The sequence below is a fragment of the Molossus molossus genome, unplaced genomic scaffold (assembly GCF_014108415.1).
Source record: "Molossus molossus isolate mMolMol1 unplaced genomic scaffold, mMolMol1.p scaffold_m16_p_14, whole genome shotgun sequence".
Classification (NCBI taxonomy): Eukaryota; Metazoa; Chordata; class Mammalia; order Chiroptera; family Molossidae; genus Molossus; species Molossus molossus.
The window spans coordinates 3,430,640-3,551,450 of NW_023425349.1; the positions used below are offsets into that span (position 1 = coordinate 3,430,640).

General features: G+C 52.3%; 3 protein-coding genes and 1 pseudogene across 3 annotated transcripts; 2 read left to right on the forward strand and 2 right to left on the reverse strand.

Moving 5' to 3' along the window:
- Positions 1 to 15,774: 15,774 nt before the first annotated feature.
- On the reverse strand, positions 15,775 to 32,496 carry GTF3C4 (general transcription factor IIIC subunit 4). Its single transcript, XM_036262123.1, has 5 exons — positions 31,936 to 32,496; positions 23,845 to 25,671; positions 20,164 to 20,294; positions 18,287 to 18,375; positions 15,775 to 16,558 (listed from the first exon to the last, which is right to left on the reverse strand). The coding sequence occupies exons 1-5, from the start codon at positions 32,278 to 32,280 to the stop codon at positions 16,494 to 16,496; spliced, it is 2,457 nt and encodes an 818-aa protein (XP_036118016.1). The 5' UTR covers positions 32,281 to 32,496; the 3' UTR covers positions 15,775 to 16,493.
- Positions 28,933 to 29,357, forward strand: LOC118629923 (annotated as a pseudogene).
- A 508-nt stretch (positions 32,497 to 33,004) lies between the features above and the next one.
- Positions 33,005 to 104,814, forward strand: DDX31 (DEAD-box helicase 31). The gene is made up of 20 exons (XM_036262124.1): positions 33,005 to 33,100; positions 37,934 to 38,190; positions 38,296 to 38,371; positions 39,303 to 39,346; positions 40,471 to 40,541; positions 41,460 to 41,524; positions 48,260 to 48,304; positions 49,684 to 49,725; positions 50,498 to 50,562; positions 52,011 to 52,130; positions 52,256 to 52,362; positions 53,773 to 54,008; positions 54,715 to 54,891; positions 58,329 to 58,388; positions 67,587 to 67,637; positions 69,179 to 69,318; positions 74,123 to 74,204; positions 79,987 to 80,098; positions 87,210 to 87,378; positions 104,380 to 104,814. The coding sequence occupies exons 1-20, from the start codon at positions 33,005 to 33,007 to the stop codon at positions 104,525 to 104,527; spliced, it is 2,163 nt and encodes a 720-aa protein (XP_036118017.1). The 3' UTR covers positions 104,528 to 104,814.
- A 4,400-nt stretch (positions 104,815 to 109,214) lies between these two features.
- On the reverse strand, positions 109,215 to 115,803 carry BARHL1 (BarH like homeobox 1). The gene is made up of 3 exons (XM_036261982.1): positions 115,199 to 115,803; positions 111,112 to 111,334; positions 109,215 to 109,517 (listed from the first exon to the last, which is right to left on the reverse strand). The coding sequence occupies exons 1-3, from the start codon at positions 115,662 to 115,664 to the stop codon at positions 109,223 to 109,225; spliced, it is 984 nt and encodes a 327-aa protein (XP_036117875.1). The 5' UTR covers positions 115,665 to 115,803; the 3' UTR covers positions 109,215 to 109,222.
- Positions 115,804 to 120,811: the final 5,008 nt, after the last annotated feature.

Consider the following 120,811-nt stretch of genomic DNA (forward strand, 5'->3'; position numbering starts at 1 on the left):
TGAGCAGCTCTCCGGACAAGCGCTCCAGGTGACGCAAATTCAGACATACTCGGGCCCCACGGGAGGGAGCAGGCTGCTGTCTCCAGTCTCGGCTTGCCTACAAGTCACTGCATCTCGTTAGCCGGAGATGCCATCACGGGTGGGCAGTGCGAAGCTGCTGGGCCGGCACCCCACCCTGAGTGGTGAGGCCTGGAGGCAGCCCCAGCCTCAGAAGGTGCCATCCCAAAGGCAGGTGTCCGCCCGCCCGCCCTCGGCGAGGCCAAGCCCCCTCTGCTCACACCCCAGTGTCCCTGCCCAGCGCCGGGCGCTGAGTAGTCGCCTTCCTTGCCTTCACCACCCTCCTTCCCTGGCTGCGGCACTGTCACCGAGGGGCAGGAAACAAAACGCGGGCGGGGGGGTTGGCACACGGCTGTGTCTGCGGGGGCCGCGGGGGTGCGGGGGCCGCGGGAGGAGGGGCGAGGGGGGCGAGGGGGCGGGGCGCAGCTCCTCTCGGGAGGCTTTTCCCTGTTGCCTGTCTCAGGTGCCAGTCTGGTGTCCTTGTGTTTCTGACCGTGCCCCCCTTCCCGAGCCACCCTCCTGAATCAGCGCCAGTGGTCTTGACATGCCGGGTCAATAATCTTCCAGCTGGGGCTTGTGTTTGAAGCAGCAGCAATGACCAGGGATTGGAAACCGGCCTCCTCTCCACTGGCGCTCGGAGTGGCGCCACCAGCCACCAGCGCAGTTGCGGCCGAGTCCTGGTGTTGCCGTTGGGCCTGGGGGGCCCGGGGACGCGATGGGGCGCAGCGTGCTCAGTGTAAGGGATGAAAGTGCGTTGGGAAGCCCCTGCTCCCCGTGCTCAGAAGCTCCTCCACCTCCAGCGCCTTACTTGGCGGCGGCTGTTTTGTAGCATGTTGTGATCAGAAGTCATTACCGAGGACGTGTGCCGGGGAAACCGTTGCACCCACCCTGTGGACTGGGCGGGCGGGCGGCTTCAGCTCCCATCGGGTCCCAGTGAGGGGTGTCCTGGCGCCTGGGCAGAAGCGAACCTCGGCAAACAGCTTGGGCAGACAGCGAGGGGAAGGGAGGCAGCGGGAGCAGCCGGCCTGCGGGGGAGCGTGGTCTCGGGGACTCACCTTCTTCTCAAGCTCACACTTTCTGGAGCGACTGGCACTGAGAGCCCAGATGCATTAGGGGTCCTTGGGGAACAACCGCAGGAAAACCCAGCTCATCTCAGTGTGAGCAAAAGAGGAGACGGATGTGTTCATGCCAGGGAAACAGTGAGGGCTGTGATGGCTTCAGGCACAGCTTGATCCAGGGCCCCAGACAGGCTCTCTGAGCATCTCTCTGCTCTCTTAGGGTGGGCTCCGTCCTCAGGTGGGCTCCCTCTGGGTGCAGGCCCCAGGCAGCCCCAGGCATCCATGCCATCGGCCATCGGCCTGACAGCCCCAGCAAAATGCGCCTCCTTTTCTCTGCAAGCGGGCAGCCTCTCTAGGCCTGCCTGGACTGCCTGCACCCTGACCCAGTCCTTGGCCAGGAGGAGCTGGCTCTCAGATGGGCCACATCTGGGCCCCTCAGGCCCAGCCCTACAGCGCGGGGTGAGTTCACTCCAGATGCCTCTCAGGGACGAGAGGGATCTGGGTGGCACCGTGAGGTGAGGGAAGCAGCGAGTGTGGGGTCACTGGGCAGCCCTGTCTGCACCCCTCACAGTCGGCTGTGCCGCGTCCTTTGTCTCTCAGACCACTGACTCCGAACCACTTTTATTTATTATTTTTTTAATCCTCACCCAAGGGTATTTTTTCCATTTATCTTCAGATAGAGAGGGAGGGAGGGAGGGAGGGAAGGAGAAGGAGAGAGAGAGAGAGAGAACGACTGGCTGCCTCCTGCACGACCCCGACCAGGGCCGGGGATGAACCACAACCAAGGTATGTGCCCTTGACCGGAATTGAACCCGCGGTCATTGGTCTGCGGGCTGATGCTCTACCGCTGAGCCAAACTGGCCAGGGCGACTCCAACCCGCTTTTGAGAACTGGCCCCCTTTGAGAATCTGCTGAGAGACGAACCCGTTCTCCCCAGACAGCACGTGTGGTCAACAGTCTGTATCTAATTGCCGGGGGTCTGGGGACCTGCAGGGGTGCCAGGTGTTGTCCGAGGTGGTGGGCTCCGTGGCTCGGGGCTAGCAGCCCCTGCGGTGCCTGCCGCCCAGCACGCCTGGGCTCCCAGGGGCTCTGGTGCAGGTGGCCCCTGGGAGGAGGGCGACGTCCGGCGCCTCCCAGCCCGGCTGCCCGCGGAGTGCTCAGGCCGGCCCGGTGGCTGCCCTGGCCGAGCTGGAACACTGAGCGTAGGCAGAGGTGGACGGACCCTAGAACCACGCACACACGTCCCTGCCCCGGCTTCAGTGTGTCCGAGCACCGCTGGCTGTCAGGGTGCTGAGTGGGGTCTGGCGTTGCTCTGGGCCCAGCAGGTGGCACCTGGGCCCGAGAGGCTGGTCCACGGCCCATGCGGACCAGTGTCCAGTTGTACCCACCAACCGTGGCCTCTTTGGAAGCCTGCTCGACACTTCTTGGGTGACAGTGAGGGGCTGCTCCGTCCCGAGAAGACAGTCTGAGAGGTGGCCCAGGTCACCCACAAGCCCACGGTGGAGGGGAGAGTCTTACCATCTGTGTGACTTCAGAGTCCTCCTGAAGGACTCCCCCACGCTCACCCAAATGCTGCCCCCAGAGCCCCCACGGAGTGTTGGGGGCTGGGAGCCATCCGGAGCCCAGGGTGCAGAGAGCTTCCACAGCAGGGAGGCCGCCTGCACCCTTCCCAGGACTCCGAGCTCCCGAGGCCCCGCCCACCTCCAGGTGGATGCCGATCCGGGCTGGGCTCCTTCCAGCCGGTCATGGTGCCCGTCCGTCCCTGCAGGGTGTTCTTCCTGAACGTGCCGTTGGACTCTGTCATCGAGCGGCTGACCCTGAGGAGAACGGATCCTGTCACCGGAGAAAGGTTTGTGCCAGCCTCCTGGGGGTTGGCCACCTGAGGGCTGGGGGCCAGGCCCCACTGGGGACCTCCTCTCCCTGCCTGGCTGACAAGATGCGAGAAAGGGGCCCATCACCCCCAGCTCCTCTGGGCAGCCTCTGTCCACCCCCTGCCCGGAGGAGAAGCCAGGACGCGGTGTCCCAGGTGCGGCAGCCCACGTGGCCCTGGGCGGCAGCTCCGACCCCGGTGTGTGAACTGGCTGCCCTGGCAGGTGTGGCCCGTGCATGTGGCTGGGCCTCTGCTGTCACAGTGACGCTGCGCACCCTGTGGATCGGGGTGGGTTCTGAGTGTCACTCTGTGAGCTGGCCGAGGGCAGTCACTGTGTGCGTGTTGAACTGCAATTGAAAGTTGCTGCCACTGCAAAGGGTAAAAGCTTCCTCCCTGGTAAGCCAGGCTTCCCGGCAACCAGGACCACGTTTCTTGGCAACCAGGACCACGTTTCTTGGCAACCAGGACCACGTTTCTTGGTAACCAGGACCACGTTTCTTGGCAACCAGGACCACGTTTCTTGGCAACCAGGACCACTGCAGGAGCGGAGTGAGGAGGGGCAGGAAGGAAATACCAGGATTTTTCTAAACTATGGGCCCGATGTCTTCTCTCATCCTGGCAGTGGGGGACAGCCTTTTGCTGACCCACGTCAAGTACCACGGCCCTCATGTTGCCCTGGGGCCTCTCCCAGCAGTGACCATCTGTGGCACTTCCTGCCACCTCTGCTCCCATTCGTTGTGAGCATGTCTCCCCCCCTTCCTTTAAGCCCCACAAACGCAGTGCCATTGTGCTGTCAACAGCAGATGAAACGCCAGGCACGGAGCAGATGCTCAGTGCACACTGTCTGGAGGGGAGAAGAAAGGGCGGCAGGGAGAGGAATTCGGACGGCATCTGTCCCGTCTGTCCCTCTCCCCTGGGCACGGACCATGGTCTGGGTGTCTAGCTCCCACGCCCAGCCAAGGCCGTGCACAGAGCTGGTGCACAGTGAGTGTTCCGTGGTGGTGTCTGACTCGGTCCACCGCCGGACCAAGGGCCCCTCCCCCTGCCGTCGGGGCTGCACCACGGACCCTGCTTGCGCTGCTCTCTCGCAGGTACCACCTCTTGTACAAGCCTCCTCCGACCATGGAGATCCAGGCCCGTCTCCGGCAGAACCCCAAGGACGCTGAAGAGCGAGTGAAGCTCAAAATGAGCCTGTTCTACAGGAGCTCCGCTGAGCTTGAGGAGTTCTACAAGCAGGCCATCACCCTCAACGGGGACCAGGACCCCTACACAGTCTTCGAGTACATAGAGAGCGGGCTCATCCATCCCCTGCCCAGTGAGGTCCTCTGAGGGCGCAGAGCAAGGGGCATCCCCAGGGGAACGAAGTTACTCCCCACCCCCACCTTCTGGAACCCCAGCCGAGCCAATAAAGAATGCGGGGTGCAGTCTCACGTGTCTGAGGGGAGGTGGCTGGAGGTGGCCTTGTTTTGGCGCCTGGGGGCACAGAATGGGTGAAACCCACGGAGGCCATGAAGCAGCGTGGCAAGCGGGTCAGGGCCGGGGTGTGCTGCGGCCCCAGCACCAACGCCCCGTGCGCCCGGGAAGTCACCGCCCCGAGCCTGTCTCTCACAACCGCATGGGGGCGCGAAGGTCGGGGCGGTTGCTGTGCCAGCCGAGCCGGTGAGCACGCAGGGAAGCCCGGCACCGCGCCCGGCACACCGCAGCACTCAGGGAGCGTGGTTGACGCACGCTTACCCTCTAGGGGGGTGCTGCCCAGTGGAACTCTCTGGAACGAGGCACACTCTGCACTGTCCACGTGGCCACCCGTAGCTGCAGGTGCAACTTGACTTTCATTGATTTCAGTGTACAAGCCCCACAGGGCTGGAGGCTGCTGTGCTGGGCACACTCAGCTGTTCACTAGAACCCCATGGAGGGTGCCCACAGCGCCTAAAAGTGGCCATGGAGGGACAGTTCAGTGACACCGGTGGCCCGCAGAGCTTGGGATCCTCTATCAGGAGTCCCAGCTCCTGCCCCCATTATTTCCTTTGACCTCGTTGGGAAGGTGGTCGGGTGTCCCTCTGTTGACAGAAGAGGACACCGTAGCCACCGAGGGTAAGTGACTGGCCTAAGGTCACTCGGCTCCAGGCTGCGGCTGACCCCGGTGCACAGGTGCTCTCTGTCCGCGGACTCAGCAGGCCGGACCTGTCTGGGCCTGAGATGGATTCCAGGCTCTGGGCTCTGGGCAGCTTGGGGACCCCCAGCCTGCTGGCTGAGCCCCTTGTGCCTGGGGGGACCCAGAGCCCCTCCAGTAAAGACCTACCCCCGCTCCAGCTGTGGAGTGACCGTGCAGTGACGCTGGTGTGCACCCAGCCACGTCCTGGGCCTGCCCTCGGCCCAGTGAGTCCGGCCTCCTGGGGCTGGGCCCCTCTCCAGAGGGGGTGTCCTCTCCTCTGCACCTTCTCTGTTGGGCAGCTCAGCCCCCGGCCCGCTGCTTGCCCTGCACGGACCCTGGGTTTTACCTCCTGAAACTCCATCAGGGCCCTCCCCTGCCCGGGCCCCATTTCTTCCCAACCCGCACAGGGAAGAGGGTGTCTACCCTGAAAGGCCCCCGAGAAGGGGCTCCTCAGACCCCAGGAGGCCTCAGGAGGGGTTCAGTTACAGACCAGGTTGCCAACGCTGCCTGCTCCGCTCCGTGCCCAGCGTGCACTCTGCCCGCCTGTATCCAGCTTCCCAGACCGGAGGAGACAGTGAACTGGGAAGGTGGCCAGCCTGGCCGGGCTAGGGGTCACCTCCCTTGCCCTCCGTCCTCGGCTCGTCATTTCAGACACCAGAAGACATGATCTCACTGTACCGGAACCAGCAGTGAAACGCCATCGGACGTAAATCCTTAGCCAAAGAAAAGACACCGTGAAGCAGTCATTTCCCTAGTTAACACATTCGTGCCTGCTGAGTGGACGACCTGCTCACGGGGGCGCCCACACCACCGGCCCCGCCCTCGGCGCCCCCTCCATGCCGCGCTGTGAGGCAGGCGCCGTCCTGGGCCCCCACGGCTGTGTGACCTTGGGCCGAACAAATGGGTCCTTGCCTCCTGGGCGGCACTGAGCAGGCGCTGCGGGCGCTGCACAGGCCGAGGGGGGCGCTGCGGGCGCTGCACGGGCCGAGGGGGGCGCTGCAGGCGCGGCGGGCGCTGCACAGGCCGAGGGGGGCGCTGCGCAGGCCGAGGCGGGCGCTGCGGGCGCTGCACAGGCCGAGGGGGGCGCTGCACAGGCCGAGGCGGGCGCTGCACAGGCCGAGGGGGGCGCTGCGGGCGCTGCACAGGCCGAGGCGGGCGCTGCACAGGCCGAAGGGGGCGCGGCGGGCGCTGCACAGGCCGAAGCGGGCGCGGCGGGTGGCACACAGGCGAGGCGGCACAGTGACAGCCATGCTCAGTGACAGCGCCGGCAGCTGTGCCTGCCTCGTTCTCGCTGCTCCCTGAGCTGTGCTACTTTCACCCATGAATAAGGGAAGTGGGGCTCGGAGGGTTAAATCACGGCCGCAGGCTGCCCGTGGTGAGTGGAGTGGTGAGTGGACGGGGCTCATGGAAGAGGGCGAAGAGCTCAGCCAACCTAAGGTCACTGCCTGTCCCTCCATGTCCACTCGTGGGCGCTGTGGGCTCTGCAGGCCCCAGAGCCCCAATTCCAGTGGGACCCGAAGCCCAGCCTTCCACAGGGTTCTGGCAAGTCTTAAACAGCTTTGTGTGTCTAGACCTGCCCCCCAACACAGCAGAGGGGCCAGGACCCCAGTCCGAGGACCCACAACTCCCCACAAGGCACCTGCCTTCCCCTGCAGCAGGGGGGGTTGGGCTGTGGGATGCTGTCTCTCTCCGCCCTGGCGTCCAGGCCCTGCAGCAGGGGTTGGGGGGTGGGCTGCGGGGCACTGCTCCCTCTGCCCTGGCGTCCAGGCCCTGCAGCAGGGGGGTGGGGGGGGGGCTGCGAGGCGCTGCCTCCCTCGGCCCTGGCGTCCAGGCCCTGCAGCAGGGGGGTGGGGGTGGGCTGCGGGGCGCTGCTCCCTCGGCCCTGGCGTCCAGGCCCTGCAGCAGGGGGGTGGGGGTGGGCTGCGGGGCGCTGCCTCCCTCGGCCCTGGCGTCCAGGCCCTCCAGCCGCTGGCGTGGGGACAGTGCCAGGACAGCGTGGGCTTCATTGAGCTGCGCGGGGCGCCCCGCTGGGGTGGGCCCGACGTGCCCCTGCTCCTGTGGGTGGCTGCCTCGGGCAGGCCGAGAACAAAGGGCGTCATCCCGCCCAGCTTTGCGGCCGCGCGCGCGAGCTCCGCGCCAGCTGGGGGCCGGGGCCTCTCGGGGGCTCCGCTCGCCGGCGCCCAGGCTGCTGCTCGCGCCCAATTGGGCGGCGGGCAGAGTCATCAGCATCCAGTTCCCGCCCCGAGAGGCCCAGGCCGACAGCCAGAGGGCCAAGGCCTTGTTAACGTCGAGCTCGGGCTCTGCTTGAAGGTCACTGCCGACCAACTCACTGCAAGAGAACAAATCATTCCGATGTGGTCATGAAAGTAAGTCCTTGGTTCCTTTTCGATCTGTTGTGGTAAATGGTCACCGCGAACTCTCACCTCTCTGGGCTTGGCACCCTGGCTTACGTCTGCCCTAGGAGGTCCCCTCCCTTCCTGCTGCTCTGGCAGAGGGAAATGCAGCCGGTGTCCCCCACCCCCACCCCGCAGCCTCCACAGGTGTTTCTCCTGTGGGGACTGCCTGCAGCTGACGGGACCAGCGTGGCACCTGCTGGCGGCTCCCCGCTGCCCAGTCAGCTGGTCTCGCCCAGGAATTTGGGAAGAGAACTGGGGGCAGCTGGCCCCTCTCCTGGCAGCTGGCAGGGAGGAGAGGGCATTCAGGCAGCAACACCCACCTCACTCACTCAGCGAGCATTTATTGAGCGCCTGCCCCGTGCCCGGCGCTGGGGACCCAGCAGAGGGACACAGGACAAAACCGCTCCCTCGCTGGGCCTACACGTTACAAAGGTGGCAGAGACGAGAGAGAGACCATCTGAATTTTGATGGTCCTGATTGCCACCTCTGCCCTTGGTCCCACGCAGCGTCCCTCCGCCCTCCCAGCACGCACCTCTTGGCCTCGGGCAGCCACGGTGGTCTGGTTCGGACAGCAGGCGAGGACTGGGGCTGGTTCTGCCAGGCCTGTCGTTTTACAGACAGTGCCAGCCACTACCTGAAGCCAACCCAGCTGGCTCCCTGGGAGACCCCCCCGGGGAGGGGGAGGGAACTCAGAGCTGAGTTTTGAGGCACATATGAAGGTTCCGGGGCAAGAGAAAAAAGTTTCATATCAGCTGATCATGGAACACGCTTCCATTAAAAAAGAATAGAAGTATCATTGCATTATTATGTTACTTATTAAAAAACCCAAACAGAAACACATCTCAAAGAAAGTAAACTCCCATCCTCACCACAATAAAACCCATCATTGTCATTTTCGAGAAATAACCAGAGTTAAAGCTTGGAGTGGATGGATGGATGGATGGATGGACGGTCGGATGGAGAGATCTGGGTGTGACCACTGAGGGGGGTTACTGCCTGCGACCTTTTTTTTAACTGTGGTAACAATGCACATGCCATCTACCGTCTTAGCTCAGTTTCAGTGTACAATCCAGTATTATTAACTATCGGTTTATTCCTAGAGTGAGTCACTTTGGTTGTGATGTATCAGTTCTATTATACAGTAAATGTACTTACTCAAACATATATAATGAGTTCATTTGATAATATTTTGTTTTGGGTTTTTGCATCTGTTTGTTAGTAAGACTGGCTTTGTCTGATTTGGGTTCCCATCAAAGCAGACCCTGAGACAAGGACGTGGCTCGGGTGGTTTATCTGGGGAGAGGACCCAGGAAGCACCTCTGTGGCAATGGGGACAGAGACACGGAAGGGAGAAAGCCAATACATCTAGGTAGCGGGCAGGACCCTGCTGTGGGCACCTGGGGTGCAGTCCCACTGGGATCCTCCAAGAAATTATGTGGAATACCCCTCAAAATCATCCCCCAGAGACTGAGATGTTTACCCATCATTTCCCACACCCCTGTTTTGGAGTTGCCCCAAGGAAAGGCGACTCCCTAACAGGACTGGTTTCCCAAGCAAGTTCATGGGATGCTAGAGGGAGCCCTCAGGCAGGCGAGAAAAGACGCAAATGCTCGGGTTGAGAAACTGTCAGATACTGGACCGGGCGAGAGGGATACGGTGAGAGGTGGGAATAGTTTCTGCCACAGTCCACCCCTTAGGCTGTCCACACTGAGTCAACTGTGTCGATGGTTTGGGGACTGGCCAGCACTATCTCGAAAACAAGTCTTACATTAGAGGGTCAGCAGCCCAGCCCGAGCTCACCTGCTGCAGCTACCCGTAAGGTGAAAACTGATAGGCACCCAGGAGCACACAGGCTGCTGTTCCTAATGGTTGTTGCCCCTCGGACCTACGTGACGGGACCCAGCTCCGGCCGCGGGGTCACTCGGTGTCCATGGCCAGGTGCTGCCTTCGCCAGAGCCCAGCAGGACCAGCAGTGCGTGGTGCTCTGGGGCACAGGCGGGGCACTTCCATCGCTGCCCCGCCCCCATCGCTGCCCGCTCCTATCGCTGTCCCGCCCCCATCGCTGCCCCGCCCCCATCGCTGCCCGCTCCTATCGCTGTCCCGCCCCCATCGCTGCCCTGCTCCCATTGCTCCCGTCGAGAAGTCAGTTCCAGGTCTTATTATTGCCGCTTTTAAGGTGATGTCTTTTTTTTTTTTTGCTGAAAATGTTTGGTCTTTGATTTTCAGCAGTCTTATCACAGATATGTTTAAGTGTATTCTTCATTTTCTTTATCCTGGGTGCTGTTGGTCTAGCTTTCCTGGTTGTTCTCGGAGCTCTGGTCCGAGTTCCGTGGTGGTGAAGTCCCCGCCGTCAGTACTTGGTGTGAGTTCTCACCGGGCACTATTTCAATGGTGTGTGCGCTAACGTGTCACTGACGCTCTGTTGATGATCCCCCTGCACGCCTCATCCGTTTTCTGGAACGAGCCAAAGACTGATTTGACCTCGAGGTGGTTGCTAAAGGCCACTGCTGTCATGCACGCGGCTCCCTCTCTGCCCATGCCTGGGCATGGCTTACCCTGCCGGGGGTCAGGCCTAGAGGCCGAGCTTCCCTGCGATCGTGTGAGCCCGGGAAGACACGCACACGGGATGCAAATGATTCCGTTCTTTATTGTGAATAAAAAATTGGCCAGGATAACAATACTAGTGGCTCTGCACACAGAACATAACATATTCAAGGTTATTTCCCTTTTTACAAAACTGCAGTTCAGTACGGCACTGGAGATGAACAGCAACTGTGTCGGACTCTGAGGACTTGGACTCCCACAGGGGAATCCAAACTGGGAAAAGCTCAACACCAATGGGCTTTCGTTCACTGGACAGACGGGTGAGGAAGCAGAGGGTCTGTTCCACCGTCGTCAGTAATAACTACAGTGTGCACAGGGCTGCACACTGACCAGCACCCTCCACGGTTCCCACTGCGTTTTCTCTGTCATCCTCCCCACTGCACACTTTCCCAGAAACCTCTGCCCCAATCTTAGATAAAAGCTTAGGACACGGTGCGTCATCTTCAGGAAAAGAAGGCTGAACAGTGCTGAGGATACGGCACGGTCTGGTTCAGCCCAGGCAGCTCAGTTCAAACCCAAGAAAGAAACGGACCCTCTTCTGGTCGTGTGTTCTCTGCAGTGTTGAACACACTGGAAAAAGTGAAGCATGCTTCATCTTAAAGGTGGCAGGAAGTCACTCACTCTGCATGCCAGGAGCACCTGCCTGTGCAAGGCACTTGACCTTAGTGCTGCCGGAAGTACCAGTTCCTGCCCCGAGGAGCTTACAATCTAATAATGAACACTGTACACAGGTGTGATGAAGAGAAGCAGCCAGTTTTTCTGGACGGGGAGGGTGGTATTCCAAGCAAAATGTGTCGTTATTCTTAAAGTTAGCATTTAAATACAAAACATCTTGACACCACCTAATCAGATGGAAAAAAAATAAAAAACAACAACAAAATCCCGCCTTTTTATAACTAACTTTTTAGATGCCTGTTCTTTTTATTTCAAAAAGTGTCCTATGTAAACATACAAAAATTCAAAGCCAACACGAGGACTAGCGCGGGCGTTGGGTAAACATTTATCAGTATACACAACACAGACTATTTTTCTATACAGTCTTATTTTCGTATAAACAAGTTTGATATTCACTTGTCCTCATTCATTAAAGTACAAATCTGAGTCAAAGTCCTGAAAAAGACGTAACTGATTTTTGCAAAACAGAAGCAGAAGCCCTAGGCCTCCCTGTGGGCTGGGTGTGAAGCCCATGAAGTCAGCGGTCCTGGGGGCCGCCACAGCCTCCGGCGCGTCCAGTGCAACCTCCCGGCAGGGCCTTTCCCGCGAAGGTGACAGGGTTTCGTGATGGTGAGATGAGCAGTTTTTCACCTAAGAAATACACGTGACATTTAGAGTTCTGAAATTGAACTCTCCCATCCACAACACTTCAACTCGACAGCCTGTCGCCTGCTTTCTCGGCGTGGGCTTCACCGTCCCTCCTTCCAGCTCTCCCCGAGCCCGGATGAACGAATGACACCACGACAAGCCCGCCAGCGCCGCTCTAGATAAACGCTCTCGCTGGGACCTCTGACTGTGTACTAAGTCTCCCCACTAGAGAATATTAGAACTCAGAAAATGCAAGCTAAGAAAAGCTGAGTCACCTAAGTGGATGAAGATGGGGGCGGGGGTGGGGGCAGTCATGGGCCAAAGGGTTAACTTCTTCACGGGACACCTTTAGACATGCCCGTTAAATCTGTTGATTTCACACCACTTTTCAGAAACAGTCCAGTCTTAAAACAAACTACATAAGCACGTGGGAGGCCACTGCCCATCACCCGGACTCAGCCCCGCGACGGCCCTCGCTCCCGGACCGGCCGCTGTGCCCTGCGCACGGGCTCACCATCTCCCGAGCACGCTGCCGTCTCGTCAGGGCACCGAGGCTGGAGCACTTGGATCACTGGAAGCAACTCAATATCCTGACTTAATTCAAGGACAAATTCCACCTGCTCTCATCAGTTTGACTAGCAGAAACCATGTTAGCAGACATGAAGATCTTAACTCCAAACACCTCTTTGAGCTTCAAGAAAGAACAGCTGAAGTTTAATAACTCTGAGCCTTGAGACATAGTCTGAAACCCTGCTGAACTGCCCACTGATGCTTCAGCTGCAAACGGAAATGCAAACAGTTCAGGCGGGCTAGCGCCTCCAGGGGGGTGAGACTGGACACACTGCGGGATGGCTGCCCTGCTGGCGCCCACGCAGGGGCAGCCAAGAGCACCAGGGCCCACGCACGGCGAACTGCCGAGCCAGGCAGAGGCTCGAAGCCGTCCGTGGTGGGCTACTTGTCCTGCTGTTTGTGCTGACCTGGCTCTAAGAAGAAAAATGCGCAGAATATACCTTTCCCTTAAAACATTTAGGCCTCCTGTCCTGGCCAGTGTGGTTCAGATGGTTGAGCATCACCCCATACACCAACAGGTTGCCAGTTTGATTCCGAGTCAGGTTGTGGGTTTGATCCCAGGTTGTGGGTTTGACCCCAGGTTGGGGTGTGTGTGGGAGGCAACCGATCGATGTTTCTGTCTCACATCAATGTTTCTCTCTCTCCCTCACCCTTCTTCTTTCTAAAAACCAATAAAAACACCAAAACATTTAGGCCTCCTGACTCTCACTATAACCCATTCAGCTTAGCTTTAACCAGAATTTCTGCTTGTCAACAATAGTATTTGGGGCCTGGCCGGATGGCTCCTTTGGTTGAAGGGCTATACACCAAAAGGTTGAGGGTTTTTTTTTTTTTTTTTTTTTTTTTTTTTTTTTTAATCCTCACCCGAGGACATTTTTCCATTTTTTGCACAGATAGAGTGGGAGGGAGAGAGCGGAAGAGAGAGAGAGAGGGAAACATCGATGTGAAAGGGACACATCGAGTGGCTGCCACCCGCACGACCAACCAGGGCCGGGGACAAACTGCAACCGAGGTACATGCCCTTAGCGGGAACCGAACCCGGGTCTCTCTGGACCGCAGGTGGATGCTCCAACCGCTGAGCCAAACCGGCCAGGGCGGTTGAGGGTTTTTTAAAAGAATGTTTTTATTGATTTTTCAGAGAGGAAGGAAGAGAGAGAAACATTGACCAGCTGCCTCCTGCAGCTCACTCCTGGGGTTCGAGTCCGCAACCCGGGGATGTGCCCTGACCAGGAGCCCTGACCAGGAATCAAACCGGGGCAAGGTTGCAGCTTTGATTCCTGGTCGGGGCACATACCTAGGTTGGGGTGCGTGTAAGAGGCAACCAACCGATTGATGTTTCTCACGTCAATGTTTCTCTCCCTAAAAATCAATTTAAAAAATATGCTCAGGTGAGGATTAAAAACAAAAATAAAAAAAACTCTTAAAAAAGAAAGAAGAATAATATTTGGGAGAAGAGGGGGCAAGCAGCTAAAATCCTCTAGTCCAGCGATGTCCGACTGGTAAGCTGCAGGAGCTGCTAGGACACCACCTGACTGTGTAGTCAGGGCACCGCCCCTTCCCTTAGACTGCAGGTAAAGAATGACAGCAACCAGCACAACAGATGTCAGGCGTGAACCAATCAAAATCATACCTATTTTATTTTTGTTAGATCGGCAAAATAAATCCACTTTTTGGTGCGCCGCGGGGAGGAGGTGGGAACCGCCGCTCTAGCCCCGGCCCAGCCCAGGCCACTGAGCACTCGCACGAAAGCCCCGAGGAGGCCAGACACACTTTATCAGGTTAACCGACACTGTTACCTTTAGAAAGAAAAATGAGCTTTTAGAAATTGTATCATGAATCTACTGTTGTTTCAAACATGAAACCTGTTCGCTCTGAACGGGTCCTAAGGCAGAGAGACCGGAGGGAAGGAAGAGCGAGAGGGAGGACCGTGGACGCTGCGCGCGACGCCCACGCTGCTTCTCTCCGGGAAGCGTGCGAATCCACCCAGCCCACAGGCCAGCTGCCGCAGGGGCGGGTGCTCCGGACACCAGCGCTCTAGTCCTCTCAAGGACCATCACAACAAAACGTATTTAATATTTAATTACTCCCGCGAACGTGCCCTGGCCCCGGCTGACCGGAGAGCCGCCTCGCCAGTCGCTGCGACACCCCGAGGACAAGCAGGAGCGGCCGCTGCCGCGCTCCCAGTGCTTCCGGCCAGTGGCCGTCTGCCGGGGCGGCGTGCAGCGCCTGCTTGAGATCGGGGCGGCGGGCACACGGGGATTCAGAACAAACACCGAGCTGTCAACTCCTTATCCAGAACACCAGGAACACAGGACGCCGGGCAGAGAAAATGAGATACAGGTGTGGCTGTCAGACTCCCCAGATCGAGTGTTGTAGCTGAGGTCCAGCTGCGTAGAACCTGCCCACGCACTTCAGCGCAGGGCTACCTCTGTGGTTACCAGTGACAGCTGAGCCCGCTGGGAATCCACTGGACAGAGCAGGCGGGTTTCAGGAAGGCACGGAGGTACGGATTGAACCCGGGCGGCGCAGTCTGAGGACTCCTGGTGGCCTCCCCCTTCCAAGGTGTCCCTGGTCGCCACTCACCAGATGTGCCGACCCTCGTGAAACAGGTGCACTGCGCTGTGACCCTGCCTTGCGCTCAGTCTCCTCGTTCTCCTGCATCAGTGGATTCACCTCCACGGACGAGGGTGGGCAGGGAAGGGGCAGGCCTCCCCAGTGGGGGTGCCGGCATTTGGGCTGAGGCTGGTTGGGTTCAGTCTGGAAAACCACACCAGGCTCATCCTCATGGGGAGAAGCCACGATGTAGTGACAGAGTGGCCATGATGATTCCCACAGACACGCAAGATCGTTCTGGGTTTCTCGTCCTGGGTTCCTCGTCAGCGTAGTCCTAAGAGTTCAGGTTCCCCCAAACGCACTAGTGCTTTAAATAAAAACTTAATGTAAGTTGTGAATGGCAGCAGCACCACGTCCCCCAGCACGTCACCTACTCCCAGTAGGAATAAACGCAGCGACAGGAAGCGTCCGTGATCATCAAATTGCAACGATTCCTCAACATGATCCCAACTGTCACTGTCACGTGTATAGTGAAACAGTTACAGACGAAAATCGGCTGCAACCACACACCCGACTGTGACTCATGACCTTAATGCTGACCGATCCTCTTTCTTGAAAATCAACTTAACATGCCCGACCCTCAAGTCTGGATAGATGCTCTTCTTGAAATTACCACCAAAATGAGAAATAGCAAGTGAGGCAAAATGTCCTTCACTGAGGATGCAGAACAAAAGCAGGAAATTGTGTTCGAGTCCAGGCAAGATAGATGCACGTAGCATGCGTCAGAATTTCGCATCTGGTATTTTTCATCCAGCTTCCCAGAAGCACGCACCACGTCAGCCGTGTGCACAACAGGCCTGATTAGCACCAATCCCTGGGGTACTTTCTGTAAAAACCCAAGAACAATGTAGTTCCGGAACGGCTAATTTTTATTTTAGGGTTTAAAACCAACGAACACGGGCCACGTGGTAACAGCCCACAGAGATCCTGTGTCGATACCAAGGCCCCCCGCAGGGGGGAGCCCGCCCTGCCGAGCAGGTGCACACCGCAGCTGGGCTCGAGCGCCTGCCGTCTGTCTGGCAGTCTCTAGGCAGACTCTGCACACTCCTGTACCGGACAGAATGAACCGTCTGCAAATGTCAACATTAAAAATACTCCAACTTTTAATACTGAAAGGAGAAAATATTATTTTCTATGTACAGATATCTCATCTCGGGCATCACCGCTGTCTGACGTAGGGACGGGACCCGGGGAGACTTATACACACTGAGGCGTTGGGGCAGGGATCGGATGACATGGGAGATCATTAAAAGTAAGCCACGATTATTAACTTACAACAGTCATCTGACCTTCTGACACCCTAAACCAATTTTAGTCTTTGTTTAACCCCTTAACAACAGTTTTAGGACAATGTTTTCAAACAAGAAGTGGCGGACACAGGTCTCCGGCTGTCTGCCGGGAACAGACGAGCAGCCTACACATTCCGACACTTCGAACATCGGTTGGTACAGTGCCCACCACGACACTTCAGCTCCCTGGAGCCACAGGGCAAGTCCAGACCAAGGTCAGGATTAAATCCTGTCAGCCCACAAGGCCCTTCGAAGCCCAAAGTCTCTAGAAGAAACCATTCTGCTCCTAGAAACGATAGGGCGCTTGTTCAAACTGCTTGACAAGACACTTGAGAAATAATGTTTCTCACGGGGTAGGAGCGGGCGAACGCCCATCTCTGAGTGCTGGGCTCTCTGCGCGCAGTCAGTTAAGATGACCCCCAGTCCCAGAGAGGCGATGCACTTCAGAAATGACTCCGGCCCTCTTCCCGATCACAGGGAGCACCTCTCCCCGGCAGGCCAGGCCTTCCGGCGCACCCCTCTCTCCAGGATGGAGGGTGTTTCCAGCAGATCACACATGCTGTCCACTTCCCAGCACCGACTTCAGAAGACAGGAGAGTCACAGAAAGGGCAGGGGCTTTGCAGCAGCCTTTTAATCCACTCAGGATCTGCAAAAGGAAGACAGGTACTGAGCGCTGGCTTCAGAAAGGGGTCAAGTGGGAGGAGCTGTGAACGAACTGCAGTGTGGAGACGGGCACCGTGGTCCCGGCTCCCACTCCAACGCTCTACGTGAGGCTGACTAAACCCGCGATCCCCAGTGCTGTGTGTGATGACATTTTCATCCTTCTGCAATGAACAGGAAAACAAAAATATTTAATGAGTGTTCCCCCCCCTTTTTTTTCCAATCCTCACCCGATATTTTTCTGTTTATCTTTAGAAAGAGCGGGAGGGAGAGAGGGAGGAAGAGAGAGAGAGACACCTCAACTGGTTGCCTCCCACACGACCCCAACTAGGGCTGAGGACGATGCCCGTGGCTGGAATTGAACCCAGGACTCTTTGGTCCATGGGCCGATGCTCTAACCATTGAGCCAAACCAGCCAGGGCTGAATGAGTGTTTCATAGAGCTGAATTTAAAGGGCTATATATTTTTCAGAGAGTATATCATTCAAACATTGTTAATGTTAAAATACTCTCTTTTATAAAATTACAGTAGGCCTGGCTGGTGTGGCTCAGTGGACTGAGCATCAATCATCCCATGGACTGAGAGATGCTGGTTCGATTCCCAGTCAGGGCACTTGCCTGGGTTGTGGGCTCACTCCCCAGTAGCGGGCGTGCAGGAGGCAGCCGATTTCTGTCTCCCTCTCCCTTCCGTTCTCTATAAAACATCAGTAAGACATAAACTGCCCTCAGACTTCCCAGCCTGGAGCTGCTCCCCTCCCCTCTAGACCTGCAGTTTCTCCTTCCCCCCGAGAGCGGAATGTGGCTCAACCCAAAGTCAACTGGCAGGGGTGTTTGTTCTTAAAAATCGTTTCAACCCTCTCCTGGTTTTCTGCCTAAATAGCATACTAATTTTCAGTGTGTGTTTATAAGTTCCCCCAAATTTGTTTCAAAATAGTCCAGTAAGAGGAGGGGCACACGGATGAAACGTAGAAGGCCGTGGGCTGGCAGTTTCTGCAGCTGAATGGGGGGCACACACAGATTCATTACACTCTTTTCTCACTTCTGTACAGGAGGCATTTCTCTGTAATAAAGAGAGAACAGAACACAAGCGGCCAACACACCAACTTCTCAGAATCAGAGCGCTTCAGCCAGCTGAGAAAAAGTCGAGCCTGAGTGTGTAGATTTATGTGGAAGGCCTTCTGCTTCCCTGAGAGCACAGGCCCCCCCAAACGTGCGCACAGTTGTGTCCCGTTAGCTCATTTGCTTAGCGTGAGATGTTACTGAACCTCAGGGCGTACACCTGACATCCCTGGAGCTACTTCCATCACCAGTTCCTGCCCACATCTCTGATCTTGTCTCCAACTAGTTCTGTCAGAAATGTGGGCTTTGCCACAGGGCCGTCAGAAAAAGCTAGAGCACCAGGACGAAGCCCGTCAGGCTACCAGGACTCCACGCGAACACCCTGTCTGCAGTGCTGTCTTTGTACACATCGTCACTGCAGAGTTTGCATTCAAATATCGGGTACAACAATCCCGGGCACTTTTGAATAAATAATTTGCAGTGACAGGACGCAAACTTACACGCTAAAGTGCAACATAGACTTGAACACGACATATTCTGACGGTGATTTTGCATTAGTTGTGGCTTCGTGACACTACTGTGAAGAGCAGCGCGAGCCCGGGCCCCGGGGCTTGGCCAGCGCGCTTGGCCGCCCCGGCTGGGGGAGGCTTACTCACCTTCCGGGGCCGGGTGGCGGGCAATGCTGTCATGGAGCAGACACCGTCTGTATATCAGACTCTGGCAGGACTGGTAGGTCAGGAAGCACCTGAAAGAAGACATGGTATTGTCGGTTCTACCAGCACTGGAAAGCAGCAGTGTGGAGGCAACTGGCCAGTTACTCTAAAGCCACATCCACCAGGCAGAGGGCAGACACTGTGGCTCGTTCGCGGCAGCCATATCCCCGTGTGGCCGGACTGCAGCACCCACGCTGCGGAGAGCGAGGCGTGGGCCAGGTTCCCGAGCGAGATGCAGTTTCTACGGCAGTCGCCGCAGCTTCTTTTTGGGTGTCTGCAGTTCAGTCTGTCCCTACCTGACTGTCCTTGGAATTTTTAGTAAGCTAAAACACTGACCACATATTATACTGAAAATGGTTCTCGTTAGTGATTTTTAAGATTAGTACCAGCACTATCTTTAAGAATCTGACAGTACAGTGGGGAAAATCTGAAGGCCGTGGGAGACAAAACTAATGGTGCAAAGAGAAGGGACGTGAACAGACGGTCCCGGCTCAAGCCCCGTGCTGTCCGTGGAGCGCCGCCAGCACCAGGCACGGCAGGGACGGAGGAGGAGGAGACGGGAAGCACGCACCTGGGTCTGCAGGGAAGGTTTCCCAAAACACAAGTTTCTAAGTCGAGCGGCCAAGGAACAGAAGCACAGCAGGAGGGTGAGAGGAAGAGATGCCAAGCAGGCTCACTGTGAGCAGAGAGGTGACGGGGAGAAGCCCACACCTGAGCGAGGGCAGCAGCCACTCCCGGCACCGCCTTCAGCAGAAATGAGAGCGGTCTCGCAGAGCCCGTCCGAGATGAACACGAGCGGTGGTCACAGCTGAGCGCTGCAGCCCGCACGCCAGGGCCGAGCTCTGTCATGCACCAGCTGTGTGACTGAGCAGAGGCTTCACCTTCCCCAGGTGCCAGTTTGCCGTCCGTACAGTCCGTCCCCAGTGTCCCCGTGCACAGTCGTCGTGAGGCACACACCCCGCTCAGCAGGGCGCCCGCAACAGGCGGTGCTCGATGTGTGTTGTGATCACGAGCCGACTGCCACAAGCACGTACAGAAAGCAGTCCGAAGGCGGACGTCGGGACGTGAACCGGACAGCCGAGAACGAAGGGTCAGAGGCAGGAGAGGAGGGAGGGCCGTGTCCTGGAAGCCAGGAGATGCAAGTACTTCGAGGAGGGAGGGAGCGACTGTGTCCATAAAGTGAGGACATGCTAAGGTTCCTTAGAGCGAGACTGAGGGCGAGGAGGAGGACTTCTACCTTTTCTCATAAAGTTAAACAAAAACAGCCCTGGCCGGTTTGGCCCAGTGGTTAGAGCGTCGGCCTGCGGTCCAGAGAGACCCGGGTTCGGTTTCCGCTAAGGGCATGTACCTCGGTTGCAGTTTGTCCCCAGCCCTGGTTGGTCGTGCGGGTGGCAACCACTCAGTGTGTCCCTTTCACATCGATGTTTCTCTCTCTCTCTTCCTCTCTCTCCCTCCCACTCTAACTGAACAAAAAAATGGAAAAATATCCTCGGGTGAGGATAAAAAAAAAAAAGTTAAAAAACAGTACATCAGTGCTTTTGTATTCCACTAACTTGAACAAGCATTACTTTCGTAATAAAATTGAATGCTACTTTGAAGGAAACAGTATTCCCAAAAGAAAGGGACTCCTACATATGTCAAGCCGTAACTGCCGTCGAAGGGTGTCCTGCTACCTCAGCCTGAAGGAAGATGTCTGTGCCAGGCTTCACGGCAGCTTTGCTTCAACCTCATGCCCGGGGAACTAGACTGGGATGGACCCTTCACAGGGCTCTGGGCTGCACAGGGCGCAGGCGGCCGAGGGCCTGGCTGCGAGGGCTTACCGGAGCCAGATGTGGCCGTTGGAACAGACTGCCTGTTTGCGATCCGTGAACGGCAGGACCTCCTTACACAGACTGCAGTGCTCAGGGAAGGTCTGTTTGTTCATCTTCTTTGAGATATGGCCAATCAGCACCTGGTGAGACAAAGCAGTGGGCAGAGTTTATGGAGAGCACGGGCTGCCCTACACAGATGGAATGAAAAATCACGTAGCCTTGTACACGAGACAGGAGGTTTGCAGTTCCATCACACTGTCTGGGAAGTGAAAAGGCTAGACCTTCAACTGTGTCAAATGGCCGAGTAACATCAACTCGCTTGGGGACCTGTGACAACAGGGTGAACTATACCTACTAAAGGAAAAACTGCTCTGAAAACCAATCTTGTTACTAGCCTTGCCTGTGTTGCTTCTGAAACAAGGACTTAGAGTTGTTAGAAGACAAAGCATTTAGCTATTACTTACGATGTTCTAATTTTAAGAAGCATCTCTATAGGTAAAATATTATGACATACTAGGTAGAATTTTACAAATGTCTGTTCTTCAAGAAAGGCTTACAAAGGAAAAAAATAATTAGGATTTAAAAATAATAATTTCCCCTTGTGATGGCCCCAGGACCCCTGAGCGATCCAGTTTAGTCGCCTGCGCTGTGAGGTCCACTACCCTGCGGCAGAGGGAGGGTGGGGCAGGACGCACTGTGGGATTGAGGTGGGGGAGAGGTCGACATGGCTGGCTCAAGGTCTTGTCCCAATTTCAGCTTCCCCTTTCTCTGCTTTGGTCTTAGGTTTACACTACTTTAACAATGGGAGTCTGATAAACACTAATCTACTTCATTATTTTGTTGGAAAAATCCTCAGTGGCTGTATCACTGGGGTGGGCTACCCCAACCCTTCAGAACCATCTTGTCTCACAAGTAGATAATGTCCTTTGAAGTTTTCAACACATTTACACTGGAGCTCTTGTGGAAGGACCCTCTAAACCCACCACTCCCTAAAATTAGTTCACTAAAGGTTTGAAGGGGGTCGTACCCTTCAGAAGAAGAGAGTGGGAAGGGAGGGAGAGAAAGAGGAAGAGAAATATCGGTTTGTTGCTCTACTTATTTATGCACTCATTGGTAGATTCTTGTATGTGCCCTGACCAGGCATCAAACCCATAATCTTGGTGTATTGGGATGATGCTCTAACCAATCAAACTACCTGGCTAGAGCCATAGTGGGATTTTTAAGACATGAAATGCATTGTTTTCAGTCAAAACTCAGTTGCTATAGAAGAGCAGAGGTACAATCTTCTCTTTAAACTGGCTGCTGAACCACATGACCAGGCTAAAGGTAGCTGCCGTGCTCACACAGCATCTGGACAATCACCCTGCACCAGAAGTTCCAACCTTCGTTCTCATGGCATACTAGCTAATTACTAAAATTCTGCAGCACACCAAAAATAGGTTATATTTTGCCCTGGCTGGTTTGGCTCAGCGTGGGCCTGCAGACCAGAGTCCCAGGTTCGATTCCAGCCAAGGGCACGCACCTTGGTTGCAGTTTGTCCCACCCTGGTGGGGGTCATAAGGGTGGCAACCAATTGATGTGTCTCTCTCATATCGATGTTTCTCTCTCTCTCCCCCTCCCACTCTATCTAAAGATAAATGTAATATCCTTGGGTAAGGATTAAAAAAAAAGAGAAAGAGCCCTGGCCAGTTTGGCTCAGCGGTTAGAGCGTCGGACTGCGGTCCAGAGAGACCCGGGTTCGGTTCCCGCTAAGGGCACGTACTTCGGTTGCAGTTTGTCCCCGGCCCTGGTTGGTCGTGCGGGTGGCAGCCACTCGATGTGTCCCTTCACATCGATGTTTCTCTCTCTCTCTCCCTCCCACTCTATCTGTACAAAAAATGGAAAAATATCCTCGGGTGAGGATAAAAAAAAAAAAAAAAAAAAAGAGAAAGAAAAAATATATGTTTTTTGCCTATATGGCACACACACACAAAAGTATAATTTTGATTCATTCACAACGGACGGCTATTGTGTTGGCTGTTGTCATTTTTTACTTGACAATCTAAGGGAAAAGAGGCCAGTGCCCATGACTAAATAGTCAGGTATTTTGTCATGTTTTAAAAATTCTTGCAGTGCACCAGTTGAAAAATGCTGCTCTAAACCATCACCAACCAATTTCCTTTACATATTTTCTAAAATATGTTAATATCACATTGACTATAATATCCCTCCGAGGTCCTTAAGAAACAATTGATAACCGGAATACCCCACTACACCATTAGACCAGAATGAAACAATAGTTAAAAGTTCACTTTCAGCTCTGGCTGGTGAGCCTCAGTTGGTAGAGTGTTGTCCCAGGCATCAAAAGGTCTCGGTTTGATTCCTGGTCAGGGCACATGCCAGAGTTGTGGCCTTGATCCCTAGTAGGGGGCGTGCAGGAGGCAGCCAATCACTGTTTCTCTCTCACATGGATGTTTCTCTTTCTCCCTCTCTAAAATCAATAACAACATCTTTAAAAAAATAGTTGACTTTCAAAATGAAAGGTCACCTGGCCGGTTTGGTTCAGCAGTTAGAGCGTAGGCCCGAGAACCAAAGGGCTGCAGGTTCGATTCCCGGGCCTAGTCAGGGTCATGTGGGAGGCAGACAATTGATATGTCTCTCTCACATTGATGTTTTTCTCTCTCCACCCCCCCCCTTATCCCTCCCATTCGCTCTCTAAAAATCAATCGATGGAAAAAATATCCTCCAGTGAGGATTAAGAACAAACAAAACAAAACAAACAAAAGAATAAGAAATATGTTTATTAAAAAAAACCACACAACAAAAAAACAAAAATGAAAGGTCAGTTTCATGAGCAGCACATCTTAACTACTCTTGAAATCATTGCAAACGTCCAACTGTGAACAGTTTAAAATAGAGATAAAGACAGTTGAACGCACTGCCTTCAATGAATATTTTAAATAAGACTTCAGGCAGTGAGAGTGCCAATCTTCAAAGTAAAAAGGAACAGGGCTTTTACGGTTTTTATTACTGTGGTATACAGTATGTTCCTTGTAACACAATTCTTCAGTCTGGATACCACGGAGCCACACAGAGTTAAGAATTCTCTTCTGTAGGGTCCCATCTCAGAACCCACAGAAGGATACTGTGCACTGGGGTGTGAAGCACGCAGCAGTTCCCCAAGCTTGCACCCCTAGTATTGTCAGGGAACATGAATTCTGTGGAATACATTTTGGATTACACTGTAAGACTGCTCTAATACCCAAATAAAGATTATACCCAGTTTTTGTAAAAACAACACGAGCTATTTACTTTACACGCCCTGCTTACTTAAATCAGACCCTGCTCCCCCCCAAAAACCACCTTTTGCAAACAGCGAGGCCCGGGCGCACGAGTGCCACACTTCCACGTCTGTGCGGGCTCCGCCTACTACTCTCCTAAGGACAGCATCCGGGGCTGAGCCTCAGCCTGGGCATCTCATCTCGCAAACCCTGTGTATCAGTCACAGTCAGAGAGAGAGGAGGAACGAAACTATTCTGTATAACAGGAGCATGTGCTCTGCAGCAACCCGTGTTTTCTATTTACTCTCTAGTGCCTCATGCCAATCAACTACCTAAAACATGTCAAAGCAAAACCTGAGCTTTCGAAATTCAATTTAGGTCACACAGACAGCAGACTTTTGTTTCAGCGCTTTTGTCAATCAACACCTACCCGTGCTGTTCGGTCATCATACTCTTCATCGGACATTAGGAAGTTACAGAGTCCCCGGGTGGGGATGCTGGTGTTTTCCGTAATCCAGGTGTGGAGGTACACTTCTCCTAAGACACGCTTCATGTGCTCCCTCGTCAAGTGCATTTCCACAGCCTCGATCTTCCCTTGGATTTCAAGGAGCTTCTCCTCCATTGGCTCACGGCCCCCAACATCTCCAGACTGGGTGAGAGGGTCATCGGTGGGGTCCTCTGGGTCCCCGTCTTTGCTCCTCTCCTGAAGGCCTTGCTTAGTCACCTGTCTAGAGGACGTGCCTTCTTCTTGCTGCTCATCCTCGCCAGTGCCCATCCCAGGCGAGTCGACGAGGAAGATTTTTGAGTCCTCCTGGGTGGGTTTCCACAAGGCTTCTGAAGGGGTTTTCTGCATTGACTGATATAAAATCCTCAGGAGGAAAAGTTTGAAACGCCAAATATAGGTGGCCCCACTGCTTTCAATCTTTTTCTCCAAAGCTTCTTGTAGAAACGGAGGGATATGTTTATCTTTTAGAATCTTCCAGCGTACGAGGTCTAGTAAATCTACCTGCTTAAAGAGATTCTGAACTGAAGATTCCAGGAGCTGAGCAGCTGCCTCTTCAAAGGTTTTGAGAGCAACAAACTGGACCTGGTAATTTTTGTTAACAGGATGGAGGCCATTGATCATGCCCTCAGTGGTAATGATGGCTAGATACGCACCACAGGGGCTCACTGCTATCCCGTGAGTCCTCACGGAGCCAAACACATCTGACAGTTTAATCAACTGGTGTTCAAACTTCAACGCGACATCCGTGAAAATGGGAATCAGCTGCCTCACCTTGCCATCGCTGGAACAGGTATATACTGTTCCATTCTGCTTGTCTGCAGTCATGGAGACGATCGGCAGGGAGTGAAGGCCCGTGACGTGGGAATTGTGAACATTCAGACCTGCTTTGGAGATCAGTAGGAGACACCAAAACACATAGGGTCCTCTCGCAGCCACCACTAAGCTACAGCTACACTTCTGGTAAGGGTGATACAGCGGAACACATTTGATGCTGTGCACAGGCAACTGGTCCATTTCTTTCCACAAGACGACAGGCTGCCTCAGAGTGAAATAGCCTTTCACAGCTTTGAGATTGACAGGGAGGATTTTTACAGGTCCGAAAGCACTCCCCACAATAAGGCCGCTCATTTTCCGATTATTGTGCTCATATTCCCACCAAAACAAGACACTGGGAGAGCTGATGCCGGACTCGACGGTGTTGCAGGAAGAGATGGACTCCTTTCCCACGAAAGGCAGCTGGAACTGCCACACGGCGATGTTGCCGTTTTCGAAGAGGACCGCCAGGAGCACACTGCCCACGTCCCGGCACTCGTTGTTATGCTTGACCTGCTGGGTGGTGCAGATGCCTGACCACTCCATCCTGACCGGGGTCTGCATGCTGTGTCTCCGCTGAAACTCGGCGAAATCCGCCAGGCTCCCTCCGGGGACCTCATTTTTAGAGAGCCTGTAGCTGGTCTCATAAAGACGTTCTCCATAAATCTCGGTCAGATCGACCAGCTGGACCCACTGCAGTCTGTTGAGGTTAGCCTGGATGGTCAGGCGGTTGTCCATGGTCAGTGCTGCCAAGAGGCACCTGCCGTTAGCATCACAGCCCACGGGGGACCAGCTAGTGTACTTGAACCCTCTCAGTGGCGGCAAAGCCTTCCCCTCGGGGTTGAACACCCTATCCAACATGAAGGTCTGGCTGACCGTGGGGTCTGCAGAGGTGGCAAACTTCTCCTTACACTGAGCAACTTCTGCCTTTGAGCCAACCTGAAAATAAGAGATATTCAAACTGTCAGATAAATATTTCAGGCTAGAAATACATTTACATTTCTTAGGGTGTATTAACTGAGTCACATTAATATATACAGAAATTTTGTATCAATTCTGTTAACTCTGGTATGACATGCATTTAAAAGACCAAGTACATGTCTAACACTAAATGAGCGTATAGTCAGAAAATGACGATTTTTAAAAAAGGATCAGAATAAATGTCCTCTTTCATAGCCTGGTTTCCACCTTCTTAGAATGGACATAAGCAATGACGACGATAGAGTCAAGAGCATTTAGCTGAACTAGTCACAAAACAATACAGGCATTAAAATTCATGGAAATACAGTCGTCCCTCTAGTATTTGAAAAAACTGCGATAGAGTGAAGCCACGAAAGTCGAAGCGCGAAGTGGCGAGGGACGACTGTGTCTAAATAAAGAATCCTACTTCACGGAAATTCATTTATCGTAGTCGAGTCTGGAACTGATTAACCACGATAAACGAGGGCAGACTGTAACTCTTTGACACAGTTAGATATTGGATTTTTATAATATCTTTGCAATACAAATGCAAACTTTTAAGTTTTCTATCTGAAATTTCATTTATAAATTATGCTGAACGTTAATTCCAACTGCTTCCACCATTTATATAGAATGATATCCACTCCAATTACTTGCTGTTCCCTGGCCATCCCGCCCTGCCATGTTCCCTGCTCTCTTGCCTAGAATGCTCTTTCCTCCTGTCGAAACCCCATCCATTCTACCAGGCCTCATTCTAGCTTTCGTTCATCTCTCCATCCTCCACGTTTGTGCCGTACATCAGCAGTGCCTCGCTGTATGATGACGATCTCTTTAAAAATATTTTAAAGGGACATTAAGATGGGGGAAGAGATAAATGACCAAAAGAAAGTGGTCCAGAGCCATAAGACTTGACCTGCTGTACTAGAGAAATGGATAACAGAAAGAAAGCAGAATCTTCCCATTCCTTCTTGGTATCAATCTCCTTTTATAAAGAGGCTGCTCTTCAAACTGGAAAGGTTAAAAAACGTGATTAAAAAGGAATTCAAGCCCTGGCCGGTTTGGCTCAGCGGTTAGAGCATCAGCCCGTGGACCAGAGAGTCCCTGGTTCGGTTCCTGCTAAGGGCACAGACCTCAGACCGGGGCCTTGTGGGTGGCAACCACTCGATGTGTCTCTCTCTCTCACAGACTCCAGACCAAAGAGTCGTGGGTTCGATTCCAGTCAAGGGCACATTGATGTTTCTTTTTCTCCCTCCATCTCTCTCTCCTTCTCTATCTGAAGACAAATGCAAAAATGTCCTCGGGTGAGAATAAGAAGAAAAAAAAGAAATTCAAGCCTTGGCCGGTTTTGCTCAGTGGTTAGAGCAACAGCCTCCAGACCTAAGAGTCGTGGGTTCGATTCCAGTCAAGGGCACATACCTCAGTTGCGATTCGACCCCTGGCCCTGGTTGGGGCCCTGTGGGAGGCAATCAATCGATGTGTCTCTCTCACATTGATGTTTCTTTCTCTTTTTCCCTTCCACTCTATCTGGAAAATCAATGGAAAAATATCCTCTGGTGAGGATTAAATAACAACAACAACAACAATTTAAAAAAAAAAAGGAAATGCAAGCCTAAGCCATGTACAGATATAATAACAGTCACTTTCAGTCCCTAAGCCGGAGGAATTGCACTCCAGGACACGGAAGGAACCTGGAAGAGGTGAACTCTCAACCACTGCCTGTACTCCTTGAGAAAGCACGGACAACTGGCAATGTGGCCAAAAACCCGAGTTCTATAGTTCAAAAATATCCCCCAAGAGGTAAGTAGATAACAAAAGCTATGGACCATTAAGCCTGATAGGAAATGAAATTCCTCAATGTATTAACAAATGACCAGTTGGTATAGACAGCAGTGACCTTTAGAAACCAGCACAAGCTAACTGGAAAAACGTAATCTTATTCTCTCTTCTGCTGACACTGTTCGATGACATAATAAATAAGCATATAAAACAAAAGGCAGATATAAAATCCAACAAATGAATTAGATGACTAACTTTTCCTAAAGTGTATTACACAGAACACAACTCCCCTCAATTGTTCCTTGATAAAGAGTTCTGTGGCTATACGTCATTTCCCTCTGAAGAGTTACAGGAGCACATTAAATGTCTTGGCCAGGCAGCTACCGTAGAAACTTAGTATTAACCAGTTATCCAAACTCTTTTAAAAAAAATAGAGCCAGGGGTGGGGGGTGGGGGTGAGAGGTCATCCTAAAAAATACTCTGGAAATGGTATCTTAGGCAGCGTATCATGATTTTATTAATCCTCAGCTGAAGGTATTTTCCATTGATTTTTAGATAGAGTAGAAGGGAGGGAGGAGGAGAGAGAGAGAAACATCGATGTGAGACACAACCCCAACCAGGGTCAGGAATCGAACCTGCAACCCCGGGTACGTGCCTTTGACTAGGAATCCAACCCGGGACCCTTTGGTCCATGGGGGGGCACTCTACCTGCTGAGCCAAACTGGCCAGGGCGCTATCTCAATTTTAAAAAGGCACTTAAGGTAACTTTCCAGATACACTTATGGACATACTGGAGAAATAGTAGGAACCGGAAATTCCAATGACAGGTGTCGCTTTCTAGCCTGTTAATAAAAGAATGCTAATAAAAGCCCAGAGCTTTGGATGGGTAGATAAAATTTAAAACATGACACAATGAAGCCCAGCCAGCGTGGCTCAGTGGTTGAGCATCGACCCATGGACCAAGAGGTTCCCAGTTCGGTTACCGGTCAGGGTACATACCTGGGTTGTGGGCTCAATCCCCAGTATGGGGCGTGCAGGAGGCAACCAATCGATGTTTCTCTCTCACATCGATGTTTTCTCTCTCTCCCTTACTCTCTAAATAATCAATAAAACATATTTTAAAAAAATAAATAAAACATGACACAATGAAGCCCAGCATAATATCTGAAAATCTGTGCTCTGGTGGCAGACTGCCCAGGTCAAATCCTAGCTCTATCACGTTAACAGCTCTGGGCCCCTGCACACACTGCTTAAACCTCTGGCCCTAATTTCCTCAATTACAGAGAAAGACTAATACTACATGTCTCCTAGAGTTAGAAAGATCAAATAAGTGAAACTATGTAAAGCATATATTAATAAGTGCTCAATGAATGTTAGCTACAACAATGACTTATCAACTCTCTGAGCAGTAAGTGTGTTAATGAGAAGTAGTAAAAGTATGTAAAGCCTCCCTGGTTGCTTGAAGATCAACTTCCATCATGAATGACACAGTAACTATCCGGACCAGAAGGTTCATGACCAACAGACTACTTCAGCGGAAACAAATGGTCATTGATGTCCTTCACCCTGGGAAAGCAACAGTACCCAAGACAGAAATTCGGGAAAAACTAGCCAAAATGTATAAGACCACACCAGATGTCATCTTTGTGTTTGGATTCAGAACGCATTTTGGTGGTGGCGAGACAACTGGCTTTGGTGTGATTTATGATTGCTTGGATTACGCAAAGAAAAATGAACCCAAACAGACTTGCAAGACATGGCCTGTATGAGAAGACCTCCAGGAACAGAGGAAGGAACGCAAGAACAGAATGAACAAAGTCAGGGGGACGGCAAAGGCCAATGTTGGTGCTGCGAAAAATGAGCTGGAGATTGGACAACAGAAGGAATAAAGATTCATCAGTGACTTTATCTGTGGTGATTGTGCAGATTTTTCATGAGAGGATTAATAAACTAAACTTTTATGTGTCTGGTTGAAAAAAAAAAAAAGTATGTAAAACACAGGGTAAAGTCCACCAAATGAAGAGTAGACATAAAATTGTTCACCAAATCCTATAATAAATATGATGTTAGAACAGGTAAATTTGCTATAAATAAAAGCTACTATAGTACTAAAAGTACTATGCAAATTACAGAATTTGTAACCCAAAGCACGGGATGGAATAAAGGGAGCTCATGCAACCCTTGGTCCCACTTGTTGTAGGAAGAATTCTTGATGGGGTGAGAGAAGCATGAATCTGGACGAGCAGGGAAATTCCTTACAGTTTTGTGCAGTGATTTCTAATATATTAGTTTGAATGAGCCTACTGCATATCACAAAATTAGTTAACAAATTAAAACAAATACTCTGATGCCCAAGGAACATACCACTTAAGAATCCAGCTCCCAGAGGCCTGCCCCCACCCAACCATTTAATTATATACTATTTCATACTGACCACCAATCATCTTTTTGCCTGTACTCCAGCCAGATTCATTTTTCTGAACCATACCAGGTCAATCCATGCTTATGAAACTTGAACAGCACCTTAGGGCCTCCTAGATTGAATGAAGCCGACCTCCTCAGGCTGACTTTCAGTGTTACCAAACTGGCCTCACCTCACTTTCTCTCTCTAGAAGAGCTACTTGAGCTCAGCGGTTGACCAATCATTACTTACCAACAATAGTAAATTACATTCCTACCTTAAATATGTATGTGCCTGACATGGACACCTTATACCTGCCACCTGGATGGTCCTCTCCTTCCTTTCTTTTACAACCCAACCCAACCCCACCCTCTTTGAGGACTGCTACAGATTCTGTACCGGATAACTTCCACTGATAAAAGTGCTTCCCTTCCCCATTCCTTTTTAAATTCTCTCAACTAGAGTGTTAAGTCTCTACTGTATTGACACACACACACACACACTTACATTTTTCTCTAGATGAGGTGCATACTTTTTCAGCAAAGGATATACCTTTTAAAACCCCTTTCTCTGCCTCCCTCCTTCAGCATTTCGGACCGTCATAGCATCACCAGTACCTGTCCACTTGATTTGTTTACATCTGGACCAATTCATTCCTAACTTCTCCAAGAAAATCTTAGAGGACTTAGCTTAGTCACACAAGTTTACCAATGATCCAATTCAACACCAAGTTGTCCGTTTAAAACTTGAATTAAGGCCCAGCCTGTGTGGCTAAGTGGACTGAGTGACTTCCCATGGACTGAGAGGTCTGGGTTTGATTCCAAGTCAGGGCACATGCCGGGATTGCAGGCTGGATCCCCAGCTGGGGGCGTGCAGGAGGTAGCAGATAACATCTATGTTTCTCTCTCTCTCTAAAAAAAATCAATAATAATAATAATAATAATAAACCGGAATTAAGTATGCTAAAAAGTGGTTTGGGCTTCCTGCATTTAAAATGGCTGTGCAGAGTAAGAGTTTTGTTTTGTTTTTAAGGTCGCTGTCACATAAATACGTTCTCCCTATACAGATCCCTAACTTAACGGCGCCGATCACTACCTGATGTAATGCTGGTATTTGTTCATGACTTGCTAGTGAACGTAAGCTCCACGAGGGCAGGGGCTTTGTTTTATACGCTGCTTTATTTCCAGAACCTAAATCAGTGCCTAGCTGATACATAGTGGTATCCAAACATCTGTTGAATCAGTGCATTTACCCATAGACAGTTCACTTACATAAATACAGATCTTTGAAGGAAATAGCAAAAGTTTTTACATTGTACGTCTAGGCCATGAAAATGAACGAGAGGACTTAAAAAAACAACACAAAAAACCCCACGAATTTGAAAATACATCACAACAGTCAAACTAAGGAACCCTAAAATTCCGAAGGCAAACTTAGTTTATAAGAAGCAGAAAGCACCCCATCTGCACAGAGACCTTGAAGTTTAAGAACGTGCATGTATTGCCAGACCCTTTGCTTCTCTTTCCACACCAGGAAGACTTCTAGCTGCTAAAGAAAACCTGGAGTACACGCGCCAAGATCCACTCTCTGCCCATCTGCCCCGGGTGAGAACCACTCGTGATAAAGTCGCTGGGACAGTGAAGACAATGGCAAGGACCGACTTTTCGTCTGCAAAGCAGAGGAGGAGCCAGAGGGAGGCACGTCACCGTAAACAAAGCCAGCCCGGGGCCTCGGGGAGTCAGCCCCAGACAATGGGAGCCACGGCAGAGGCAAGTCTGGGGCTGGGTCACCAGGGGGTGGAGTCTCAGAAAGCACCCCCCGCGAGAGGGACCTGCGCCCGACGCAGGGGCCAGGGAGACCCGGGCCCGAGGGGACCTCCGGGGCTAGGTGTGTGTCAGGAGGGGGTGCGCGATCCGGAAGGCGGGGCACAAATAGCTGCAAAGTTTTGTGTTTGCTCGGTGGGCTCGGCGACCCTTCGCCCTGAGCGCGAAGAGGGGACCCCCGGCCGAGCGCGCGGGCATTCCCGGGGTACCCGGCCGCGGCCGCGGGAGGGCCGGGTGGCTTACTTTGAGGAGGCAGCTGTTGAGAGGGGCGGGCACAGAGGTGCGGTGGATGACCAGGTCCTGGCCCGGGTTGTGCACGTCGCAGATGAGCTCCAGGACAGCGATGCTGCGGGCCGTGGACACGGACACGCGGTGGTCTTCGGACCAGGCCAGCGGCTCCAGGCCGCTCACCGCATACTGCAGCTTCACGGCCGGCTCCCGCCGAGTCACCAGGAGGCGGAACGCATCGCTGGGCCCGGGGGTCGCGTCCGCCGCTGGCTCCTTCCCGCCCACCTCGCCCTCCTCCTCCTCGGCCGGCGCAGGCCCGTCGGCCGCGGGCCCCACCCGGGCCTTGTCGGCCGTGTTCATCTCGGCTTAGAGGCCGCGGCCGGATCCCCCGGCGCGCCAATCCCGCGTCGCCGGCCGGTTGCCGCCTCCTGCGCCCGCCGCCGTTCGGCCCCAGCGCCCTCCGCGGCGATTTTCTCCCCTCAGGCCTAAAGCGCCGCCGAACCAGGAAGGACCCCGCCGTTGCTAGGCGACCTAGCCCTGCCAAGGTGGCCAAGGCGCTGCCGGTCTAAAAATGACGCGCCACCTCCGCGGGCGGGACCGAAGCGCCGGGGCTTGGCGCGAGTGGGGTGGGGGCAGGGAGCCTCACATCCCTTTAGTGACCTCCCGGGGGCCACCACACTGCTGAGGAAGGGGTAACCCGAGGGCAAACAAAGGACGTGTTGGTTAGATGGCGCACGGCCTACTCTTGTTGCTCAGGAATCCAAAGAACTTCACGAGCATGAACTCTGGGGTGCGGTGTCACTGGGCTCCCGCCGCCGCAGGCCGAGCCACGAGGGGTGCCACGCAGGACGGCCGCCCCGCCCCGAGGCCCCCGCGCCGCGGCTCCGGCCGGCGGTGGGGCGGGCCGGGTGAGCGTTCGCGGGCCCCGCGGGACCCGGAAGGGGCGCGGCCGCAGGACCCGACGCGGCAGCTACGCGGGGTCCTCGCGCGCGTCCCACGTGAGCCCGGGCGGAGCCGCGGTCCAGGTCCGCGAGGTCCAGACGCGCCCAGCCTGCCCGCGTGTGCCCGCGCCTCCTCGCCCGCCATGGCAGTCACCGACGGAGCGCCCCCCCACCTCTCCGAGCCCGCGGCCGCCGCCTCCAGGCCGGCCTCCGGGCCCCGCGCGGCCCCGGCCAGGCGGGTGAGTTCTGCCCCGGCGGCGGGTCCGTCCGCGCCGGGCCCGGCCCGCCGACAGCCGCCGCCGGGCCTCCGGGTCGAGTTTGGAGTAGTTGGCGGAGCTAAGCGGGGGAAAGTCAGGAAGGAGGCCGCTCTGCAGGGCTCGGCCGAGACCGGAACCCCGCCCGCCGGACGCGCTCGCAGGGGCCGGAGCTGGCTGGGCAGCCGCAGGCCGTCTGCCTCCAAGTTGGAGCGGACGCTCGGGCCTCCCGCGGCCCAGCCCTGTCACTCCACCCCCACCTCCCAGCCGCCGTCCCTCGGCGGGGAGGCCGGTTGCGTCCGCGACGAGGATTGGCAGCTAGAAATTTCTTTTACGTGTTTTCCGAGGAACGGCACAGATTTCGTCGCCGTCGGGGGGAGGGGGAGAAAGTATAAACTCTGGCATGCCATGTCCTCACCAGGGAGGGGCAAGAAGCCTTCCGCCGGGCCCAGGCCAGAGCTGCCAACGAGGTCCTGGGATGGCTGACTTGCCTCCCAGGAAAGGGCAGGCCTGTTGGGCAGAAACAAATCTGTTGTAAAATCACGTTACTGACAACGCCAGGAAGGGTGCAGTCTCGTGGCGAGGAAGTTGTGTGCGTGTGTGCTTGCAAAAGCAACAGATTATTATTCCACTGGAAAGTTTAGTCCATAAAGATCAATCTAAGCAAAGTGAGTTGCCCAAGTTCAGTGCCGCCTGTGTGTGGAAGCTGACACCCAGGGTCTGGATTCTCTTTGGTGGTTTTCTGTGCGTGTGACGAGCTGTCGGAGTCCGAGGCTTGGGACTAAGGAGTTTTCCTCCAGCCAGTGGGGTGGCGGCGCCTGGGAGGGGGAGGGGAAGCGGGGCAGGGCCTCCCGCAGCCTGGGATTTGGAGTGGGACCCACAGGATGAGATGCCAGCGCTGCAACACGCTAGCTCTGTGACCTTGAGGGATTTACTTCACCTCTCTCATCCTCACTTTTTTTTCATTTTTATTTTTTTAATCCTTACTGGAGGATATATACTTTTTTCCATTTAGCTTCAGATAGCGTGGGAAGGGGAGAGAGAGAGAGAGAGAAACATAGATATGAGAGAGACACGTCGATTGGTAGGGCTGGGGACCCAACCCCAACCAAAGTATGTGCCCTTGACCAGGATCGAACCCGAGACTCTTTGGTCCTTGGGCCAATGCTCTAACCACTCAACCAAACTGGCCGGGGCTGATCCTCACTTTTTCTAACCATAAAATGAGAACAGTTTCTGCTTCACATAAGGTTATTATGAGGATTAAATGAGGTAATAGATGTAAAGACTATACATTTTCTGACTCAGAGGCACTTAATAAATGCCAGTGTTGAGACACAAATAAGTTCATATTGGCTCCATTTTGTGTAATAGAATTGCTACAGCGGGAGGTCAGTGGGGTGCTTGTACCATGTACTTGCCTAACACGGGAAGCACTTGCTGAAACTTTGAGTTGAATAAATAAACATGAGGTATCTGATTTTATAAGTGTTTGAACTACTGTGTCAAGAGGGTATTAATTAACGACGTGATGACAGGTGTCCGCTGTGGCCTTGTCTACATCTACATTTTCATTTGTGTCTTGAATGAGAATTATGAATATGCTGATCAAATTTGCCAGAAGCCTGAACTTGGGATGAGTAGCTAATATACTGGATTTGGAAAGACTTCTAACACTGTGCAGCATATTTTCTTTGTGGAAAAAAAATTTATTATTAAATTACTATGAATTGTTGTAGAAAATTTTGGAAGTAGATTTTAAAAAACCCACCCATAACTCTGGTTAACATTTTGGTGTATATCCTTTTAGACAACAACTCAAAACAAAATAGGGTTCAAACTATTGAGGATGTTTTCTAACCAAACAGGATACAATTAATAAATGGTATTGTAGCATTGTCGTCAGGGACCTGGGCAAAGCCTGGATCCCTCTGCGGCCCTGGGGCAGCTCACCTCACATCTCAGTGTTCTCAGCTTAAAGTGAGGTGATAGGAGGCGGGTGTCAATGGGGAAACATCTGTAGCAAGAATAAGTTAGTTAATAAAAAAGTAAAATGAGGTGATACCAGTACGTGCATTGATAAATGAGATAATTCATGTAAGTACTTAGCATATCACCCTGCCTAATAACTACTCAGTATGTTTATTAACATCAAAGACTTAGGGCTAAATGGGCCCCAGGGGTCATCTGCCATAACCCCTTGTTCTACAGCGGCAGGAACAGAGACTCAGAGAACAGTGACTTGCTTAATGTTGTGCAGCTAATTTTGAGTAGGTCTAGATATGTCCTTGCTCGTCTCTGCTAAATGCCACCTCTTGAAGCATTCCTATCCCCATGCCTTTCTTAGTCTGTGCTCATAGCCCTTTGTACATACCCCTTCTATGGTACAGCTGTAGGTTTCAATTTCTGGTTTTACACTTTTGTCTCTTCCATGAGTCTGTGACTTCCTCAAGGGCTTGGCTAGTCTTTCAGCTTTGTACCTGAAGGTTCAAGCTACTTGACAGCGGCTAGAGTAGTCAGTTTTTGTTTTTTTTTAATCCTCATCCGAGGACATTTTTCCATTTTTTGTACAGACAGAGTGGGAGGAAGAGAGAGGAAGAGAGAGAGAAGGAAACATCGATGTGAAAGGGACACATCGAGTGGCTGCCACCCGCACGACCAACCAGGGCCGGGACAAACTGCAACTGAGGTACATGCCCTTAGCGGGAACCGAACCCGGGCCTCTCCGGACCGCAGGCAAACGCACTAACCGCTGAGCCAAACTGGCCAGGGCTAGAGTAGTCAGTTTTTTAAAATTAATGTATTGTGGATGGGAAGAGCAAGCAAGTAGTAGTAAAGTGTCCAGATTATGGAAAGGGATAATTCCATTGTGTGTAATTCGTTCATTTTATAAGTATTTATTGAGCAGTTACTTTGTGCCAGGCATGAGCCAGTGCAGGGGATGACTGGGTGAAGAGAGGAGGGCAGGAAAGACTTCTGAGAACCCAGTAAGCCTAGATCTGAAGGGCGAGTATGAGTTAGCCAGTCAGATGGAGGGTTGGAGACATAGCATGTGCAAAGGCCCTGAGGAGGGAAGGAACATAGTACATGTTTGGAATTAAGGAGGACAAGGATGGCAGAGGTATAGTTGAGACTGGTGAGATGGGCAGAGCCAGATTCCAGATCAAATTACAGATTTGACTTTAGGCTAAGAGCAATGGAAAGCTGTCTAATATTGTGCTTAACTCTGAGTACTTCCTTTTAGAGAGAAGTTGACATGGGAATAAAGGGTGGGCCGGATGGTAAGGGATCTAAAGTTTGTGTCCTATTGGGAATATTTAGAGGAGGGAGAAAAGGGCTCATGTGATGTACAAAGGAATATCATGCACAGAGGAAGTAAGCTTGTTCTGTGTTGCCCAGAAAGCAAACTTCAGGCTCGTAGGCAGATGTTCAAGGCAACAGATCCTGCCTGAATGTCAGACACAGCTTCTGAACCCCTAGAATTTGGTCTGCCTTGAGGCTTGGAGACCAGTAAGAGGAGGTGTGTAGGCAGCAACTGTCAGGCCGCCTGTCAGGGAGCCTGTCATAGATGTCTGGATGGTGGGAGTGGCCTTTCGGCCTATGCTCCCAGATTCAGTGTCCATCAATGGGGTGAAATCTGCACATTTCATTCAGCCTTGTAAATGATTCAGCAGACCTGAAGTTTGACTTCATCTCTCTCTTTAATCTGAAAATTCATGAACTTGGGACTCTGTAAAACAAAGTAGGTCAGTACCTATGATTAATATTAAATATTTGAAGTTGTGTTTATTGAATTACTTAGCTATAGAGGACCTTATAGTTGTCAGGAACAAAGACCTGTTGTTATTGGTGGGTTAGTCTGAAGCCAGCTGTCATGGCTAAAACAAGCTGATGTGTACGCGAAAGTCATCATTTCAAGCTAAGAGGAAAATAACGTTTTCCCAGAGAAACCAGAACTCCCGCATAACAAGTCCTGACTACTCACAGGATGTTTTTATTTTCCTGTGTAAATTGGAAGAGAAGGCCAAAGAAAATAGAGGAATTGGATGTTTCTTCTCCTGGGGGGAGTTTGGACAACGTGCAATTAACCACATTCATGGTATGGAAGTAAGAAGCAACAGGCAAGCAAGTACCTGGTGGTGTAGGCTGTAGTCGGTGATCAGGTGGAGAACTGAAAGGCGAGGGGAGTTGGAAATAATTGTGGTAGAAGTGATGGATGGAGCAGGATTCTCGTTTGGAATGGAAACACCACCTGAATCCGGGGGAGCAGCTTGAGGGGAGAATGACATGATCCAAGCACTCTGGGTGGAGCGGTGATGAAGGTTTCCGCTTCCTGGGCAAGAGCTGGAATGCAGCGGCCCACCCCCACGTGTAGTACCCAGGGGCTTTCATGGTAGAGAAAAGAAATGTATTCCTCACCCCCCTTATTCTAATGTAAATGGATTCCTAGCAGTAGAAACTGACTTAGCATCGCACTTCACAAACTGGGTTCTCTTCTCTTAAAGTAGACTCATTTGTTAATATGCAGCCTGAAAATCGTTTCTCCCTTCCTGATCCTCACTCATCTTGGTTGAGTTAGCGGTTAAGAGGTCTCGTAGATGAGTGAGGTGGGGTTTTTGTGTTGTTTTGTTTTTTTGCTTTTAGAGGGGAAAAGCTGAGTCAAAGCGTCTGATTGCAGACCCTAAACTGTTGCTTGACATATGGGGCATAATGGTCTCTGCGGGGGGAGAGGCAGTTCCGGGGCAGTCAGGCTTCTCTCTGAGCTCCGTCTTCATGGACTAATGCACCTCTGCCGCTCTTTCCTTGGGGACCACGCAGCAAGCACAGGCCACCAAAAGGAAGCGCCAGCCGTCCAGTGAGGCTGCCCCAGCCAAACGGAGAAATGAGACATCCTCTCTACCAGCCAAGAAAACCGCCGCTAAGGAAACGCAGAGGGCTTTCAAGGGGAAGGCACAGAAGGTGTTTTCTCGGAAGAAGACTTCAGCTAGTGCGAGTGAGAGAAACCAAGAGCAGAAGGCGTGCGTTAAGACTTCATCATTGTTTAAAAACAACCCTGAAATTCCAGAGCTCCACAGGTATGCCCAGGTGCAGGTGCACCTCAGGAGTGAACGAAGCTAGTGTACTCTGCCTGTTTCTTTGTGTATTGGAACTGATGCCTGGCTTTTGTTCATCATTTGCAGACCTGTAGTCAAGCAGGTGCAAGAAAAGGTGTTTTCTTCAGATGCTTTTCATGAGCTGGACCTCCACCCACATTTAGTAAGTACCTCTCTGTGGTTCGTGGGGCTGAGATTTTGGTGCGTTTATTCGTTCAGAATGTCTGAAATGACAGTGTAGGGAAAAAGATCCTAGTGTGGTTACCTCTGCTCCGAGTTACCTGAGTGAGCTCGGATTGATAAGGCTTTTCTAGGACAGTACACGTGAGCTCATACGATTGCTCGCTGTGCCCTCACCCCCATTCACCCCTTTTAAAGAACTCAAGCCTTTCCTCACCTCATTCAGTTTAGGACTGGGATCCACTTATCAGGCTTTAAGTCAGTCTCGTCATTACTGGGTAGATGTGACATTGAGGCTGTTCTGGGTGGCAGATGTCACGGTGACCACAAGAGGGAACTGAGCTGTGTCTTGCTGTTAAGGGACGTCTGTGGTTATAACATGCATTTTCTACCAGCAAATGAACCTTTATTTTTTTTAACCTTGAGTGAGTTTTTCATGCTTATCTATGAGAAAGGAAAAAATACCTGAACTTCAGGAATTTCCTTTGCTCACATGGTCCTGACCTCCTCCTCCTTCGGGGTGGGTAACACAGCTTGTTTGCCTCCTGCAGGTCTGAACAGTTTCTCAGCCTTTCTGCCGGGACACTCTGAGACGCTAACGCACTGCAGGGTGTTCAGCAGTATCCTGAGCCCTTGCTCACTCGATGCTGGTAGCTTTCTGTCCCGCGTTTGAGCAACCAAAAATTTCTCCAGATTTGGCTGCACTGGGGCAGAACCACCCCAGCTGAGCACTGCTGGGTTGGAGGAGCTTAATTTGCTCATGGCGATCAGTGTCCCTCCTCATGGGTTTTGTTTCCTGTTTTTTGGCATTCTTATTTGCAAGCATAAATATACTAATATTTATATTTCGGTATAAGTATATTTAATGTGTTTATACCAAAAAAATGATAGTTAAATTGATTTTTGTCTTTCAGATTTCTACAATAAATACAGTCTTAAACATATCTAATATGACCAGGTAAGTCCTGTCCAGGCCAGTCCTGATTTTCTTAGGACTTAAGTGGATAAAATTGTATGAAATCTGAATTGTCTGTGGAGAACTGAGCTAATTTGTGTTAGTGATAGAGAACAATGCCAGGTTATTGACTGTCAAGGGCTGGACGTGTCCCTTAGCCACTCGGTTTCCCCACCTGTCAAAAAGGGAGAGTGGGTCCCCCTCCAGTTCTGCCCTCAACTCTAAACTAAGAGGTCTCTGGTCCAGACGATGGTCTGCATAAGACCTCTCTGTTGTGCGTGCTTCCCTGAAAATAACGTGTTAGACACGGAGAGTGTATCGTGCAGTTTCTCAGTAGTAAGGACTAGAGTCAATATACACGGCGGGAGCAAATGTTTAGTTGGATATAATGGGATCCTGAAATTGTGGTCAATGTTTGTTAGGAATGAAGTCCCCTGGGAGCTAGAGAGGGTGTGAAAGGCGAGGAGCAGGGTGCAGGCCCTCTGGGCATATGCACTTCTTTACATTTAAAATAGCCACGATTGACGTACAAGTAAAAACAAGGACATTACGAATAAAAGAAACCCCTCACCATTTGTTTTGTTCAGTTTTGTCAGCCAGATTTAAAATGTCTATCCCCTTTTAGTAGTTGGTTTAAATGCACGTGGACACATCTCGATGTGTCCATGCAGTTGGCTTGGTTTCTGGAGCGGGAGAGCAACTCCTGGCTCTCTGGGGGGCTCACAGCTTCCTCTCACTCTTCTGCCCGGGAATCTTCCCCTAGCGTTTCACTGCGCCTCACATTCCCTCCTCCAGAAGGCAAGGGGGTGTGTCGTGCTTTTGGGATAGCTCCCGGTTGTCATGCCTGTCCCGTTTTTGTTTTTAGTTAGTGTAATGGAATGGCCAGTCTCTGGCTTGCCTTAACATTTTCAGCTCAGTTCCAAAACTTTAACTGAGCTTTTTTTCTTCTGATCACCAAAAGTTGCTTGGCACCTTCACTTGAATGTTTTGGTAACTTCTAAGGGGGCAGCCTTTAGACAGACCAGAAGGTGGGGCGGTTGCATTTTGTGTCTCCTGCGTCTCTGCATGTAAAGACAAGTGGGTAACAGTCTGGGTAACCATGTGTTCTTTCTTTTGGGTGGCCCCAGTGTCCAGAAGCAAAGCATTCCTGTGTTGCTGGAAGGCAGAGATGCTCTCGTGAGATCCCAGACGGGCTCAGGTCAGTCCTTTAATTTCTTCCCCCTCTCCTGTGGTACCCAGACCACCATTATGGAGTAGGTTTTATAGGAAGGTGTCTGCTTGTGGTGGAGGCTGCTTTGTTTTGTTTGGGGGAGGGGAGGCCATGCTTGCTTTTGACGAGAGCCCTGAATTAGCTCACATGGTGAAAGGAAGGGGAAGATTGACAGCCGTGAGCAGGAGCCATCAGGAAGTAGTCAGGTTCTGGTCTCATTCCTCGGAGCCTGTCTCAGGGCTGTGCCAAGTCCCACCATCTGTGGCCAGAACTGCTTGTCCTTACTCCATTGCAATGAATTTTTTCTGCTGGCATTAAAAGAGTCTGACATGAGCACACACTGCTTGGTCCCAGTCGTTTGCTCAGACGGGGAACACTGCTTTTGTGTGTCCGGAATAACCTGGACATAGTCTTCTGACCTTCTTGTGCCTTTATGGCTGCTCAGCTGTACTCTGCTATCCCCAGCTCAGCCATTCAGGGGGATGGAAGCCCAAGGTTATTGCCATCCTGAGTTTCTCCTTTGTCTTGAGTGGCTGGGGCTGGGGTTCGTGTTCAGTCTGGCCCCTCCCACACCAGCACCACAGAGGACATTTACTCGACTACAGAGCACATTTGAGATTTTAGGACCACTTCAGAGGAGGAGCTGTCTAGCTTCTGGAGACAGTCCTCAGGTTGCACTTGGGAGTAGTTTAGGAAGTGTGTCACTGTGTCCCGTGTTAGAGGGAGAAAGGAGGTGGAGCTGTGGTTTTGTAGAAGTAGGACTGAGTTATGAGAAGAGTGTGAGATGGGAGCCTGTTTCCGCCTCTCCTGGCCATGTGACTGGCTCTTTCCTCAGATTCAGGGCTGCTCTCCTTTACTATCATCCACAGGGGCTCTGCTTTTAATTGCTTTTGTACTTTTTAAAAGGTAAAACTCTTGCCTATTGCATCCCTGTGGTCCAGTCCCTTCAAGCAATGAAAACAAAAATACAGGTGAGTGACAAGTGTGCTTTTCCACTGTTGTTCATAGTGCGTAGAAGCCCTGAGACTGAAGCACAGCAGTGATCTGGAACTGGAAGAATCTGCCTTCACTTAGCATTGCTTCCTTCACTCTGTTTGGTGGTGGTTGTTAATCCTCAGCAGGGACCCTGAGAATTGTTTTTCCATTGATTTTTAGAGAGAAAGAGAGAAACATCGATGTGAGAGAGAGATATTGACTGGTTGCCTCCTGCACTCAGCCGACCTGGGCTGGAGATTGAACCTGCAACCCAGATACACACCCTCGACTGGGAATTGAATCCTTGACCCTCAGTCCTCGGGCTGACAGTCTAACCACTGAGCAGTGCTGGCCAGGGCTCCATACCTCTTTTCAATTCATTTATCACACAGGCATGTTGACACTGAAGACTGTGTCCAGAATGCAACAGAATAAATGTATTTCACCATCATCGTAGTAGGTCTAACGGGACATTTGTCAGATGTGCCCTGGGTGTCAGACATTGTGCTGGATGCTTTGCCTGTGTGATCTTCTTGAATCTTTAACTGCCTTGGCCCCGCTGAGTTGTCGGTATTACTGTTGCCCCAAGTTTACATCAGAAATTGAAGCTTGGGGAAGTTCAGTGACTGAACCAAGACCATGTGGCGAGTGATGGGAACTGCATTCCCCCCTCATCTCTCTGTGGCTCCAGAGACCAAGCTCTTCTGCCTGAGAAAGGTGAACGTTATAATAAAAACATGCTTTGCCCTGGCTGGTTTGGCTCAGCGGTTAGAGCGTCGGCCTGCGGTCCAGAGAGACCCGGGTTTAGTTGCCGCTAAGGGCATGTACCTCGGTTGCAGTTTGTCCCCGGCCCTGGTTGGGTCGTGCAGGTGGCAGCCACTTGATGTGTCCCTTTCACGATGTTTCTCTCTCTCTCTCTCTGTTCCTCTCTCTTCCTCCCACTCTATCTGAACAAAAAAAATGGAAAAATGTCCTCGAGTGAGGGGGAAAAAAAAGTGCTTAATCATGGGTAGTAGATGTAAAAATAAGCACCCAGTTAGTGAGTTTGACCATGGGCTGCCTGGTAATGAGCATTTTCTAGAACTTATCTTCAGTTGTGAAACATGTTTCATTAGTGCCTGGGCCACAATTGGGTTCTTGGCGGTCCCCAGGCAGCCAGTTACCTGCCACGTTCCGCAGGCGTAGGTGTGGTCTCAGACCCAGCCGAGTCCTCCAAAAACAGCCTGGTTAGTCTCAAGAGGAAATAGCAAGATCAGAAATAGAAAGTGGGGTAGGTTCACAAACAGATAAAGAAAGCTAATTGGCTCCTTTTTTTCTCAGTTTGGACATACAGGATTAGGTGTGTATTGAGCCCACCTGATATTTGAGTGCCAAAATAGATAATGAGAGTATTGGATTATAGCCCATAAACTAAAACAAATCCCATGAGTCCAACTGCTACGAAGAGGTTACTGAATAAATAAATATGGGAAGGGAAAGCCCTTCCTCGTAGTGGAATTGCAAAGAGTAAATGTAGACCAAGTGACCGAAATAGAACAGCAGCATTCAGCAAATGCCACAGTGGGAGTGTTTGAGGCAAGAGTCATCGCAGATGCTGAAATGAGTGGGCGAAAGTGGGATGAAATGGGATGTTTGCATAGTTTCATAGTAGTTCCCCACAAGCTACTCCCTAATCACAAAGGGAGAGCAGTAACCTTTCAGTGGGCAAGCCTGGTTAAAAGTCTCCCAACCAAGCCACCACACATGCTGAGATGTGTGGACCTCGTGGGCCTCACGTGTCTCCTGCAGGTCTCATGGAGGACGCAGCTCCACTGCTGTGGTTTTCTTGCCAAAAACGCATAACCCAAAGTTAGTCGTAAACAAACATCAGACAAACACAAATCAAGGGACATTCTACAAAGCAACTGACCAGTACTCTTCAAAAATGTGAAGGTCGCAAAAGACAAAGAACTACCCTGATTAAGAGACAAAGGAGATGTAACAACTAAATGCACGACTGGTCCTGAACTGGATCCTAGTCTGGGGAAAGGACGCTAGGGGGTCAGTTAATGAGTCTGGGAAAAGGATGCTAGTAGGTCAGTTAATGGGATTTGAATAAGGCCTGTAGGTTAATTAATAGTGTTTAATCAATGTTAGTTTCCCAGTTCTGATCATTGTACTGTGATTTTGAGAATCCATACCATATGAAGCAATAGGGAGAGAAGGATTTGAGTTCTTTGTACTATCTGTGCAATTTTTATTGATCGGTTGGTTGGTTGGTTGATTGAGTGATTGATTTTAGAAAGAAGAAGGGAGAAGGGAGAAACGTCAATTTGTTGTTCCACTTATTTATGCATTCATTGTATGTACCCTGACCGGCACATTGTATGTCCAAACTGAGAAAAAAAGGAGCCGATTAGCTTTCTTTATCTGTTTGTGCCCTGCAACCTTGGCGTATTGGGGTGATGCTCTAACTAACTGAGCTACCCGGCCAGGGTTGTGCATTTTTTTGTAAGTCTGAAATTATTTCAAAATGAGTAAGCTTAAATTTTATTTAAACTTTATGTAAATGGTTTTAAATCAATAAAACAGTCATCCAAATGATGGAACCTTCTAGAGCCAGTAAGTGGTATTTTTTTCAATTATTATTTGTGAACTTGTGTTCTTGCTACGTTAATTGAAAAAAGGCAGGTTGCAAAGCAGCATGCGTAGTATGACTCCAACTTCATCAATGATAATAATCTCTGTGTATCTATAGAAAAAGATGAGAAAGATACTTATCAAACTGTTAATGGTGGTTTTCCGTGAAGTGTAAGAGACTTTTATTTCCTTCCCATGGGGCACAGTGAGAGGACTCACATGGAGGGAGGGCTTCTTTAGTGTTGTCCTTGGAACACAGAAGAGGAAAGGTCGTCACAGCAGTGTGGTGGCGCCTCACCCACTGAGAGTCCCAGGAGACTTGCTGGTTCAAGGTGTTGGTTCATTCAGAGTTGGTGAACTGGGGAATATTGGAGCTGGAGTGGGTGCTGCAGTCCTAGCCCAGCTGTCTCATCTTATTGGTCGTGACGTAAGGACAGGAGAGATCAGTCTACACCTGAGGGAGCCCATGTGGTGGGCAGCTTTACTCCAGTCCGAGTGCAGCTTTAGGCAAACCATTTCACCCCTCTGCGCCTCACTGACTTCACCCGTGGCAGGGGGTGACCACATTGCCTTTCTCCAGGGGTGAGGAGTAAGTCTGCTTGGCACACGTGGATGGTCGAGAATGGTGTCTAGTGCCTGGTATCAACCTGCTTATTGTGTTAGCCGCCATCATCATTGACACGCTGGGATGGTTGTTTGAAGGACGATGATTTGATTCACTTATATTCAGAACCATTAACAAGCCAGATAGTTGCTTTTATTTGCTCAAATTTTTTTGTTTTGTTAATCCTCACCTGAAGACATTTCTCCATTGATTTTAGATAGAGAGGAGGGGAGGGAGGGAGGGAGGGAGGGAAGGAGGGGGAGAGAGAGAGAGAGAGAGAGAGAGAGAGAGAGAGAGAGAGAAACATGATGTGAGAAAGATGCATTGATTGCCTCCCACACAACCCCGACTGGGGATCAAACCTGCATCCCAGGCACCTGCCCCTGACTGGGAATCAAACCCTCGACCCTTGGGTCTGCGGGCTGACACTCTAGCTGCTGAGCCAAACTGGCTAGAGCTGCTCAAATATTTTTTATGATCAATAACAGCTCATTCTATTCAAGACTGAAATACTCTATAGAAAGTTTTCCAAGCCCAAATGTAACTCATTTCTAGTAATAGTCAGTGTAGACCCCTGGAGTTCATTGTAAAATGATTTGACCTGTAAAAAACGTATGTGTAGGGAGCAGCGAATTCAAGGCACCCAACAGAGTCTTCGATTACTTGGGGATGGCATGGGAATGGACCGCTCTGCTGTCATTTTGGCTCTGATTTTTCTAACATCACATCCATCCTCTTCACTCACTTCTGCCCTGCAAGGAATTGCTTTTTCTTTCTTCTTGTCTGTGTAGTAACACCTTTTGAAATGTCAGAATCTCCTACCGTCACACCGTGGCACCTTGATACCCTTGTGCTAACATGTTTACTGTTCCTCGCCCGCTTCAGCGCGGTCTCACCAAGTTGATGTTGAGTACAGACGGCTCTAGTTTGAATTCCAAATCCTTTCTCCTTGTGGGTAAATGTCTCCTATGCAAAACATGAAAACCATACTTGTGATTGAATTTGCTGCTAAGTCTGCACTTAGCTGCTGCTCTAACAGTGTTTAGATCCAGTCACTGTCTGAGCATTTTCGAGGTGTAAGGCACTTGATTTTGGGGCCCTTTTCAGATAACTTAATCTTTTTCTTGTATTATTATTATTAATACTATTCCTATTATTAGTTTTAGATATAATGTATATGGTAATAAATTTAAACAGTTCCAAAAATATAAGTCCTTCTACTCTCCCCACCTTCCTTGAGTGGGACAATCCTGTCAGGATGCAGTGGTCCTTGTCACCTGTTTCTTGTGTGTCGTGCCAGGGGTATTCTTTGCCTATAAAGCAAATATGAACATGTACAGGTCCTCTGCCCCTTTAATTGAAGTGTTTGTTTGTTTGTTTGTTTGTTTGTTTGATAGATAGACAAATGGTTGCTTGTTATGCATGATGTCACATGCTCTGCTTTTGTTCACTTAATATGTTTTGGGGATAATTTCTTATCTGTTAGGCACCAGATCGATCTGCCTTGTTTTTAAAGGGCTGCCTAATATTCTACTTTATGCGTGTGCAGTAAGTCATTGCCTCATTCCCTCACTGGTGGAATCTACATTTTGTTCAGTATTTTGCTATAAACGACTATTCTGCATTCTGGAAAATACAACTTTTTTATGCACATGTATGAGCATATCTTTTAGAGAAATTCCTATAAGTGGAATTTGCATTTTTATTTGATAGAAAATGTCAAAATTGACCTTTAAAGGAGTTATACCAATTTGCACTCTCATCAGCAGTGTATGAGAATCCCTGTTTGCCCGAGCCCTTATCAACACTGTCAGCTGCTTCGGTTTGCTCACTTGGCAGGGGAAACATACTGTATTATAGTTTCAATTTAAATTTCTCTCAGGAGTCAAGTTGAACATCTTTTCATATGTGTAAAAGCCATATTTTGAATTATTTCCATAAATTAACTGGTTAGGTCCTTCTCCATTTTTCTGTTTGAGTTGTTAGTCTTTGTTATTCTTATTTTTAGTTGAATTATAGACCTTCCTTATAAGGTAGAGAAATTGCCCTTTCTCTTATGGATGGCATAATTTTTTCCCATGTTGTCATTTGACTCTTGATTTTGTTTGGGTGTTATTTATTCTGAAATTTAATTGTATAATAAAATTTATCGGTGTTTTATAGTTTCTGAATTTTATGTCAACTTAAAAAGGCCAACTTAATTTTTTTGAAATGATCTCTGAACAATCCATTTTATCCCTGATATAAAATGCCCCTTATCTTATTTCCTAAATTTCTCTAGGTATTTGATTCTATTCTAGACTCTTTTTGCTATTGTAATCTCTATATGCCAGTATCTTTTTATTTTTAATCCTCACCCGAGGATATTTTTCCATTTATCTTCAGATAGCGTGGAAAGGAGGGAGGGAGAGAAACATTGATGTGACAGAGACATATAGATTGGTTGCCTCCCACACAACCCCAACTGGTGCTGGGGACCAAACAGCAACCAAGGTTCATGCCCCTGACCGGAATCAAACCTGTGACTCTTTGGTTCGCGTGCCAATGCTGCGACTGCTGAGCCAAACCGGGCAGGGCCAGTATCATTTTTTAATTTTATTTAGTTTTAAATTTTTTTCCTTTATTGATTTTTAGAGAGAGAGGAAGGGAAAGGGAGAGACAGATAGAAACATCAATGAGAGAGAACATTGATTGGCTGCCTCCAATCTCCTTATACATTTTTGTTAAAATTGTATTACATTTATGGATTGACTTTAGCTTATGTATAATATTATCCAAGAACAAGATACATCTTACCATTTATTCAAGTTTTATTTTATGCTGCTCAGAAGTGTTTTAAAATTCTCATTATGTAGATTTTGTACATTTTTGCTAAGTTTATTCTTTATCTTTTTTGTTGCTGTTATAAGTGTGATTTTTTTTCCTCCTTCATTTGTATTTTCTTATTTTCTGTTAGAAAGCAATTGGTTTTTTAATTATGCATTCAGCTAGTTGACTTAATTGTTTTTTTTGTAATAAATCTTCAAATGATTTTTCTTTTTATTTTAGGGTAAAATATCTTCTAATAATGACAGTTTTACTTCCTACTTTCCAGATATATACAAATTCCTTCTCTTGTCTGATTGCATGGGCCAAAACCTCTAGAACAATGTGTTGTGGTCATGAGGGTGGTGGGCATTCTCATCCTTTTTCATTTCTTTTTAATCCTTACCCTAGGATATGTTTTTATTGGTTTTCTGAGAGAGGAAGGGAGAGAGAGAGGAAGAGGGAGAGAAACATCGATCAGTTGCCTCCTGTATGTACCCTAATGGGATCAAACTCATAACCTAGGTATGTTCCCTGATCCACTTTTGGTATATGGACGACGCTCCAACTAACTGAGCCACCCGGTCAGGGCTTATCCCTTTTCTTTACCGAGACTGCTTCTGATGTACAAGTGGCCACTCTTGCGTTCTGTCACCTAGACTCTTGTGACCTTCATTCAGGGCAGTTCTTTCCTTCTCCGCAGCGCGGTGACGGCCCCTACGCTCTGGTGCTGGTGCCGACGAGAGAGGTAAGCAGCTCGCACTCGGTGCGTCTTCCGGTGGCATCACGTCGAGTCTGTCAGTGGTGCGGCCATCTCTCTGCTGAACAGACCGCTGTGCCCTTTCCTGTGCCCAGGAACCGCCTCGGGCTCCTGCCGAGGAAAATTCAAGTACTTTTTGAAAATTATGTTTCCCTGTTATCTAAAAACTGATCACACTATAAATTTCTATCCTTTTAAATGAAATTTAAATAATCACATTTTTATACTTTCCTCCCCATCTTAATTTAAAAAATAAAAGCAATCAGCCCTGAAAATGAACTTTTTTTAAAAAAAGAAGCTACTGTACAAAAATATGTTTCTAAAAGTTAAGCTTCTTGGTATTTTTCTTCTTTCTTGGTGGAAATCTCTTTTGTCTGGTGTATTTTATTTGCCTACAGAGGCAGTTTCAGACGAGGGTATCTGTTTTCTCTGTCAGATGCAATCACTTCCCTGTAGAGACTTGACCGTGGCGATGGAGGTTCCACTCAGCCTTTGACAGCCTGTGGAGCCCCATCAGCTCCGTCCATTGAAGGAGCAGGCAGAAAGAAAGCTATTAAAATTTTGACAGCAGCACACTGGCTACTTCCTAGGATGCTTCGTGAATACTGAACATATGGAAACTATACACATATCTTTGGTCAAAGGGATTATAGACAGACTCTGTGTGTGTGTGTGTGTGTGTGTGTGTTACATGCCCCTAGTGGGAACCGAACCGGGGACTCTCTGGTCCACAGGCCAGTGCTCAACTGCTGAGCCAAACTGGCCAGGGCTGTACAGACTTTTTTGATGGTTAATGGTTCTGACCTCGTTCATTTTCATTTTCTCTGGTTTCCATTGGGCTTGTTGGTTATTCTTTCCTTTAATGGATTTGAGGAATGGCCACCTTTCAGTCTTCAGCTGTTGCTCAGCCGTGGCATGTTCCTGGATTACAGTCACATCACCTTTAAAGTTCCCAGAGGCCAGCCCGCCACACCACAGTTCCAGTTCACCCTTCACACAGATTCCATCTTTCTCCTTCCAGAGAGCCACATTCCGGTCGGCTCCTCCATTTTCTTCCATTTTGTGCTCCAGAACTTGTACTTTCTGTAGCACTCTAGGAATTTGAGCCAGCAGAGGGAGCACAAAACACTGTTTTTGGATCCATCTAAGAGGTAGATGTGGGGTGTGTCGGCCCACACTCTGCAAACCGAGTTTTCTTAGCCTCCCAGTCAGGTCTGTTTGCGAGTCGATTCTGTGCTAGGATTTCTTTCTTCTTAGGTCTGAACTTGCGGGCCAAGTGTGGGTACTGATCACTTCACATTGTCTAAATTTAACAAAAAAGGAAGGCTAGAGAGATCTTGCTCATTATAACTTTTTAATATTTTCAGCTGGCGTTACAAAGCTTTGACACTTTCCAGAAACTGCTCAAGGTAAGGCACGTCAGGAGTTCAGTTTTACCTTGTTTTCTTGGCTTTTTGAGGAAAGAGAAATCTTAAGTCTTTTTTTTATTCTCAAAGAACTGGGAATTAGTCTCATTTCCCTTTTCCCGCTGGATGTCTCTGCTCTTCCCAGGTATAATGTGCAGATTTTTACTGATATAAACCTTGCTAACTACCTGTTTTTAGCTTAGCAAGATTACTAGTGTTTTCTGGTGCTTAAAGGTTTATAATCTAATTATAGTCACCAGTAAGCCATATACAGACATTCACAGGCACAGCAGCCTCAAGCTGGTGAGGGTAAAGCAACCTACAGTGCTTTGCGTGGGGTTTAAGGAAGCAGAGCGAGGCTCCAGGCCCTAGCTGGCTAGCCCACCAGTTAGGAGGAGAGCTGCTCTGCCTCGTTGTCATGGGGGGGGGGGGGCGGGCTTGCGTTTCATCTGAACCCAGGACAGAAGCAAGCGATGGGATCACTGAGTGTGTGTTCCAGGCCCACGGACAAAGGCAGAGAAGCTACTGAACCATTTCCAAAGCTGCTGTTTCTGTCTCAGTGTTGGAGGTGGTGACATAACCTTAATGCAGGCTATTGCTGAGAGGGACCCTGCATGTGGCATTGCCTAAGAATCGTGTCTGCACAGTGACAGCTTTTACACCAGAAGGAAGCCTTAGTGCCCCTCCCGACTCCTGGGAGGAGAAGGAATTGGGACTGTGTCTCATTTGCAGGAAAGGGGCTTTGCACTGATTCTGATCTGATGTCTTTCTGTAGCCATTTACCTGGATTGTGCCTGGAGTGTTAATGGGAGGAGAGAAGAGAAAATCAGAAAAAGCCAGGTAGGGGGAGGTTTGTTTGTTAATCCTTCTTTGAATCTGTCTGTCCTGCCTTCCTATTCAGTAAGACTTGGTCCTTCTAAACCTGGAGAGAGCCTTGTCTCCGGTTGTGCTCCTAGTCCCATGTGTAGGGACAGATTGAGTCAGCAGGGAGCAGTCACCTCTAGACAGTGCTGTTTTTTAAAATATTGATGAACCTGCAGGGGGCTCCCTTCTGATGTGGTCATGACCTTCTTAACTCTATCCACTCCGTCCCCGTGGTCCCCCTTGTTTAGTGCACATCGCCCTTTTGGGTACATTGGGAGTTTGGGGTTTTGTTTTTTCTTAATAAAAACAAAATCATAAGCTTACATAATGCGTTTGCATCTTGCTTTTTACACCCAAAAACATGGATTTCTGATTCTGTGTTAGAACTGGAAATGGGTGTCAGTAGAAAATTGTTGTGATAAGTAAATTCCAAATTGTCTGCATTCTTTTAAAACAATTTTTATTGTATTAGAGCTGGGTCCATTAGTAGTAAGACCCAGCTATGTGTGGTCTGTTCCTGAGGAGTAAATATTAAAGTGGAAACATGAAAATATTGGCGCGGGTTAGGCTCAGCTGTGAGAAACAGCGGCAGCAAACAGCAGTGCCCCCGCCACGTGGGAGTTTTGTTTTCCTTTCACACTTAAGCAGCCTGACGGCAGCCCATCCAGGGCTGGCGGGTGTTCCAGTGTCAGGACCCAGGCTCCTCCTCTTTCTGGGCCACTGAGCGAGGCTTCCGTCTCCAAGGTTCCTGTCACATGTAGTTCCCTGCGGCAGGAACAAAGATAGGCAGGCCTCCTCCCCCTACAGGTTCTTGTGGGATTTACGTCTTCTCTTTATCCCTTTATCCTGTTCTAGAACATAGGCCGGATCATACTTAACTGGGAAGCTAGAAAATATACTCAGCTAGAAATCAGAGGCTTTTATTACCCTGGAATAATGGGATAAAGGGTGTTTGGGGAGTCATAAATTAGATTTATTCTACCTAATGTATGGGGGCAAAGCTGAGCTCATTATGTGGAAGTTAGAACAAGGATTCAGTATAAGAAAAACTTTCTGGGACACTGATTCAGGTAAGAGGTTCCCTGGCACAGAAACCTTCAGGAACAGGCTAGACAGCCATGTATCTGGAATGTGCTAGAACGATTCATGGACCAGGTGAAGGGCATAGGGTTACATAGTAAAGACTTCTTTTAAAGTTAAGGAATCTTTTTATGATTTTAATATAATTGCAGATCTTAACAATTCGATTCTGTAGAAGAGAGAAAAGTTTAAATTATCTCTGTGTTCACTTGTCATTATGTTTGTCGTGATTTCAAGCTGTGGCACATGGGCGCTAGACAGGAGTCTGTCTCCTTGGCCTTTTTCCTGTGTTTTCTGTTAACGGTCGTGTGACTTACTTTCTTATGCTGTATAATTTTAAACAGGCTCCGCAAAGGAATCAATATCCTCATCTCCACTCCTGGACGTCTGGTGGATCATATAAAATCCACCAAGAACATTCATTTTAATCGGATACGGTGGCTGGTTCTGGATGAAGCCGACAGGTGAGGCTGCTCTAACAGCATGAAAGGCAGAAAGAAAGGCCTGTTTCTGTCTCCACTGCGACTGAAGCCCCCAATATTATGGTCAGTCTTCATGTAGATTAAAATTTCTTTTCTTGAAACCACAGAATCTTGGATCTGGGTTTTGAAAAGACGATCACAGTGATACTCAATGCTATTAATGCCGAGTCTCAGGAACGACAGAATGTCTTGCTGTCGGCGACTCTCACGGAAGGTGAGCTGAATAGGTGCTTTTTGTTCTGAGTGCAGAGGATGGACCCAGCTGCAAGGGGCCTGTGTGCTGGCAGTGGCTCTCAACCTCGGGAAGGGGCAGCATCTCAGGACGGCCTCCAGGGTCCTTCCTGCACCAGCCTCACTCGTCCAGCAGCCTAGACTGCTGCGACCCCCAGGGCATGGGCGAGGACGAGAGGGCAGGTCCCAGGTCCAGGACTGCCAATAAGTACAGTGCTGCTGGTGCTCACTTTGGGGTGGGGAGGAAGAGGAAGGCTGACTGCCTCCTCTCTGTGCTTTCGTGAGGTTTCTGTTGCTGCTGTAACCCATCGAGAGCAGGGCTCTGGTCCTGGCCACGATGCCCTCTCACCCAACTGCGGTTTGTTTGTTTTTTACCTTCACCAGAGGATATTTTTCTATTTATCTTTAGATAGAGTGGGAGTGTGAGAGAAGGAGACGAAGGGAGAGAGAGAGAGAGAAACATCAACATGAGAGGGACACATTAACTGGCTGCCTCCCACATGACCCCGACCAGGGCCAGGGACGGACCGCAGCCAAGGTACGTGCCCTTGACCGGAATCAGATCCGTGACTCATTGGTCCATGGGCCGATGCTTGAACCACTGAGCCAAACTGGCCAGGGCCCACGTGCAGTTTTCAGTGTAGTCACGCCTTTCCTAAGGCGGTGTTGAACCTAAATGTATATGCTCTTTGAACTCGTTTCGGGTTTTCATCCTCACGAGATGGAGGTTCTCAGCTGGCTTGCATAGCTGGGACACTGGGCTCGGACAAGGGGCATCGCCCTCCTCCAGAACCCACAGCAGGTCCTGTCCCAGCAGCGGCACAGCTTCCGTGCTCTCGGGTCCACGTCACTCATTTCACCGTCCGTGTTTTGCATGCACATAGCAGCTTCATCGCTGCGACGGACCAGCAGTTCTGAGTGTATTTCAGATAGCATTAAAGGGACGAGCCATGGAAAGGGGATTCTGTGCTCGAAAAGTTTGGGAAATGCCACACATTGCCTCCTCTTGGGAATTCATGGTGTGCCTTCACACAGTAAAAGTCCTGAGAAGGCCTGCAAAACCTTACGATAGAATTTATGGAACATTTTTATCAGGGTTTTCATAACTTACTTGACCATAGGAAGTGGCGGACAGACATCTGTTAATGTTCCTTTCAGTGGTTTCCCGCAAGTGTGAGCTTAGAAACGCCAGTGGGGGTGAGTTTTGGGCTGTGGGAAGACACTAGTGCGCTCGCCCCACCAGATCGACAGCCGGGCAGGTCAGTGCTGGCTCTTGGTGGCACCCGTTGGGAGTTTGCTAATTCGCCAGGATGTGTGGTGTGTCTGAATGTGCATATGGGACCAGTTCCAAGGCGTGTGCCTGTCATCTCTTGCCTTTTTCACGTTTTCCCAGGTGTAACACGGCTTGCTGACATCAGTTTACACAACCCAGTCAGTATTTCTGTCCCGGATGAAAGCCTATGTCAGTTTGACCTAGAGGACAGAGACATTTTTGAAGACTGTGATCTACAAACTAGCGAAGAGCTGGACGGCTTTGCAATTCCGGAGGGTCTGGAGCAGTACGTGGCTTTGGTTCCCAGCAAACTGAGGCTGGTCTCCCTGGCGGCCTTCCTCCTGCAGAAGTGCCAGGTAGGACTGGGGGCCAGACCTGGCTCCACCGAGGGGAGCGAGTGGTGTCGTTTGGATCAGGCACTGGTGGCAGTCAGTTGAGATGCACGCACACAGTCGTCCGACCTAACTGCGAATGTACACTTGAGTAGGGTCAGCCAGTGGTTCTAGGATTGTGGTGAGAGCAGAGGTCAGTGACTGTTTGCCATTATGTTCAACTTGAAATCTGCCTTAAGTATCTTTCCTGGGACCAGTGTTGGAAATGTCACAGGTAGTAGGAACGTGCTAGATGTGAGACAGCTAGGGGCCTGCACTTGCACTTTTGCAAGATGCCAGTATTTAGATATTTCTTTGCTCGTTTCATATGGCACTTTCTCTGGTACATGGGGAAACAGTAGGTGGAAGGGCTTAAGAAGGAAGCGCCAAGGTGCACTGTATGTGTCTGAGCTGGGTGGTGGTGTGCGTGGTGAGGCCCCAGCGAGTGAACAGTGATGTACAGCTGCACCCTAACTCGTGCTTCTGGGTGTGGGAACTTGATACGGTTATAGCTGTCATTTCCCTTTCCTGCCTCGTAGCACGCATAGCAGTGTTATTTTAAAAAATAACTCAAAGTCGTCTGTCACCTGTTTCCAGATGGGGGCCAGCATGACCGTATTTTACAGAAATACTCATTTCAGTGTCACCTAATAAAAACATGTGGTGGTTTTTCCCCTTTGTATTGATGCAGTTTGAAACTGACCAGAAGGTGATCGTCTTTTTCTCAAGTTGTGAGCTGGTGGAGTTCCACTACCACCTCTTCCTCCAGACCTTGCTGAGCGGCTCAGGGGCCCCAGCGCCAGGGCAGCCACCATCTGCCTGCACGCTTTTGAGATTCCTGCGGCTGCATGGCAACATGGACCAGGAGGTGAGCAAGCCCAGGTCCTTCCAGCTGAATGTGCCCTCCAAGGTCACCACTGGCTGCCACCGGGCTTGGGCAGGCGTCGCCTGGAGTGGGCAGCCCATGGGAACTACTGGAAGCAGTCACCCTGCCCGTGGGGTGTGGGCAAAGGAAGCCTATTGTTCTGCTCGCCTGCTCCGGGAGCTGGGCTCATCCACCTGAGAGCTCACAGGCCACTTGGCCTGCATCTACCTCAACCAGCTGTTAAGGCGACAGAGCACCACTAAGTAGCTGGCACCAGGGAAGGGTTTTGCCTTTTTAGTACCCAGTGTGTAATTAGGGCTTGATGTCTTCAAATTAAGAGCATTAATGGAGCTAAATTGTGGCTCCCATATGGTACTGCTGAGCGTGACTGCTGTCGTTGTCAACAAGATGCAGCGCTCGCTCTCAGCACTTTTGGGCGAGAGGGTCTGTGTGTCTCAGCTCTGCCTCGGCTTCGAGTCACGTTTTTGTTCAGGAAGAAGAGGAGAACATTTTCCTTATTTTAGATTCTTAGCTATGTAACTCAGTTCACTGCCTGTAAGTAGACCATCCACTTAGGGAGTTGGGTGGCGTGCAGAGTGGGATGAAGTCACCGAGTTGTGCAGGGAGGGACGGACAGGGCCTGAGAGCTGAGCCGTTTTGTCCTAGAGGCTGGGTTACAGGCAGCTTAGAAATGAGACGGAGTAAAGGAAAGCCAGAAATCAGGGTAAGATTGGACTAGAAGCAGCTGTAAAAATAGTAATAGTTTTAGAGCTACAAGAGACATTAAAGATCATCAAATCCAGTTCCCGTTTGTTTTTGCTTTTTTGTTTTAATAATTCAGGAAATGGAGGTTCAGAAAAGCGAATTTGCTCAAGGTCACTCAAGGACATAGCCAATTATTTGCCACAAGATTATGTAGAATTTCCTGAACATTTCAGCTTTTGTGATTTTTATACGCTCTTGGTTTTTACCTTCTGGATCCCTGCTTTAGTCGATGTTGTTGATTTGATGATGCAGTACCACTTAGGGCGTTTTCTTTTTTGTTTGGTCAGTTTCCTAGCCCCCTGGGCCTGCTGTCACGAGGCAGTGTGCACAGCAGACGGGCTGGCGGAGCTGCGTGTGGGCTCGAAGGTGTGGGGATTCGAATAGATCACACAGGAGACTCTCTACTTAAAGTAGTTCCACCTCCCGTCCTAATAGGCTGGCAGTCTCAGGTGTTTATGGCTGTGTGTTCGGGGACAGATTCCTGGTTCTAGTCCTGGCTCTGCTGCTGACCGGCTGTGTGACCTCAGAAAAGCGTTTGACCTCTTGGTGCCTCAGTTTCCAGGTCTCTGAAATGGAACTAATAGTAGTACTTCATGTGGTTCAGACGATTGAGTTTATGCAGATCAAGTGCTTCACGTAGGGCTGGCACATAGTGATTGCTCAGTGACTGTTAGGTACCATTATCATTGTTATTTCTCCTTCAGGAATAGTTCATTTCTTTCAGTTCAATAATTGTTGGTATTTTGCTTACGCTGTTTTGTTAAGTAGCCTTCTAGCCTCCCCAGGAGACAGGTAGAAGGTGGGAGGGAGTGTCTGTATCTCATCTGGTAGATACGAGGATGAGTATCTTGTCCCAGACTTAGCTGAGATAGTCCATCACATACTCCTGGCCACTGTTGCACGTGACCTGCGGTCCCTCGAATGATTGACACGACCCCAAGTGTGGGCATTGGAGAGAAGTGACGGTTTGAAGCTGCTCTCCAGTGGTTGTGAGGAAAGCGCAGGAGCTGGGTCTCCTCCTCTCCCCACCTCTGGACGCGTCACGGACAGGCTCCGAGATGTGCCCCCGCTTTCAGGAGCTGCCCTGGTCTGACTGTGCGATGCAGCCTTAACGCTGTCCCTTATAAAGGCCGTGCAGCGAGCAGGGCAGAGGCGGTCGTCCTCGCGAGGGTCCAGCCACAGATTCTGGAACACAGCTCCCTGGGCTCAGGCATTAGCCCAGCCCTTTACTGTGTGCGGATCCCTGGGCATGTTCCTCAGCCCCCGTGCCTTGGCTTCCCCGGGAGGGGGTGGGAGCACCTGCTCGGAGGGCTGCTGTGAGGATTAGGGCAGTGCCCACGTGTACAGCGTGGGCGGCGTCTGGTACCGGCAGCGCTCAGTGCACGATGTTTTCAGTGTCCACTGTCCTAAGTGAGGGTCCCTTGGCGACATGGTGGCTGTGCCAGAGTGCAGGGAGAAGCTTCATTTTTTTTCTTTTTATCCTCACTCGAGGACATTTTTGCATTTATCTTCAGATAGAGTGGGCGGGAAAGAGGGCGGAAGTGGGAGAGAGAAACATTGATGTGAGAGAGACACATCGACTGGTTGCCACTCGCACGACCCAACCAGGGCCGGGGACAAACTGTAACCGAAGTACATGCCCTTAGTGGGAACCAAACCCAGGACTCTCTGGTCCGCAGGCCGATGCTTTAACTGCTGAGTCAAACTAGCCAGGGCTCTTTTTTTCCAAATTTGTAGTAATTTTGCTATTTCCCTTTTTTTGTTGTTGGGGTCAGATGGACATGGCTGAGTCTCAGCTGCTTGTGAGACTAAGACTGTGGCTTTGCAGGTTCCCCCAGAAAGCCTTTAGTATGCACTCCTTTTGGTCCGTGAAGTCTGACTTTAGGAATTTACCCAAAGTGAATAGTTATGCCCACATGACTTACCTACAGAGACGTTTGTCACAGCTTGTTTGTAGTAGTAAACTAGGGGTCACAGCCTCAGTTGCCAGCAGTGGGTATCAGCCACCTAAATGGTAGCGCATCCATCCGGCTGGATCCAGCTGTGTTGTCACAGGAGAGAGGGTGTGGTTAGGGTGTCTGTCGTCATGTTGTGGGGAGGTGTTCGTGTTTGGTTGGCACGTGACCCGAGTGTTTGCAGTGTTAGTGGTTCGGGCCATCTTTTAGGAGCCCCTCCTGGGTTTGTTTTGCACAGGAAGGCCCAGAAACAAGGGTTACCTTGCTGTGTTTTGAGTGGTGGGATATTGCGTTTTCTTCAACTTAAATATAATTTTTCTACAGTTAAAATACCTGGGTTTATAATTTTTAAATAATTTTTAAAAAATTAGTTCTTAACAAAATTTTGCTGCAGGAAATGTGGGTTATCTTCGTTCCTCTCGCCCACCTGTAGGAAAACGTGCCCTGTGGGCTGTCCCCGTCCCCGGGTGGGCTGCTCTGGAGGGAGCGCCCAGCCTGACTGCTCTGACACATGCCGTCCGGCGCTCTGTGCTCTGTCAGAGTCCAGTCCTGGGCCTGCGGTGCTGTGGGATGTGAAGACACACTGCTCCCTCCTCCTTGCGAAGCCTCTGTGTTCCGTGCCGAGTCCTGCAGCCGCAGAGAGGGGACCGGGAGGCCATGGGCGCAGCCTGCCCGCTGGGGTCGGCCTCCGAGCTGTAAGGCTTTCTCGTTGCTTTGTAGGAAAGGACAGCAGTGTTCCAGGAGTTCTCACGAGCCAGAACGGGCGTCCTCTTCTGCACGGTACGTACCAGCCTGCTCCAGCTGAAGCTTGAACTCTTCCGTAATTGGCGGTTGCATTTTTTTTCTCTTGACAATTTGCCTTGTGGAAGCCCCACAGACACTGGGCCTCGTGGTGTGGCTGGTCCCTTTGCACTTCTGGTTGGTCACCTGACTTTGTCACAGGTAGCCACTGCCACTGTGCAGAAGACTCAGCAATTTGCTCACTAATAGTGACAGCTGTTGGTCTGAAAACGTGTGAATCTTGGTGGTTTCTATTCACCAAAAACTTGTAAATTACAGCTATCGGGAGTAATTAGAGCTGAGAAAGTCTTTCCGCAGCAGGATCGCTCTCCTCACCTCCGTTCACCTCTCCTTGCGGGAGAGCAGGTGCACTGGGCAGAGTTGGTCTGCTATTGTCTAAAACTCATTTGCCCTGAGTTTCAGGCCTCCTCCCGCACAGCACTGACCTTTTGAATGCACGTCTCTCGTGCTTTTTTGAGATGGAAGGTCAACTTTTGATGGTCTCTGGGATGCACTTCTCCTTAGTTGTGGCTCACTCCCAAGATGAAAATACCTTCCGTTTGCTCCGTTGTGGGTGATGCAGCTTAATCCCCGACTGAGTCCCGACATCCTTGTCTGCATGGTAGTGAAAGTGTACTGTAAATGGGGTAATCCTGTGGCCACGTGCTGGGCAGAGACAAGCGTTTAGCTCTTTAAACACCTGGCTAGGCCTCTTGAACGCAGTTACTTCTGTGGAGCTCCTACTCTGTATTCAGTGCAGGGGTGGGGAACCTTTTACTGCCAGGGGCCATTTGTTTGTTTGTTTTTAATTTGTTTTCTTTATTGATATTGGAGAGGAAGGGAGAGAGAGAGAGATAGAAACACTGATGAGAGAGAACATCATTGGCCTCCTCCTGCATGCCCCCCACTGGGGATCAGGCCCACAACCTGGGCATGTGCCCTGACCGGGCACTGAACCGACGACCTCTTGGTGCCTGGGTCGATGCTCAGCCACTGAGCCACACCTGCCGAGCATGCCAAGGGCCATTTGGATATCGAGGGCCATACAAAATTGTCAGCTTAAAAATTAGCCAGCTATATTTGGTGAGGCTGATTTGGTGAGGCTGGTACTGATTTCGAGGGCCTCATGTGGCCTAAGGGCCGGCTGTTTCCCACCCCTGCAAGTTAGCAGTTGTTTTCTTCCAGACAGAGTGTATGGGTGAGTGCTACTGTCTTTCTTGTGCATGGTCATACATAGGACAGCATGCCGGTCCCATGTGCTGATTCTCCTGTGTGGCAAACGGCGGCTGTGCCAACCATGGTCGGTCAGAGCTGAGAACAGTTACTGCAGACTGCTTGCCTCATCTGGAGGTCCGCGTCTGACCAAGTAGTCCTCTCCTTCAGAAGCCCATCCGCAGCCAGGTGTTTATGTTTGCTCTAAAACTGTCTTTATGTATTTATTTAAATCCTCAGTCGAGGATATTTTCCCATTTATCTTAAGATAGAGTGAGAGGGAGGGTGGGAAGGAGCGAGAGAGACATTGAAGTGAGAGAGAGACATCAATTGGTTGTCTCCTGCAAGACCCGGACCAGGGACCCTGAACCACAACCAAGGTAAGTGCCCTTGCCCAGTATCGAATCCGCAACTCTTTGGTCCTCAGGCCGACGCTCTAACAGCTGAGCCAAACTGTCCAGGGCTCTAAAACCATCTTTAAAGGTGAAGACGGGTCCAAGTAATTATCTACTCGATAAAGAAGTTTGTCAGAAGTCCTTGTCATGTCCGATAGTACTTTCTGGAACCAGAGCCCTCCTGTCTCCTCTTATTCCTTACCCTCAACCAAGCAAGCTCCTCTCTCAGCTCCTGGAATGTGTCATTCTTGCTTTTTCTGGCCTTGGGGACTTGGTATATGCATTCCCTCTGCCTGGAACACCCTACCTTGACTTTGACTAACCCCTGCTTAGGTGTCAGCTTAAAGCTCGTTTTTTCCGGAAATAGATCCCCCAGTCCTTCCCTATGAGGCGTTCCTAGTTCTTACCAATGCTCATCACACCTGGGCTAGGTGTATTCCCACTGATGATGAGTTCATGAGGACAGGGACTGTGTTGTTTGCAGTTCCGTCCCAGTGTCTGGCACAGAGCAAGCGTGCAGTAGGCACTCTGTATTTGTGGATTAAATGTATGGACAGTTAGGGCCCAGGCAGGACACTCAGTGTGGAGAACCACCAACGTATGCCTCTTTCTAAAGGCTGAGACGGCTGACATTAATATACTTGCTCCTTGGAAATAAGTTCACTTTTCATACGTGTCGTGTTACCTGAGGAATGAATGTTCTACATTGTTTACATTGAAACAGCTGTAGAAACCTCTGCTGGAGTTGGGGTGAGGATGGGAAAAAACTGTTTCATCCTTGACCCTCAAGATGCTGGATTTGTCCCTGGTGAGGAATCGTCATGGTTCTTAGTGTTGGTTTTTAAAAAAAATTTTTACTTTTTTATTGACTTTAGAGAGAGAGGAATGGAGAGGGAGAGAGAAACACCGATGAGAGAGAACATTGATTGACCGCTTCCTGCATGCCCCCTACTAGGGATTTGGCCCACAACCTGGGCCTGTGCCCTGACCGGGAATCGAACTGGTGACCTCTTGGTGCGTGGGTCGATGCTCAACCACCGAGCCACACCAACGGGCTTAGTGTGGTTTTATAACATGGGTGAGCTCTGAATCTCCAAGAAAACTCTCAAGTATTTGAAGTTCAGTTTTTTGTTTTGTTTTGTTTTCTTCATGGAAGAAAAGATCATTCCTTCTGAAATGTAATTCTCAGGGGATCAAAACATAGAATGACTTTCCTTGCTCTGTCTGGCTGCAGGCAAGTGATACCAGCTAGACATAAAGTGCTGTTGACTTGGCAAAGCTCTCACCCCACCTTCCGTGCCCTGCCAGCCCTGGGCGCTGTGTGGAAAGCAAGCTCTCACTTGCCCACAATCTGATTTCTCTACAACTTCTGGGCGTCTGCTCGCTTGCCGAGGTCAGTCCACTAGACCAGTCCTCTCTAGTGTCATCCGTCCTTCCTCTGTGGTGACGGTCTCTGGAGAGGGCTGGGTGGGCCTCATCCCCCTTCACTTCTAAGCAGGACAGAGCACAGGCTCCCTGTGCGGGTTCTTCATTCACTCGCTCTCCTTCCACTGCGGCGTGTTTGCTTTAGCCTGACACCTCTGGTGTCTGAGACCGTGGGGAGCACACGGCACGCTGTGATAGATCACGCCTGGGTGGGGGAGAGACTGTCATCCTGCCTCCTCTTAGGCAGCCTGTTGCTTGCCAGGTTCTCTGAACGCTCTCCAGGAGCCTCCTTAGTGTTAATGAGGAGCGTGGGCCACGTCAGGACAGGCAGATGGGAGCTGCATCTCCGGATAAAGAAGCATGGTGGTGTTACTGTTGTGTGGGGATTCTCCCCCTTATCTGCTACCTTTGCCATTTTGATTTATCATCCCAGGGTCCTTTTAACAAGGCCAGAAGACTGAGTGTCAGCATGAAAATGTGAGAATTATGGTGTAACCACATAAAAGCTTAGAATTAAACTATTTTCTTTATGCTAGAAATGCCTCCCTGTGCCCCGTCTTCCTCCCTGCTCTCTTATGTTACCAGGAACATTGAGGACGTGTGTATGTGTGTGTGTTTTTTTCATCTTGATTATAAACATCTAAAAACAAGGATCTTTTCATTTCATGCACCAAAATCTTCCAGGACCTGGCACCTGGCTCTGTATTCAGTGGGTTCTCAGTAAACACGTGGCCATGTGACATGGAGTCCAGACGGAGGGAGAAGGGCAGGGAAGACCAGTTTTTGGAGGCAAATCTTTATACATTTTAAGTGTAACTTGTGTTCTCCAGAAAATTAGATCTAAAAGCCAAGTTAAGAAGGGAGCAATGATTAGCAGGAAGGAGTCATTTGAAAGTTCAAAGCCCACTTTCCCAAATGGATTTAAGAAATCAAAGGAATCAGAGATAAGGTACTGAATTATCTACAACATGGTTTTAATACCCTTGTTATGTTGATGAGATGTAATAAGAAATACCACTGAGAGCCTGGAAAGTGAATTTCCCATCTGCCTCTGGTTTTAAGGATGATGCGTGGTGCTTCCCTGTTGTCCCTGAGTACTCAGGCACGATGACCTTCCCCGCCAGCAGACACCTCCACCCTTCCACCTGGCTCTGCGATCCAGCGCCGTCCAGCGCCTGCGTTCTTCGGGGGTAGCTGAGTCACCTGTGCTGCTTTCCTCCACCTTCTCCGTGTTGTGATTTTATTTTGGTTATTTTTGCTAGAAGTACACGATTATGTCTGCGGTTCTCAGTTTCCTCCCCTCCTGGGGAATTTCCACTGTGCCAGGAGGCCCGAAGACAAAAGAGCTCGGCCGCGAGAGTCATGAGCATGTCACTTAACCCAAAATAAATGTAGGCTTTCTTGGTTTTCTCTGGGGCCTGTTTTTTAGGTAAAGTTTCTCATTTCCACTCTATTTCATCGTGTTAATGGCAAGATCCTTGGGAGATTGTTGGCTTTTGACTCAGTTACGCTAACTCATGTTGCCAGTTTTTTGGCGTCTCCAGCCAAGATCTCTGCCTCTGACAGCTTCTGCACTCTCCCCTTCCTCCTCTGTTTACGCAGCCCAATCTGTCACCCGGACAACGGGGGCCTGTACCCTGCTGATGGCTTTCCACACACGGCAATAATGACTTTTGGCAGGCCGGGAAGGCGGCAGAGGCAAGTCCGCCACGCTCCTTCCACGGAGTGCGGCAGGCCCCTCTCCCTGTTAGGGAAAGCACTTTGTGAGGTTCTTGGGTAAATAAATGAGTCATTTTAATCCAACTGACAGGCTGGCACCTGAGCAAGCTGCCTTCCATCTGCACGCCTCGGTCTCATGGAGGCGGCCAGTTGTCAAGCCGGGCCTTCAAGGCCTCACCACTGAGCGTCTTTCAGAACTGACTTTAGCAGCTCTTCTGCCCTAATTATGGTGAAGGAACACAATGGGCTGATCTAAGTTCTGAGAGCGGGCAGGGACCGAGGCCTCTGCCGAGTCTCCTGGTGCCTGGCACTCTGCTGGTGGCATCCAGGAGGAGGGAGCAGGGTCGGGCCTCGCCCTCTGCCCCACGGGTGAGTGGGTGTGATGGGGGAGAGAGTGAGGAGGCTTTCGCATCCCTGCCTGGTCGCCTCCAACCCAGTTCTCACTTCATCCGGAAGTGGCATACTTAGAATTACAGTTTCCAGTGTTTATATACATGGTCTCGTTTGGTCTGCACTGTAACCTCAGGAGATAAATAGGGCAGGTCCTGTAGCCATTTTCAGGTGTGTGAACTGTGGCTCAGAGCTGTCGACTTGCCCAGGTGGTATGGCTGCTGAAGGGATACTGAAGTCCAGTCCTCTGTTCCTAGACCAGGAAGATTCCCTCCTATTCTGCATGTAGCCCAGGCTCAGACCAGAAGGACACTTAAAGAAAGAGCTGGATTAAGTCTGAGCAGTGGTTGGATATCAGTGAGGTCCCCCCACCCCAAAACAAGAAGTGGGAGACATGGAAGACCATCTGAGCCTACTGTCATGAGCTAGGCCACTTAGGCGGGAGGCAGAACCCTGAACAGCCGCAGGCTGCGGGCATTCTCCTAGCTCACCACACCCGTGCGTTTGTACTTGGTGAGTTTCATGAACGTCACACACTAGTTCAGAGTTTCTTGGTTGAATTCACTACACTGGTGAACGTTGCATGTTCCGCAGAGCCTGCCTGTCTGTAAAGCTCAGGCGGCCATAGTCTGCGTGCATCCCCCCTGCAGAGCACCTCAGCAAGAGAATCATAACCAGAGCTCAGCAGATTGGAGAAGCCATCAGTGTTTCTGAAGGCGTCAGCTGTGGGTAGTGTAGAATGCCGTTCCCGTGCCCCTTTCGGTAGCAGTCTAGTGTGCAGAGGCACTGCCCAGGACAGCAGCCTTCAGCTCCAGAGCGCACGGGGTTGTCTGAAAGCATCTCTGGGTGCTTGGCGGTTCGCGTGCATTAAACTTTTGCTGAGCCCGTCTTGAAGGCAGCCTGGCCACCACTGGAAGGGGGCCAGCCCGACCCGCGTGTGCTCAGTGAAGGCTGAAGAAGCCTGTCCTGCCCTCAGAGCTCCTGGGCATGTTAGATGTTAGTGGCACGGTGTCTTCCTCGGCCATGCCTGCCTCTGAGCCTGGGGGACACAGGAAGCGATGGTTTTAACATGCGTCTTGCAGAAACTTTGCACAGGATTACTGTTTTTCAAAAAAGCCAGTTATGCATATGAATCTTTAGTGTATTTGTGAGTGAGGGGAGAGGGAAGAGGTCTGTCCTGGGGGAAAATGCCAGCTCTCAGATGGAAGGAAGGGATGCTGGGCAGAAGTCATCCTTGCAGCCATCAGGGTAATAGTTGAGACAGTCAAGCTGCACCACAGTTGCTGAAGCCACTGGGCGGAAGGATTTGGGAAACAGTCTCCAAGCTTCACTTCTCAGTTTACTTCTAACTACAAAGGCAAAAAGTACCTTCAGATGGGGAGAGCTGGTGGGCGACTGGACACGGCTCCGCCAGCACAGGACAGACCACTCTGGCGCGTCTCTGATGTCACGCACCGGGCAGTACACACGACGTTTGAATCTGAACTGATTATTAGGAAATAACGTTACTCAACGTTGGGTTTCTTGGGGGTGATAGCGGTGCTGTGGCCATGCAGAGGAATGTGCTTTTACTCAGGAGAGGCATGCTAAAGCATTAGGGGAGAAGAGTCGAGATGTTTCCAACGTACTTACGCTGGTTCAGAAACGTGTGTCGAGAGAGGAAAAGAGGAAGCAGACATCCCAACCGTCAGCAACCAGTGAATCCAGGTGAAGACAGACAGGTGCTTATTGTACTATTCCAACTTTTCCGTAGGGTGCATTTTCTAAATAAAAATTAGAGGGGCAATGTGTATTCATTGTTAAAAGGAAAACAAAACAGCCCTAGCCAGTGTGGTGCAGTGGTTAGAGTGTTGGCCTGTGCACTGAAGGGTTGTGGTTTGATTCCCAGTCAAAGACACCTACCTGGGTTGCAGGTTCAATCCCTGGCCCCAGTTGGGGCATATGTGGGAGGCAACCAGTCAGTGAGTCTCTCTCACATTGATGTTTTTTCTCTCCCCTCCCCTTCCCTTCCACTCTCTCTAAAAAGCAAAGGAAAGCCCTAGTGGGCTTGGCTCAGTGGTTAGAGCGTCGGCCTGTGATCCAGAGAGACCCGGGTTCGCTTCCCACTGGGGGTGCGTACTTCAGTTGCAGTTTGTCCCCGGCCCTGGTTGGTCGTGTGGGTGGCAGCCACTTGATGTGTCCCTTCACGTTGATGTTTCTCTCTCTTCCTCTCCCTCCCGCTCTGTCTGAACAAAAAAGAGGGAAAGGTGTCCTCTGGTGAGGATAGGAGAAAAAATAAATAAATAAAAAGCAAAGGAAAAAATATCCTTGGGTGAGAATTAACAACAAAAAAGAAATACAAAACAGCCAGAAAAATGCAAAGAGAAAAGTAAAAATCACCCCAATCCCTTTACCTGGAGATAACTCAGTTGGCAGTTTGAGAGACCCCTTCCGGTGTTGGTTCTCAGCTTCTCTACCAAGCCATCTGCCCATTAATCCACCTGAGTAATGTTTAATTTAGGTTTGGGTTTTGACCTGTTTTCCTTGACTTTTTTTGGTGGAAGAAACCAGGCGATTTGTCCCATCCTGGGTTTGCCTGATTGTGTCCCCGTGGTGGTGGTTGCCTTGCCCTGTCTCCCCTGATCTCTCCTAAGCTAGTGGTTAGGCCTCGGCCCCTAGGTGGGTCCAGGCTCTAGGGTCTGTCCTGGTGAGAACAGGTGGACCCTGTCACTCTTACAGGTTCAGGCGTTTACGGGGTCTGCAGTTACAAAGGTCCCCTGAGGGAAGTCCAGCGTCTGTCCTCCCTCACCTGGCCTCTTTCTTCCTCTTCAGTAACTGTTTTTATAAACTTTTGGGTTTTCCCCTTTATTATTCCTTTTAGAAGTATGGGCAAATATGCTTTATTTTCCTCATTTTTCACACAAAAGTATACTACACACACTTGAGATACACCCGGAGTCCCGTGTCAGTCCACAGGAACCCTCCTCCTCCTCGCGGGTCTGGCGCTCTGCGCGTGGGGCGGGTGTCGCCGTGCTGGATTCACTGTCTCCTGCCAACACGAGTGGCCTTGCACGTGAACCAGTGTGTATTCTTGTCAGTGTATCCTCAGGATGGATTTCGAAAAGTAAGATTGCTCTGAGTCAAAGGACAAGTATATAGCAATTTTGCTGGATGTTACCGAATGCCCCCAGAGGGGTTTATGCTGTCCTGCATTCCCACCACGGCGCGTGAGAGGGCAGCGCCTTCGCTGGCGCCGGAGCCGTGTGATACAGCACGGCCTTGGAACTGTGGTTGTGGAGAAGATCATCAAGGTGACGCAGGTAGAGGGCTCCAGGGGCATCTGGGGTGTGGTGCCTGCCCGGTCAGCGCTGACTGCAGGCGTTCTTGTCAGGACTGCTAGCTTGAAGGTGAGTGCCAAGTGCCAGTTCACTGCCGAAGACCGGAAGATTCCCGCGTTCTGTATCTGCCCGAATGGCCCGGCAGAGTCTCTGCACTCAGGTGGCCGCCAGCTGGAAAGAAAGAAGAAATCGCTGCTTTTATAGTTTCACTTGTCTGGTCATGTCTTCGGCCTGTGTTCTGCTTTGGCTGTCAGAGAGGCAGGGCGTTGCTGGACCCTTGCTGCCCTGCGGCTGGTGGCCACAGTAAATACGTTGCAGCTCGCCTCCACGTGGGAACGCCGAGTGACCTTCCAAAGCCCACGTCAGCGCCGGTGGTTGCTCGTGTTTCTGGTAGGTATGGAATGGGGATAGTGACCACAAATGCGTCGCCTGGAGTGGTTTTCAGAGTTCTTCCGAGGCGCTGAGAGTGACGTGTGAGATCCTGGGCTCCCTGCAGGTGCCGGTCCTGTAGGGAGGGGTTGAGACTGCCTCGCCAGCGGGCTCTGTAGCACTTAGCCTGCGTCTGAACTTCGAGCCCCAAATGGACTGGACGGCACCCTCAGGTCGTGTGCAGACGTGTGTGCGTGAGAACATGCACATTGGTGCCGGTGAGCCCTCGTCTATGTGCGATCATCAGTGGGTCCATGACCCCAAATGGTTCAGAAACCCAGTCCTAAGCCATATTCTTTTCTGTTTTGAAGGATGTTGCAGCTCGGGGCTTAGATCTCCCTCAAGTCACATGGATTGTTCAGGTAATTTTTTAGTTGTTAAGGTGTGAGCTCGAGGCAGGAATACATGATCATGAGTAGATGTGTAGGCTCTAAGTAGAATAATTATTATTGCCCTCCTGGGTGTTGCCCTGGTAACGAGGCAGCAACCGACCTTATTTGCACAATTCTCATGACCTGTTTCCTTAACTCAGCCCTCCTAACTGCTGCAGCAAAACAGCCAGACTGCAGTTACGGGAGGGGGGTGGACAGGCCTCCTGGATCCCAGACTGAGGCATATCACACACAAAGTTTCAGCAACCTGAAAATAACAGGAATTCCCCGGGCCCCTGGGAGGCCTCATTGAGTCCAGGAGGAGATGGCTCAGCTGTCCTGAGAGCCGTGCCCTGTACATTGACCTGCAGGGGGCAGTTAACCCCCTGTCAGCATCTTACACATAGCTCTAGCCTTAGACGCTCTGCCAGAGGGTGCAGGTGTTAGCCCCAGAGCCTGCTGGGTTTAGTTTTGTTTTTTCTTTTTGTCAGACTGCAGAATGGTATTTTTAAGCCCTTCTGTGTGGGGCCAGGGGACACACACCCTGTGTCCATGAGTCATGGTTTATTCACATTCCAGTGCAGTTGCCTTCCTGTTGCTAGCTGGGGAGTCTGCTGTGCTGGCCGCAGATGATCCCTTTGCAACTAGAGACATTGTGTCTTCTGTGCTGCTGGCCACAGAGCGAGGCAAAGATGAGGAGGCGAGGGCGTTTCAACGTGTGGCAGCTGGGACAGAATCGATCATTTAGAGCCTTATATTGTGAATATTGATTAGTTTAATATGCCTGGCCTCCCATGTATTGTACTCATCTTGGCCTTCTGATCTTTGATTCATCTAACAGCAGAGGGGAGAAAAGGAAGAAGGAATATATGGTCAGTTAGTTTTGATGATGATGAAGTTCTTGCCATAGATAGTAGCTAATGCTGTGGGTAATTCAGTCTGCAGAGTTCTAGAGTCAGGAACACTGTCTGTGGGAGCAAGTTGTGTCCCTGTGGGAAGGCACATCTGCTCCGGGAGGAGGCTGCAGCCAGGTGGGGGGCCCAGCTCAAAGGGGCCCCGAAGCAGAGCTGACCTCTGGTCAGGGTCATCGGCCCCTTGCTCCTTGCCCTGTTCAGTGTCCTCACCCCCACCGCTTGTCTGCCAGGGAAGTAGGCCAAGGTCATGTGGTCATCTGCAGAGATTCACCCCCACCTGCCTACGTTTTCACCTTGCACATCACCGCAGTGAAAAGATGCAAATAGAAAATTGAAGAGACCTGTGGAGAAGTAAAATTAGAAAGGAGATGCTGGGACGAGAAGACATCTCGTGTCTCTGGAACTTGGCCACAGTTCCCGTTTGTGTGTCAGCCTTGTTATTTCCGATGAAGCGAGGAGATTCAGGGCTGAGTGACTTCTCCTGGTGCCTGTGTTAGGGTAACCATAGCACCAGGATTTAATTCTTGGGGTACCTGGAGGCAGGTGAGAGGAATTGCACTTCCAATTAATGGCAGTCCCTTGATCTGTGAATGCCTTCATTTCTGTTACCCTTTTTAGTACAACGCTCCGTCTTCACCCGCGGAATACATCCACCGGATCGGGAGAACCGCCCGCATTGGCTGCCACGGGAGCAGCCTGCTCGTCTTGGCTCCTTCGGAGGCAGAATATGTCAACTCGCTGGCTTCTCACAAAATCAAGTGAGTCAGAAACCTGAACGGGATTTCAGCTGATCTCACCTAATTAACTTTCTGTCGCTTCTTATAGTGGCTGGGCCTTGTAAGCTGACGAAGAGCCATTAACCCTTATGATCCCTAAATGAGTCCCAGAATAGCCAGTGGCAACAACTAAAACCCTTAATGCCATCAGCACATGACAGCTTTCATTGCGTCGGGAGACTGAGTCCTAGGACGGTCTGCGCTCTGTTTCCTTTCTCTCGCAGCCAGCTCCTTAGAGATCGTCGCTAGTCACAGTTTCGTTCCTTGCAATTAATGTTTTGTACCTTTAAAGTTGGTTTGTCTTTGAAAAAAACAATACTTGGTTCTCATCACACAGCCCCCTGTCCCTCAGGAAAACAAACCCGGGAGGCAGTGAGTGGGCGGCCGCTGACTCGGGCTGCGCCTCCTGGTCCTCTGCTAGACCCCCAGCGCCAGCCCTGGTCGTGCACAGAGGACTCAGGAGTGTGGAAGCTGAGCCCGGGCCTCCCATCAGGCCCTGACCTCACTTAGGAAAGACAAAGAAAGCAAACAGGAGAGCGGGGCTTCGACCTGGCCAGGCGTAATTATAATGCAAGCAGAAAGAATTCACAAGGCCTCCAGAAATTAATTTGTTTTGTCATATTTTCCATAAAATCTTTGACACCTGACGTAACAAGGTCTAATAACGGGCTTCTGAAGGCATGCAGATTCACACTGGTCCACGTTCCAGAACTTCTGCTCAGACCTAGCACAGCGGTGCAGAAAATGTCCGGAAGCACCGCAAGGCTGGGTCTGCCCGATGGCTGCCTGGGTGCCCTTGGCGCCCACGCTGCGCCGCCGCACTCGGCTCGGCTGCGCGGCTGGATGGGGGTCTCGCTTCCTGGTGCTCCCTTTGCCCAGGCTGTGCTCTCTGTAAGGCACCCGGTACGCTGCAGGGCTTGCTCCTGGGAAACCATTGCACCCCACATCTGAACCGGCTCTGGGGGACCCCAGGGCCCAGTGTAGGCCACCCACTGGGAGAGATGGGTGTACATGGCTGTCTCCAGCAGGACCTGCCGGGCTCTGCTCTGCTCCTGCTCAGCACACTTTCAGGGTTGCTGGTGTGGACTGTGGGCTGTGGCTCACTCAGAAATGTCTGCAGTGTTGGAGGAGACAGGAGCCCACTCCTAAGTCTGGTCAGTTTCAGGTGGGCTAAATAAAGTAAGGGTGGTCTGCATTTCTGCATTTTTTTTTTTTTTAAATTTAATGTGTTTCATCTTTTTTTTTTTTATCCTGGGGTGAGGATTTTTATTTATTTTTTTTAATTTTTTTTATCCTTACTTGAGGGCATTTTTCCATTTTTTGTTCAGACAGAGTGGGAGGGAGAGAGAGAGAGAGAGAGAAACATCGATGTGAAAGGGACACATCAAGTGGCTGCCACCCACATGACCAACCAGGGCCGGGGACAAACCATGACTGAGGTACACGCCCTTAGCGGGAACCGAACCCGGGTGTCTCTGGACCGCAGGCCAACGCTCTAACCGCTGAGCCAAACCAGCCAGGGCTAATGTGTTTCATCTTAAAACAGTCTTCCATTTGGAAGGGTGGTTTTATTTGTTTGGGGAAGATATGCATATTTTATCCTACGAGAAATCTCGTGTTGGCCAGTCACTTTTCACCGAGAGCTTCATCTTGGGCTTGGAAAGGAAGTTCAGAAGGATGAGGACAGGGAAATACCCAGACGGAGAGAGTTTAGTCTTTTGTGGAGAGAAGGTACCAGCTGGTGTAAGAACACTCATTCACGGGGACAGTCCTGTAGGGTCCAGCCTCGCTGGGTTTTGCCCCGCAGTCACCTGTGGACGTGCCTGTCTGACACGGACCTGCTTTGCGCGCCAGTGGGATCAGCCTCAGTGCCTTGCAGACCTGAGTCGGGGTCCTGTAGCTTTCCTCCCTGGTGTCCACGTGAGGAAGGGCTGTGTGTGGATATCTAAATATAGGCTGTTCTTCGGCTTCATACAAAAAAATCAAATCTCGTAAAGAACTAACGGCAGGGTGCGCTGTGGAAAGCAGCAGACGTGACCATTTTTGGAATCCAAAAGGTACTCCTAAATATTTGCTTATTTATTTTTAAATGTTTGTGTATTGATTTTAGGGAGAGAGAAACATCCATTTGCTGTCCCACTTACTGTGCATTCATTGGTTGCTTCTTGTCTGTGCCCGGACCAGGGATCAAACCCTCAACCTCGGCATATCGGAACGACACTCGAACCAACTTAACTACCCGGCCAGGGTGGAGTTCCTAAATATTTTTTAAAAAATAAAAAGGGAGAAAGAAAATGTGTGTTTTTCTGTGCCCATGAATCTGAGAGCCAGGCAGCAGGATGCTGGGATGGCTGGTGATTAGAGGGCTGATTGGGGGATGGCAGCGACACCTGGCTGCCTGCTTCACACTCTGTGCAGTGCCACCGCCCTGCCGGTTCAGCTTAGCAGGCAGGGCAAGAGACGGGCCTTGGGCTGTTGCCTCCTCGGAATAAATGCTCAGAACTTCTTTCTGTCCTTTTGACTTCTTTGTATTTGCCAACTCTTTCACTTTTCCCCACTTCTCCTTTAAATGTGTTTCTAATGAAAGTCATCATTGGTTTATTAAAATGTAAATGCTTCATCAAAATGTGTGTGTCTTAGATCAGGCATGAGACAGTTCCCTGACTTTGTTTATCTGCCTCTTTTCTTAGTAAGGTGGGTGGTTCAGATCTGTTGATAGAACCATAAATAAGCAGAGTAGATTTGCTTTGTTCCTCAGAAGCAGCAGTTTCTGGGGGTAGTGGGAAGGCCCTTCGCAACTGTGAAGGACTCCAGTTCACACTTGGCTCCTGCTCACAGAAGGTCAGTGGTCCAGTCTCTCTCTGCGGACACTGCCCGCAGCCGGGCCTGGAGGGGTGGCAGCAGTGCAGAGGGCGGGCCTCCCTGCGGCACCCTCAGCTCTGTGTCCCTGCCTGTGCACGACGCAGTGTTCCTTTCTCTCTCCCTGTTCACGATTTGATCCCAGGTTCTTATGTTTCTTTTACTCTTGTATTTCTCCTTTATTTTTCTTCAAGAAAGAAAGGGATGAATAGAAGCAAGTCAGATAGACAAAGGAAAAGATAGAATTGGGCTGTGTTTTCACCTTCTTTCAGACATTCAGGCATAAATAAGGCAGATTCAAAGCCATAACATTTATCTCATATGAAAATAGATTTTCCAAGAAGTTATGAGCATTTCCTCCAACTCCTGCCTCCATTATGTACTCCGCCTTTGCGGCAGACTCACTGCCACACAGGTGTCGTACCCAAGGGGCCCAGAGTGGCAGGGGCCGCACAGGTGTCTTACCCAAGGGCCCAGAGCGGCAGGGGGCTGCAGGCTGGGCGGGCAGGGAGAGGTGGCATCTTTCAGGTAAGCAGCTGTCAGAGACGCGACATTGTCATTCATGGCTTCGGCAGAGTAACCTTTAGGGGACGGGGGAGCATTGCCTTGTCCCACATAAGAGGTTGCTATTTGTGCCCTGGACGGTTTGGCTTAGCAGTTGGAGCGTCCGCTTGAGGTCCGGAGAGACCCGGGTTCGGTTCCCGCTAAGGGCACGGATCTCGGTTGCAGTTTGTCCCCGGCCCTGGTTGGTCGTGTGGGTGGCGACCACTCGATGTGTCCCTTTCACATTGATGTTTCCCTCTCTCTCTCTTCCTCTCCCTCCCTCCCACTCTATCTGTACAAAAAATGGAAAAATGTCCTCGGGTGAAGATAAAAAAAAAAAAAGGTTGCTATTTGTGTTTTAATCTGCAGTTATATTTTTTTAAAACAACAACATGTAAGACAATCATTTATCTTTTTATGTTCTGTTTTTCTCCCCCAGAACTCCCCCTTCCCTTTTCCTTCCTCCCTGGGAAGTGTCGGCAGCCGCTCCCATTTTCCTTAGTCTCTGACACGGGACTGCGCGCATTCCCACGGCTCTGGCTGGCTCCTGGTGGCTCTGCCGTGACTGTCAGTCGTTTGCACATGGCTCTAGACTCATCAGAGAGCGCTGGTCCTCATCCCTTCGCAGTCAAGAGACAAGAGTCCTGAGGACCCTTTAGGCATATTGGAAGGGGGTTCTGATGTGGACAGCAGGTGCTGGGCCCGCACTGACCTTCACTGGGTGTTTACCCCGTGGTGAAGGACCTTTAGTGTGCCCTTCACCTTTTCAAAGTCTAAAACAAAAGGAACTATCTGAAATGTTTTTATTTCACCATCTTCTGCTCAAGTCAAGGTAGTATATCAATAACTAGGCTTACTTACTTAGTATTGGAGGTTTATTAAGAAATAATGGCATTTGCCTTGGCCGGGTAGCTTGGTTGGTTAGTTAGAGCATCGTCTCAATATGCCACGGTTGTGGGTTGGATCCCCAGTCAGGGCACATCGGAGAATCAACTGATGAATGCGTAAATAGGTGACAACAAATCGATGTGTGTCTCTCTCCTCCCTCCCTCCCTCCTTCTCTCTTTTTAAACTCAGTATTTAAAACAAACAAACAACATTGAAAACAAAAGGAAAGGAATGACGACATGATCCCTGTAAAGTAAATTCTCAGTGCCCCGCACTTGCAGTTCATCTGGAGGAAGGAACTTACTGGGACTATTCCCCACTGGTCCCTGTGATGTTTCAAGGCTCCCTTCCTTCCAAGGCCCCGAAGGGTTTAGGGAAAGAGTCCCTTTCCTATGGAGTGCTGCTTCTCTTTGTATCTAGCTAGAGAGTAAGCCATCAGGAGTCTGATGATTGTGAGAGAATGAGAACTTTATCTTGCTCTGCCCTTCTTTTACAGCGTTTCTGAGATTAAGATGGAAGATATTTTGTCTGTTCTGACAAGGGATGATTGTTTTAAAGGGAATCAATGGGGAAGCCAGGTGAGTTTTATTATTTATTATGTTTGTTGCTAACAGATGTGACTGACTCCTCGACTTGGAGTAGCGGAGATTTTGTTACTGAGGGTTTTTCCTGTCAAGTAAAGTGCATGTTTGAGGGTTGGTAACATCAGATGAGCCCAATCTGATGTGTCTCTTCTCTCCGTTGCTTCTGGGTGTGTTTGTTGGTCTCATCCAGTAAATGGGCCACGGTCCATCCTGGAAGTCTGCCAGGCTGCAGCAGGCATCCCAGCACCAGGCCACCTGCTCGGCCTGGTGGGCCCTGTCCAGGTTGTCTCCAAGGACAGCCAACTCCACCGTCCACCCAGGACAGCAGGTCTCTTCAGACACACTTAGTTCATTCGTTTCTTAATGTGTGAACACAGAGGAAGAGGGAAGTTGAGATAGCAGAGCGTGGTTAGGATCCGGCAGCTCTATAAGGAGAGCTGGAGCAGTTGCCGCCTCTTTCCTGAGGCTTCCTTCCTGCCAGGCGCTCGGTTCCCCGCCCCCTCCTGCACGCTGCTCCTGACATCACATGACAGAGAGAGAGTGTGTGGTGCTGCTTCTGTCATTTTGTCCATAAAGTATTAATTATTCGGATATTTTGTTTGTTTTTTATGCCTGAGGGTAGACTGGAAAATCAGAACCAAATAGACAAAACGTAAGAGTTTCTTCCCTGTTAGCATGTGTGTTCATTTGGGTTACTGCTCTCCCAGAGGCAGGGACTCGATGGGACGGCCCTGACCTACCTTCTCTTGTTCCAGAGAGTACGTAAGGAAAGAAGAGGAAATGTCACTGCACCTAGCACCTCTGTGAGCTCTTCACACTCGGTCCCATTAATTCTCCCACTTTATAGATGAGGAAACTGAGGCCACAGAGGTGAAGGGACATTGACAAGGCACACTAGTCATTCATCCTCCTGGGCCGTGAGAACAAGCAAGCTAGCGTCAAAGCACACATCCTTGTACACCAGTATGCCTCCCTTGCAATTCCTACGCCAAGAGAATGGAGCTGTGTTCCTTTGTAAATTAGGTCACGTCAGCCATTCTTATAGAAGTGAAACCTTGGTCAGTAAATGCTACACTGTGAGTAAGAAAGGTGATGAAAGACTCAGTTGATCAACAAGTTATTTCAGGTGATATTTCCTATAAAACATCCCAGCCCAGTAGACATTGGACCATCCCTTCCTAACAGTTTGTTGTCAAGGCAGTGGACTAGTGACCAAAGACACTGCTTTTGCACACCTCTGTCCTTCTGAAACGATTGCAGATTCTAGTTGGGGTCTTCTTTGCTGTTCCCACAGACCTTCCCTGTGGCCCCAGGAGGGCTCTGGGATGAGCAGGGCACCCGGGAGATTTCAGGAGGCCATGTGCAGAGCTGTTAGGAGTGTGGCTTCGGGGTCACTCCTGGTCTCCCCTCCCAGATGCGTGCCTTTGGGCACTGCTGACCTTCCTAGTCCTCAGTTTCTCCATGTGTAAAATTGAGGTTGCAATAGTATTCTCATGAGGACACTCAAAAGCCCCAGCGCGGGTGCCGAAGGGCATTGTGTTGTTGCTGCTGTTCCACTAATCACCGTCGTTCCTGTCGCATCAGTTAATGGCAGCTGTGGACAGAGCCCACTCAGTGACACGAAGCCTTCTGTAGCGCCATGGTGGAACGTCTGTCCGTCTGCCTGCGCCTCAGAAATGAGCAGAGGGCCACAGCTGAGTCAGGAAGGGCTCAAGTCCATTGTGTTCCTGTTAATCCTCACCTGGGGCTATTTTCCACTGACTTTTTTGAGAGGGTGGGAGGGAGGGAGAAAGGGGGGGGAGAGAAACATCGGTATGTCTTGAGAGACACATGGATTGCCTCTCACACAACCTCGATCAGGGCTGGAGATTGAACCTGCAACCCAGGTAGGCGTCCTTGACCGGGAATCAAACCCGTAACGCTTTGGTCCAAGGACCAGCGCTCTAACCACTGAGACAGGCAGGGCTCAAGTCCATTCTTGATTTAGACGCTTTGGGCCCGGCCCTGATGTTGGTGTTTACCCTGGGCCATGCATCTCGGGGCCCTCCTGAAGGACAGTCCCCGGAGGAGGAAGAGCGCAGCCATGGTCCCCTCTGCTCCTCAGGAACAAGCCAGAGCCACTTCTAACATCCACTGTCTGGCCTCTTAGGGCCTTTACCTTGGCTCAGGGCCGGCCCCGAGCCTTGCTGGGCCCCGAGGTGCCAGGCCCAAGGTCACACACATGTGGGTTTGAGTCCTTGCTTCATAGCTGGTAGTTCTGCGTCATGGGTCAACGAGCCTCTCCCAGCCTCAGTTTCCCCATCTGTCAAGCCTGGAGATCCAGAGTGCCTGTTTGTGGGGTGGTTGAAAGGTTCAGTGAGACGAGGCATAAAGTGTTCTGCACACTCGGGGCCATGGAGGTTCAATGACTCCTGCTTGGGGGGCAGGGTAAACAATGTTTTGATATTTTTAAGGTTTGGTAATCTTTATTTTTAAAAAGAAAAAGTGCTAAGCAAGGGTGGGCTTTCCCTGATGCCAAAACACCTGTTAACTGAGGACACAAGTAACATTGGGTTCTACATGTCACGTGGATGAAATCTGCCTTGTTTGACGCAGTTTAACTTTAATTTAGAGGACAAAGAACAACTAAACCAAATCGACAATATTCTAATGATCACATGTTCACATGACCCATGTGAATAGTGGAAGGAATGTAGTAGATGCCGGGTCCAGCTTTGAATTCTCTTTCCCGTAACAAGTGCGTGCGTCTTGGCTGTTCTGGGCCGGGCAGCTCTCGAGAGCACGAGGCGGTGCGGGCAGGCGGCAGGCCCAGCAGCCGGCCTTGCCCGTGTGCAGCGGGCGGCTCGTTAGGCCGCCCTCCTCACTGCCTGCTTGGAGTCCATGGTAAGTGTCCCTTTGGCACGTACAATTTTGGGCTCCTGTGAACAGAAAACAAGCGAGTGAAGCATCTGTAAAATGTATATTTTATATTTAAGTATATAAAATATATATAGCTACGCCTGGGTGTGTGAATGTTCACCCACCTACAAAGAGAATAAATTTGATCTTTCAACTTTACTGCGAAGCACTCAGAAGTTTCTAGGGACTTGGGGAGAAAAACTCAGCTTGGCAATAACGTGATTAAAACAAAATCGTCTCATTTAGTTTTGAAATACTTCAGAAGTTGGCAATTTCAAGCTACATACTGCCCTCGGAAAAGCTGCTCTCCCCCACCCTGCTACCACTCACAACTTTTCACAGCAGATAAACTGGGTGTGGTTCTCTTCAACTCGTCTGTTGTTTCTTGATCGGTTGGAGTTGTCTCCAAAGTGCACACGTGCGTGCACACGCACACGGAAATGTTTTCCTGTACGTCCTCGTGTCCTGTGAAATGTGCTGGTGACCTTATCCTGACAGGGACTCACTGCGTCACGAGACCTCGAAGCCCCTTGCTTAGTGCCTTTTGGCTGTCTGTGTCCTCCAGGACCCGTCGGGTCTTCCAGACACGGGCGAGCGCGGCCGGGCGGCAGTGAGTTCTCCAGGCTGCTCGGGTCTGCTGCTGCAGCTGGCTTCATTAGTCAGCCCTGAGCCTGGTGTCTGGGGCGTGAGCGGCAGTCCTTTGGGGCTCACGTGCGCTCAGGGGCTTGACCCCCTCATTATGGGCGCAGTTTACCTGTCTGGGCTGAGCTGGGACTGCGTCACTCTGCCCCTGTGTCTTTGGTTTAAATTTAGGCCGTCCTTTCCAGAAGGCAACTGAAAAACACTTCATTCATTCTCAAGAGGGGCAATTTTAAAATAAGGTATTTCTGGAAGCAGGGGTGGGGGTAGTAAGACATGCTTTTTCCAAAATATATTTTCTGCCATTAACTTTTTCTCACATTTTACTGAAACTGACCTCATCATTTCAGACGTGTGAACTTAGTTTTAACACCTTTTTCTACATATTCCACTTGTATGCACACTCACATTTTATGTGTGTGTGTGTGTAATTTTTTTTTTTTTTTGGTTGGGAAGAAAAGATGCCTCATTTTGAAGCCTAAAGGGGGGAATAAGAAAAGCCCTTTGTAATATATTGCCATATTATCACTAAGTCCCCTGACAGTTGTGTCACTGAAGCAAGTCACCTGTCACTTAAGCTTGAGGTCTCTTTAATTTTCTCCTGGAATTCGCACCAGGCTGTCTTTAATTTGAGGCCTTTATTGGAATTCTGAAACCTCTCTGCCTCCCTGGCTCTCAGATCTATTCTGAGAGCTGTTACAGAATGTATACAATAACCAACAGAGGGATTCGAGAGGGCTGGAGCTCTGTTTATTTAACACTCTAGAGGGATTTTTGTGCTTATTCGGTCCTGGCTGCCCGGCTTTCAATATCGCTTTGACAGCCATTCTGCCCTTCTCATTAATTTTAAACAGTTAAAACACAGGAAAAAGAGGGAAAAGTTTTCATTATTAAAGTGCTTTACTTTTTAATAACAGAGGATTCTGTCCGCCAGGGGAAAGGGCATCCTCGCTAATTTCACATTCATATTTTTTAAAAGTCACGAGGAAGGTGACAGAGGTGCAGTGGAGGTGGCTTAACGAAAGGAGGACAGCACAGGAAAGTTTGCATCTCACATCAGTTAAGAGGGTGGAAAAAATCCTTGTTAATGACAATAGCAAATGTCCACTTTCGTCACACAGCTCTGGAGTGACTTTTCTCTTGACATTTGAGTGGAGAATACCCTTAGGGGACCATGTACTGTGAAATCAGCTAGACTGTCATCAGCCAAACAGGTAGCAGGAATGATTTGACTAAACTAAAAACATTTTCAGGTTGTTCAGTCTCTCTTAATACAGAGATGAACGTCGATGCCGAAGAATAGCTTTTCTTCTTTGTTCTTCTCTGGCAGCTCAGGGAGAGACGCGGTCGTCTGGGTCAGGCCGGCCGCCAGCCCGGTGTGCCACCGCCCTCTGCAGGGCTTAAAACCCGAGCTGGGCCGCTGGTTTCCCTGGTGCCTGGGGCGGGGCAGCAGAAGCTCGCAGCACCATTCAGAGAGTCAGCCAAACAGGCTGCGGAACATGGGATGTAGTTTTCTGCATCAGTTTCACCTTCGAGCGTCCGTGTTTGTTTTAAGATAGTGTACGAAACAAAAACCACATGTTTTGGGGGGCGGTAAAGAATGGAAATCTCTTCTCTGCGATGGTTAAAGGATAAAGGGAAATATTTTATTACCCCTCCCCCCCCCCGGGTCTTTCAGTGCATACAGGTGGGGCTGGTCACAGAGGGAGAGTTTGCGAGAACTGCCCCCACCTGAGAAGGTTCCTGGGCACTCCGCGCAGGCCTGGACGTGAGGGGCTGAACCGCAGGAGCTTGCCGTGGTGCTGCACAGGGGAGCTGCCGTGCTCCTGGACGGGGAGGGAAGGGAGAGGACGGGGCCTCATTAGGAGAAGCAAGAGTCATTTGGAAACAGCTTCGCTTCGGAATGTTTTAAATGCCTGAGTGGGACCTGGAAAATTCCAGAGTGTTTCCAAGTGGACTTTCCTTTTGAACATGAGTGATAAGAGGCAAGGAAGAAAGGTAAGTAAATAAGTAAATAAATAGACACAGCTGATCTGCTTCATCACAAAGCCATCCTCTCTTTGCCTGACTTGAACATCTTTATAGCTCCCTTTTTTCCCTAGTAATATTGAAAGGATTACCCTTGTTGGCCCCTAGGTGGTTACTGTGTGATTTTACTGTTATTAAATCTATTATAAACTGCTTCATTATTCCTGACTCTGACTCTGTCTCTCCTTTAATCCTCCCATCACCCTCCCAGAAATCCCAGGCTGTTGGCCCCCAGGAAATCCGAGAGCGAGCCACGGTCTTGCAGACAGTGTTTGAAGATTACGTGCACTCCAGTGAGGGGACGGTCTCCTGGGCCAAGAGAGGTCAGTCGTTTTCTTAGGTGGGTGTGGGTGGCGAGCCCGGCAGAGATCACTGCCCTCACCTCCACCCGCATACCGCCAGCAGGTCGAGGGGCCAGCCAGGCGTCTCTGTTCACCAGCAGAAGCCTTCAGTCTCCCTAACGTGCAGGGTTCAGAAAAGGCACGGAGGCTTCAAAGTGACATTGAATGTTAGCTTCACCCTTCCCCTGCTCTGCACAAATGAGGCTTTATCTCCGCTTACGTCAGGACTGGAGCTTTGACCCGGCAATGTGGGTCTTAGCGATCCATTCTTCTCCTTTGAAAACTGGATGGAAGAGATATGACATGTCATGAGAAATAGTTGTAGAGATGGAAATTAGAGATGAAGCAAGGGCTGGCAGTATGAGACCTACGCGGGGCCTGTGTAAAAGTACAAAGGAGAAGGAGCAAGAGCGGTGCCGAGCAGCAGCTGTGGACCGTGAGCCCAGCTCCTCGGCACTCACAGAGGAGCCGGGCGTTTATGTAGCACTCAGACCTTATAGGCCAAGTGTCTCCTGGGATCACCGAGCCTTAGGTGGGACTCAGTTGACTTGAGCTTGCAGCTGAGTAGGGAGCTGACTGGCCTGTGGTGGAGCCTGTGGGTCTTAGCTGGTGACTCCGGTGCTAACGAGACTCCCTCCGTGCTGGGAGAGCCACAGCCCTAGGCAGTCCTCTGCCGCTCCGAGAAGAAAGCCTGGCTGGCCCACCGGGGCAGCAGGTCCTCGGAAAACGTCCTTCTGTCCATCATGTTTGTTATGACTTTGATAAGGTGCCGTGGGAACTCAACTCATCTCTATCACTTAAGCCATTTTCATTATAGGGTTAGCATAAAGCCACAGAACCTACCCACGACATCAAGTGAGGACTTACTGTGGATGAACACCATAGCGTCCGTCCGTCCTTCCTTCCTTCCTTCCTTCCTTCCTTCCTTCCTTCCTTCCTTCCTTCCTTATTATTATTTTATCCTCACCTGAGGACATTTTTCCATTTTTTACTCAGATAGAGTGGGAAGGAGAGAGAGGAAGAGAGAGAAACATCGACGTGAAAGGGACACATCGAGTGGCCGCCACCCACACGAACCAACCAGGGCCGGGGACAAACTGCAGCCAAGGTACATGCCCTTAGCGGGAACCGAACCCGGGTCTCTCTAGACCGCAGGCCGACGCTCTAACCGCTGAGCCAAACCGGCCAGGGCGCGTCCTTTATTTTTATTTGTGTTAATCCTCACCCAAGGATATTTTTCCATGATTTGCAGAGAGTGAAAGGGAGGAAAGGAGGGAGGGGAAGAGAGAGAAACATCAATGTGGGAGAGAGACATTGATTGATTGCCTCCTCCAAGACCCCACCACAGCCAAGGATCTGACTTTCAACCCAGATACAGGCCCTTGGCCAAGAATCAAACCCTCAGCCCTTCCGTCCACAGGCTGACACTCTTCATGCTGAGCCAAACCCACCAGGGCACCTTAGCATCATTTCTTTTCTTTTTTATGAATCTGAATTTATTTTTAAAATCATTTAACAAATGTGTGTTGAGTTGGGCACTGTTCCAGGTACTTGGGGATACATCAGGAATCAAAACAGACAAAAATTCTCACTTTTCTAACATTCTGGTGTGGGGGGCGACAGTGAGCACATAAACGTAATAAATTATACACATATTACGTCTACTAAAGGGTGGTCAGAACTGTGAAAGATGTGGAGTAGGGCACGGGCTGTGAGGGCAGGTGCGTGTTAAACAGGGTCAGAGTGAGCCCGCTGTCAAGGTGGCACTGGAGCAAACACTGGGGAGGTCAGGCCGGTGGCCTACGCAGCGGGAGCCGAGGTGCCAGGACTCAGGAAGGCAGCGTGGCTGGGGGTGGGGAGGGGGCAGAGGCAGACAGAAGACCTGATGTCACCGAGTGATACAGGAGTTTCCAGAGGGCTTGGAGCAGAGCTGTGTGTGGTCTGACAGAGGCTTTAAAAGAGCAGTCTGGGGGGCAAGGGTGAAAGCTGGGGGACGGGTTACGGGGCCACCGTGGCCGTCAGGAAATAGATGGTAAACATGGGGAGTCAGCCAGTACTGCCCAGTGCCTATTATGTGCCGTAGGGTCTGAAAGCAGGTCAACTGCGCAAGGTGAAAGGTGAGCCAGTGTTCGCCCCGTGACCGCTGACACCTAATCATTATGCATCCTTCCAGCCCGGGCTCTGACAGCAGTCTGTAGAGAATCTTGGCATTTCCCTGAAGTGGATTCTACAGTACCTATGGGTTTTCCAAAGAACCTGCCTCAGAGCTGTTCTGGGACACAGCTCGAGAGGAATAGAGTAATGTCACAGTGCAGCTTTGCAGAGTTCGGTCAGCTGGAGAAAGTTAGGCAGACTCAGCTTGCTGTGGGGTACATAGCTGGGCACTGTGCTGCAGGAGTTCAGGTTTAATAATAAGTTGCAATGCAAAGAACCAAATCAAACCCATACTAGCATCCTCTGTTTTGGTGCCAGAGGTATTTGTGATATTCTAGGGAGACCACAACTATTTTAAGGTGTCTGGGTCCTCAGAGTGCACATTACAGTAACTGATCCTTAGGGAATGTGGTTTTGTGTTTTCTCATCATTACCATTGAACTTGTTAACACCAAGAAACAAACAGAGGTACTTGTTTTCCTTTGAAAGACTGAGGGAATAGGACCACTCCCCATCGATTTCATGCCAGGAAGGAAATCAATGTATCATTGTTCTTATCTATCTGCGAATTGATTTCCACACCAGATTGATGATGGCCTGGGACAGACTGCATGTAGCGGGTCTCAGTCACCCCACTTCGGATGTAAAGCTCTTTGCTCTTCACGTCTCTCCTGTTACTTAGGATGTGAGTTCTGAAGAGTTGGGGAGATCTACACATAATTGCACTGTAAACATAATTGCGCTATAAATACTTTGGATTTACAACTTGAGGACAGCACCACACCCCCATAAGTGATGCAATCTTTTGCATTTCAATCTTTTGCATATGCAAATCCCCCACTTCTGACTTACCTCCTTTTATGCCATTTCAGAACCCACCTCATGAATAATTAACAAAGCAGCTGGGTTTTGCCTTTGTGGCAGAAAACTAGTTGGAAACTGGGCCAAGTATGCATTTGTTTTCCTTTCACATTTTCTGACCCAGTCGCTGTTCATAACCAGCATTAATTGTTGTCAGTTTCCAGAAGCGCTTACCCCCTTTTTTCCCCCTCTCATTTCTTGCATCTTTTTAGCTCGAGATTCAAGTGGTAATGTAAGTTTGAGCTCCAGACCCCTGAGTGGAGTCCATTCCCTGCAGGTCTCCAGTCCTGCAGTTTGTTCCCCCACCTTTGGGTCTCCCAGCAGAGCTGGGGCCAGCATGTGCAGGAGTTACGCCTGTCTTGGAAGGGGTGCTTTCCAGTCAGGAAAACCCAAACCACTGGGGCAGGCCACCCACTCCCCTCAGAGTATGCAAAGCGGGCAGGGCCTTTGGCCCGAGGCCTTGTCTCAGAGAATGGTACCGAGCTGCCCCTGGCCTCCCTCGAGTAGTTGGGGCTGTGGATGGCAGGTGGGAGGTGGTGCCTGTGCTCGGTCAGGTGCTGCTCCTCTGGGGCCAGTCTGGAGCTTGCTCTCCTCCTTCCTCGGTCCTCGGCGTCATCCGTAAGACCCTCATTCCTGAGCAGACGCCCAGGAATAAGTTTGATTCTAGGAAAAGAGGCGAATGTCCATGCAGGGCTTTTTTTTTTTTTTTTTTTTATCCTCACCCGAGGATATTTTTCCATTTTTTGTTCAGACAGAGTGGGAGGGAGAGAGAGGAAGGGAGAGAGAGAGAGAAACATCGACGTGAAGGGACACATCGAGTGGCTGCCACCCGCATGACCAGCCAGGGCCGGGGACAAACTGCAACCGAAGTACGTGCCCTTAGCAGGAACCGAACCCGGGTCTCTCCCGACCGCAGGCCGACGCTCTAACCGCTGAGCCAAACTGGCCAGGGCCATGCAGGGCATTTTAAAATGGATTTCCCTTAATTCGTCAGCCATCTGGCTTGGAAGTAGGAGTCAGCGGCTATGGGGCGCTCATGCTCTGGCTGCAGCTTCCCAGATAAATGTCTGCTTTCATTACTTCTCTGCTTCCCTCTGGTCCTGGCCCCCCAGCCCATTCCTTCTACAGTTCAGACACAGCCAACATGGGCCACTTCCTGCCCCTGGGAAGGTCCTGCACACAGTGGCGTCTGCATCCAAACTCCCTGCTTCTTTGAACCATCCCAACATGGGAGTCCATGCAAGGGTATGAGGATGGCCCACTGTCACCATCTCCAGTGCGACAGACAGGAGCCTGGAGGACAGAGAGGCTCAGTAAAAACATGCAGTGTGAAATGCCCAGCCAGCCATCCAGGGAGAAAGCACTTCCTGTCATTTCTTGGCAAACTCCTTAGCCCTTAAAGATGCAGGTTGGGCCCCTACATCATGGGACAGAGGCTCTTGGGGACGAGGCTGGGGGAGGACAAGGTAGAAATGGGGGCTGATCTGCTTCAGCAGAGGACAGGGATGAATGAGGAGGCCTGGGCCAGCATTTGGGTAACACTTTAAAAGTGCCACCTTGGCCGGCTTGGTTCAGCAGTTAGAGCGTCAGCCCGCGGACCAGTGGGTCCTATGTTCGGTTCCCGCTAAGGGCACGTACCTCGGTTGCAGTTTGTCTCCGGCCTGATTGGGGTCATGTGGGTGGCAACTCGATGTGTCTCTCTCATGTCAATGTTTCTCTCTCTCTCTTCCCCCTTCTCTCCCTTTCTCTCTCTCTGAGATAAATGCAAAAATGTCCTTGGATTAGGATAAATAAATAAATAAAGTGCCACTTCTTTTTAGCATGGTTGGCTTGGCTTGGTTTTACTCTGGTTTCTTAGACGAGTGAATGCTGGTGGCTGGGGAAAGGAAGGGGCAGAGGAGAGGCCAGGGCTCCTGGGCCAGGGAGCTTGTCTGGAGGCCTGTGTCAGAGCCCTCCAGACTGCATGGGCCATTGGAAGTGTGAAAGATTTCCTTTGAAAAAGCAGCCAGTCCCCCGTTATTAAAAAGGGGAGTAAGTACAGACTTAAGAGAGGGGTGCTGAGGAGTTGCCTTGGTTATTATTTCTCATCGATTGGGAAAAGGAGTTCACTTTGCTCAGTAAATAGAGCTTTGATGGATTCCCAGGATCCTTCCAGGAGCTGATCTGCTAAAATGACACTTTTTATTACTGTTCATAAACGCCAATCTCCAGGTGCTGCTGGGATATTACGGTTAAGCTGCGGGCAAACTTGCCCGTCCAGTGGCTCAGGAGCCAGGGTGAGAGAGGTGGTATTTAGTGCCTGCTTCTGCCAGGCGCTGGGGCGCTGGGCTCCGTGTGGTAGCAGAAGCCCAGGCTGGGAAGTGAAGTGGGCAGTGACGGAGAGGCCGCTTTCCGGAGCAGTCCTGCCCTGCGGTGAGAAAGGGCCGCTGCTGCATTTCCACTGTTGCGAGACCCTGGGGGAAGCTATTCTATGGGGAACAGCTACAGGAAATCTCTCCTCAAAGGAATGTGAGTGGCCCGGCCAGTGTGGCTCACTGGCTGAGTACCTGTGCACCAGCAGGTCACCAGTTCGATTCCCAGTCAGGGCATGTGCCCAGGTTGTTGCCTGTTCTCCAGTCGGGGGCATGCAGGAGGCGGCCAATCGATGTTTTCTCTCATCGATGTTTCTCTCTCTCTCTCTCTCTCTCCCTTCCTCTCTAAAATCAATAAAAAAATTTGTTTTAAAAAAAAATAGAAATGTGGGTAAAGGTGCCGGAGCTTCACCTTCCTGGGACCGAGTCTGGTTTCTCTCTGGCCTTCACCTGGTCTGGGTGTAGGACAAGGACCATTTCCTACACTTTAAAATAGGACCAAAACTGCCCGGCTCGTGTGGCTCAGTGGCTGAGTGACAACCTGTGCACCAACAGGTCGCCAGTTTGATTCCCGGTCAGGGCACAGGTCCAGGTTGTGGGCCCGATCCCCAGTGGGGGCGTGCAGGAGGCAGCCAGTTGATGTTCATTCTCATCATTGTTTCTATGTTTCTCTCCCTTCCTCTCTCTATAAAAATCAATAAAGAATAAATAAATAAACAAACAAACAGGACTGAAACTTTCATGATAGGATGTCTGATGAACATCTCTAAACTGCTAGCAGTCCTCAAGGGGTGAACTGTTTTGTGGACTATTTTAGAAATGTAATTCTTTTCTTTCTCCTTTAAAAATTCTGTTTCACGCCCTGGCTAGTGTGGCTCAGTTGGTTGGGCATTGTCCCATGCACCAAGTGGTGGTTTGATTCCCAGTCAGGGCACATGCCTGGGTTGCATGTTTGGTCTTTAGTCTAGGCTCATGCAGGAGGTAACTGATAGGTGTTTGTCTCGCACATCAATGTTTCTCTCTCTCTCTTTTCCTTCTTTCTCTAAAAAAAAAATTAGGTTTCATTTCCTTTCACACATTCTTTGAATGAGTAAGAAGCACTGTGCCAGTCAGTCCTGGCCACTTGAGAGTGAACTTGGTTTTAAAGCTCCATGAGCACCCTGCAGTGGGGCCAGTGCCTCCTCTGGGTGGGGAGCTAGAGGGGGCTTGTGGTGGAGGCGACACAGTAATGTCATTCTTCTTGGTAAACTTGGGGACAGTCACGAAGCCTTTGAACCTTTCGAATTTTGTAATATTTGCATGTATTAACCATTGAAAAATAAATAAAATTTACTTAGGGAATTTTTTTCTAATATAAAAGTTTAATGATTTTATTTTTCATAAGAAAATGAAATCCCAAATTGATCATGTCTTGCTTTCTTCACTCATTCGTTTTCATTCACTGTGTGTGCTAGGCACTGTGCTGGGCCCAGGACTAAAGAAGAAAACAGGCCCTTCCTCTGGGGTTATTAGAACTGTGCAGTGAAGTCTGGAAGAATACTGGGTTCACTCAAGTGATCATTGGAGCCTAGTGGGTAGGGGGTTTTTTTGAGGAATTTTAAAAACCACAAGTACAGACTGAGATTCCAGTATATTTGTACTCCTGGTCGCGTGCTGTCGTGGCCTGGCAAGGTGTTCTGCCCAGGACCCCGACCTGACAGCCTCCCTCGCCCTCATTTCTCTTGCAGCCCTGCAGTCCTTCATCCGGGCCTATGCCACCTACCCTCGGGAGCTGAAACACATCTTTCACATCCGGCTGCTGCACCTCGGCCATGTGGCTAAGAGCTTCGGGCTGAGAGACGCCCCCAAAAACCTTAGCGTCTCGACTGTGAAGAAGAGGAAAGCGAGCGTGAAGAGGTAGGGTGTACTGGGTTTGTTCTGTGACGAGCGGCTGGGAGGCCGCTGGGTGTGTGGAGCTCTGTTCAGGTTCGCAGTGAGCTGACAGGTTGGCCGCTGGGTGCTTCGTGTCCCCGTCTTCGGTTTCCATGGTAACTCATCACCAGTATCTGTCCTCAGTATCACAAGTGCTTGGAACAGGAGAGTAAAGTACCCAGTTGTGACTTTTTGTGGTTGTTTTTGTTAATCCTCACTGGAGGATGTTTTTTTCAGAGAGAGTGGAAAAGGAGGGAGGGAGGAAGGAGAAGAGAGAGAAACAGATATGAGAAAGGCACTTTGATTGGTTGCCTCCCACACGTGCCTGATCAGGGCAGGAAATCCAACCTGTAACCCATGTACGTGCCCTTGACCAGCAATCGAACCCTAGATCCTTCTGCGTATGGGCCGATGCTCTAACCATTGAGCAACACCAGCCAGGCCCTAATTGTAACATTTTAAAGGCATCATCAGAAATTCTGTGGTGTCTTCTGTCAGGTCCAGATGTGGCAGGGAGCAGCAAGACGGATGTGTTGGGCTGTCTTCACTGCCCCTCCGTAGAGTAATGGGGGACTTGCTGTAGTCGGGGCTTCTCCCTGGGGAGCCTCTGGGGCTTGTACGAGGACTTCTGTGGGTTCTCTGAAATTGGACCTGGTCGAGCCAGGCAGGCACAACCCAAGCAGCCCCTCCCGCAGGCTGGCTTCCGCCCGTGACGCTGTGCTTGGTGCTGACAGGAGCTCCAGCACCGAGCGTCCTAGAGGCAAGCACAGTGACATTGCTCCCTGGGCAGGCGTGTCCAGGACTGCCCCTGGTCCTGGAGAGGAGAGTCGGGGTGAGGAGCGTTGCCCTGTGGGTTGGATGCTGGGCTCTGAGTCTGTCTTCAAATATCAGGAGGTCCCGAGATGGTCTCCCTCAGCAAAAGATGTTCATCAGAAGTTCTTTTCTCCTCAAAAACGGTGTTCTTTTACCCAGCTCTCGCGGGAACCAGTGTTTGAGGTTCCATGGTCACATGGGATTCCATCAGGAACTTGGGGTGGCTCGCCATCGGCGCTTATGCAGCATGTGGGTTGGAAGGATGCATTGACAGATGTTTGGAGCCCTGAGAACCCTTGGGTGCTCTGGACAGGCAGTTTGCATTGAGTAACCTTAGGTTTGCATGTCGACTACAAATGCCAGCATCCACGTGCGGGCAGCATGCCCCTCCCGCACAGTGTCGCCCTGCGCCGTCACAGGGAAGTGCGGCTGATGCCCTGCCTTGTCCGGCCCGGTTTCTCTGGTGTGAAATGATGGTGGGAGCAGGACTGCCGGTGTAGGGCACGGCTGTTGGTCTGGGAGTCGCAGGATGGGGACTTCAGTTCCAGCCCACCTGGTGTGAGCTTGTAAGCTCTGGGCTGTATTTTGCCAGACTTCTCAGAGCCTCCCTTTCCTTGGCGACAAAGGGGAGAAGGAAATCTGTTTCTCACTACGCAGGGTGGTTTGGAGAACCAAAATGAAGCAGTACATGTGATTTGCCTTTGAACCATAAGGGCCATGCAGATGAGGCCCCTTAGGACACAGAGCTAGAAATCAGGGGAGTCAGGGTTCCAGAGCCTCGGGCTTGATCTGCTTGGGGACTTGGCATCCACAAGGCTCTTCACAATGGGTGGAATCTTGCCCAGTTCCACTTCCAGCTTTGGAGTTTGGAAGAAGCATGGTTGTTGCCTTTCGTTCTAGGGCAGTAGTCTGTGAGGCGGGGTTTGTCCACGGGCTGCTGTTCTGCGCGGCCCGGGAGAGCCCAAGACAGCCCCGTCTCATCGGGCGGGCGGGCACCCCGGCGCGGGCTTCGTGCTCAGGGCGTAGTGACCCGAGGCGGTCCCTATCTTTGGGCTCGGGGTAGCTGTTGTCTGTGCACATGAACTTTGGTTTTGAGCATGTGACAAAACATGAGGCCTACACTTGGGTCCGGGAGTGACCTCCTTGTAACCTTAAGCCTGACCATGCTGTCACCATCTCTAAAAGGTCCACACTTTGAGAAGGTAGGAAGTGACATGCCAGGTGATGACTGGTCGGGAGGGTCATTTGTTTATTTTCCCCACACATTGGTGCGGTCCCAGTAGTTCGTTGTCACAGGTGATCTACTTTTATGACTGGGAGTTTCATTAGCAAGTGCTAACCAGACAGCTCTTCAGACGGGCATGTCCTCGGCTCCCCCAGATCCTGGAAAGCAGGGCGGGAGGCAGGGAGGCGGTTGGGAGCGACTTGGAGCCAGCATTGTCCTTACCTTGAGAAGCCACCAGGGAGAGAGCAAGCTGCCTCCTGCCGCTGCTGACCCTCACTGGCAGATGGGCACCAGGATGACTGTGCCCCTGTGGGCAGGGGGTTTAACAGGCTTTATTGAGGAAAGAATGGGCTGATTAGCCGATAAAGAGCGTGTAAGATGGTATGGGGCAGCCTTTGATGTCTGGCTGGCGAGGCAGGGAGCCGGCGGTGAGTGACAGCAGTGTGTCACAGGATTACTCCGCCCGGGACAATGCCGCGCTCTGTTCTGGCCGTGTCACCACTCTGTTGCAGCCACTTTTTCCGTGGTTATGCCCTTCTTTTGAAGGCATTTCTCTCCACAGTCCTTACATCCTCCCACTCCACCCCTGCCTCGCTAATGCAGACGGGTGCGCGGGGATACAGCAGGTACCTCCTTTTATCTGGGGGATCTTGTCACCCTGGCGGAGAGTGACTTACAACTAATCCGCACATGGACCGTGTCATTGTGCTCAGGGCAAGCGGCCGGGAGCCCACAGATTCTCCACACCTCAGTCAGGGCTCAAGCAAATGCCAGTTGCTGCTTTCTGAGGACTGAACAGAAAGTCCCTTAAACTCCGCGGAGTGCGGGGACTCGTGCTGTGGTCACAGTGACTGTTCTGAGCTGAGGTGTCTCCTCGGAAACTCGTCTGTTCAGGGAGAGAATGGGTCCCTCCTTGTGTGGGCAGTGCAAGGCTGGCACTCAGCTCCTTGTCCCGCTGTCCGGTGCTCACCGCCTGGGTGATCCATGTCTGTGCGGGCCTCCAGCATGCGCAAGCCGTCCCGCCGCCTGCGGAGGCCTGCCTCACCTGTCGCGCAGCACGCGGGCCCCGCCGGTGTCTGCGAAGCGAGGACCGGGCTGGGGCTGCCAGGCACTTACTTCCATGCAGTGCCAGAGGGAACTTTCACCTTATCTCTGTGCCTTCACTTGACCGCTTTTCAGGAAAAGAAAATCGGTAGTTAATGTCCTCAAATGAGGTCTTAATCATAGGTCTCTGCCTGCTTTCCTAGTCCTCAGTTCTGAAAGGGAACACTGAGTCAGTCGTCGTCACCAAACCTCTTCTGACACCTACACACACGCCTGTCAGAACAGCCCTCGCCCCAAACACCTACGCGCGTGTACACAGGGAGCTGGTGCTGAAATATTGAATGGCCCCTCAGCAACCTCTCGCGGAAGGAAGTTCTGGTTTTGAAGTTGTGTAGATTCAGCAGATCCTGAGAAGCAAAGCTAGCACCTCTGCTAGAATCCCTGTTGTCCCAGGAGATGCTGAGACCCAGCACTGTCCGCCAGGAGAGGGCACAGGGGGCTGTTTGCCAACGTCTGTCTGTCTGTCTGCGCCATCACACACGAGCAGAACGTGTTCAGGAACAGTGAGCAGGCACAGGTCCCTCCTCTGTCCGACACTCTGGAAAATGGTTCAAGACTATGGAAAGAGCCCTGGCTCGTGTGGCTCGGTGGGTTGGGTGTCGTCCCATGCACCAGGAGGTCGCTGGTTTGATTCCCGGGCAGGGCACATGCCGGGTTTTGGGCTCGATCCCCAGTAGGGGACGTGCAGGAGGCAGCTGATCAGTGGTTCTTTCTCAACAGTGTTTCTCTCTCCCCTCCTTCCTCTTTCAATTCAATTAAAAAAGAAACAAAATTAAGAAAGAAAACTAATGGGCTTTAAGGTCCCGGTGTTATGGTGACAATATGTGAGGGCATATCTGCTGTTTGCTACCTTGTCACAAGTGAATTATATGCGATAACTATAAAAAATAAAAAAAACACCATTTCTCCCAGGTGACTTAGGCTGTAACCAGCCACCTGAGAGTGGTCTGACCCGTGTCCTTCTGATGTCCTTAGTGCCTAGAAACATTTGGCATCTGTATCCGTCATCCCATCATTTTGCTCTTCTGTTCTTAAAAGAAATGCAGTTCATTTTATCTATACGTTTTCTCAGCCAGTCTAGCTGAAGCGTTACCTGGCCGTTCCTGATGTTGTCAGACGTAAGCAGTCTAAGATCAGGGTCTCTTTTCCTCGGTGCTCCCAGGTCTGGGCGTGCGTGGTCAGCGCCTAGCCACCTGCCATCACTAGCAAAGGCACACGGGCCGCCCCAGGCACTGGGCACCACAAAACCCCACACATCCGAGCCCCACCGAGCACCTCCCAAGCCCGCCACTCCTAAGGTTCCAGATGCAGTGTGGTCTCTAAAGGAACAAACATCCTGGCAGGACCTTACTCACCAGACTTTTCTCTCTGAAGTGTCACAAATGCTTGTCACTGAAGTTCAGATTCCGGCTTGCAAAGCTTCATTTGGGGACCTCTTTCATCTTGGAAGCCCTTTGCTATGTCTCCTGACCCTCGCCTCACTCGTTTGATCATTGTTATGTAGCTAGTACGAGTTACTGTGTTGCACACTCCTCTGGTTCGTGCCTTTGTTCCTCCCCTTGTTTCTGAGCCGATTGTGGGCATCTAGGTTGAATCACTGATCATCTGTGTGTCCTTGGATGAGTGACTCAGCCTCTCTCTGCCTCGGTGCCCTCCCCTCTCACATGGGGCACTGGAACCTCACAGCGTTGTCATGGGGCTCAAAGCAGAGGGTCAGGATAGCGCTTCAGCCACGTGTCTGGAACGTGAGTCCACAGCGCACTTGTAGGTGATGACCACAACGACAGTGATGTTCTTTCCCCTGGCCTCCCTCACACTCCTGTGTCCCTGGGATGGAAAAGTGCTGGTAACCATCGTGCTCTTCTGGGGCTGGACGAAGGCCCTGGGGGCCAAGGGCTCGTCTGTGTAGACCCACTGCTCGGAGTCAGGCCTCTTGCTGGTTCCGGAGCCACACTCCCCACTCCTGAGCCCTCTGGCCTCCTTGAATCAGTCTTTCCTTAGCTTCCCAGACTGTCTTTGTGCCTGGCAGCCCTCAGCCCCTCAGCGTCACCTGGATGTCAGAGCCTGCTGCCCGGCCTGGTGCAGCCACGGGGCTCCACAGGCCGCGTGCTTCTGCCCTCCCTGTCCTGCCGCACGCCGATCAGGACAGGTGACCACAGGCCTGCGGGGCCCGGCCTCGCTGACCTCACGGCCCCTCTGCTCTCCTCAAGGCCCTGCCCACTGCTCTTTATCTTCGGACCTGGGTCTCAGCAGGAACGCCCTCTGACCCGCCTGCCCAGGGCAACGCACATGGCTCTGCCCTCACTGCGCTGCCGTCACAGCTGCCGACCGGGCTGTCGGTGCCGCGGTGTCGTTCGCGTCTGCCCTTGCACACGGAGCTCGGCGAAGCCCCGTCTGGTTCTCCTCGCCGCGCCCAGCCCCCACAGCACCGGGCACAAGATGGGGGCTCGGGGAATTTTGTTTTTTTTCATATGATTTTGTTGATTTTTTTGGAGAGAGAAAAAAAAATCAATGTGAGAGAAACATCCATCGCTGCCTCCTGCTGGGGATCAAGCCCGAAACCCTGGCATGCGCCCTGACCAGGAATGGAACCGGGACCTCTCAGTCCATGGGACACTCAGTCCACTGAGCCACACCGGCCGGGCTCAGAAAGTACTTCTGAACAGGCGAAAGGAACTGGGGCATTGTGAGTCCGAGAGGGAGAGCGCGACGGGAGGGATGAAAGGGCTGGCTCTGACGTGGGGGGGCTCAGTTGTCGGGGAGCCTGCGGGGGGGCTGGCTTCTGAGCGCTCCCCCGCTCACTCCTCGGCCAGTCTGCCCCCAGAGGACAAGGACAGGGCCTCCCTCCTCGTGGCATCAGAGTGGAGCCCCAGGAGGGGCCGAGCCCGTGGTGTGTCCTTGACCTCACAGGCGAGGTGGCATGAGGATCGCCCACAGAACTGGACATGGGTGGGATCAGGGCTGGGGCACTCAGCCTGCGCCTGACGGGCAGCGGACATAGCTGGAACCGTGGAGTAGCTGTGAGGACAGACGTGTGTGTCCTGTGAGCAAGGGGCCAGGGCCTTCTCTCAGAATCTACTGGGAGCTGTGTAGAAACACTTGCCCAGATCCCAACCCAGGAGACCTTGCTTCAGGAAAGTCTGGAATCATAGCACGAGACGGACATGATTGTGAACTTGACTCCCAGATCTCAGAAATCTAGGCCCGGGTTCACCCCTTGGGAACCTGAAGAATATGGTCCTCGCAGCAGGTGGCGGGGTGTCGTCCTCAGTGCAGATGGCTGGTGAGGTGCTGGCTCAGTGCACCTGGTTTAAAGGCAGTGAGGGTGATGACAGGTGGGAACACGGAGCCTGGGGAAGTCGCACGGACAAGCCATCGAATCGGCCTTGCTGCCAAGGGCACCGGACGTGAGACTAGTCTGCGCTGGATTGTATCTTTGGGTCATTTGTGCTCGGGAGAGATGTCCAGATGGGTCAAGGGACAGGAGGGTGGCTGGGTCTTCCTGGGTGGTGAACACCCGGCACAGAGTGGTCACGGGGCTCTTCCTCAGTGAGTTCCTCCGTAATGGCGTTCACAGGTGGCTCCACGTGGACTGGCTGTGTGGGCACAGGCTGCTGGGGGGTTCACCCTCAGCGTGTGCCCTCTGCGGGCAGGCACTGCGGCCCCGCCCTCAGGGCTCTGGGTCAGTCACAGCTGTGCACACAGCTTTTTACATCGGCCTTTGTTTCTGCCATCGTTCCTCTCGGACACCATGCAATTACCAGCTCTCCACCTCCTCGTACCCTGCTAACGAGGTAATTAGGGGCATCCGTGGGACCCTGTGCCTCCTCCACACCTGGGTCACCTACAGACAGCAGAGAACAGGAGCCCAGCCAGCCTTCCTCCCCTGGGAGGGTGCTGGCTGCTGGAGCCTCCGGAGCCTTGGGGCTGAACGGTGGGGCCAGCCCTGGACGGACTGCAGGCACCAGGGAGGCCGCGTGCCCAGGCCAGTGCCCAGTTCTTCCCTACCCGGTCCCTCCGTGGTCCCTCCAGGTTATGCCATTTAGGAGTCAAGAATGAGTGTGATGGTCCCCAGCTGTCCCCTGGCTGCAGTTTCACTTTAGTTGTCCTGAATCCTCCGTCTCAGAGCTGCTGCTCTGTCTCTGCCTCTCATCTGTCCCCACACTCTTGGGGCTCCTTTCTGAGTAGGACGTGTCAGCTCCTCCACACTTTGGTGATGCCAGAGCCTTCCATCTGGTTGTGACCTGTACGAAATGCCTCCAGGTCTCCACGTCATCTTCGTTCCGAGGTCCTGAGGTCTGCAGTGCGGAATAGTGTCTCCACTGTTTTAGTTACGACGAGGGATGCGGTTTGAGAGCCAGTGTTCCAAGTGACAGTAGGTGACTGCATGTTAGTTTTCAGTTCTTTGGGGGCCAGTGTGTGCCTTCAGCGGTGGTGAGTGCAATGCGCGATGTCTCTGAGACCTCCTGCCACCCTGTGCCCAGGGAGGGTCCCCAGTACCCACCAAGGAGATGGGTGTGCCCGGTCATGTGGCCTGAGCCTGAGAGCCCGGAGCCCACACTTGCACGTCCCTTTTGGAGACTCCTGGTTCCCAGACTCAGCACGGGCACAGGAACAAGTACGTGGATGAACCTGTTACTGAAGTTTCTCCACGTGCACGGGTCACTCTTCGTGTGACTGAAGGCGTAGACTTCAAGCAGGAGCGGTGTATGTGGGAGAATCAGAGTGGAGACGGCAGAGTGGAAGGCCCGGAGTGGGTAGTAGAACTGCATGCTCCTGGGGCACTGTCCAGAGATCTTTGAGAACAGACGGTCGTAGGCAGCACCTGGATGCGGTGATGTTGCCAGTTGCTTTCAAGTCTGGTGGCAGAGGTGCAGTGAGGAGGCTGGGCCTGGAGTTGGCACAGCACGGTGGGTACAGTGGGCTGTGGGGCGTGGGGAGAGAGGGTGCATGTGGAGTACTGGGCACATGGTGGTGGTTGATGCTGCTTCCTCTTCCCAGGCCCACTTCTCAGTGTAGACGGACAGTGAAAGCCACATAGGTGCCCCCCAGCGCTCCCCAGCCTGCCCTCTGCCTGCAGCCCATCGCCCCTCGGGGTGTCTGTGGTCCTCTGCTTCAGGTCGCCCAGCTCTGCCAATTCCAGAGTGGACTCTGCTCGCTGTCAGGCTCCTGAATCCTGAAAAAGAGCTTAAAGTGACCGCTTTTGTCTTCCACTCTGGTCTTTGAGATTCAGATGCCGAATGCGCTGGGTTTGCCAACATAAAAACAAGATGATGATGTCATTGATGAGGGCAGCCCTGGTCCAGGTGCCGTGTGTCAGCTGTGCAATGACGTGCCTGTGTCCTCTGCCTTCCTGCCACACCAAATGGCAATGGGCCTCTAACGATCGCCTGCGCAACAGGCGCTGTGACTAGTGCTTTGCGCAGGAATCAGCCGGGAGGGCAGGGTCCTCCCCCTCGGGCCAGCTTTGCCCTGTGTGTGCCTGACCCAGGCCATAAGGCCCCCGTGCCTCCTGCTGCTCCTGGGTCACAGTCTGTCATCTGGATGGCTTGTCTCTCAGCCCAGGTTCTTTCAAAGTCTGTTTCATAAAACTACCCAAACTTAGGTAGGGACTGACTAGCAGAAAGAGTGGTTCAGTCGATGGTAATGGCAGGGCTCCCGGCCACCAGCGATGTGCCAGGCTCTTGGCATTGTGATGCGGAGCTTCCACCTCGTCCCCCATCATCCTCAACATCCTTCGAGGCAGGTGGGTGGGGCTTGCACCCCAGCCTCCTGGGTCCACATCCATGGGTTGCCGTTGCAGCTTCTCGCATTGTTGCATCTGGGTCATCCTGCGGCTCAGGGTGAAACTCTCCATTAAATCCCTGCCTGTCTACACCCCTGCTCATTCACACTACCCATCTGTGCACACCCTCGGTCGCCCCTCGTAGCTGAGGCCCATCCTTTTGTCCTGTCAGGTACTGTGGGCCTTGGCTCCCCAGTGTCAGCTGTCCCGACAGGCATTTCACCTGCACGTGTGATCAGCATGCCCCGGAGTATCACCCATCGTCAGTGATCATGTCAGCAGGACAGTCCCAGGGGCTCAGCTGTGGGGTTTCCATGTCCACCTTGCATTTCTCCAGCTTAACAACAGTCCACAGTATTTTCATAGCGTCTGGCACGTTCTAGTTGGTTTACCTTCAGATGAGCCCTGCACCTATGTGAGGAGACAAGGCCATCGCTTGGGGGATTGGGTGGGCAGACCTGAGGTTCCAGCCAGGCTCGTCCAAGTTCTGGTCCTCCGCCCTTCCAACAGGGCCGTCCTGCTGCCGATGTCCGTGCCTGAGTCCCAACAGAACTTGGTAAAAGTTTCAGGCACTTGGGCTACGTGATCTCAAAGTCCCCGCCCGTGTCCGAGGTTCCGCTTCAACTCTTCACCCTTGGCCATGGGCCATCTCGGAATGCCATCTCTGTCCTCCCCCATTGTGATGCCCTTCCAGTCCATCACAGCATCAGCATGTTCATCACCTGCGACCTGCGCGGCCTGGCGCAGTGCCCACCGCGGCCCGGGGCTTGGGACTCGGCTGCTCTCACTGGGTCTTGTTCTTGGGCATACGGATCACACCCACTCTATCAGTCTGTCCACAGGCCTCTTGGGAGTCCACAGGCCTCTTGGGAGTACCTTTCTCACCCGGGATGGGGTGTGTTTGGGGCCCTGGCAGTTTCACAAAAGCTAGAGTTGGTTTGATCGTCAGGTCACAGAAGGCGGCCGTAGAGCCCACTGCTCATCTCCGCCAGGCAGTCCCGTCCTGGTCTTCTCCTGCAGTGACGGAAGGGGTGTGGTGCGACTGTCCCCTGCGGTGTTGAGGCTGTCATCCGGTGCCGGCGGCTCTGTACCTCAACTCCTGTGTCACACCAGAGGGACTGCCTGTCATGTTCTCCCTGGAGTTGTTACTCCGTCATCCGTGAGGGGAGCCGGCCTCTAGCCACTGCCTCCGCAGTGCCTCCTGCCGGCACTCCGAGCCAGGCTGCACTCCGAGCCAGGCTGCACTCCGAGCCAGGCTTGTCCACCGGCGGCTCTCCGGCCTCCCGCTGAGGGCGCAAGCACAGCCGGCAAGCCGAAGGCAAGGAGGTTTTATGAGGAAACATTAAAATACTTCAGTATTTCAGCATAAGGCAAAGTTCTGCCCTTTGATTTTATTTTCCTAAATGAATATGCTGATTTTTCTGATTATAGAAATAATGTATGTTCATTATAAAAATTCAGGGAATAGCCCTGGCAGGTTTGGCTCAGCGGTTAGAGCGTCGGCCTGTGGTCCAGAGAGACCCGGGTTCGGTTCCCGCTAAGGGCACGTACCTCGGTTGCAGTTTGTCCCCGGCCCTGGTTGGTCGTGCGGGTGGCAGCCACTCGATGTGTCCCTTTCACGTCGATGTTTCTCTCTCTCCCTCTCTTCCTCTCTCTCCCTCCCACTCTATCTGAACAAAAAATGGAAAATTGTCCTCGGGTGAGGATAAAAAAAAAAATTCAGGGAATAGAGAAAGGCGTAAAAGTCACTTGAAAGCCCACAGTCCAAGTCAGCCTTGATTCCCAGGCTTTGTATCCCCAGACTTTCTCTACATATGTACAGACATAGATTTTTGTGTGTAATGAGACTGAACAAATCATGGGTTTTTTTCCTTTTTTTAATCCCCACCCAAGGATATTTTTTTATTTTTGTTCAGATAGAGTGGGAGGGAGAGAGAGGAAGAGAGAGAGAGCGAGAGAGAAACATCAGTGTGAGAGGAACATATCGACTGGTTGCCTCCCTCACAATCCCAATCAGGGCTGGGCACGAAGCGCAGCCGGGACGCGGGCCCTTGCCGGAACTGGACCTGCGGCTCACTGGTCCGCAGGCCGATGCCCTAACCACCGAGTCGAACTGACCAGGGCAAAATCAGGATTTTTTTTAAACTAATTTTTTTTTTACTTAAGTTATCCAACTATTACTTCTTTTTTCTTTATTGATTTTATTTATGTATGTATTTATTTATTTTTTCTTTATTGGTTTTAGAGAGAAAGGGAGAAGGAGAGAGACATAGAAACATCAATGAGCGAGAATATCATCTGGCTGCCTCCTGCCGCCAGCATCATCACCATCGACTCCGTCGCCGGCAGGGAGGTCCCAGCACCTGGAGGCGGCGAGTCCTGGGGAGAGTGCTCAGGGGCTGCCGCGGGTGCCGCGGAGGGAGAAATGGGCAGTGTCTCCGGTCCGCCGTGAGCCGGCGTCGAGTCTAAGTGGGAATAAAGCAGCAGTTTCCAACCTTTTTTACCTCATGGCCCACAAACTAATTACTAAAATTCTGTTGCACACCAAAAACTTTTTGCCGATCTGACAAAATAGGTATAATTTTGGTTCATTCACACTGGACGGCGATTGTTGTGTTGGCTGTTGTCGTTTTTTTAAATATAATTATTGATTTTTTTTAGAGAGGGGGGAAAAGGGAGAGAGAAACATCCAAATGTTGCTCCACTTATTTATGCATTCATTGGTTGCTTCTTGTCTGTTCCCGGACCGGGGAGCGAACCTGCCACCTCAGCGTATGGGGATGGCGCTCTAACCAATGGGCCACCTGCCCAGGGCTGTCATTTTTTATTTGACAGTCTCTCACGGCACACTGGTTGAAAACTGCTGACTTAAAGCAATAGCAGTCTCAGAAAATACGCTTGAATATTTTTTAAATGCTAGGATGCAGAGACATTTCTAAGTATGACCCTCAAACATAAGAAAATATTGAGAGACTCAACAATACATAAATAAAGTAAGAGTGTCGTTCTGCCACAGAGTGCCATTCACAGAGCCGAGGTTAGAATGGCTTTGACCTGGGGTGCTCGTCTGTGGAGTTGTCGAGAGTTGGAGACGGTCCCGAGAGCGCCCCTCTTCAGTGACCATCCCGCAGGCGCACTGACTTACTGACCGGGCTGTGGCTTCGCCCCAGGGGCAGTGAGAGGCATCCGCCTGCCCTGCTGGGCAGTCTGGCCTGGTAACGAGGGGGTTACTCAGCCTCCACTATCCACCACAAGGGAGTTCCCCGTGGTTAGAGGAACTGCTCTGTTGCCTGGTAACTCCGGGTCAGTGGATGCTCGGGAAGCCCATTGGAGAGGGGTTTGGGTATTTGGAGGGCGAGGAGGGCAAGAAAGTTGGCAAGTTGCTGGGAGAACTGCAGCTTGGCAGGAGGACTCGAGCCCACGCGCCCATCATGTGCTTGGGTTAGAACTTTCATGTTCCATCTGCCTTTTCAGCCCTGGGCCTCAGAACAAAGAGACAGTGAGCTGGCCAAGGGCAAGGAGGGTCCCGCTGGGGTGGCCACTGTGCCAGCAGGGGACCCCTCGGGGTCTGGGTCTGGGAGGTGCAAGCCTCTGCTTGCTCTCTGGGTGACCAGAGCCTCGGAGTTCGGGTTTGGTTCCTACCTTGAAAGTATTGTTGATCTCGAAAGGTTTGAACTGCGGCTACTTAGGTGGGGTTTCTTGTATTAGTTCAAACCCGTGGTGTTCGAGGCAGAACTATGTTTTCCGTCTGGAGGGGAATCGGCGTATGCAGAGGGCCAACTTAAGTCACATGGATTTTCAACTGTGCAGTGGTTGGCAGCCCAACCCCACACTCTTCAAGGGGCAACTATATATTTGACTAGAATAAAGTCATAAACAGCTGGAAATTTTGAGAGCGTAACCTCAAGGCAAGCAGGACCATCTCCAAGACCTGCTTGCTTGCTTTATCTTTTTATTTTATTTGTTTGAGAGAGAGAGATTTATTGTAAGGAACTGATTCATGTGGCTGTGGGCCAGGAGCTGGAGACCCTGGGGGAGTCTGGTGGACTCTAGTCTGAGGGTGGAGATTCCTCCTCCAGGGAGCCTCACGTCTTCTTTATTTATTCACCCTCACCCAAGGCTTCTGTCATCGGTGTTTAGACAGAATGGAAGGGAGGGAACGAGAGAGAGAAACATCAATGTGAGAGAGACACATTAATTAGTTGCCTCCTGCACGACCCTGGCCGGGGCCAGGAATCAACCCTGCACCCAGGTACGTGCCTTTGACCAGGAATTGAACCCATGATCCTTTGGTCCTTGGGCTGACACTGTAATTGCTGAGCCAAACCAGCTAGAGCATTCTTTATTTTTTTTAATATATATTTTTATTGATTTTAGGGAGAGAAAGAGAGAGAAACATTCGGTTGCTTCCTGTATATACCCCGACCAGGGATCAAACCTGAAACCTGGGTATGTGCCCTGACCCGGAATCAAACCTGCGACCTTTCGGTGCGTGGGGCAACACTCAGCCAACTGAGCCATACTGTTTGGGGCCAAGACATGCTTTCTAACGCATCTGCTATCCCAGTGTGGACTTGAAGAGCCTTGGTAGCTGTCCCTGTGCAGTGACCGTCATCCTCAGACCACCTTCACCGCCCAGTGTGTTTGTCTTGGAAATGGACCGAGTGGAGGGGGGGGGGGTGTGTGTCTCTGCCCGCGTGTCACACACATTGCTGTGGCCTTTGCACTGCCTGCTGGAGCCGCCAGTCTGAGCCGCAGCCCGCGCCTGCCCCATGCAACATTAGTGTATCAATCACCCCAATCAGATTCCGGTGTTTACTCTGCTCCGGCCGTGACAGGAGCCGTCGCTGAGTGAGCTCCTGCCGGGGAGGCTGTATGGACTGGTTGTGCGTATTTTGAAACTCTGGTTGTCACATTTAAAATTATACACGGTGTGAGTACCTGGTTCAAACGAGGGGGAAGGCAAAGCATTCCTTCCTGTCACAGCCCCTTCACTCTGTCATGTCATCCGGCTAAAAATAAACTGAGGCGGAATTGGCAGCTTTCAGTTTGGGGGTGCAGCGCTCTCCACTGGCGGCCTGTCTCCTGCCGCTGCCAAACCACACTCCAAGCCCTGGAGGCGGCGTCTCGGCCAGGGTCCCCGGCATCCCACGGGGAGGGTCCCGGGACTCAGAGCCCTGCCCTGTGGGAGCAGGTGGTGGACCAGCCTCAGAGTCAGTCTGGTTCCTGTGTGGCCTTGGGGGCGTCACTGGCATCTCTGAGCCTCAGTCTCCTCATTTTAACCGGATTGACCACAGTCCACATGCCAGCCACCAGCTGACACCTCTAGGTCATGTTTCACTTAATCCGTACGAAACCCTGAGAGTTATGTGTGAGCATCATCCCCGGAAACACTGGGGCACTCATTTTGTGTCATGGAGCTAATGACAGAGCCAGGTCCCAGTCCCCGGGTCTCCTTCATCCTCTCCCCGCTCCTTCCTCTGGTCATCTGCCCCCACCCTACTAAACATTTCTGCGTGACCACAAAGGACTCCCCATGTCACATCGTGGCCATTTGTCACCCGTGATCATGCCGGGCCTTCTCTTCACGCCTGACTGTCCCACCCTGGACCAGAGCCTGGCGGGCAGAGCGTGAGCGTGGAGTCCCTCTGACCTGCATCCTGGCTTCTGCGCTCACAGCCGGGCGGTCTGGGGCAGCTCCTCACCCTCCTGGAGTGCCTTGGTCTCCCTGCAGGAGGACGACCACCTGCCTGCCTCGCTGAGCAAAGTCTGGATGAGACAGCACAGCCCAGAGGCTCCCCTGGCTGCTCGTGCGCTTCTCGGGTCCTGCCCCAGCGCACACACCTCATTGCGAACCCCAGCCCTCGTGTGGGTCTTCATCGTCCCCCGCCCAGATCTCCTTCCCAACCAAGTTGACTGCCTGTTTTCCCGGGGAAACCCGCTGTCTGACTCAGATCTGGCTGCCTGAACCCTGCGCCCTGGGGTGTGGTGTAACGCGTGGCCGCGCGGCCTGGCGGTAGGTGGTCACAGCTTCTGCAGCCTCTGTGATCACAGTGTTGGTCCTGTTTAAATTTGGGAGTTTTAAAGAAGTTGTTATATTTATTTTTACCACAAGTTCAATCTAATTTATCTTCCAGTTACTACAGCATAGAAAATGTGAATATACGTGTTGAAGGTGACACTTGCCTCTTGTAAGAACCCAAGAAACTGCTGCCCAGGGACACCGACACCGCCACTTAGCTGCTGGGGAATTGCCAGCACGGCAGTGGGGGTCTGGTGGTCATGGTGCTGCTTCTGTTTTGGTTAAAATCCTGCCTTGAGAAACATTATTTTATTTTATTTATTTATTTTTTTTTAATTTTAATTTATTTATTTTTTGTTACAGATGTTTCTCCTTTTTTACCCCGTTGGCACCCCCCTCCCCACCCCACCCACAACCCGTCCCCGGCTTTGTTGTCCATGTCCATTGGTTATGCATACAAGTTCTGTGGTTTATCTCTTCCCACCCCCCAACCCCTCTTCTGAGGGATGTCAGTCTGTGCCCTACTTCCATGTTTCTGGGTCTACCGTATTCCTCAGACTGTTATGTTCATTATATTCCGTATATAAGTGAGATCATGTGGTATTTGTCTTTTTCTGCTTGGCTTATTTCTCTTAGGATAATACTTCCCAGGTCCCTCCATGTTTTCCCAAAGGATAAGAGATCTATCTTTCTTACAGCTGCATAGTACTCCATTGTGTATATGTACCACTGCTTTTTTATCCATCCGTCTACTGATGGGCACTTGGGCGGGAGAAACATTATTTTAGTCTTTAATTTGCATAATTATTTTTCCTGGGTCTGATTGAACTACTACAAATTTCCCCCTCTGATCTGATTGGTAAGAGTTGTTTTGTTGGTTTGTTTCTTAATCCTCACCCAGAGATATTTTTGTATTGATTTTTAGATAGATGGAGGGAGAGGGGTAGAGAGAGAGAGAGAGAAACATCCATCTGAGAGAGACACATTGATAGGTTGCCTCCCACGTGACCCCGACCAGGGCCGGAGATCGAACCTGCAACCCAGGTACGTGCCGTTGCCCGGGAATTGAACCTGACACCCTTGGGTGCGAGGGCTAGGTGGTAAGGTCCTTTGAAAGCAGGCACAGGCACAGGCACACCTTGTTTTTTTTTATTTGGCCTTGACTTACGGAGTGTCACAGATGTGTCTTACACACTGAAGGCAGCCCCTCTGCCGGAAAAGATGGCAACTCGCTTCATTGCGGTGGCCTGGACCCCAGCCTGAAATGTCCCCAAGGTCTGCATGTACCAGGACTTGGTGTCTGAAATTGCCGTTCAGCCTTTGGCAATTCCATGTGGGTCAGGGTGGGGAGAGACCTCCCTAGAGCCCTGGCCTGTGGCCCAGAGAGCTGCAGTCCGGCCTGGTGCAGACGCTGCCCGCTGCTGGGCACCCCTGGGTGCAGACCCTTCCCCGCTGCTGGGCACCCCTGGGTGCAGGCCCTGCCCCGCTGCTGGGCACCCCTGGCTTTGGGTTTTCTGGGTCAGAAGTATTTACAAGAGTCTCGGTCAGTGAAGAGGGTCTGTGACTGGTTCCCCAGCCCTCGCTGTGTGGCCCCTGTTGGGCAGGCGGGGCTCAGAGCCCTGGAGGTGGCCCGGCGCTTTGAGCTGTGCAGGGTGGGGGACCTGCCAGCTGCTCCCCCAGCTGTGGGGTTGAGTTCGGTGGGTTTCTCCGTCCTCTGGCGCAGGGCTGCATCATACATCTTGCCTGCCTTCAGAGTGGGAGTGTGTAGCATTCTTTTTTTCCCAGGAAAACAACACAGAACAAAGCTTCACTTTTAAAAATGCCGTGCTATTTTGCCACCATTATGAAAATCTGTCATTGCCGTATCTAATCTTCTGGTGCACAGAATATCAAAACAAGCACTATTGAAGGGATTGTGCTTCTGTTCATGCAAAATGTCAGTTCCACCGTCTCGGAACCAGCTGCTGTGAGCCTCTCTCCAAACAGGAAAGGAAAAATAATAAAGTTTCTCTTCCCTCTGCTGTTACTGTTCCTCAGGCCTGACCTTCGGAAGAAGACCCCGAGGAGACGCCTGGCGGAGATGCTGCAGTCGGAATACTCCAGTGGGCTGGAGGCTGGCGTCGCCAAGGTCAAGAAGCTGAAGAAGCCTGGGGCGCCCGGCGGCCAGCCACACAGCGCCGTCTGAGGCCGCCCGCGGCCGGGGGAAAGGAGAGTGCTCCCGCAAGACAGAAGGAACCAGAAAGGCTCACGAGGGACAGGACTTCCCAGAAAGTGTTTCTACACCGACACCACGGGACTGGGCCCACGTCCTGTGTGCGCCTTTCCCTGAAGACGGTCCTGAGATTCGCACAGCCCTGCTCTCGGGGGGCGTCGGGGGGCGGGAGCCGCGGTGTAGAGTAGCCTGTACCTCGTAGCCTCTTACGCTTCTGTTGTTCTTCGGGGCCCACACTTGTCCTCACAGACCACGGCGCCGGGCGCCCGCCGGCAGGGACGCCACCTGCCCTACACGCGGACCGGAAGTCCCGCAGCTCTGCACCTGCATTCATCAATTTTGTAAAATAAGGTGTCAGAATCTGGGTTTAAATTTGTAAAAGAAGAGTATTTATCAATTCCCCTTGCCGAAATCCACACGCTTTGTGAGAGGACCAAAGGGGACTTGGTGGGTCAGAGCGGCTCTGGGGCTCCGTCCCAGGTCGCTCCTAACTCCGTGTCACGGTCACACGCATTGCTTGACCCTCAGGCCCACGGAAAACTTGCTCTCTCAGGGCTAGTTGATTTACTGTTGCCTTTCTGTTGTGTGCCTTTGAAGTCAAGAGGCACCGAGGGCCTGAGCTTTTTCTCCCAGTGAATTCCATCTTGTCTCCAAGGGTCTGGGGTCTTTGTGTTGTGGCCTAGGCCTCCGCTGCCCCTCCCCCGTTGTGTTTTCTGGGAGGTTTGAAAGAGGACCCCTGTGGCGTATTGATTTCTCAATAAATGTAAGATTTGGTCATGGGCAACTCCAGGGGGTCCGGAGGACAGGGCTGGGGTCCCAAGGACAGGGCTAGAGCCCACAGCACCTCGGTCTGGCCCCACTCTGTTCTTTCTCCCACTCTCCCTGTCCCCTTTTCTCCCTCGAATTCCTGGGATGAGTGTGGGGCCCCCCTGCAGTAGGCCCTCCAGACTCGTGTGGGCACCAGGGAAGGGTCAGCGCCCTCCCTGCCCCTGTCTGGGGACAGCGCATAGGCACGGAGCTTCCACAGGAAGAAAATAGGCCTTCCCAGAGCTGCTGCCACAAGTTAGTAGGGACTCCTGATGACGTTTGTAACGACAATAAAACTCAGCACACACCATGCTGACCGGGCGAGCTGGCCCTTTATTTCCATGTGATGGTTCGTGTGGTTTGGGTGAGAAAGGGGGATCGGACCATAGATAAACCCTGCTGTGTGAGAAACAGGATTAAGGCCAGTGATTGGGGATGATCAAAGAGAAACCCGCCTTTTCCCCCATTAAAGGGCAAATCCTAGAGGTCTGCATTCCGGGGGGAGGAGGTGCTAGAACCTCGCAGAGCGTGTGAGTGACTGTGATTCCGGGATGAGAACTTGCACTCAGTTTGCTGACACTTCCGTGAGGGTTTCTTATCATGGCAGAATCAGTCTGTTACCCCCAGTTAATAAAGAAACACGGATTTAGCAGATTTAGGGTTAATATTATCTAAATTTAAATAACCTTAAAATAAATCTCTTTTTCTCTTATTACAGCTCTTGACAGATTATACATTTCAGGCATCAATTAGGCAAAGCTTTAGCCTAATTCCACTGTACATATTCTAATTTTGTGTGTATTTTCAATCGTACCTCCCCCCCCCCCCCCAACACCTGATTGTCACACAGAATTTGGGCATTTCATGGAGTGTTTCGGTCTGCAGCCTTCCTCCTTGTGGGCCCATGGGGGTGCTTATTTGAATGCCCCCTTCCGTCTGCGGCCCTTCTAGGTTACCCATCTTCAGGGGGGCCCTGCTCATGCGCTGGAGGGCCAGGAGCCCGGGCAGCCGAGCTGAGGGTCAGTCAGTGCTGATACAATTGGAGCGGCATCTTCCTCTGAGAGACAGACACGCAGCCAAACTGGCCAAGGCCCTTCGGACGAAGCCCGGCCGATCCCTTTGGTTTTCCTTCTCCCTGAATTGAAGGGAGGTGAGATTTGGGGAAGAGGGGAGTCTACGAGAACCCTTCAGGCAGGTGTATTCCAAACTGCTAGTGGCTTTGCTCTTAAGCACCTCAACCAGAAGTCCAGGGAAGCCACTGAAATCCAGTGTTGCTTTCAGGAGCCAGAAATTGAAGGCTTTTCCCTGCTCGCAAAGGGTGCTTAACTGATGTTTTTAAGTGGCCACATGACCATCACACCTCCCTCTTAGTCTGTCCCACCACAGGACATGCTCAGCGGGGGGCAGGGGGCACCCTTCAAATCAATTCGACTCCTCAAAAATGCCCAGAAGCTGTGCAACAAGGCTCCCAGGGGCATGTACACTGCAGATCGGTTGCCCCTCGCCTGGAGGCTAGGCTTATGGGGTGAGGGCAGGAGCCGAGGAGGCGGAGCAGAGGGGATGCCTCATTCCGCCTGCTGGGGGGCGGCTCCCTTTTTCTCTGGTTAAGAGCGGGTACCCCCCAGCCCCAACCAGCCAGTTCACCTAACTAGATGAGAGCAGCCCACCTCGCCGCGCAGGCGGTGAAGTTATTATTACAGCGCAGGACAATTTAAAATATTGTAATTAGAAACTTGTCGGGAAGTCTTGTTCTTCATTAGTGTACGCTATGAAGCCGCCTCGGAGGTACAAGGACGATTACATAGTCGAGAAGGTGTCTGCGATTTACACTGCGCTGTGTAAATGTGAGGGCGGCTGCTCGGGCCGCGCCTCCATCCACAGAATGAAAAGCACACCAGTGCAAGTTGTCCTTTGATAGATTTTTAATATGATTTTAAAGAGTTTTGTTTGGTCTCATTCTCATTCAATGAGATTAATTTGAAGCACTTATCCCCTGGGTTTAAGTCAGTCCGTGTAGGATTTGGGCAGGGTTTGTTGCACGGGGGGTTTTGTTTGCAGGAGGCTCTGAGAGACTCCTTTCCCACTTCATTAACCCTGAGTTGGGGACAGTCCCCCCGCGCCCCCACCACAGCCAGAGCTGGGGATTTACCAACCCCCATTCACATGCAAAAGAACCCGAAAGCCGAGGGGCTCCTTGACTTAATTAGCTGCTGTGCATTTTGCAAAATTAGAATAATACCCTCGCCGTCCCCTGAAAGGGAAAGGGGTGTGAGGGTGTTGGGGGCTAGGGACTACCAGGGACCGGTGGGGGTGTCCTTTAAGCATGCCCCCCTCCTCCACCAGGCAGTCCTCCCAGAGCCACCACGCCATCAAACAGGGGCTCAGGTTGTTGAGCCCCAAACTTCCCTGCACTGGGCCCTCTGCAGTCCTGGGAATCTGAGCTGCAGGTGGTGTGTGGGAGGGGTGCACCTGCGCCCCCTCCCGGAGAGGGGCCGGTCTCAGGAGGTGACCTTGGCCCTTTGATCTGAACTGGAGGGCTGGAGTCTGGCTGGAGATTTAAACCCCTTCCCCTGAGATCCTGGAGACACAGGCTGGGCCTGGGCCGATGCTGGGGTTTGGCTCCCCTTTGCGTCGCATCTCCTACGTATTCCAGGGGAAAAGGGGAAGGGAGGAGATGCGGGAGTGGGGGTACCCGCTGGGATGTCAGGTTTCCCAAGGCTTTTGGGGTCCTACCCCCGCGCAGGGCCGGAGCCGCCTGAGACCGAACTCGGCCGGGGCGCGGGGCGGAGGGGCTGAGGGGGGAGTAGCCTCGGAGCCCATCTGTCGGCCCCGCGCCCGCCGGGCCGGTCACCAGCTGCCGGCGCCCTTGTTGCGGCCAGATGAGCCGACGGCGAGGGCACCGCAGTCCTGCCCGCAGCCGAGCAAGCACGCCGCTGACCCCCACCCCGGCCGAGACAGGCTGGGAGCGGCCAGGGACCAGATGGAGAGGCGTGGGGGTGGGGAGCAGGGAGCGAGCCTCACTGGAGAGAGAGGGAGACGGGCCAAGGCGCGGAGACCCTGCCCAAGGCCCCGGGACCCGTGGGGGGGCTCTGCCTGTCCACGACCACAGCGCCAAGGAAGAGGGGGACACACATTTTTTTACTGAGGATGGAAGGAGACTGAGTCCCGTGAGGAAAAATGGATCTCACGGAAGGTGGTTAAGAAGGGCTGAGCGCGGATAGGCGCCTGGTCATTTGTAAGAAGTTTATTTCGACATTTAAAAAAGAGAGAGAGAGAACCCGGGGGGCCTGGCTGCTCCGGACAGAGGCTAGAGATGGGGCTGGGGCGGGGTGGGTGGGCACGCCCCCTCGGCCCCTTCCTGCCCGCCTGGGAGCGGGAGGGCACAGGCCACAGACTCACTGATTCACGGACACGGTCACGGGCTCATGGGTCACGAATAAATAACTTCATGTACACTTTACACACCGTATGTACAGCTCTGCGCCGGCCCGGCGCGCGGGGCGGGGGCTCCAGCATCCCCTCCGCCGGCCAGGGGTGCGGGGAGGGGCTCGGTGTACAGCTGGAGCGTGGAGGGGGAGGGGAGAGCCGCTCGGGGTCCCCCGCTGCTTCCGGGAAGGGCAAGGGGTGCCTGTGGAGGCCTCGGGAGGGGTGTGATGCGTGTACATCCGCGGGTGGAGGGCTCCGCGGACTGGCCAGGAAGGAGGGCGCCGAGGGCGGTGAGGGAGGCTCGGTCCGGGTCCGGGCCTCAGTAGACTTGGCATCTGGCCCTTCGGGGAACAGTGGCTGGAGAGCCGGACAGGGGACCCGGGAAGGGGCGTTAAGCCCGCGCCCTCCGAGAGGCAGGCGGAAGGGGCAGGCGCTTCACCGGGGCTGCGCGGCGCGGGGCAGGACGCCGGCCAGCGGGGGCAGCGGCGGGGGCGGCTCGCTGGCGCCCTGGAGTCCGTGGATGAGGATGCGCGGCACCAGAGGTCTCTGCAGGGCGGGCGGCGGCGCGCTGGGCCCGCGGTACAGATACAGCGCGGCGCCCGGATCCAGGTTGGAAACCAGACTCTGCGGGTAGAAATACGGCGACGGGAACATTCGCTGGAGCGCCGAGTAGTTGCCCGCCTCCGCCAGCAGCTCCAGCCCGACGGCCGTCTGTCGCTTCCATTTAGTCCTAGAGACCAAAATAAATACACATTGTGGGGTCAGGGCTGTGGCGCCCGGACACCCCGGCCCCTCACGGTGCCTGGCCCACGGCCCACGGCCTGCGGGAGGCCCGGAGGGGTCACCCCAATGTGTTAATAACCGAGCGCCAGGCACCGTGCGCACGTGGTACAGGCATTGGCTCCTTCAAACTTCCACCAGCCTTCCATTGTACAGGTAACAAAACTGAGATATGGGCCATTTTTCCAGGTGGTCTCGAAAGTTGTAGAGCCCCAGTTCTAGGCCAAGCTGTCTGACCCCAGAGCCTGGGCCCTAACCTCGCGCGCTCTGCTCAGGGGACCGCAGACGGAGCGCTGGGCGCTGGTGTTGGAGCGTCCCCAGTGTATCCGACCCCTGGGGAAGCAAGATTACCCTGGAGAGAGGACAGCGAGGGCCTGGGCTGTTCGCTAGGGTGGAAAGGGTGGCTGCTGTTTCTCCCGCGGCACCACCTGCGGGGTGAGGCCAGCACCAAGGTTCCCAGTTCCCGGCGCTTCCCCAGAAGCCAGGCCAGAGAAAACACACCCCAACCTCACACCCCCTCTGCCTCACCCAGGTCTGAGGTCTGGGGCGAGCCTCGGAGCCTGCCTGGCACCGCAGTGGGAGTCGAGGCCACCGCCAGAGTGTCCGCGGGGGTTGCGGAAGGCAAGGAAGTTGAGGCCACACTCTGCCAGAGCTGCTGCCTGGACCCTGAGTGTACCTGGCCTGGGGGGCTGGCCAGCCTGCCCAGGTCCCACTGAGGCCAGCTCAGCCACACGAACCCCCGTTTTCCCCCCTGAATTATTCATCATCATCATAATTGTGTAATTACTGTAACGGGCCTTAATTATTGATGCCTGGAGCAGTAATCGGGATTTATTATTAATGGGGCGACGTGTTCTGAGGCTTGTTTATGGAAAGCACCATCCTGGCCTCTGCTAAGTGCGGGTGTGAGTGTTTTAGTGCGACTGTGTGAGTGGTGTTGTGTGTGTCTGTGTGACCGTGACTTGAGTGTGTGTGTGTGTATCTTTGTCCCTGAATGTGTTAGGGAGGGAGGTCAGAAAACACCAGGTCAGGGCCAGTGTTCAACACCGTTTCCCAGTCACTCAGCCCCCAAGGCTGGGCCCCTGCCCTTGGTGGTTTCAGTCCTAGGAAGGCTGAGGCCAGGTAGAACCCGGAGCCCTCTGCCCCCCATGCCCCAGAAGCTGCCTGGACTGGGCTGCATCTGCTGCCCCACAACACCCCCTTCTCACTGGGCTGCATACGCGTCTTTCTGGGAAAGCATTATGGACACAGGCCACCACCCCACTCCTGGCCTGGGCTTCTACTGGGAGAACTCAGTGGCCCTAAGATGAGCTAACGGCTGATGCAGGTGGGGATTGTGGGACCTGGCTGGCATGGGGCAGGCCTTGGACCTCCCTTGGCCTGTGTGTCTGTCTGTCCACCTGTCCTGGAAGGGATGACTTTCACAGAATGAGGAAAGCTCAGGGGCCCTCCCTTAGCGGCCAGGCCGTGGACATGTTCCATGGAGGGGCAGATGGAAAAGAAAAGGAGCCCTTTCCAGCCCCCTCCCTGGCAGCGAGCCTCACCTGCGGTTCTGGTACCAGGTCTTGACCTGCGTGTCTGTGAGGTTGAGCGAGGCGGCGAGCTCCATGCGGTCCTGCACGCTCAGGTACTTCTGCCGCTCGAAGCTGCGCTCCAGCTGCGCCAGCTGATGGTCGGTGAAGGCGGTGCGCGCCTTGCGCGGCTTTTTCAGGCGCACCGGAGGGCTGTCCCGCGAGCTGGAGATCTCGCGGTCTCCCTCCTCCTTCACTGCGGAGACACGCGGCGCGTCAGGGCCCTGCCGCGCTGCCCTCCGCCCCGGCGGCCGCTGGCCCGCTGCGATCGCCGAAACGCGGCTCCGGACGGCAGTGGCCCTGCTGCACTGAGGGGCGTGGGGCTGCGGCGAAGCCCGTGGGAACCGAGACCTTGGGGGCCACGGACTTAGGAGGACTGACACCTCCGGGAGAATAACCCCAACCCGAGAACTCAACTCGCTTTCCCTGTGCCACGCTCCCCAGAGACGTAAACCCAGCGGCTGGTTGGACGCATGGTGGGGCAGGGTGGCGTGGAGGAGACCCACGGATTGCAGCCCGTGGGCTGTGTGGGTGCGTGCAGGAGTGCGGGTCTGTGCTCCGCATCCGGCGGGGATTCTCTTGTCGCCTGCGGGCCCAGGAAGGGAGGAAGCGGAGGGCCGATGTCTGGGGAGAAAAACCCGCGTGGAGGGACAAAGGCTGTGTACCCTGGAGCAAATTATTGTCCTGAAGAATAAATAATTGTACCCTCATCTCGCCTGGCCCCTCTGTGGATGCGGACCTATAATGATGGTTTTCCGGTTCTTAAACCACAGCCATGAGCAGCGCGGGAGGCCAGGCGCGAGGGTGAATCGCTGGCGCCGGGTCTGGGAGCGCAGGCTCTCGGAAAATTAAGTGACCCGTTTGATCCTCGATGCGCGCATCGCTGAGGTTTGTTTTCTTGTCAACACTGTGTCCCCCAAGACTCCCCACTAGCTCCGCGTGGCGGTCCGGATGTTTCCGCCCTTCCGTGGGGACACCCCAGCAGGGTCCCCGCTCCGGAGGCCCAAGGAGTGGACCCAACAAGGCGGTTTCTTTTTCCCACTTTCCATCGGGGTTGACCGTGCCAAAGCGCACACTTGATCAAACCAGCTCAGTAATCTCCCTCCTCTCCCCCTAAAGCGATGATATAACTAAAGAGACCACTTCCCCTAAATTGGCGCCTGGCTGGGGCTCCCCTCTCTTTTATTCTCTCTGTGTTTTTCTTTATGGTGAGTTTCATTGTGCGTGGCATTTGCAGTGACAGGGTTCAGCTGAATGCGAGTTGATTTCTCTCTGTAGGAAACAATAATCCGGTTAATTGAGCCACCAGGGAGGGAGACATTTCAACCGGAAAGGCAGTGGTTTGCATCCAGGAGGGTTCGGGCACCGTGTGCACTGAGGTGGGCTAGCGGGGAGAGCACCTCTGGGGAGCAGATGCCTCCTCCGTGCCCCGCCCGGCCTCCCTGCCCTCCCAGGCTGGGCTGCGCAGGGGCCTGGCCACCTCAGCAGGGGTGTTGAGATGGGGGAGACAATTTCTGTCCATGATGGCAGGTAAAGTTTAATCAAGTGCAAGGAAACAATTATCCGAACTTCAAACTTGATATTGTGGAAACCTTACTTTTTGACCTAATTGCCCGACTATTTGTGAAAATTTCCACTTCTCGGGCTGAGGTCCGAGGTGGGGGTGGGAGGGTTGAGTCGTGGTGTGAAGATCCTGGATTCTCTCTAATCCTTCTCCTTCGGGGGTTGGAACCTTCAGAGGTGCCCTAGGTGCCTCTCCAGGACAGGCTCCTCTGTGGGGCCGCGGACCCCGGTCTGGAGGCCACACCTCAGCACCCAGAGTCCAGTACCCACCGGTCTGCCTGCTGGAGCCAAGTGCCGGCTGAGTCTTAGCTGCCGGACTTGGCTCCAGAAGCCAGGTCTCCGCAGACCTTCTTCAAAGCCTGGTCGGAGCGTTCTTAAATGCTACCTGAAGGAGCCTTCGATGCCAGAAACTTGGGATGGACTGACCGTCCCTCCAGGCCCTCCTTGGAGAAAATGACTCAACATGGAAGGTGGGCGGGAGGGTGCCCAGCCGGGCGGCTCGGCGTGTCTGTCTGTCTGCCAGGCTTCCTAACTGGGCCCTGAAAAAGTCGCCTCCATGTTTGAGAAATGCTCCAGACGTTGACGGGGCGGTGGCTGATGAGCCCATTCCTTTTTCACCCTCGGGCTTTGTAGGCTCAAAGGCCGCACCACCTAGAGGTGGGGGTGGGGGAGACCTTCCACCCCCCTCCCACTCCAAACCGATGTAAGTGACATGTGGACAGCCGGCCCTCATCACCTCCCTGATCAGATATCATCAGCGACAGGAGAAGGAAATTGATATTCTAATTATCTTAAACAAAACCTCGCCTCAAAATCCCAAATAAAAGGAGACAAGAGCCAAATTCTCTCACTTCCACGGCACCCTTGTCAGCAATGTCGTTGATGTTCGCCCCTCACTCTAACCACAACGCGGGATGTTGTTGAGAATCGCAAATAACAAAACAGTGTTATAAATATACGTCTCTGTTGCTTCTCTGCTCTTCCCTCACACCTGTCTTTCTCCAGGGCAGGTTTTCTCGGCCTCTGTAAACAGCCCCTGGGGGAGAAGCAGGGGTCTCTGGGCCGCATGCCTCCGGACCTCCTTCCCGGGTGCTTGAGCTCCGGCCGCCGGGGCAAGGCCGGGCCCAGCAAGGCTGCAGGCGGCTCGAGGCTCACGGAGAAGCAGAGGGCACTGAGGAGTGGGGCCCCTCTGGGTTGAGGGTTGAGGGTAGGGCATGTCCACAAAGGAATTCTTGGCTGGAAGGAGAGCGTTAAATGAGCCTTCCTACATTTCTGTGAAGACTGAGTACAAATAGGGGCGAGGAGGTGCAGGGCCCCAAGACGATACAGCAGTTGCCGTCACAGGGAAGTTTTGTCTGATGAAAGGGTCCGGGGATTAATGATGAGGCTCAAAGAGCTCTGAGGCGCCTCTGCCAGCCCCCCGCCCCCCGTTCTCTGCTGGTGGGGTACCGGGTTCTCCCCCTCAAAGCTCCACACTCCTTCCCCTCCTGCCTCCCGACTTCTTCCTGGAAAGAACTTTGCATCTCTGGCCCGTGTCAAAGAGCTAAAGTCGAGGCAGTTGCCGGGCGAGAAATAAAATAAGGGTCCTCCTTTTTTCCTTCCCTTCCTTCTTTCTCTTCTTCCTTCTTTTTTCCCTCCCTCCCCGCTGTCCTCTTAATCTGGATCTCAGCTCCCTGGTTAAGATGGGATGAAAGGGGACGACCACAAAAAGGTTCACAGAGGTGACAGACAAGCGAAGGGACAGGGACCCCAACACAAGGGAATGGGGCTGGTTACTCGGGAACCCCTGCGTCCCACACAACCAGACATTGATCGCTCAATTCTCTTAAAAATAAAATTCAGTGAGAACCACTGGGTGGGTGCAGGGTTCCCCTCTCAACCAGACCTCTGAACCTGCTCCCGGCCAGCCGTCTGCCTGCTGTTTCTGCTTTGAAGTGAGCGTTCCTTTTGCAGGATTCACAGGGCCCAGATCGCACTGGGCCCAACAGGAGGCAAAGCTCAGTTTCTCTTCCCCTCTGGAAATTCAGATTAAAGGGTGGAAAATTCTGACTGTTCTTAGCTCTTAGTGCTCCTGCTGAAATTTCCTCTTAGGTTTTCACTCTTATCAAAAGGGCGTTCGAGAAGAGCCCTTCGGGTCCTCTGTTGTTTCCACTGGGTCTTTTCTCAGCCACTGGCCAGATAGGAGCCTGCTCCTGCCCACCGGCACCCCTGGGAAGGTAGACCCGGTTGAAGTTAGGAAAGTTTGCTTTGTGCGTTTTGGGGGATCCCCTGGGGCACACAGTATCCCTCTCCTCGCTGTCTCCACTGGACTCTTTGTTGCTCGGAGGCATAGCCACGGGCTGGCAGAAAGGTTCAGACAAGACTGGCTGCTCAGCTGCGCCCTGGGGAGCTCCGAGCCGGCATGTGCTTATACCTGCATGTGTGCACTCAAGTTTTACTGCCAGTTTTTAGAAATATAGCATTCCCCCCCCCAAGTTTTCACTTCCCATTTTCTTACCTTTATACTCAGAGTCTGATGAGGCGTTGCTACCACTTTTGTCCAGCTTGTCTCTAAAGTCCTCCCCAGCCTTGGCCGCAAGACGGCCCCCTGGCTCAGGGGCCGCTGGCTGCCCGCTGCTAGAATAGGGTGCACAGGCTGCCAGTGGTTTGCAGTCGGCAAGGATGTCCCTGATCAAAAAGGAGGAGGTCACTGTACGAGACTGGGCTGGGGCCGAGAGCTGCCCGGGCTGCAGGTGGGAGTCCAAACCTGGGCCCGATGCCCCGCCAGGCCGCGGGGCACCCGTCTCCAGACAATCCCTTCCTGGTGAGGCTGGTGAAGAGCAGTCGCTGCTGCTTTCGGAGCGCGGACTCAGCTCCAGGGGCGAGCGGCAGTCCCCAAGCAAGGGGTCCCCCTTGGGAAGGGCGGGGCTGCCCGCACGGTGGGAGAGAATGGAGTCGATCCCAAAGCCATTGGAGCCTTCCATAGCCAAGCTTCGACCTGTCCTCTCCAAAAGCTCCCCACCCACCCCCAACCCCAGCCGCCGCTGCCCTTGCCCCTAGCTGCGGGCTGGCATGGGGAAGGCGGGCAGGGAGCCTGCGGGCACCTTGGATGGAGTTCAGCCTTGGGGGAGCCCAGGAGCTCTGGGCCAACCTCCTCTGCGCATTAGATCCAAAAGGGCTCAGCGCGTCTTCTGCAGCATCGCGCCGAGCCGCCTAGCCGAGGGGGGGTGGTGGGAGTGTCAGGGAAAAACGGGAGGGAGGGTGCGCCAAGTTGGGGAGAGCAAAGGGGAAGACGGACGGCCTGAGCGCTCCGCTGGCACCGAAGAGATGCGAGGATGTTGGAATCTAAATAAAGAACGGCTTTTTAAAAATCCAAACCGCACGCTTGCTCCGGGAGAGCGGTGGCCGATGGCAGCGGGGTCAGCACCGCGGATAGCAGCGGGCTACCAGCCGGCGGGACGAAGCACACCTGGTGGCGTCAGCACCGCGGATAGCGGCGGCGGCGGCTCGCGGCGCATGACGCTCCACCTGGCCGGGGAGGTCCTCTCTCCGCGCTCCCGGCTCTCGGGGGGCCCGTCAGCACCGCGGACAGCGCCTCCCGGCTCTGCAGTTGCAGCTCTCAGCCAGTCCTCGCGCGCCTTCGCCTCCCCCCCTTCCTTTAAAAAATGAACTTGTGTCACTTTTACTTTGGGGCTGGGTTTTTTTTTTGTTTGTTTCTTTTTTTTTTTTTCGTTGTGTTGTGTGTGTGTGTGTGTGTGTGTGTTTTAAAGTGGACTCGCCCACGTGTCCCCGGAGTGATGATGCTGATTGGCTCTGGCGGATTTTGGGGGTGATGTCACAGCTCCGCAAGCCGCTGCCCGATTCCCTTTCAGTTTGATTAAAAGAGACACTGAATTAATTACAGCACAGACCCAACTGTTTACCGGCGATTTCCACACGGTTTGCTTTCATTAGGCCGGTGATGAGGTTCCTAATGAGGGTGATTAGCTGGGGTGGTGGGCGGGCTGGCGGGGAGGGGTCCGCAGCCCGACTGCCGCTGCCGGTGGTTTGGGCTGTGAGCTTTTTTAAGTTTTCCCCGACCCTTTCGGGCAATTGTTCAAATTATTCGTCCGCGGGGCTGTCATAGATGCTTTTCCTTGCCCCCCCTCCGGGTTTTCTTCCTCCAACAACAAAAAGGAACTAAGTCCAGCGGAGAAACGAGGGACCGAGTGTGTGTGTGGAGAAGCCCTGTCCCGGGTGTGGAGTCTCCGCTGGGTTCTAGGTGTCCCGCACGTAGGACAGTTTGCAGTCCTTCCTCTACCGGCTCAGGACCCTTCGACCTGCCGGGGCGGCAAAAGCCTGGGGTCTGCCCCGAGAAAGGGCTGGACTCTGGCTTCGCTGCGGGGTGTGGGTGACGAACGAGAGAAGATCTTGTCTGGGACATTGGGGGACCCCTAGAAATCCGTGTGGCCCTAGGGAGGCGGCGCAATGCACAAAGGCAGCAGGGAGCCCCATCCGGCCGATAGCTCTCCTGTGGCTTGGCCTCCAGATCGGTGTTTTTGTACCTCTGAACAGGGACACGCAAGAGCTTCCGAGGGCGAGTGTAGACGTCTGCAAACGGCTTCTTATTCCGCGCGAAGCCGGAGCTCGCCAGGGGATGTATTTTCAAGGCAGCTCTGGAAACACAGTCTTTTCATTGTGAATGACGTGTCCCTCGCCCTCCCCACTCCTCCCAGGTCTAGTTCTGTGCTTTTCAGGGTCGGCTCCGGTGCAGGGCCCAGCGCGGTGGGCAGATCTGAGGCGCATCTCGGGCCTTCGGACACGGCCCCGCGGGATCAGGGTCGGGTCCGCGGTCAAAGGGCGCCCAGGCCTTCCGAGGTGGCCCCCGCGCTCCTGTCCTCCTCCCCACGGGTCCTCAGAAAACGACCCGGGCTCTGCGTCAGGCTCAGCGTCCGAGACCGCAGCGGAAAAGTGAGCCACCCGCATTCCCCCAAACCCGAGACCCAACCCGGGGAAGCCCCACGCAACCGGGCGGAGCAGAAACTTTCTTCTCCTTCGGGCGAGGTCGGCAGTGACCTCACGCCAGCTCCCTGCGCGCTCCCCCTGCGCCCGCCAGCAGATTGGAAGCGGCCCGGCCACCGGCCGAGCTGGGGGCGAGGACGGGCGGCTCCCCAGGGACAGCGAACCCGGCTCGGCTGCAAGCTGTCGGGGAGGCGGGAGGGCGGGCGCCGAGGGGCCGCGAGCCGACAAACCGTCCTGGCTTGGTGGCCGCTGTGGTGGGAGCCACCTGCGGGGGGGCCGAGCCGGCTGGTCGTTTATTTTCGTTTGGTGAAAGGGGAAGGAGGCATAAGTCACGAGACCCTTTCCCGCCAGCCCCGAGCGTGGGCCTCGTTGCTGCTCTGGGGGCCTCTGGAGACCCTGCACCCCTCTCCACTCTGTCACCCCACCTCTGCTTCTCTGGGCCTGCACCTGCATCTCCAGAGGAACCTCATCTGCCCTGGAGCACCCAAGGTCCCAACTTGGGTCAGCGGGACTCCCCTCCTGGGCCTGTTAGAGCCGTGAAGCTCCTGGGGCAGGATCCGCAGGACCTGCTGGGTTGCAAAAAGTCCGCGTCCTGTTGCCCGCGCAAGGGTTCGAGTGCCCTCCGCTCTGGCCGACATGCATCGGGCAGCGCAGAGACCGTTTCTGGCCTGCGGGGTTTTACGCTTGGGTTTGGATCCCGGACACAGCGAAAGGGAAGCCTGGGGTGGTGCCGGGGCTGCAGGGATCCGAGTGGAGCGGGTGTACGCGTGTGTGTGGAAGCGAACCTCTTGAGATGGAAAAGAACAGCATGAACCCCAACCCCTGCGGCCCTCGCCTGCTTCCCCGAGCTTCTCAGAGCCCAGGAATATTTAACAGGTTGTTAGTATACCATCATGAGTATTGAATGATCACCCCTATTATAACATAACACATTCTGGGTGATTTGTTGCATTTGGGATTTACTGGAGGATTCCACCCTCTCTCATTAACATTATTTTATTCCTGTTGGGGGATTTCCAGCCCCACCACCCACCTGCTCCTTCCTCTTTGCTTCATCACCTGGTCAGTTCTAGCACCTCGAGAATGTGTGTGCTCCCCTGGGCCCTAGCTGAGAGCAGCTCAGGAACTGCATTCTACTGGGCACCCAGGGAGTCCGGGTGGGGGAGCCCTCCCTCCCTTTGAAAAAGGACCCGGCTGGCCCTGGAGGGGTGTAAGGGCTTTGAGGTCCTCACAGCTGGGTGGGAACCTGGGTAAGTCCCTTCGCCTCTCCAAGCTGGTTTACCTCTTCCCCTCCCCGGCCTCAGGCCTGCCCTTGGCTGCTCTGGCACCTCCCCAGGGAGGAAGCCAGGCCTGAGGGAGGGGCTTGGGGCCCAGGGGAAGGCGAGGGAATCCGTGTGACAAGTGCATTCCCAGGACCAGGACTGCTCGGTCTGGACAAAAGGTTCAGAATCACCCCCCCAGCTCAGGCCCCCTTCCGGACTCTCACCCCCCTCCTCCGCCCCCCACTTCCTCCTTAGATCTCCTGCTTCGAATTCCAGGCCCTGCCCGGCATCCTTGAAATCGCTCTTTTAAACCTTCCACTTCTCAAAGGACCCAAAGCCCTGAAAGGCCCCAGACACACCCCCAGAACGAGCAGGGCTCTTCCCCAGGGGCAGGGGGGTGGAAGGCCTGGGATCTGGCCCTGTCCCACTCTCCACGGTGCATGTCTCTTGCCTGGACCTCAGCTTTTCCATTGGGACAAAGATGTTAACATCCGAGGTTGGTAGGGAGAGGCCAAGGTGGGAGAGGCCCATGGACTTGGAAGAAGCTGTGGAGTCAGCCTCTGCACCGGGGTCTCTTGGCTCGGGTTTGGCCGTGGGTCAGGAATGGGCCTGGGAGTGCCTGGGCCTCACGTGAGCCTGGTTCTTACTGACTTCCTCCCTCCCAGCCCCACCCCCCTCCCCGCTGGGTGCCTCAGCCCTGGGGCAGGCGGAGGTTGCTCTGGCTGGCTCTGCTCCCCTTCCTGAGCAGGTAGCACCGTGTGGGAGCCGTGCTCAGGGGCATTGAGAGTGACGCGGAGGAGTTAGCTCCTGCGCACAGCCGAACTGTGTGGAGTGCCTCCTTCGCTGTTCGCAGTAGCTGCGGCTTGGGTGGTTTAAGGCGGCGGCTCGGGTGCTTGAGGATTCCAGCTCCAGAATCAGCCAGAAGTAGGGTCCTGGCTCAGAATCCAGGGCTGAGACCCGCGGGAGGCTGGTGAGGCAAGGCACCCAAGTCTTTACTGAAACTGTTACCGTTTTGTCCTTCAGGGATTGAAAAGGTTTGGTTTACAAAATAGATTGTTTGTCTTGGTTACTGAGTTTGGGGGCGACCCCACAAACGCCGTGCCTCGCCACAGCCCCTGCCCTGCTCTGTGACCCCAGCCGAGCGTGGTTCTCAGCTGTGAGCCTGCCTCCCCCTGCTCATTGCGAGGGCTCTGCGTTCCGCCTGGGCCCTGGGCAGTAGCAGTGATGCCTTCACAGGACAACTCCTGACAATGGCCAGAGATTGTTCTCCCGCAAGTTAGAACACCAGGCTTGTCTCCCAAGCGCTCCCTGGAGAGGTCAGCTCCTCCCCTTGCCCAGGGCCTTCCAACCAAAACCAGTTTTCTTTCTTTTTTCTTTATTGATTTTAGAGAGAAGAAGAGAGAGGGAGAGAGATAGAAACATCGCTGAGAGAGAACATCGATTGGCTGCCTCCTGCATGCCCCCCACTGGGGATCGGGCCCACAACCTGGGCATGTGCCCTGACCAGGAGTCGAACCAGCGACCTCTTGGTGCAGGGGTCAGTGTTCAACCACTGAACCACACTGGCCGGGCCCAAAACCAGTTTTTTTTTATCCTCACCCGAGGATATTTTTCCATTTTTTGTACAGATAGAGTGGGAGGGAGAGAGAGGAAGGGAGAGAGAGTGAGAAACATCGACGTGAAGGGACACATCGAGTGGCTGCCACCCGCACGACCAACCAGGGCCGGGGACAAACTGCAACCGAAGTACGTGCCCTTAGTGGGAACCGAACCCGGGTCTCTCCGGACCGCAGGCCGACGCTCTAACCGCTGAGCCACACCGGCCGGGCCCAAAACCAGTTTTTAATGTGGAGTGGGAAGGGGTGTGG

Coding starts and splice junctions, on each gene's coding strand:
- BARHL1 (XM_036261982.1), bottom strand. CDS start 115,664: ATGGAAGGCTCCAATGGCTTTGGGATCGACTCCATTCTCTCCCACCGT. Junction 111,335..115,198: donor ATCAGACTCTGAGTATAAAG/GTAAGAAAATGG, acceptor GTGTCTCCGCAG/TGAAGGAGGAGGGAGACCGC. Junction 109,518..111,111: donor ACCTGGTACCAGAACCGCAG/GTGAGGCTCGCT, acceptor TTTGGTCTCTAG/GACTAAATGGAAGCGACAGA.
- GTF3C4 (XM_036262123.1), bottom strand. CDS start 32,280: ATGAACACGGCCGACAAGGCCCGGGTGGGGCCCGCGGCCGACGGGCCT. Junction 25,672..31,935: donor TCAACAGCTGCCTCCTCAAA/GTAAGCCACCCG, acceptor TCTTATTTTCAG/GTTGGCTCAAAGGCAGAAGT. Junction 18,376..20,163: donor AACGGCCACATCTGGCTCCG/GTAAGCCCTCGC, acceptor GTCTTCTTTCAG/GTGCTTCCTGACCTACCAGT.
- DDX31 (XM_036262124.1), top strand. CDS start 33,005: ATGGCAGTCACCGACGGAGCGCCCCCCCACCTCTCCGAGCCCGCGGCC. Junction 33,101..37,933: donor GCGCGGCCCCGGCCAGGCGG/GTGAGTTCTGCC, acceptor GGGACCACGCAG/CAAGCACAGGCCACCAAAAG. Junction 41,525..48,259: donor CAATGAAAACAAAAATACAG/GTGAGTGACAAG, acceptor CCTTCTCCGCAG/CGCGGTGACGGCCCCTACGC.